This window comes from Hakea prostrata, chromosome 7 (assembly GCF_041222555.1).
Source record: "Hakea prostrata isolate BN-2017 chromosome 7, UWA_Hpros_2, whole genome shotgun sequence".
Classification (NCBI taxonomy): Eukaryota; Viridiplantae; Streptophyta; class Magnoliopsida; order Proteales; family Proteaceae; genus Hakea; species Hakea prostrata.
This window is the reverse complement of record NC_142606.1, coordinates 21026526-21151032: the sequence shown is the minus strand read 5'-3', so window position 1 is coordinate 21151032 and position 124507 is coordinate 21026526. Positions and strand designations below refer to the sequence as shown.

The window sequence follows — 124507 nt, the reverse complement described above, 5'->3', positions numbered from 1 at the left end:
TGTTGAAAAGAAAAAAAATTACAAGATTCCAATAAGAAAAAAGAAAACATTGAAGCCACCTTGGTTAGCACCAATCATTCTAGAGTCGACCTCCTGCCTGATAATAGCAGAATCTGTGTTGTTTTCTATTGCCATTGAACCTAAGAGTTTAAGTAAATACAAAATGGTACAAGAAAACAAAGAGACTTCTGTAGTAGATGCAAGAAGGGCCTTGCGTGCAAGCTTCTCAGCTTAGTTGGAGCAACAGAGAGAGTGAGAGAGGTTTCAGAAGAGAGAGAGGCTTCACTAATTATAATCAGGTATCTCACAGAGCACTTAGTATGGGACTTTCACTGTTATCTATACCTCTACCCTCGCACCCAAATCCCCTTTTATATCCGAGGACTATTACATCTCTTTCAGTCTCACCTAACTTTTATCTCGTTCTTTCACTTTTACTTTCTATTTATTAATGGTAATCCATATTTCATTAGTTCCACCGTTAATCAACGGCAATCCATACTTCGTTAGTTCCACCGTTTATCAACGGCAATCCATACTCCGTTAGTTCCACCATTTATTGACGACAATCAATACCTCGTTGCATTTGATTAAATCGTCGATCCTTTAGTTTCATTTTTCTTAAAAAGTTCCTTAGAAGTCTTTTTTTTGTGATAAAATTGAAAATGATAAATTTCTTTATATTTTTTAGGTAAAGCCAAATTTCTTTAAATTGGGCACAAAATTATTAGAGAATCAAAAACCAATATGGTGCTAACTGCCAGTATGTTAGTAGTGTATGTTTCACAAAACATCTCTATATACCCGAACTGATATCCTTGAATGGAAGCATTACCAAACATATACTTAAAATCATATTTCATCAACTAATCCACTTAACAAAAGTCAACAAAAGATAAACATTCTTTAAATGTATTTGGATGCTTGGGATGAAACAACATTAACCAAGGTCAACCAAAATCATTGCCTAACCCAATCAATACCAATTAGAACTAGGTTAGGGTTAGGATACCCTTTATAGAACCAGGCATAGCTTGAAAGTATATTAGGTCTTGATTAGGTTAATGTTCAAGGATTATGCTAGGTTTTCATAGGCTTGAGCTAACCCTATCACGAGTGTATGGGAATTGAGAAAATCATTTTAAATAATGGAGTGGAGATCAGGGAACTTATTATTTTGGACATTTCTAAGTTAAAACTCTTTTGAGGAAATGGGCCAATTTATGTATGGAAGGTGGATAATTTAATTGATGAAAGGGACAGTGTCATTAGAACATTCCCTCGTTGAGAAAGAAAGGCAGCTCCTCCGTTGTACCTCATTCTTCGACGTTGTTAACAACGTTGTAGTAAGATAAACGGAAACAATAACGTCGTCAAGTATAACGCTGTCCCTTTTGCAAAGCAATTTCGAAACATTTATTGTTTACTTTCTTGAACCGTCAATATTTAATATTACTTTTCATTTTATGGAAATTTATTCATTCACACCCATAAGAAATCTATATAGATTTTCTATCCCGAAAGGCATTACGACCTTTGCAAATTCATTTTAAATTAATTCATTCACACCTATAAGAAATCTGAATAGATTTTCTATCCCTGAAGCTATAATAATCGTTGTATAGTCATTTTTCATTCATGCTAAGGGTGATCAATTTTTAAAACGGACCGAACCAGCCCTTTATGGCCTAAATTGATCCAAACCGGTGTGTATTGGACAGTGTACAGGCTGAGGGATAAAAGGCCGAATGATTTCGAGCTAACCCATTAGTGGGCTGGTAGACCAAACCGTATGAATGCCTAAACGGCTTTAGTCTGCATTGATACTATCTATATTATTGAACTTATTTATTTTCAATTTGTGAATTGTTGAAGTATTGTATTAGTTTTTATTTTTTATTTTTTTATATATATTATTTCTTGAATAGATTTTTTTTAATGGAATTTCAGAATAGGTTAATTAAAGAGGCTTGATATTATGGAATTATAGACTATTTTGAAAAATGATAGTTTTTTATATTTTTATATGAATATCTCATTAGTTCTTTTTTTAATAAGATTTTGAAAAATGATATGTTTGGATATTAAGTCCAAGAGACAATATCCTTAATATCCAAGGCTCATACAATTTGCAATTTGAAATGGGCTATAGTGGTTTGATAACGGGTTGGTAATGGTCTCAAAACTAATCCAAACCGCTTTGTCAATCCAAATCCAAATCACACCAAAGCGAAACTTAACTGAAACAACTATTTTGCAAAGTGGTCAAAGTTTGGGCTTTGATGTTTTCAACTCAAGTCCATTAAGCCCTACCAGAAACCCCCCCCCCAACCACCACCAAAAATAAAATAATAAATGAACCAGTGACAGCCCGCCCCTAAGTCTCATGCTCATCATGTTGGTGTATGTCGATGTGTAGCAGATGCTTACATATTTATAATATTTTCTCTGAGAATAATAAAGAAAATAAAATTAATCACTCACACCCATAAGAAATCCAATTTATGTAATTTCTCTAGTGGAACTTCTTTGTTTCACAACCATAAGAAATCTAAATAGATTTTCTATCCCTGAATTTGTTACAACTATTGCATATTAACTTTTCTCTCACACTCATCATGTTGGTTTTCATATGTATAGCATATGTTTATGTATTTATAATTTTTTCTCCAAGAAAACGATCAAAAGAGATTTAAGTCCATTCATTCACATCCATAAAAATCCAATACACGTATTTTTACAAATGAAATTAATTCATTCACACACAAAAATAAATAGAGAAGGTTTTAGCACCATCCCTAGTTACCCAACTTAACATTGATGAAGCTTGCTTTTTACTTGGTATCGCTTAGAAGCTCATCTTAGAAATGGAGATGGCCTTTACTCACTGTTTGAAGGGTCAGAGGTAAAACATACACTTTTGCCAATGCAAACAAATCAGAGATATCAAACAAAAATAAACATAAATTTAACATGGTTTAAACTATTTTTTTTGGGGTTAAAGTACATGGTTTACACATTACACACCAACACTCAGAATCCATGGTTCTGAAATATAAATTCGTCATCAATTGTTCTTCTCATCCATCATTACAAGAGTACTACTACATCAAGCTCAACATCAAATACAGTCTACTAGGAACCTTCTAATTCCTATGAAAACATGATGTTGAAATGACAAAGAACAAGGCCAAACAGAGGATTGGATAGAAAAATGAAAAATTCTGTCTCTCAAATGTCTATTCAGAAACAACAATATTCATCTGCTCTCCATAAGACGCACAAAACAGGGTTTTATAGTGCCAAGAAACCCTAAAACAAAAAAAACAGAAAATTATGAAAATGCCACTTGAAACAAGTAAAATACCCAAAAATGCGCTCAAAATGATCCCGAAACGCGAAAAATGACGTTCATCACTGCAAAGCATATTGAATCCTCACCGGCTTGTTTCGGATCAGTGTGATGAATTTCAGCCCATTCCAAGTCCGGGCAACCCCAGATGCATCAAAACATGTAATTTATTGTAATATCTTAGCTAGCTAGGCACGGGTGTGATGACTGGTGAGAAATGTGGTGATCAACTGATTCACCTGATCTGGGAATTGTTCCTGAACAAAGTGGGTTCCTTCAGGTAAGACGGTGATCTCCAAATCAGGGACATACTCATTCACCTTTCCACTTGATATGTAGTCACTGATCCCTGGAAATTTGAGAGAGTAATCCTTCCCTCCCATGATGATCAGCACTGGAACTTCAATTTTTGGATTAGTTATAGTTGGGGCCCCTTTATGACGTGACCTACATGATGAGAAACACCAATATATGTTAGCACAACCATGATAGAGATTGATTTCTGCTCATTCTGGATTCAAAATTAAGGCTATCAGAGATTTTAGGGGGTAACCTGTATGGAACTTGTAAAGGAGCAACGAATCCAGATTTTTCATACAATGTTGTGTAGGCCTGGAGATCATCTTCTGTGAACCAAGCAGGTAGAGGAGTAGATGAATCCACCATGTCCATGATCTCTTGACCTGTCTCGGCAATTGGAATTTCGCTTCTTGAAAAGAGAATATATATGTTCCGAATTACTGTTTTAACATCAAAACGACCAAAATCTGCCTCAGCTCGTCCAGGTTCCTGGAATCAATAAGAAAAATAAGAAAAACATAAAATTCAGGAGAAAGCTAGGGTTGAAATTAACAAACTAGGAGATTGATAGATCACTGCAATACTATATATATATACCTTCCATCTGTTAATGTAGAAACCCTCTGGTAAACTATCAAATGAAGCGGGTCTAGGCAGGATGAAGGGCACGCCCAATTTTACGATTCCTGAAACCCTTTGTGGATGGAGCAGAGAAAACAAATAGACTGGCCAAGCTCCAAAGTCTTTCCCAACAAAGAAAGCCTGGTTGACCATGAAATGCATAGAACAGAAAAACAGAAATGACTGAATAAATAATGGTAATCAAGACAAAAATTAAGCTACAAACTGCAGATCAAAGGAATAGACCTTGGGAATTTCAAAGAAATCAAGAATCGCCAGTAGGTCAGTGACGAAGTCAGTGAAGGATGCTTTTTCCAGTTCAGTTGGATGTTCGGACAATCCATAACCTCTCAGATCAGGTGCTATGGCACGGAATCCAGCTTTTGCTACTGCGATCATCTGGTGGCGCCATGAATACCATATTTCTGGAAATCCATGCACGAACACCACCACTGAAGGACCTGTTCCTATCTCAGCGACGTGAAGCTTTAGTTCTCCTGAGTTAACGTTCTTATGCTGAATTTGATCCATCCGATAAAACTGAAAGCACAGAGAGAGATAGAGAGAGAAGAGGTGAGAGAGAAGGGGAGAGAAGGCTACGATTTAAATAAGGGAAATTATTTATGGTAACTCCGTGAGTTGGCTATGTGCTAGTTCATATTCCTACAATATCTGTATTTGCCTCTCTTTTCTTTTCCACACTATTGATTTGGTACCAGTATCGGATGTGCAGCAAATGATGTGGGCTTCCATGTCTCTTCATCCATGGAAGCTCTGCAAATGCAGGCAATAATTCATTATGGATTCATGTACACGCTAGAAGAGAGTGAATTTTGGATCCCAGAAAAAGAATTTGTCTTTACGGATTGGTCTTCACTGCTTGGCTCCATTTGATGGCAAGGAAGAGGAATAAGAAACGTTATGGAAAAAAGAAACTTGCAATCTGTTCTCTACTTTTTTTTTTTTTTTTGGGTAGCTTCGATACATAGTTTCTCTTGGACCGGATCGTTGAATCCAAAACAAACCAGCCTCATAAGTTTTGAATTATTAACTTATTGTACTCAATATGGGATCCGATTTCAAGAACCCTTAGGGCCTGCTTGAGTCTGAAGATTTAAAAAACCTAAAGATTTCAAATCTATAAATTTCAAATCTATGAAGTCATGGTTCATAAAATTAACTGTTTGATTAGCCTGAATCGTTAGAATGAAATCTATAGATTCATCCTTAAAAAACATTTATGAAGTCATGGTTCAAATGTTAACACTTTTATAGTAGAGATGAAATCTTTAGATCTCACCTTATATCCATAAATTTACAGATTCACATTTTTAGTGTAAAAAGGTGAATTTCTAGATTTCATGAATTCAAAGATTCACACAACCAAATGGGTATAAATCTTCCATTTGTGAATCCAGAGATTTCAAATCTCTGGATTCATGTAACCAAACAGGCCCTTAGGTCTCAATTTGATCATACTTGACAGTGTACACTGACGTGGCAAACTCTCGTCCCTCATCGGGCACTCATTAGGAGATATTCTCTAAAAAAAAAATCCAACCTGCTTGTTATAGCCCGATTGATCTCCCTCCTTGTATTTTTTTTAATATATCTTAAGCCAATTAAAGCGATTGGGAGCCCATAGGCCTAGGCGTGTCAACGGTTCGGCTTGGGTCGGCTTGGGGCTGAAAAACACTTAGTCCAAACGCGACCAATTAAGAAAATAACTGTTTCGAGCTGATGCGGTTTGGATTTGGGCTAACTAATGGTTTGGGCTAACGGTTTAGAATTGGATTTCTAACGTTCTTGGGGCCAGTATGTTTTGAGTACCTTGTTGATATGTGGAATTTATCAAGAGCTTGCAAATATATATAAGTATTAAGTTCTCTCTAAGTCTCTTGTGTTGGGTGTTCAAAACCAAAATCTTTTTTTTTACGAAGTAAAATTATAGAACTAACATACAAAAGAAAGTTGGCATCTTGATGAATTTTAGTGGGTTGTCTTTGCTTATCTTCCATCCCTTTCTTGACACATGTAAAACGGATCAAAATAAAGCATTAAAAGATTTTCAAATTATAATACACTTGCTAAATATTTACTAAGACCATCTTGCAAACGGCAAAAGCTTTGACAGACTTGTTGTTTGCATATTCCAAAGCAAAACAATTAAGAAAAATAAATGTATACTTGGGGTTTTCTTATCTTTTACATTTAAATTAAATTAAATTAATTTATTTATAATGGGTTTAATAGGCTGGTTTCGGGCCAAATGGTTGGGGCTGGTTTCAAGCCAAATGGTTGGGGCTAGCGGGCCACACCACCAGTTGTGGCCCGGCCACCTGAACCAGTGGGGTTGAGGTTGTTTAGCCCAAACATAGTCCATTAAGCTTTTGTTCAGGCTAGTTGGGCTATAACTGGCCGGTTTGGTCCGGGTTAGGTTTGGACGCCCTTACATAGGCCGCCCAAGGAGGAAAAGTGTGGTAGATGAAGGTTCAAATCTATGACCTCCTTGAATTTTCTTTTATGTGTATTAATGTTTGTCACTTCTCTCTTTGTACTTTTCCATATTATGTTTCTTTATGAAAACTAATAAAGAAGTACTACAATGCTGTTTTGGATGGAACTTAATCATATCATTATCTGACGGTTCATGTGTGTTGAACAAAAAAACAAAAGGACCAAGTGTATAACCTTTAAATATATTGCTGCTTATATACATATCCCAAACAAGGGGGCCATTTGCCCGCATTTTTTTCTCCCTTTTATATATAAAAGGGGCTTACCCCCCCAAAAAATTTTTAAAAAAAAAAACCACCACCAAAAAAAAAAAAAAAAAAAAAAAAAAAAAGTATGAAATCTGCAAGTTTTAAGGGTTGGAGACCAGTAGGGTAAAGACAGAGATCTGGTGGTGTGTCAGGAAGCCAATTGAGAATCAAGGGGAGGATTGCATACCTGACCCTACTGGAAGCTTTTAGTTCTGTAAGAAAACAAGTCATTTATTTGTAGTATCTTAGGAACCAATATCATGAATATGATCGGTTACCAACAATTGCTTTGTACAGTTGACAAGGAATAGCTTACTATTCCATGCTCATGAAAATCTACAGAAAAAAAAAAAAAAAAACTATGCTCATGGAAAAGTCTTAGTTAATGTTGCAAGTAAATTTCCTTTACCTGTAAATATATAGAAGCTCCTATTACCCAAAGGATATATAATTAAATTAAATAAAAAAAAAAAAGAAAAAAAAAAGAAGAGTGACCAACTTGAATAGAAAATGACATTGAAAAGAAAAAAAAAGGGTGATATCTATTATTATTTTAAATCGGTTCACTTTTAGGCATTTAGTATAATTTTAGTTTAGTTTCACAGGTGATGGTGTAAATCAAAATTAATCCAACGCTCGAGTTAGTTTTAGAATTGAATCAAGAGTTTTTACATGCATACCCCAACTTTGCCATGAAATTTGTGATTCCCTTAGCTGTCCAAAAATTGCACATAAGACAAAATTAATACTGTTCATTGGGTGCTAACGACTGAGGCAAAATGATCATTATGCCCTTAATTAAAAAAAAAATACAATTGTACCCTAACCATACCCTAAACTAAAAGGGTCATTTATATTAAAGTTAAAAATGTTACATGTATATACTCATTGGGGCTAGAAGACCCCTTCACTTCAAATTAGGAACAAAGTCAATTCAAACTCTATAACAATAGTTGCCCCAAAGACACCCGATTGTACTATTTCCTAAAAAATTTTATATTCACCAAATCTTCATCAAGAAAAGATTTATTGCAACAACCTATCATTCCGGGTGGGATGACCTCAAGCTCTTTGATTTTCTTTACACAACATCAGCGAATCCACCAAGTGCACCTCTTCCAACAGAGTTGATGATACTTGTTTAATTCCTTTTCGCAAAGAGATCCCCTACGTAATAACCCCTTGCTTTGCTTTTTGAATTTTTCTTGGATGACCAAGCTACCAATGACTCAAACTTCCTTTCACCAGTTTGTTGCGGTCTTCCAAAGAAGACCCAAACAGCAACACAACCAGGTTCGGATCTGATTCCCCCTCTTCCACCTCTTTTCTATGTCAGGGATTCGGAGCATTTTGATCCAATGGATCCTGAGACTCCTTCCTTTTGTCATTTGTATTAAAAAAAAAAAAATTAGAGAATGTACAAAATGTGATCCACAACAAAATTACCTTTGACTACAATGAAACTCTATCAACTTACAAAGATAGTACATCCAGGGGTCTAGGATCAACGACCTTGGAAATTCAAATCATGGAGCCACATTTATAGGAAGCTTGGATTGAGCTTGTGTAATTCTTCCTTGGGATATAGTAAAATCTTTTGAACTTCACTACAAATTTGTCTGCATTCACCAAAGATGGAATTAAAACATTAAACAGCCATCAATTTATTTTATATGATGCCAAGACTAGAATATAGTTTATTTGGGTTTCTTATACTTAACCTCCAAGGATGGTCACGAAGCATCATTACGTCTCCTTCATTGTCCTTAAAAAGTAAGCACCATTTGCTTCCAGGTTCCATTAATTTTCCTTCAAATTCGAACATATGATCAAGCTCACGAATAAACCCATCAAACCCGTTGAATCTATGAAGGTCTACTGATCTAACAAGTGTGCAACCATATTTTTGGACCTGAATAGGAAAACAATTATAAAGTTTAATTTGCAGTGCTAACAAGTATGTGAACCCAAATGGCATTAGGGCATTAATTACCTTTGTAAGTGTTTTGTTGCCATCGTTGGAACTAGATGGCTGCAAGCTTTGTCGAATTCTTGAAGAAACTACTTGAAGGGGCACATGGTGACGCAACTGCTCGTCAGATTTTCTTCTTGATGGAGATGCAATAATTGGGCTCCTGACCAAGTCGACACCAAAAATCCTACAAGTCCCAGTACCATTGCCTATCGGTAGAGTCACTGGTGTGGTAACTGGACTTTGTACATGAGATCTCAATCCATGAAATTCAGAACTTCGAGAACTGAGATGTGAATTAGGAATCCTGCCTATTCCAAAATTACTATCTGTTGCTCTTGAGATCCCTAGCAATGGACGATCAATGAACCCCAAACGTGGACAGATTCTACGTTGAAAAGATGCTGCATTGCAAAAAGGATAGAGTGAGGACGTTGTAGTTATCACTTGAGTGTTGATCATTTTCAAAAGAAAGCTATTGGTTTTTTCTGCTTAAAGTTTACTAACCGTCACCAGTAGAAGCTGAAGAACTCGCATGCGCCCTCTTTGATCGAGGTACAGTTGGAATCACTGCAACAGGTTCAATGTTCCATGGAGAAATTCTATTTGGACACACTGCTGCAGTAGCCTGATCTTCCCACTCAACCTACATAAAGACCAAAAAGGAAAAAGATCAAGGAGTTACTTCTTAGCACTTGATCCATAAAAATCTAGTCACGGAGTATGTGTAAGAGGAAGAGACAACAACCTTAAGGCATCGCCACGTTGAACCAGGCCATCTAATAGGATCTACATCTTCTATACCAACAATCCTACCAGCAAATCTGGTTTGCCAATAGAGAAAATAAGAGTATCCATTAAAAGAATTTAAGATGAAATAAGCATCTAAAAGATCTACAATTAAGTGGTTTTCTTCACCTTTTCTCAGGTTTGTCTTCTTCTTCAGCTTCACCTCTCATTCTGAACCTCATGCCATCCCTATAGGGGGCTTCGATTGATGTCATGCAACAATCATGAGGTATTATATATTCTGAATGAATTGTTCTATTGAAAACATGGATACAAGTATAGTGGTCAGACAATTTGAGCTTCCACATAAAACAGCTTAACCGGAAAATCAATCTCCAAGCTTGGAATATTTTTTACTTACCTAGGTCGGTAATAGATGGTGATATTGGCATCGGTGGACATGGTATGAAAAGCAGTGCCAAGTACACCTAGTTGCATGCTATGTCGAGACATGAGGGGTGTAAGCACAGTGGGCTCACCTCTGCGAACCCCTACACCAACTTCTCCAGTTTCTCTTCTGCAAACAAAGCTTTTCACATGAATCCAACCATGGACTAACAAGATATGTAAAAAAAAAGTACTAAAACCCAAGAAAATGCCATGTGAACATTGAAGTAATCATGCATATTGATAGAGAACCTAATAAAAATAAAAGAATCCCCTATTTCAAGCCTTTTGGCGCTGACAAATGTACTCCAACCAGCGGTAAACATGTGGCGCTTTGGAGTTCCTACAATGAACAAAAAGCATGTATTTTAGAGACTATGGAGTGAAGAGATAGAAGTTAATAAAAGCTAGGGTTTGAAAGAAGAAACATGGAACAATCTATGCTTAGACTAAGAAACTATTTGCCTAATAAACCATAAATTATAATTGAGAAACCAAACAAATTGAGTTTAACCTTAGCTGCAACATAGTACCAAATATCAATGCTTGATTCTAGTAACAGGAAGACCTGATTGGAAAATAACAAAAGGTAGGAATTTTAATGCAATACGTACCATGAAAAACATGGGTGAAGTGCCACACTAACCCGTGTAAATCTTGTGCCACAAGATCCTGTGACGGCTTACTTAGAGACATATCCTATGACAAGAAACAACATAATAAGTTATTACTTACTTTACCACCATTATCAAAAACTATTAAAAGAAAACACTCAAGAACAAAGGACTCCAGAGAGAACGAATGTTGTTCCTAATGAAATTATAGAGATATTGAAGTACTGACCAGAGGTGGAAGGCATTTCTCAGCAAATTTCTTTGGAATGGTTAATCCACCATGAACGTTTGTATCCGATGCTGTTAATTTTTTGCAAAAGGAGTATTCTCTAGTATTTTGAGGTTGAGGACCAGCCACAACTTCCAGACTAAGTGCCTTTTTTTGATGGATCTACAATGTATATGAATAACATGGGATAATAACATTACAAATAAGATAAACTTACACTAAACCAATTTCAGCAAAGCCAAAGGCAATACCTCCCTTTGGGGAACTAGTGTAATATCTGCATATAGTTCATCAATATCTGCTCCAACCTGCAAAATCAGATAAATTTAGAGTAACATCAATTTGGATTTGACAGAACATTCGCACAAAAACTTGATCCTAATACATTAAGAAAAACCAATTTAAATTTCAAAAACTCATGCAAGAGCATGCACACATAGGGTTTAAACCCAGTGTTGAAAATTCAGAACACATTTTGTCAGAACACATTTTGTCACGTCTCACTTTCGAGCTTTCTAAACAATATTTGGGAACTTGATGAAACCACATAGAATGATACCTCTCGACGTATGCTAGCAACTTCGCACAAGATCATTGGCGGTACGTTAAACACCGAAAATGCATGATCAGGGTCAGGAAAAGATTCATCAAGTGTGAATGCAGTAACCTAAATGAAATCCAATTTCATTACTTAGTAACAAATTATAGGTAGAAAGTAAATTAAATCAGAAATCTTCTACATGGAACACAACCAAATTAACTATTTAAGAAATCATATTGATCAAATATTTAAAAAAAAAAAAATTGTAGGGTGAACCTGTTCGATATGCCCTTGGGGAAAGTAAAAGATCTTATCCCCAATGCGTGGTATCGACATGCTGAGGCCAGCACATTTGTCCCACAACGCATCTTGAAAGTTTCCTGCTTCAGCTGAGGTGAAAATATGAAATTATTGCATAAGTGCAAATCTAAAACCAAAAAAATAATTGAAATAGAAAAAGATAAAGCCATTTCTCAAAGTTCAAAAACAACACAGAAGTGCTCAGTCATTGAACCCAAAAATAACCAACCAAAAAAAGAGAGTATCATTGAAGATCCTGTTGAACAATTAAAGAGACATAACACAATAGACAGCAATGTTAAATGACATCATGTTGAAAAAAAATTACAAGATCCTAATAAGAAAAAAAAAACATTGAAGTCACCTTGGTTATCACCAATCATTCTGGAGTGGACCTCCTGCCTAATAATAGCAGAACCTGAGTTGTTTTCTGTTGCCATTGAACCTAAGAGTTTACCAACACAGAGAGAGAGAGAGGCTTCGCTTATTATATTCAGGTATCTCACAGAGCACTCAGTATGGGACTTCCAGTGTCATCTATACCTCTACCCTCGCCCCCAAGTCCCCCTTTTATACCCGAGGACTATAACATCTCTTTCAATCTCACCTTATTTTCACCTCGTTCTTTCTCATTTGTTTTCCGTTTATTACTATACTTCGTTAGTTCCACCGTTTATTAACGGCAATCCATACTCTGTTAGATCTACCGTTTATCAACGGCAATCCATACTCCATTAGTTGCACCATTTATTGACGGCAATCAATGCCTCGTTGCATCCGATTAAATCGTTGATCTATTAGTTTCAATTTTCTTAGAAAGTTCCTTAGAAGTCTTTTTTTGGGTGGTAAAATGGAAAAAATGATTAAAAAAAAAATTTAATATTTTTTTGGTAAAGTCAAATTTATGTAAATTGCACACAAAATTATTAGAGAATTGATAACCAACATGGTGCTAACTCCCAGTATGTTAGTAGTGTATGTTGCACAAAACATCTCTATATACCCGAACTGATATCCTTGAATGGAAGCATTACCAAACATATACTTAGAATCATATCTCATCAACTGATCCACTTAACAAAAGTCAACAAAAGTTAAACATTATTTAAATGTATTTGGATGCTTAGGATGAAACAACATTAATAAAGGTCAACCAAAAACCTTGCCTAACCCAATCAATACCAATTAGAACTAGGTTAGGGTTAGAATACCCTATATAGAACCAGGCATAGCTTGAAAGTATATTAGGTCCTGATTGAGTGGGGTTGGATTTGGTTAATGCTTCAAGGATTGGGCTAGGTCTACACAGGCTTGAGCTAACCCTATCACGAATGTATAAGAATTGAGAAAATAATTTGAAATAAAGGAGTGGGTATTAGGGAACTTACTGTTTTGGGCATTTCAAAGTTAAAACTCATTCGAAGAAGTGACCTGATTTATGTAGGGAAAGGTGGATAATTTAATCGGTGAAAGGGACATGTCATCAGAACATGCCTGGATGAGAAAGAAATGCGGCTCCTCCGACGTACCTCATTCTTCAATGCCGTTAACAACGTCGCAACAAGAGAAACAGCAACTGTAACATCGTCAAGTATAACGCCGTCCCTTTTTTAAAGCAATTTCAAAACATTTATTGTTTACTTTTTGGAACTGTCAATACTTAATATTACTTTCCATTTTACGGAAATTAATTCATTCGTACCCATAAGAAATCTATATAGATTTTCTATCCCTAAAGGCATTATGATTATTGCATATTTACTTTAAATTAATTCATTCATACCTATAAGAAATCTGAATAGATTTCTATCCCTAGCTATAATTCCTGCGGAAAAATAGCTCGACGCCAGGATGATCGTTGTGTATTCACTTTTCATTCATGCTAAGGTCACCCTTTTTTTTAATGGAATTTCACAATAGGTTAAAAAGGCTTAATATGATGGAACTATTAACTATTTTTAAAAATGATAGTATTTTATATTTCTATATGGATATCTCATTAGTTATATTTTTAATAAGATTTTTGAAAAATGATATGTTTGGATCTTAAGTCCAAGAGGCAATATCCAAGGCTCATACAATTTGCATTTTAAAAGGGGCTATATCGATTTGATAACGGGTTGGTAATGTGAAATCCGCTGAATTTCTAACTCTTTAATCCATTGGTTTCAGGATCGTGAATCTGGAGTACAAATAAGTGACAACTCTAGACCGTATGAGTTGAACCCATGTATTCGGAAATTAAACCTCTGGAGGTGGATTATTGCGATGAAGACCCGATCACTCTAAGGGATTTCAAAGGAAGAGAAGATCAATCGCGAAGGCGTAAAAAGGAGGTTTTGGCATGTTTGTAAACGAATGTTAAGAGGATTAAAAATTCAAGGTAAACTATATCAATGATCTGCCCTTGAGTTTTAGGGGTTGACGACCAGCATAGTAACAACCGAGATCCGGTGGTGTGTCGGAAAGCCAATTGAGAATCCAAAGGGAGGATTGCATACCTGACCCTACCGGAAGCCTTTAGTTCTTTAAGAGAACAAGTCATTTATTTTTAGTATCTTGTGAAGTGATATCATGAGTATGACCAGTTACCAACAATTGCTTTGTACGGTTGACAAGCAATAGCTTATTAGTCTATGCTCATGAAAATCTACAGGAAAAAAAATCTATGCTCATGAAAAAGTCTTGAGTTTGAACTTGTTGGCTTGTTGCCAGTAAATTTCCTTTACCTATAAATATATAGAAGCTCCGATTACCCAAAGGATATACAATTAAATTAAATTAAATTAAATGAAATTAAAAAATAAATAAGAATGACCAACTTGAACAGGAGGTGACATTGAAAAGAAAAAAAAAAGGTAATGTCAATTATTATTTTAAATCGGTTCACTTTTAGGCATTTAGTATAGTTTTGGTTCAGTTTCATGGGTGGTGGTGTAAATTGAAATTAATCCAAACACTTGAGTTAGTTTTATCATTGAATCAAGAGTTTTTACATGCATACCCGGCCCCAACTTTGCCATGAAATTTGTGATTCCTTTAGTCGTCCAAAAATTATACATAAGAAAAAATTAATACAGTTCATTGGATGCTAATGACTAAGGCGAAATGATCATTATGCCCTCAATATAAAAAAGAAAAATTACAATGGTACCGTAACCATACCCTAAACTAAATTATATAGTATCCCTTCACCCATCTTCTTCCTTGCTTTCTTCCACCACCAAATTGTAGAATTGATATCTTAGATAACCGATTTTTTAAAGTGATTCCATCATGTCCAGAACACTCTTTTCCTCACTCTCCCCCCAACGATAAATCGATCAAATGTGTTCTTCGCTCTCATCACTCATATTTTTATAAATCCTTCCTATTCCAATCTACAAGTGAGGCATCTAAAACCCATTTTTGCAATTCAACACAAATAAAATATAGTCTCAAAAGATTCTAATACATCGAGATGCTGTTCAAAGTCATCCAACCAGAATTTTTGTATGGATACAACTTAAAAAGGGTTCTAGAAATTATTGGATAATAGGAAAGGGAAGGTATGAATAGTTCAATTAGATTGCATAAGATAACGTAGCAAGAGCTAGTTCACCTCTTCAAGAAAAATTGTGATGATGCACTTAATACAACTTTTGCTAAAACTTCTGGACAACAACCATACAAGAATTTGTAGAAACATAAGACAGAACATAATAATTTTACCATTAATCTCTAAAAATGAAAGTTAATTTAATTATCATTTCCATCGTCATATTGAACTTTGTAAATCAAGACATGGCATGGGCAGAACATACCTGGCGAGGCTTGGAAGGGAAAGCCAATTTTCAGGAAACCTAAGTTCTTGAACTAATGCCTCTTGATCCTCGTTATCTAATTAGCTCCAAGAATTCAGACACGATTTTGGTTTGACTAATGAATAGAAGGGCAGATTGGCCTTAAATAGAATGAAAAACCATTTGCAGGGACTCCAATCTTCACAAGAAGATTACTCTTCGAACAAGGGAGGAATTGAGACATGTGAACACATTAGAGAACCCATCATCATTCTTGAAACTGTGGTATCCGAACTCCAGAATTGTCGAAGAGGATAGCAAGTTTCCTCTAAGGGGGTCGGTTCATTGATTCTCTGTACACGGAAACTTAGGGTGAAGAAGAACCTTGTTGAGTTTTCCATCATTCATCACAAAAATCGACAAGAGAACATAATATCCTAGTAAAATTAAATAATCCCCTTTTGTGATTTGACATTCCCACTTTTTTAAAATTTTTCTTTTGTTTTCCGCTAAACGGTCATTTGTATTAAAGGTAAAAGGATTACATGTATATATTCATAGGGGATTAGAGGACCCTCTCACTTCAATAAATGAACAAGAAGTCAACTTAAAACCTGCAACAATAGTTTCCCCAATGACACCCAATCGTATTATTTCCTCAAAATATTTACCATGAAGAAAATATTTATTGCAACAACTTATCATTCCCATGCAGTGGGATGACCTAAAGCTCTTGAATTTTGTTTACACAACATAGTGAATCCACTAGGTGCACACCTCTTGGATTTTGTTTCCCTTTTTGCAAAGATATCCCTTGCGCAACAACCCAATGCTTTGTTTTCTGAAATTTTTTTGCCACAGCCTCTTGCTTTGATATTTGAATTTTTCTTGGACGACCAGCTAGGCTTCCAATGACTCAAACTCCTTCCACTAGTTTGTTGTGGTCTTCCAAAGAAGACCTAGTAGCAGCAGAACTGGGTTCAGATCTGATTCTCCCTCTACCACCTCTTTTCTATATCGGGGATTCGGAACATCCTGATCCAATGGATGTTGAGATTCATCCCTTGTTTTTTCTTTTGTCATTTGCATTAAAACTAAAACAATAGAGAATGTACAAAATGTGATCCAAAGCAAAACCACCTTTGACTACAATGAAACTCTATCATCCAGGGAACTAAGATCAACGACCTTGGAAGATCAAATCATGGAGCTACGTTTATAGGAAGCTTGAATTGAGCTTGTGTAATTCTTCCTTGGGACATAGTAAAATCTTTTGAACTTCACTATAAATTTGTCTGCATTCACCAAAGATGGAGTTAAAACATTAAACAACCATCAATTTATTATATGATGTCAATAGTAGAATATCATTTATTTGGGTTTCTTATACTTAACCTCCAAGGATGGTCACAAAGCATCTTTAGGTCTCCTTCATTGTTCTTAAAAATTAAGCACCATTCGCTTCCAAGTTCCATTAATCTTCCTTCAAATTCGAACATATGATCAAGCTCACGAATAAGCCCATCAAACCCGTCGAATCTATGAAGGTCTACTGATCTCACAAGTGCACAACCATATTTTTGGACCTGAATAGGAAAACAATTATAAAGTTTAATTTGCAGAGTATGTGAACCCAAATGGCATTAGGGCATTAATTACCTTTGTAAGTGTTTTGTTGCCATCGTTGGAACTAGATGGCTGCAAGCTTTGTCGAATTCTGGAAGAAACTACTTGAAGGGGCACATGGTGATGCAACTGCTCGTCAGATTGTCTTCTTGATGGAGATGCAATAATTGGGCTCCTGACCAAGTCGACACCAAAAATCCTACAAGTCCCAGTACCATTGCCTATCGGTAGGGTCACTGGTGTGGTAACCGGACTTGGTACATGAGATCTCAATTCATGAAATTCAGAACTCCGAGAATTGAGATGTGGATTAGGAATCCTGCCTATTCCAACATTACTATCTGTTGCTCTTGAGATCCCTAGCAATGGACGATCAATGAACCCCAAACGTGGATAGCTTCTACGTTGAAAAGATGCTGCATTGCAAAAAGGATAGAGTGAGTACGTTGTAGTTATCACTTGAGTGATGATCATTTTCAAAAGAAAGCTATTGGTTTTTTCTGCTTAAAGTTTACTATCCGTCACCAGTAGAAGCTGAAGAATTCGCATGCGCCCTCTTTGATCGAGGTACAGTAGGAATCATTGCAACAAGTTCAATGTTCCATGGAGAAATTCTATTTGGACACACTGCTGCAGTAGCCTGATCTTCCCACTCAACCTACATAAAGACCAAGGGAAAAAGAACAAGGAGTTACTTCTTAGCACTAGATCCATAAAAATCTAGTCACGGAGTATGCGTAAGAGGAAGAGACAACAACCTTTAGGCATCGCCACATTGAGCCAGGCCATCTAATAGGATCTACATCTTCTATACCAACGATCCTACCAGCAAATCTGGTTTGCCAATAGAGAAAATAAGAGTATCCATTAAAAGAATTTAAGATGAAATAAGCATCTAAAAGATCCACAATTAAGTGGTTTTCTCCACCTTCTCTCAGGTTTGTCTTCTTCTTCTTCTTCAACTTCACTTCTCATTCTGAACCTCATGCCATCTCTATAGGGGGCTCCGATTGATGTCGTGCAACGATCATAAGGTATTATGTATTCAGAATGAATAGTTCTATTGAAAACATGGATAACAATATAGTGGTCAGACAATTTGAGCTTCCGCGTAAAACATCTTAACCGACAAATCAATCTCCAAGCTTTGAGCAATTATTACTTACCTAGGTCGGTAATAGATGGTGATATAGGCATCTGTAGACACGGCATTAAAAGCAGTGCCAAGTACACCCACCTGCATGCTATGTCGAGACATGAGGGGTGTAACCACAGTGGGCTCACCTCTGTGAGCTCGGCGAACCCCTACACCAAGTTCTCCAGTTTCTCTTCTGCAAACAAAGTTTTAACATGAAGCCAACCATGGACTAACAAGATTTGTAAAAGGAGAGTATTAAAACCCAAGCAAATGCCACATGAACATTAAAGTAATCACGCGTATTGATAGAGAACCTAATAAAAATAAAAGAATCCCCTATTTCAAGCCTTTTGGCGCCCGCAAATGCACTCCAACCAGTGGTAAACATGTGGCGCTTTGGGGTTCCTACAATGGACAAAAAAACATGTATTTTAGAAACTGTGGATGGAAGAGATGGAAGTTAATAAAAGCTAGGGTTTGAAAGAGGAAACATGGAACAATCTATGCGTAGACTAAGAAACTATTTGCCTAATAAACCATAAATTATAATTGAGATACCAAACAAATTGAGTTTAACCATAGCCACAGCGTAGTACCAATATCAATGCTTGATTCTAGTAACAGGTAGACATGATTGGAAAATAACAAAAGGTAGAGGAACTATAATGCAATACGTACCACGGAAAACATGGGTGAAGTGCCACACTAATCCTTGTAAATCCTGTGCCACAAGATCCTGTGACGGGGTACCTAGAGACATATCCTATGACAAGAAACAACATAAGTTATTACATTACCATCATTATCAAAAACCATTAAAAGAAAACACTCAAGAATAAAGGATTATAGAGAGAACGAATGTTGTTCCTAATGAAACTATAAAGATATGGAAGTACCGACCAAAGGTGGAAGGCATTTCTCAGCAGATTTCTTTGGAAGGGTCAATCCACCATGTACGTTGATATCCGATGCAGTCAATTTTTTGCAGAAAGAGTATACTCTAGTTCTTTGAGGTTGAGGACCAACCGCAACTTCCAAACTAAGTGCCTTTTTTTTATGGATCCACAATGTATATTAATAACATGAGATAATAACATAAGAATATAGAAAAACTAACACAAAACCTATTTCAGCAAAGCAAAAGGCAATACCTCCCTTTGGGGAAGTAGTGTAATATCAGCATATAGTTCATCAATGTCTGCTCCAACCTATAAAATCATATAGAATAACGTCAGATTTGAATTTAACATAACATGCACACTAAAACTTGATCCTATTTTATAGAGAAAAAGCTGATCCTAATACATTAAGAAAAACAATTTAAATTTCAAAAACATATGCAGGAGCATGCACACATAGGGTTGAAACCCAGTGTTGAAAGGGTAAAATACATTTTGGCATGTCTCACTTTTGAGCTTTCTAAACAATATTTGGGAACTTGATGAAACCAAATAGAAGGATACCATTCGACGTATGCTAGCAACTTCGCACAAGATCATTGGCGGTACGTTAAACATCGAAAATGCATGATCAGGGTTAGGAAAAGATTCATCATTTGTGAATGCAGCAACCTGAATGAAATCCAATTTTAGTACTTAGAAACAAATTAGAGGAAGAAAGTAATTATGGAACAACCAAATTAACTAGTGAAGAAATCGTATTAATAAAAAAAAAATTTGTAGGGAAGAATAGAACTTGTTCAATATGTCCTTGGGGAAAGTAAAAGATCCTATCCCCAATGCGCGGAATCGACATGCTGAGGCCAGCACATTTGTCCCACAACGCATCTTCAAAGTTTCTTGCTTCAGCTGAGGTGAAAATATGAAATCATTGCATAAGTGTAAATCCAAAACCAAAAATTAATTGAAACCGGAAAAGATAAAGCCATTTCTCAAAGTTCAAAAACAACACAGAAGTTCTTAGTCATTGAACCCAAAAACAAAGATAACCAACCACAAAAAGAGAGTATCATAGAAGGTCCTATATATTGAACAATCAAAGAGACATAACTTCAATCAAATAACGACATCAAATGACATCATGTTGAAAAGAAAAAAAACTACAAGATCTCAATAAGAAAAAAGAAAACACTGAAGTCACCGTGGTTAGCACCAATCATTCTAGGATCGACCTCCTGCCTAATAATAGAAGAACTGGTGTTGCTTCTTGTTGCCATTGAACCTAAGAGTTTAGGTAAATACAAAATGGTACAAGAAAACAAAGAGACTGCTGTAGGAGATGCAAGAAGGGCCCTCCAAGCTTCTCAGCTTACTCGGACAAACGGAGAGAGATGAGAGAGAGAGAGAGAGAGAGAGAGATTATAATCAGGTATCTCACAGAGCACACAATATGGGACTTACACTGTCATCTATACCTCTACCCTTGCACCCAAGTCCCCTTTTATACCTGAGGACTATTACATCTCTTTTAGTCTCACCTAATTTTTACTTTGTTCTTTAACTTTTATTTTTCATTTATTAATGGTAATCTATACTTCATTAGTTCCACCGTTTATCAACGGCAATCCATACTCCGTTAGCTCCACCGTCTATCAACTACAATCCATACTCCGTTAGTTGCACCATTTATCGACGGCAACACTACCTTGTTGCATCCAATTAAATCGTCGATCCTTTAGTTTCATTTTTCTTAAAAAGTTCCATAAGAGTCTTTTTTTGTGGTAAAATGGAAAATGATAAATTTCATTATATTTTTTTAGGTAAAGTCAAATTTCTTTAAATTGGGCACAAAATTATTAGAGAATCAAATAACCAACATGGTGCTAAGTCCCAGTATGTTAGTAGTGTATTTTGCATAAAATATCTCTATATACCCAAAACTGATATCCTTGAATGGAAGCATTACCAAACATATACTTAGAATCATATTTCATCAATCCCTTAACCAAAGTCAATAGAATTTAAACACTCTTTAAATGTATTTGAATTTTAGGATGAAACAACATTAATAAAGGTCAACCGAAAACCTTGCCTCACCCAATCCATACCATTTAGAACTAGGTTAGGGTTAGAATACCCTCTATAGAACCAGGCATAGCTTGAAAGTATATTTGGTCCTGATTGGGTTGGGCTTGGATTAGGGTAATGTTTCAAGGATTAGGCTAGGTCTACATAGGCTAGAGCTAACTCTATCACGAGTGTTCGGGAATTGAGAAAATAAATTTAAATAATTGGAGTGGAGATCAGGGAACTTATTATTTTGGACATTTCTAAGTTAAAACTCGTTTGAGGAAATGGCCCAATTTATGTAGGGAATGTGGATAATTTAATCGATGAAAGGGACATGTTATTAGAACAATGCCCTCGTTGAGAAAGAAAGGCGGCTACTCCATTGTACCTCATTCTACAACGCCGTTAACAACGTCGTAATAAGACAAACGGCAACAATAACGTCGTCAAGTATAACGCGGTCCCTTTTGCAAAGCAATTTCGAGACATTTATTGTTTACTTTTTGGAGCTATCAATATTTAATATTACTTTCCATTTTACGGAAATTAATTTATTAATACCCATAAGAAATATATATAGATTTTCTATCTCTAAAGGCATTACGACCGTTGCATATTCGCTTTAAATTAATTCATTCACACCTATAAGAAATCTGAATAGATTTTCTATCTCTAAAGCTATAATAACCGTTGCGTAGTCACTTTTCATTCATGCTGAGGGTGTCAATTTTTAAACCGAACTGACCAGCCCATTATGGCCCAAACTGATCCAAACCGGTGCATATTGGACATTGTACAGGCTGAGGGATAAAATGCCGAATGATTTCGAGCTAACCTTTTAGTGGGTTGGTAGACCAAACCGTATGAATGCCTAAACAGATAGTCTGCAGTGATACTATCTATATCATTGTTCTGGTTACCTCTTATTTGTTGACAACTAATTTGGTGTTCAATGATGCAACTCAAGCTGGCCCGGATGAACCTCATTCCAAAAAAAAAATGATGCAACTCATGCCGGTGATAATGAAACAAATGTTATTCTAGGCAAACAATACTTCAGAGAACTTCTTCTTCTTCTTTTCCTATATTATTTATCTATTGTTGTGAGTGATTAAGGACATGATGAACTTATTTATTTTCAATATGTGAATTGTAGAAGTACTGCATTAGCTTCTTCTTTTTTTATATGAAATATTTCTTGAATAGATATTTTTTTGTAATGGAATTTTAGAATAGGTTAAAGAGGCTTGATATGATGGAATTATTAACTATTTTGAAGAATGATAGTTTTTTATATTTCTATATGGATATCTCATTAGTTTTTTTTTTTAATAAGATTTTGAAAAATTATATGTTTGGATCTTAAGTCCAAGAGGCAATATTCAAGGATCATACAATTTGCAATTTGAAACGAGCTATAGTGGTTTGATAATGGGTTGATAATGGTCTCAAAACCAATCCAAACCGTTAGTCAATCCGAATCCAAATCGCAATAAAGCGAAACTTAACTGAAACCACTATTTTTCAAAGTGGTCTGAGTTTGGGCTTGATGTTTTCAGGTCAAATCCGTTAAGCCCTACCCAAAAATCCCTCCCGCACCCCAAAAAAAAGGAACCTATGACAACCATTGTGCTTAGTGGATATGATCGTTCCTAAAATTGATCGTCAGGACCGTGGATCACTCCTCCGGGTATTCCAGATAGGGTACCGGCTGGGTGGATTTTTGCGGGATGTGATAGATGGTATCAGAGCCCAAGTTTTCGGACAATCATAACCACAGAACACAATAATGAAGCATCCTTAAGTCATAGATCCAGAAGTGACTCAAACTTTCTTAGAAATGAATAATAGAGAACTTGGATTAGAAACTTGAATAAATGAAGCATAATACATCTTAGTTGAATAATACACAATAATTAAAGTTTATGACTTGTACTTGGGTTGTAGTCATGGTTAGAGTTAAGTCGTTAATTTTAAGTTATTATGCATGTGCGTTGAGTTATGAGTTGAAAGTTGTCGTTGAGAGTCGTCTTTGTGAGTGAGTCTTTGTTGTGAAGTGTTGTCGTCGTGTGTTGTCGTATGAGTCTGAGTCGAGAGTTATTGTTGGGAGTAAGGGTCGTGAGTGATCGTTGTAAGTTATAAGTCAGAACTAAACATTAACCATTACTAAGGCAACAAAAGAAAATGCATAATGTATAATAACACAAGTGAAACAAACTAAAATGCATTAATCACATAAGAGATTTTTACAAGTCTGAAAGGAGATACATCTGTGAAAGTATAAAATGAAACTCCTAGCATTATCTATGTAGGTGATTGACCCCGATGATCTGTCTGGTCCCTCCTGGATCTGAACTCCTTCTCCAGAGTGACATAGACTGACATAATCTCAACTTGTCTCTTCAGATTCCCATCAAACCACCACAAAGAAAAACACTTAAGGTAAGGAGAGGTAGAGATGAGGATCAGAGTGAGCCCAAGAATTAAATGAACTCCTTCGTGATGTTTTTTTTTTTCATCTCGACCCCTAACTTATCAGGCATGTTCAAGAATTAAATGATTGATTTGACCTCAGAATGAGGATTTAGAAATTAATTAACAACAATTGACCAATTATCAGTCACATGAGATTGGTTCAATTGGTAAAACAAACGTCTTATAAGTATGAAGTAAGTAGTTCAAATCTCCTTAGAGAAGGGGTGAAGCCCCTTAAATATATGATAATTATCCCTATATAAAGTTATCAGTTCTGAAAAAAAAATTGACGAATTGCCAACACTTGCTTAGTGCAATTGATAAGCAATGGTTTATTAATCTATGCTTATGAAAAGGTCCCAAATTGTAACACCTATTGCATATTCACTTTTCACTCACACTCATCATGTTGGTTGTCACGTGTGTAGCACATGCTTATATATTTCTCTGAGGAAACTATAAGAAAGAAAAAAATTAACTATGTTTGGAACATGAAGAAGGTAACTCCATATCCAATATCTGAGTCAATTTATTCTCTCTCAAGTTGTGAAATCCCCTAATATTCTAACCCGACAATTCATTGTGTTAGGCCCACGAATCCGAAATACTGGTAGAAGGCAGTTTTGGACAATCAAAGTTGAGCCCGAAAGTTTGAAAAATCAAACCTGTAGGCTTCGATGATCTAGATGAAGACCTGGTCACCCTAATTGGTTTCAAGAGGAGAGAGAAAATTAGCCCAGAACGCATAAAAATGAGATATTGACATACATAGAAACCTATGCTAGAGGACTTCAATGCCAAAATAAAGTATGCCAATGATTAGGAAATGCTTAGAGGTACCTACCCTTCGAGTGCTAAGGTAAGAAGAAATTCTTGCTTAATTGAAGGTGACGAAACACTGGTAATCAAGTGTTGAGGTAAGAATGCTCTAAAAACCCTTCTTTCAAGCTTTCTTTCTTGGTATTTTGGTGGGTTGTTTTTGGATGTATAAATGAAATTGGTGGGTTTGTATGGAATGTGTATTCCTACTTCCTTTTGAAACTTCAAAAACCTCAATGCGATTCGGTTTCGAAACAGGCTTGAAATCGAGTGTTTTCACCCGCGGCCAAGGTGGGCGGTCGACTAGATGAGTGACCTGCTGAGTCAACCGGCCCAATGAGGTTGAGTTGCCGCCCGGTCAACCAGAGTCTGATTGATGTCCAATTCGATTTCTGATTAAAACCTAGTTTAACCCTTTTGCTTTCTAGGTTAATTGTAGGTTATTGACGCTCTTTAATTGTGGAATTCTTATATTTATATATATATATATATATATATATATATATATATATATATATATATATCACTGAGGGTTGTGGGTTCACCATTACCCTAGGTGCTTATTACATTTCCTTAGAATCATTAGGGACATGGTCAATTGGTGTTTAGATGCATTGGTTAGAAATCCATTGAGTATTACTATCCTTTCGGCAAGGATATTGGAGTTGAATGACCCGTGGTGGCAATGGATGGCTAATGTGTGCATCGAGCAGGCCCATTGTCAATGCGATAATAGAGTTGCATATGTTAAGGTTGGGCTCATGAAACATCCGAAAGACTGCTTGAGTACCATGAGAAGACATGAGAGGCATCCACCCCAACATATGTGGATGACCACAGGGTTAAGGAATGGGGTCCAACAGACATCTCTGGTTGAGGATACCATTTCTAGGTGGAGAAAGATACCAGACCAAAAGGACACTAGGCATGAGGGAAGGTATCTGGACCACACGTATTACGATATTTTATGACCTTGCATTAGCCTAGGGTTATTACTGACACGAGTCAGTTCTCAAACCAATGGTGATGTGAGAAAGTGGTGACCAAATCCTCAACCAGAGTTAAATGTAACTTGACCCAACTATCGCAGAGAACCCAAAAGACATCTCAAGTTGAGGGAGAGTGACGAGACCGCCCAGAGGAGCCTGATGTGTAACTTAATGCTTGTCTATCATAGAGACTCCATTATTAGAGTTAAGAGCATATTTGCATACTCATTATTTATTCATTTCATTTACATATATACATAGATTGTTTATTGGATGCATGATTATGCAAGATATGTGATCTTGTTGACCTCGTTGAGTTCTGCAGAGCTCATTCCTCAAAGATGTATTTTTTTTTAGACTCTTTAAAGGTTATGAAGATTCCACCATTTCAGAGTATGTGTCGCCAACCAAGTGTATGGAGACCCATGGAGACACGTGTTCATGCTTGAACTGCTCATACGGTGTCTAGCCATTTTTTATTATATTAAGGCGTAGTAGAGTTTAACTATTTTTGCGTAATTCTCTTTTGGTAAATCAAAGGCTTAAACTAAATTCTCTTAAACCCTTTCTTGTTAATTTTGGGACTTCCGACGTTTGATATTCGCTTCTACCTTAACTCTGGTCTTACCTTTATTTATCTTTTCGGATGACTATAATAAGGTTGTTCAATGTTGTCTTTTATTACTTTGCTTTTTGGATTATGCTATATTGTATTGTGGTTATGGATTGGCTGTAAACCTAGATCCTATAGTGAGCATCACACCATGGGTATTCGAGCATGCCCGGATTTGGTTGGGTGGGGTGTGACACAAGTGTAGAGGATCCTGTAGGAGGATCAAATTTAAGTTCTTTCATCTAGTAATTGATTGTATCAAGAAATTTACCTAGATCCAACACTTTACTTGAAAATATGAACTTGTTCCTTGCCTACCAAATATAATAAAAGGAAATGCCTAGAATGGAAACAGTCCACCCAATCATATCCTTATCCAACAAAACATGATACATAGACGTAAAAGTTTCAAGTTCACAAATAATGATTGAAGTTTGGAAGAAGATCTTATTTGAACGCCGACGAATATGGAAGGTGGATCAAGAGTTCAATGGCGACATGTTTGGAAGGTCCCAAGAGACCAAGTAAGAACCCCCCGTGGTTTAAATGTTGGAGAAGACCCAAGGGAAGAACCACCCCGAAACCGCTCTTTAATTAATTTCAGGGTTATGGGTCAGTTGGGGTATGGGTCTCCCAAAGCAACGCATTTGTGCGACCCCTACCTACTGCCCACGAGTAAAAAGGGTATTTTGAAATTCTTGTGTTTCAAACCCCTATTTAATGATTCTTTCAACCTAAAACGTGTTATTTCACTCATAAGCCGTCAGAAAACTCATGGGAAAGGGCAACTTAGTCGAGAATGAACATAAGGGATAGCAACATTCACAAGAAAGCTAATTTTTCCCAAAGCCCAAAAATGTAAAAACTCCCAAAAGAAGCCCCCACACAACTCTGTCATACACTTTAGACAAATCCAATTTAATCCACAAATCCTTCTTTCCCTTCTTTCTTATTTTCAAGAAAGTAAAACACTTCATGAGCTATAACAGTATTATCTGAAATTTTCCTCTTCAGAACAAAGGCACCTTGAAGGGGAAAAGAAAAGATTCGAAGAGAGGTTTAACTCTAGTAGCAAGAATCTTAGTCACAATTTTATAGCTAACATTACACAAGCTGATTGGTTTAAATTGAGAGACCTAAAGGGGTGATCCTCTTTAGGTGTTAAACAAATAAAAGTGTGACTCACACCAAAAGGGAGAGACTTAGTTTTAGAAAAGGAATATACAAAGTGGAAAACATCATCCCGAAATAGAACTCGAAAATTTCTGGTAAAATATGGCTTGGAATCCATCCACACTAGGGGCCTTGTATGGGTTAAACCCAAAGACAATATTTTTAATCTCATGAAGAGAAGGGGTAGCACATTCTATAGCTGAATCCTCTCCAGAAATGCAAGGAGAAAAAGGACATTCAACAAAACTAGGATCGAGAGGGTTTGAAGCCAAAAGATTCCTTTAAAGAAGCTCGCAAAATCAAAGGCAGTATCCCTAATATTTGAAAAAAATTCCCCTTTTCCATTCAGCAGAAAATCAATTTCATTTCTATGAGTATGAACTTTAAAGACAAGTGATAATATTTAGTGTTTCGATAACCATTATTTATACAATCATATCTGGATTTTTTTTAAACCAAAACTTTTCTTCAGCTTCAAGAATCCAATCAATATGGGCAGTAGAGTGGCAAAATTTTCCTCCCTTCAAGTCCTCATCCAACAATCAGTCGTTAAATAATTTAGCTTGAGAGAGTCAATGTTGCCAAAAACTTGAACATTATTTTTATTTTAATGATACAGCAAGACTAGCAAGTTTAGACTAAAAAGAGAAATTTGTAAGGAAAGCCAAGCATTAGAGCAAATCGGAGAAACAGGCGAATGAGAATCCCACGCCTCTTTTAATTCTTAAGAAATAAAATTTTGTTTTTTTGGTGAAGAGTTAAGTTCATTTAAAAGAGAAGCCCTTGGGATACAAAGTACCAATTACATCAAAGCGCAAAAGCCAAAGAACGAAGGAGGGGGGGCAGAGAAAGAAAAAGAAGAAACCTGAGAAACAGCAGCATAAGAAACTAATCTATCAGCTACAGAGTTGCCTTCTCTATGAGTATGATTTACAATTAAAACATCAAACAGAGAGGAAATGCTGAAGATATCATGTATATAATGACTGATCTTCCAAGGTGGAGTCTCCGACTTCTTGTTAATCAGACTAACAATAGCTTCATTGTCACTTTCAATAATTACTTGCTTTAGATTGAGGGAGATAGCTAGCTTCAGTCCTTCTCGAATTGCAGCAGCTTCCGTTTGAATGGCTTGTGAGTTTCCTCATTTACAATAGAAGGTGAAGAGAGTGTGACCCAAGTGATCACGAACAATACCACCAAATCCAGACTGGAAGCTGTTGGAACCCTTGCTGATTGCAGATCCATCAACATTGATTTTGATGAAATGCAAAGGAGGTGCTCTCCATTTAATGCTTTTGAAAGAAAGAAATATTTGTTGAAATGAGGTTTCGAATTGGGAATAGAAAAAACAATGAGGTTGTGGTCCGAGCCAAGAGAGGACATTTTTCAGCAAGAAGTACAAGAAAAAGCCTTCAGCCAACTGTCACAAATGAACACATCGTCAAACTGTTTCCTAACGAAGAGTCTTCATTTTTGTTTGTAGGACAAGGGAAAAAAGAGCCCAACAAATTTACTTCAATCACCCCCACTCTATGTGGGAAAAAATTCGTCTGCTGTGCACAGTAGTGCGGCACCACAAATCGACACGTGGCTTATTACTATTAAACGGTTCAAATTAGAAGGAGGAATTTAAGTGAAATTGACCCACCTTACCCATTTTAACAAAACCCGTTTGGTGGCCCGTCTAAGTATGGACACACTGATTTCTTTCCGTTTTAGTTGGAAAGTTTTTCGGCGATGATGTTCCCTCTCCTCCATCTCTCCCCACCATGAGCAGTTGCTGAGTTGCAAGTAGAAGAGGAAGGGAAGCGTAGGAGAGAAAGCTAGATGGCTCTGTTCATGGTTTGGAGAGATCGTTTAGCAAGTATACTGCTCATCCATGGAAATAGTGTGAAATTGGGTTTTCTTCTAGATGTTTTTGTTGGGAATACTTTGATTCTCATGTATTCTACCTGTGATGATATCGAGTCTGCAAGACTAGTATTTGATGAAATGCATAGGCAAGATGAGGTGGCATGGACAGTTTTGATTTCAGGGTATGCAAAATTAGGGGATGTTGATACTGCCCGGCTTCTGTTTGATAAAGCACCGGTTAAGGATAGAGGGGTATGGGGGTCTATTATCTCTGGGTATGTGCAGAACAATTGTTTCAAGGAGGGACTACAGATGTTCCGTTTGATGCAATATACAGACTTGGAGCCTGACGAAGCCATTTTTACTAGTGTCCTTTGTGCATGTGCTCATTTGGGAGCTCTGTATATTGGGATATGGATTCACAGATATGTGAATCAAATTGGCATTCCGTGTTCGTTTGAATACAGCTCTCTTAGATATGTATGCGAAATCTGGAAATTTAAGTTTAGCTAGGAAACTGTTTGATGGAATGCAGCAGAGAGATATCATTTGTTGGAACGCCATGATTTCAGGATTGGCAATGCAGGGAGATGGAGTGACTGTACTCGAATTGTTCTCAGGGATAGAGGAGGCTGGTTTCAAGCCAGATGACATTACCTTCCTTGCTGTTTTAACTGCTTGTAGCCATTCGGGGATGGCAACTGAAGGCCTCCAGATTTTCAATAGTATGAGTAAAGTGTACGGTGTTGAGCCCAAAGGTGAGCACTTGGGCTGTGTGGTTGATTTTCTTGGCCGAGCCGGGCGGTTGAAAGAGGCAAAGGAAATTGTTCTACAAATACCCAGTACCAGCAGTGTTTCTGAGAAAGCAATTGCTTGGAGGGCATTGCTGAATGCATCTTGTCAACACAGAGAAACCCAATTGGCTGAGTTTGCAGCAGAGAAACTTATGTGGTTAGAACGTCATAGCGGGGCTTATGTTCTACTCTCAAGTATGTATGCAGCTTGGGAACACAAAGATGCTAAAAGAATAAGGAAGATTATGGAGGAAAATGGGGTGGAGAAGACCCCAGGCAGCAGTTCAATCTCATGGTGGGGCGAGAGAGATGGAGGAGAGGGAACATCATCGCAGGAAAACTTTCCAACTAAAACGGAAAGAAATCAGTGTTCCATATTTAAACGGGTCACAAAACGGGTGCTGATAAAATGGGTAAAAAAGTGGGTCAATTTCACTTAAATTCCTCCTTCTAATCTGATCCGTTTAATAGGAATAAGCCATGTGTCGACTTATGGTGCCACACTTCTGTGCACAGCAGAGAGATGTGCACAACAGACGATTTTTTTCCATCTATTTGCCAACATGGTAAATGTAGCTTCTATTCATCATTTACCATACTTAGGATGTAAATGGACCGAATTTGGATCGGATGGTAGTAATACCATATCTGCATTACGAATTCGGATAATATCCTATCGATTTCTGAACAGATTCAATCGAATTCAGATGATAATCGGATAGTTATTTTCTTAAGTAGATTCTTCTAAATGGAAATGAATATAGATTGAATACAAATTTTTAACTACGTGTTTACATCTTTACCATTTTATTTGTGAAGACTAGATTTGAAATTTTAAAATTTTGCAATTTTAGTGACAATTTCAGAAGAAAATCTAGATAAATAGTCACATATTATAGGTAAAAAAAATTGTAAAAATAAGAAAAATAAATCTAAATCGGTAACTTAATCTGATAATTTTATCGAACGAATAATAATCGGTAAGAAAGAGATATACCTTATCCACATCTTAATAGTAATTGGATAGATTCAAATACCCCCAAACAAATGCGGATGCGAATTCGGGAGCAAATTTCGAATATCCATTTACACCCTTATCCATACTAGACTAGATAGATTCAATCTTGGTAGACCAGCCATCTTTCATTTTTAATTTTTATCCTTCCTCTCATATTTGTCTGGTCATAGTTGCCAAGATGTTCCCTTGGATGCCTTGGACACCACGCTGATCCATTGGGTGTTAAGTCACCCTGTGCTCAAGCCTCTTCCAGAAGTGATGTGAAAAAAATACACAAAATGGTTTCTTCCATGCACAAACTTAAACACGAGGCACATCTAGCTGACTAGGGCTCTTTTTGGTATCAATTATCATTCTCAATTGAAGGAACCTTCAACCATTGGCAACGCTCCCAGTGATGCTTTCTTTATCTGTATGATTTTCTCACTTAGGCTGCGAAAAAAGGCATGATTTATTTTTCAAAAACTCAAGCCTAGCAGGTTTATAGTTGGACTTAATTTTGAGCTCAAGACCTGTGTTTTAATACTAATATGAGCCAGATGGGAATGAGCAGCATAGAATCTGCATCCCTTGCTTAGAAATCTAACCAGATGTGCACCGAAAGCAAGGAGTTTCAGATTCAACACAGCCTAGGTTTGGACGGCAATATGTTCCACCTGAGTCACAGAACAGATAAGAAATCCAACACTCCTACGGTGAATCAATCCTAGCAGTGAAGCAGCAGCACTCAGTTTCGAGATCATGATGAAACTCAATTTCCTCTTATGTTCTTTATTCATATATATCCAAATTCTGTATAACTGAGTTTAACTCTTAAAGACACCAGTAATGAAACACAAGATTAAATTATACCAGTGCGGTCGCAAAACTCAAACTACCATATCTGCTAAGCCTTCCCCACTCTTGAAAGGCAAAGCAAGACGCAGCAACAACTCACGCTCCATTAATTAACCCTGAAGACCAATGATACCTGCAGGGAAGATTTGTGGAAAACAATGGATCAGTGCCAGTAACTTCAGTATGGCATTTTTTTAAAGAGAGCACTAATTAGTTAAGCTGTGGATGGACGAGGATTACCGCAGGCAATTCTGCCACCAGCGTTTCCAGTGGATTTGCTGAGTTCATGTCCACCTGTTGACAAGTACAATGATGAAGACAATTTGTTAGGGGCACTGCATAGCATAACAGACAGAAAATATTTTCCACAATTGTGCTTTTTCTAAGATGGAACCTGGACTAGTACTGTGAAGATGCAAAAAAATCTTCCCCTCAACATTTATAATTGTCACATTACTACTAGCATGCAATTATAAAAATTACAACATAACAACTGGCACTACCATAAAACATTAGTAGTATGAGATTTCTGACAATTGCCCTCACAGCTTCCACCCAAATTTTCAGTACCATTAGGGAATTCCACCATATAGCACAATCTCATATAATTTTATTATGCACCCTCTGAGAGGAAATAGCAACTCCATTTGCCGTACTCTTGTTCCTCACATACCACACAATGTCCTAAAACAAAAAGGCTGAGATACTAATCAATCTCTGCTTTCAAGATGCACTCCTATAATTGCCATCATCACCCAATTAATCTGAAATCTTTCAATCAATCTGTAGTCTAAGCACATAGACCAAGACTCAACACATGCACCTATTGCAGCAGGTTACTCACTGATTTCTCCACTCTTCTCCTCAAACAAAGAGAGAATCTAGTTTCAGCATCAGACCAAGAACAGTATTTCCAGACTCAAAAAGTCTTGACAATTTTTAATGGGAAAATAAATGCCCTCCCGCCACACTAAGTTAGTCCTTACAACAGCACTCAAAACCTCCATTGGCATCACCATTTATCTTTTTTTCCTAGTGTTAGGATTAGAAACCCAAATCCTATTCTCATATCTGTAATAATGTGAGGCCAGCCACTCATGCCGCTATCCTGAAAACTCTGTAATTAATAATTCTAATTCTTCAGGGGCCAAATATGTCTAAAACCTCCAGAACTCACCATTATCCCATCCACCACCATAAATGTCAGATACTTTAGCTTTCAACAATTCAGATCATTAGGTAAACTATTCTGTACACCCCCCCCCCCACCCCAATGATGTCATGGCTGCACATTAGTTTCCACCCCATGCATTTTGCTCAAAATAGTTCAAAGAATAAGGTACACGCCAGTATTCTTCCATACTCCCATCACCTGATCCCATAGCTCCACATTAGTAGCCACCCCCTCTATAACCCAGCATATGTCACTTCCATCACAACGGTCTCTCAAAAGTCAAAAATGCCCTCATTACATCATTAATTAACTGAATCATGCTACCAACTTCATCTTCTGGAGGACCAACTCATATAGGACAATGCCACAGAAAATTGCTCTCAACAATCAAGTCTATTTTCCACCACTTCAGGAGATATATAGATCCAACCAGAAAACCAATTAATCATCGTACACAATCAATTAAAATTTTGGAGAAAACAAATGGATAGACTAGACCTCTGTATGGCTGACTTAAAAAAAGCTAGTAGTAGAGTCGCAACAAATTTAATCATGTTTACCCATGATTTGGAGCTCCATATAGTTAGATTTTGAAAAACTAATAACATAGTCTACAGAGTAGATCTGGCAAGTGTTCAGGAAGATTTTTTTTTTTTTAACAAATGTAGACATGGTTAAAAAGATATAAAACAGTAACAGGGGCTGGAGTTGAGAGGCATAATGGAAGTTGCACGATTAATAGAATAGAATGGCTAAAGTGGAGGAATGCATCCTGTCTGTGATCGACAGACTCCTCTAGGACTGGAAGAGAAATCTTGTATGACAGTTGTAGAATCAACAATGACGTAAAGAACTTAATGGTTGGCAAACAAATAGATCATGTCAATAGAAGTAATTTACTATCACCTCCCTTGACATTTCTAACAAATATGCAACACCCCCCCCCCCCCCCCCAAAAAAAAAAAAGTTTCTACAAATTACTCACTCAGTCAGACCACCCCTACTTAACATATTTCATTGCACATCACCCAAGTCAGTCTGCATTTTAAAGTTAGGCAATGGCCAAATTTTGAATGATTTTTCACCAAACTACCCCTGATAGATTGCCATTACCAATTTGTCCCCTCGAGTCTTTTCTCTTCCTCCGCCAACCCCTTTCTTATAACTCCGCCTGAGGTTCTCTTGAGAATGTAAAAATTACAAAACGTAAACGTGAATCCTCCAAGAGACGATCCAAAGAAGAGAAAGCCTCCATAGTGGAAGTATTTGGTGGCCTTGACAATGCCATGAAAGTCTTCAGTTTAGAAGTGATACCCAGAATCATCAGATCTTTTGATCAAATCTAGCAATAATTCCATTGATGAAAAATAGGGTAGATGATTCACTCCTCCAGCACCTTATAGTTCCAGGATTCCAGCGTCCTCCCCTCTTAATCTAAGAATGATACAGGCCTACTCTCTTATGCATCTACCATGACTAACCCACCCATTCTGTGAAAATAGAACTGTTCAAGTGATGACATCACTGTTAATATTTGAATTTAAACCCCAAAATCTCCCTCATCCCCAGCCTCGTACAGGTGCATGAAGAACCATCCCCTTCACTCATTTCTTTCTCTCACCATCACCACCACCAGCCCTTGCTCCTCCCATCACAAACCCTTCATAAAGTGATAGCCGGGGCATCTGGTTTATACTTATGAGCTGATTGGTCAAGAGAGAAATAGACCCTTTTGGTTGGAATCTGCTAACAGACAATCCCCAAATTTGGCAATGAATTGGAAATTGTAGAATGAAAAATTAGCTCACCTAGGCAGCTTGAAGCCATTTCTTTTTGAGCCCACGCATTTTCCAAAAGGAATTCTCAAATTCCTGATTCTTGCTTGGGTAATAGTATATAAAAAGGTACAAGTCAGCACCATAAAGTCACAAACATGGAAGGCTTCTCTTCAAAACCCCATTCTCTATAACCCAACCAGCCCTCCAAACCAAAGAATCAGTTCCATCAAATGAATCGCTCATCTTATAATAATTGCTATTTGCAAAGGCCTTTATTTCTTCTACCGCATCAGCTTAACCCCTTTACTGCATGTGTTGTACAAAAATGTACATTCATAACACATGGATCAAGCAGACTTTGCAAAGGTCATACACAAACACCAGCCGCAATCCAACCATTGTACCAAATGTCGGTAATACATCGCCATGTCAGATGGGGGTGACAACACCCCTGGTCGACATGAGTTCGAAAATTTTTCACTCTATTTTTAGCCATTTTCTCTCTCTTCTCCAAAGCTTCCTAGAGCTTCTCTCTCCACCTAGTGGGACCTCTACAGGCTCCGGGGGCGCTGCCTCCACACCCCCACATGCGGCCTCCCCGGACCCCCCACTTGCTCACCGGGGAGTAGGACTTTGAAGCATGAGCCATACCCAACAAAATGACTCTATGTACTTGCCTACATTGTTGTACTTCTATAGTAGCATTGTATCTTGTAATTGTATGATGAATTGTAGAATTTAGTACTTCTCTTCACTAATTGTGTACTTGTGTTCTCTTTGCATGTTTATATTAATGTGTTTTGCAGACTTCTAGTTTTGCCCACATACAGCCAAGCATGTGTTGATCAAGAACATTGGTTTAAGTGATGTTTTAGGCCAAAATAATACTCACAATGTGTTTATTGACCCCAAATTAGGCTACATACCAAAATTCAGGCCAAAATGACCCTAAATATCCCCCGAAACTGAGGGTCGATTTTCTACCAACACTTGCCAAATGTCGTTGTGTCGGTGGTGTCGACAGCCACTGACACCCAACATTTGTGTGACATTTCAAACATTGAATCCAACATCCATTGAGTCAGATAGAAATATAGAATAATTCTTCTCACATGACATTAGAGAACCAATGGGAACTTTGAACTTGGAAGGTGCAGGTGGAGTTGAAATGAGGTGCTGGTAAGGGAAGAAGATGAGTGAAGGGGGCACTTCTTCACCAATCCATGAGGTAAAAGAAGAGTGAAGGAGGTATCTCTTCACCCACCTCTATGGGGTTCAGAAAATGGGTTGGCTTGTCGTGATTGTTTCTTAAGAGGAGAGGGTTGTAAACGATATTAAGATGATGAAAGAAAGAGACGCCCCCTGCAGGGGGGGGCAGGAGCATTGTGTAAGGTACCAAGAGAGGGAAGTGACACCAAAATAAATAAATAAATGTAAACTCATTCTTCATCACACTGTGTTGATCGGGCAGGGGAAAGACAAAACTTCATCCTGCAAATTCATAGCGACTCCTCACATCCACACAAAACAAAGAAAACGGAACAAAATGAGGAAACTCCACCAAAGACGGGGAAAATGGAACAGAAGGTCATCAATGAAAACCATTGTCAACAGAAAAACCCTGAAATTAGCATCTTTCCTGAAAGTCCTCTAAAATCAGAAAACGGTCAGACTGGGAGTAGGACCAGAGATTAAAAAAGTGATCAAGGCATGGCTTGAGATTCTGCTGAAGGTAGATTGCAGTTCACCATCAGAGCGGGACTGTCAGAGATAGCAAATCTTGTATCTGCATTACAATTATGTGACTTTGATGGCACTTCAGTCTGGTTTTCATCATCTTTTTGGGGCTCATCATGGAAAGAATCTAGCATTCAGTCCTTTTTTTTATGGCAGTTCAGCTTCTAGGTTTGATTTTGAAGTCAACTTGCTTCGCTCAACTTCTAGATTTAAACTCATGGTCCATAGTATTACATTCCTGAAATGATTCCATCCACTTCCATAACTAGGTGGATGTTACATGTGGCTGCCATCATCAATGGGTTGATCGGCTTGAAGTTAATTAATAAAAGTTGGGGAGGACATGACAACAGCCCCAAAACCCAAAAGCAAACCAAGCAGGCATGTGGCTTATTAATACAGGGTTTTATAGGAGTGGTGGTGAGTAGACGCAACAAAAAAGGAAGCAGAGAATGAGAGAGGGAGAGGGTTAAGCATGAGCAAATGGAATTTTAGCAAGGCGGGGACAGGTGGGTTTGTAAAGGGCAAAAGGTATGTTAATCTTGGCCCTTTATATGTAAGAAATTTTAGTCATAATGTTGGAATTCTAAATTGATTTTAAAAGTGAGATTAAAAATATTTGTGTTCTACAAAGAAACATTAAAGGTGATGTTATTTCCCTAAATAGCCAATAGATTTTCTATGGAAATCCTTGCTTGAATTGCCAACAAACAAGACTTGAGGGAAGTGACAAAATTTGGAACATATCTTTTGGAGATATGATGCACATCCAGCAGCCTAGGGCACTTTGGTCGTTTTGACAGCCCTACTCAAACCCAGCTGGGCATAATTATAACCAGGAGTTTGAAAGGAGTCCAAATCTGTTTCTAAAAAATTATTTGAGTCAGTCTAGGTTGAAATAAGTAAGAGTCCTGTTTAAATTCTGCTTTTTATGTCAAGTCTTGTCAGGAGTCAGTAATAAAGGCTATAAATAGACATCCTATGCTTGTAACAACATAGATTTGATGAATATTATTGTGAGTTTTGTGCAATGAGAGATCAAGGTGTCAAGCATCAAGGGTTTCAGATTGAAGGAATTCTCCTTCAGACTGCTGGTATGCCTTCACTCCACCCATCCCTCCATATTTAGTAAGTAACCTTCCAGTTCATCCCATTCATCTTCTACCATCTTACGCTGTTGTTTACATTTTTCTTGAATTCTCTTGAATTTTCAGACTTTTCTAGAAACCCAAAATTCAAGGACAGGTTTATGCCAATAGAACCATTAGATCTATCCCAAACTTTAGGAACCCCATTCCCCCAACCCTAGTGACCTTCCATCCCAATTTCAGTCCCTATCAGACCATTCAAATCCTAGTCTACGCCCTACTTCCTTTGCTGCCAAGAATTCCCAAACCCGGATCTAAACCCTAATTCCTTGGCTGCCTAATATTCCCAAACCCTCATTCCTTGGCTACCCCAAATTCCCAAACCCTTTTTGAATCCTGAATCCTTGCTGCCCTAGATTCCCAAACCTTAACCCAAATCCTAGGTCCTTGGAACCATTACTTGAACTATAAAACCATAGTCACAGATACCCAACCCCCAATCATGAAACCCTAGTTATTCCCTGCTGATCATCTAAAGATCTTGGAAGAACTGGCCCTCATTTGCTTGAGGCTGCATCAAGATATCCCTCCAACTTTATGGAACAGAGAAAGAGAATCTATTACATACTCAAGTTTAATCATTCAGTTGTAACAGTCCATAAGCAGGCACAAGTCAACTGTCCTCTTCCGGTCGCCCCACCCCCACCCCACTTATACCACAAGGAAAATAGAAATAGTAAAGAGAAGTGCCCAAGCATATAACTGAAACATCAGTGAAGAAAAATGAACTTACCCTTCCCAAGGTCATCAGGATCAGCATGAACAACAACAGCCCTTCCAATTATTGAATTTGGTCCAGAGAGAGGAATCTATAATCATAAACAAAAGTTAGAGTCATGACATATACTTAAATCTGTGATTTGAATGGGAGGAAATGCAAAGTAATAGATTACCTGACTATCAGAAATGTTGACACTAACAGTACCTGAAACGAAATTAATCCATAAGGTTACCTTCTCTCAAATCTATTCAACTTTATTGGAAATGAAAATACTAGACACGCACAAGACCCAACAACCCCACCCCCAACAAAAATACAAACCCAGGAATCACCCACCCAGCAACAAAACTCCCCCCCCCCCCCAAAAAAAAAAAAAAAAAGAGGACTTCCATTAAGTAACAAAATGAAGGTCAATATAAATATTAATAAGAGTAATATTGATGATGATGAATTTTGTATTGATTCCTCACCTTAAAAAAAAAAAAGGAAATTTTTTATTGGTTCATATTCAAATGGAAAAGTGACAGATATATACCATCCGCACCAACAGTGAGATTTCCCAAGTCACCAGCATGACGTTCCTGATCTTCTGGAGCACCATGCACCTTGCCACCAGGATTAAAATGAGGGCCTGCCAAAGCAGAAACACAAGCAATAAAAATAATTTAGTGTTCATGCCAATCTCTTCTTCCTTGTTAATAAGAACGAGTAGGCCTTGGTCAGTGCACTATACCAGTTGACATGCAACCATTTGTAGTGTCACCAAGGGCATGGACATGGAAGCCATGAAGACCAGGCTTAAGACCAGAGATACTTCCAGTTACGGCAGTTGGACCTAAAATGAAGAGGGGAAATAAATATGAAACTTTTTACAAGTTTATAAAAAAAGCAATAATCAAGACAACGCCAATATGACTAAGCAGATCAAGAAAAACATATGACCAAGCGAGATCTCAATAGGCATAAAACTAGCACTCTTTTAGGTGTTTCACTAATTCCTTATGAAGACATTACTTGTTTAAAACTTTGTACTATGTCAGCTGATTCAACTAATATTCAATAAGTTTCTTTAAGGCCATGGAAAGAGGCTTTCCTCCTCAGTCAACTGTCCTGACATGTGGCACGATACGGTGGCGCTAAAATTTTATGGAGAACTACACCCCAGGGTTCATATATCAAGTTTCAGGCCAAAAAGGGTTGGACAAGTTGCCAAACAGAGCTTTAAATTTTCCAACAACTGGGAGTGCATAGTATAGGTCGTTGGTATGCAGGTACATATATGTGATCCATGCCAATGTCATTAGGCTGAAGTTCAGTGAATCAGTATACAGTTTGACATCTAGCCAATCTGGATGACCCCATCTGTCCAACATATTTTAATTACACACAACCCTGCCATATTGAAGAATTAGAGATCCCTGGGGGGAAGCCAACTACACTGGACCAGCCAAGGCACAAACTCTGGTGTACATGAAAAAAAAAATGTCGCCTTCACTCTTACAGTCCTACTTAAACTAAGTGTAAACCTTGTGCTTTTGGTCTTTCAAATGTCACACGCTTCTTTTCTCAATGAGGGTAAATTCAATTATTTCCCTTGCTAACGACAGCATTTTGAATTATTTCCAGAATATCTTGAAATTTTCTTTTACTGGACTTGAATCATTTTTGCCTGGGATTTGTGTACTATAGCGAATACACACTCTGCAAAGTAATTTCCTTGACATTGAAAGATAAATCATCATCATAATTAAGATGTAAGATAGTGTAAATTATCCTACCATCTCCTTCTTGGGTAAAGTAGAGGGTCCCACTGACACCCTCACTGCTACCGAGTACCACGACAGCCTTCACCATGGTTCACTGTGATCTATCAATAAAATATATAATAATTGGAACATTAGACGTACATCAGAGGAATTCTAATCAGGATATAGACTACTGGCAGAACATGATGAAAAGTAACGAAAAATTCCATTAAAAAAAAAAAAAAAGTTGCAAAACTCTGAGTTTTGATTTTAACACATGCTATGGGAAAACAAAAGCACTAATTTACCGAAAAAAATTCCAAGGGAAGCTTTTTGATAGTTGCAATTTAACCAAAATTTGATGAGAAAAGAAGAAAGAAACTCAAATATAATATAAATTATGGGTGTTCAGTCTCGTCGAAACACCATGAGGTTCGAAGTTATCCAATCAAACCTACCATCTAGAGAACCTATATCAACAAGCCTCATACAGAATCAAAACCTTTAAAGATTATTTTATTCATCTAAAAGCTGCAAGAAAATCAACAAAAAGATGCTCTTCATTTGTTTATTCCAAAGCTAGGATCGGCAGTCAAAGCATGAAAAACAGGGGCCAACACAGAAGCTAGTAGCAAGTAAAAGATCAGCTTTCATTTGAAGCTAAAGAAGCGAAGTGAAAGACAGAAGGAAACAGTAAAATGAGAGCTAAAATAGCATCGAATGGTCGAGGAACCAGATCGAAGTCCAAAATTTTATGTATCAAAATTCACCGATCGCAGTCTAAGAAGTTCAATCCAAAACAACACAAGGCAAACAACAAAGAGAGAAGCAAGATTGCACCTCAGAACACCCCCTTCACGGACACAAACACCGAAACAGAGGAGCAGAGCAAAATCCGCGAGCGAGCGAGCGAGCGAGAGTATCTGTGAGGTTTGATCGAAGACAATGACCGTGACGTTTTATCTTATCTTCGGTCCGCACCAACCTGATCTCCGATTTCTCCGCAATATAAAAACGAAAATGATGATTTTGTGTGTCACCGTCACCGTTATTAATATCCTTCGGTGGGACCATAGATATAAATCATATCCAATCGTGGGGTGGAGAAAGAAGTCAAAAGTCAAGCATCAAAAGCTCAACTGATATTTTGTCGTTGATTGAGAAGTGGACTAAAGTTGTTTATTATAGTATCACTTCTCCTTTGTGAAAGGAAGTGGGCACCATCGTAATTAAAGCGCGTTACATATATGCTTCTGGAAAATGGAATGACCAATGCCGTTTTGTAACCACGAGGAATCGCGAACGTTCTATAATAGTTTGTTCTAATTAGCCAAAGGTGTTATGTTAAAGTGGTTAAAGACCCAACTTTCCTAGGGAAGGTCTTGAATTTGTACCCACGTGGCAGCATTAATATAAAGCTCTCCCCCAGAAGTAAATCGTGGTGCCTCCCATAGGAGAGGTCTTTTCATTCCAAATAATAAGTTTTACGAGAAAAATGAAACGTAAATGGAGTAGATTTGGCCTCTCTTTTTTAAGAGAAATCTCAAAAATGACTGATAGAACTCAGTCATACATAAATATTCTAATCCAAAAGTATTCATTGGATTTATCCAAACTTTCAAATTAAAATATTCTACATAATTGAATCCTTGTTTATTGGGCACTCATTGAGATATTTATTCAAAAAGAGAATCCCAACCTAGCAAAAGAAGTCTAAAACACTTCCCCATCAGGCTTAATATGATTTGATATAATGTTAGTTGATACGATACATATTGATAATTCTCTTTATTGGATTGCGCGAAGATATATTTGCCAGTACAATACATCAATATAAGATGATATGTCTTTTAAAATCACCTGATTGATACAACGTTCATTATACTATAAGCTTTGTGGTGGGGTCTAAATGAGTGGAAACCCCACTTTTGACTTACATACTTAGAAGTGAATATCATTCTCATTATGTGGTGAAGAAACATGAAGAGAGCACATAAGGGTAGAGAATATAAACTCCAATTGAGTGGATCAATTATAGAGAGAGGAATTTCAATTTTTCTTTTTGAGCAAATTGCCCCAGCATTTTTCTTCTTTCTTATCCGATGTTCTTTAGTCTGTAAAAATTGATGATGATTTTCAATAGGTCCCTTCATTTTTTGGCAGTAGTGCCTGTTTTGAAAATTAAAAAAGATGAGTAGAAAAAGTATTTCTTCACCCATCTCTTAAAAATTAGACATTAAAGAAGGAATACCATTTAGAAGATATTAATAATTTCATACTAGATTTTGAACTTCCTTCATATACGAGGATAAATGGTGATCTTCCATCAGGTATAAATACCCGAAAGATGATGTAATATTTTGTGGACCTTTTAACAAGGTTTGCAAAGTGGAGAGGGTGCTGTGTAACTCATTGCAAAGTCAGTCATGATGCATAATGTTTACTGAGAATGAATCTGTACTGCTTACATTGTATTATACGAATAGATGCATGTATAATTTGAATTATGATACAAAAATGGAGTGGACAAAATTATACAAACGAATTATACTATCATAGGTTTAATTAGAACTTGATACCTCATTTTAGTTGTCCCCTTATTTTATTCCCAGAAGAATTTTAAGACAGAGATGCATAAGGGTTTTCAATGGCTAAACTGAAAGTGACACATCATTGTATTGTTATGAATGTGCCATTGTCATATACATTTTTCTGGTACACATGTAAAATATAAATATGAATTCAGTCCAACATGTAAATTGTCAACATTACCCAATTCGGAAGCATACTGTATTTCATGCCATAGGGGCAAAATGGTAAGATAAACAATATTGAACACCATGAAGGTACCCACAAGAAAATTTTGATATATACCATTTACACAGTGATATTCAAGGCAAGCCCATTCCGGTCAGGATTAATTTATTTTTCATTTTCCAAGTCATCCCAGATCAGAATCACCAGCCATCCTGGTATTGTATAAATCTGGATCAATTTCTTTGCGAGGTTCCTCCCATAGTTGCGATTCAATCCCCAACTTCCTTAGCTCCAGTAATCCTCGCTCAACTGAAAGCATCAACATGTTCATTGACACATATTACTTGACCATCTGAGATAAATCTTTTTAAGCTTCTCTGACTAACAGAGAAGAGCATGGGAGTGGAATTGGGGGGGATTAAATTATGGCCGCGGATTTCAACTTTGGTTGTTGCTTATTAGAAGAACAGGTTCGTCAAAAGGATTAAAGAAATTGATTGATCCTGATCCTGAACCTGGCCGATCCTGGTAAGCCATTGGCATTCAATTCTAGGAACAAACCATATTTTAACCATCTGATGCCAATTTTGGATATTCAACCTTTGAAGTTCCGCAAAAATGGCCATATTCTAGGGCTTGTTCCTTGTATTTAAGTTGAGCCACACAAGGAGGTTTTATAACATTGTATTAAGGAAGAATCATTACCATCAACTGCGTCATGTGGGGTGGGTGACCTAGCACTGCTGATGAGCCAAGATTGTAGACGCTCTTCTGCAATGTCCTGTTCCAACCCATGATTTTTTGCTCTCCTCCAGAAATACATAAGCCAAGCCTGCAACAACAGGGAAATCAAGGCTCATATATACAACATAGGGCCGACGATAGTCGCATCACCAACTTTTTGGCAAAATTGGATTGAAAGGGAATGAAAAAAATGCTAAACTATGTCCTGTTCCGAAGGGTATAAACTTAACCTCATTCCAGACAAGGGAGTACAGGAAATTCATACCACCGCATCACCAACTTTCTTTTTTTTGTGTGGGTTTTCTTGGGTCTAGTCTCAAGACTTGGACTTGGTTGTTGGGCATTAAATGCGCAGCGCCTGCTGCCTACAGTCGAAATTAAAATCTTGACTGAGATTTCGATCTCGACCATAGGCAGCATTGAAGTGGAACCACTAGTCTCAATTGGTTACACATAGCTCATAATGATTGTCTTCCTGGGTACAGGAGGAGAGTGACTTTTTTGTCAAGTGGGTATGCTTATTTATCCTATTAAATTCCATGCAAGCAAAGATCCTTGCTGGGAAAAGGTATAGAAATACAAGTTTTTATGGAACACGGTGCAAATACAATTGTGCCTTTCAAGTGTGGTCTACTTTTTTCCTCCTCCTCCTCCTTTTGGTAAAAGGGCTTCAAAGGGTTGGCTGAAGAGGGTGGAGAAAGTAGGTTGATAATCCTTCCCCTCACGAGTAAAACAAAGAATGCTTGATGTAACCTCATCTAAGCATAATAAAGATGACTAGTTTTGGGCTAATGGTGTTATACACTTATACCTGTTTGAAAGCCACATCTTGAGCTTCATCCTGGCTAAGTTCTGAAACCAAATACCATTCCAGGTTGACATTAATACCGGTAAAATAAAGGGAAGATATTATAAGAAACTAGATGCCACAGATATGTTTACCAAAAAAATAAATAAAAGAGATGCCACAGATGTCAGTTCACATGGATAGCTGCACTAACTTTTTAACAAGGAAAGCCAATTCTGAATGAACTATTACTCTCACATTTTCATCAAGCTTTCAATGACTTCTTATGCCAATGCCACTCAGTTGCAAAGTCGGGGCAAGAGAATGCTAGCCAGGTGTGTAGTGCCGATACAAGCACAGGCCCCGTGAGAATGCACACAGAAGCATCATTTTGGATGGATTTTTTTTGGTAGGGGCTGAATGGTCTTTTTGTGTGAACCAGATGACTGGTTAGCATTATCTTTACCCAGAAAAAAGAGATCACCACCAGGCTGCACGACACCTCGAAAATGCAAGGGATGTCCAATGGGGGTGGGATTTTTTATTTTTAGGGGTGCAGTGCAGTCAATTTGCCTTTCCTATTTCTAGGCACAAGCAACCCTGCCTTCTTGTTGCTCAATTAAATTGCCGAAAAAGGACTGTCATGTTGTGTGGCCCTATACCCACTTAGCATAGACGCTAAAGGGAGGAATGCATGCTTACATATTAATCCAATATGGCAGGCTCATGAAAGCCGGTGGTTTTTCACCTTCCTAGAGTCTAGGTCTCCAAAGGTTATGCAACCTAACAGTGATACCCCACCCAATAAATTAAGCATGGTTATGCCAATGCTCTCAATGGTATTGACAGTGATAGTCCACCCTATTAAAATATTTGGCTCCTCTCCTCGGAGGAAATCTCCCAATGAATGCCAAATAATTTACAAGATTCAGCCACATGTAATATTTTAATTCAATGACACTCATTGGATTTATCCGAGCCACTGGACTAAAATATGTTACATGGCTGAATCTTATAACTCATCATTAGTCACTCATTGGGGGTGACCCTCCAAGGAGAGGATCCAAACTCCCCTATAGATTAATAGGGTTGTATAATTCGCGTAGAAAGGATATGCATAACTTAGGCATTATATCTAGCATGGCGTCAAACAAAACTAATTGGAAGACAAGAATCCATGTAGCCGACCCCATTTAGTTGGGACAAGGCTTATTGTTATTGTTGTTGTTGTACAATTCGTATAGAAGCATGGCCTATTCCAGTGCTCTCTCTCTCTCTCTCTCTCTCTCTCAGACACACAAAGGAGAGAGAGATGTAGAAGTGGAGTAGACCATGCTCCCTGGCAGAGAATAAATTCCCAGAAGTTTGCAGCCCAGGAGGAGGTGTTCATCAGCATTCCCATGTGTCTGTCTAATTGAAATAAAAGGGTACAGATGTGTTTTTATTTAAGAGGAAGGAGATGGACTCAGTGGATGATGGTGTAGGACACACTCCCAGACAATTCTTTTCACTGAACTAAAATACATGTCAGATGAACTCTTTTAGGGCATAAGAGATATCTCGACATAGCTTGACCACTAATAGCCATCAAAGTTCAGCCATGGTACTCTGTCAGTTGAGCTAGGAGGCTGTCAGTAGTGCCTTGCTGCATAGGAGCATAATTTGGTAGCTCTTGTTTTGGATGAACTCTCTCTGGTTGCCAAGAGAAGGGGATATCTATGTCCATGGTGGTTGTTATGTCAAAGTTGTACTATGTTTGTTGTTACCAGAGTAGTTCTCTTAAAAAAAAAAAGTTTCAGTTCATTTGGAAAAGTAAGTAGACTTACCACATGCTTCTAGGAGGTTTTGTGTATCCACTGTGAGCTTCGAATCTTCTGCATTTGTAATGATGTCAACCACTAAGCATTCAAATAAGTTTTAAATGAACCAAGAACCAAAACAATTTTGAAACTGGTAAATTACAATTCATAGTACCATAACAATTGCAAAAAAATAATGACAAATTGAACTAGGAATAGTTAAACTTATTATTCCTAGGGCACCTTCTTGTTGTATGCAGATAGTGCCATAATATTGTAGCATATATAATCTAGATAAAAAAGTGACTGCATGCATTTCTAAAGAGTTGAAAATACTCAAAACTATTCCCTTTTTCCCATCTTCTCCCCACCTCAGGGTGCCTTTAGAATAAAATTTTAGATTCACATTTGCTTTCAGATTTTGTCTGATTTCCAAAGTTATGCTTAATTATATGAGCACAGGGACAATGCCAGATGAATGGAGGAGAAGCATCATGGTTCCAATTTACAAAAATAAAAGAGATATTCAAAGTTGTAATAACTATAGAGGCATTAAACTGATGAGTCATACTATGAAAGTATGGGAGAGAGTAATGAAATCTGTTCGAGACATTTAAGCACAATTATGGAGAACCAATTTGGGTTTATGCCGGGTAGATCTACAACGAAGGCTATTCACCTACTTAAGAGACTTATGGAAAGGTATAGAAAGTGTAGGAAGGACCTTCATATGGTATTTATTGACCTAGAAAAAGCTTATGATAGAGTTCCTAGAGCATTAGTTTGGCAAGTAGTAAAAAAAAGAAGTGTTGCAAGTAAATATGTAGACATAGTTAAGGATATGTATGATGGTTCAATGACAAGTGAAAGAACAGTGGGGGTACAAAGTAATGAATTCCCAATTAAAGTTGGATTACATCGAGGATCAACTTTCAGCCCATATTTTTTTGCACTTGTAATGGATGAATTAACCAAAGACATCAGAACGAGGTCCCTTGGTGTATGCTTTTTGTTGATGATATTGTGTTGATAGATGAGATTCAAGTGGAGACTAATACCAAGTTAGAATCATGGAGAACAACTTTAGAATCAAGAGGCTTTAAATTAAGTAGAACGAAAATAGAATATCTAGTTTGTAACTTTAGTCATGATTGGGTAAACGACGAGGTGGTGAAGCTTGGCGATAAGAAGATTCCTCAGAGTGATTCTTTTAGGTACCTAGGTTCAACCATAAATAAAAGAGGTGATATAAAGGATGATGTTTCCCAAAGAATTAAAATAGGGTGGATGAAGTGGAGAGGTGCGTTCGGTGTCTTCTGTGATCGACGCATTCCATTAAAGCTTAAAGGAAAATTTTATAGGACCGTCGTTCAACCAGCTATGATATACAGTGCAGAATGTTGGGCTGTTAAAAAGAATCATATAGATAAACTCAGTGTAGCAGAAATGAGAATGCTAAGATGCATGAGTGGCAAAACTAGGAAGGATAAGATAAGGAATGATCATATTAAAGTTGGTCTAGGAGTTGCTCCCATAAGTGATAAGCTTCAGGAAAGTCGTTTGAGGTGGCATGACCATGTTCAACGAAGACCTATAAATGCCCCTGTATGGAGAAGTGACATAATTCAGATTAAAGGAATTAGAAGAGCTAGGGGTAGACCTAAGATAACCTTAAGAGAAGTGGTGAGAAAGGATATGCATAGTTTAGGCCTTGTATGCATAGTCTCAAACAGAACTGATTGGAAGGCAAGAATCCATGTAGCCGACCCCATTTAGTTGGGACAAAGTTTATTGTTGTTGTTGTTGTATGATACTTTTGAGAAATTCTTTTTATGTTGAAATGATAATCCATTTATGGAAAAAAAGTGGTAGAAAATATACAACTACAGCGTCTAATTTGAAGGCAAAACTTTATGATAAATCCCGAGTAGAGTATTAGATGAATTTAATTATGACATTGGAGCAAACAAGAAACATCTAAAATGGCATGGCCATGTTCAGCAGAGGCCATTAAATGCTCTCTTGTGGTAGAGTAATTTAATTTGGAATGAAGAAATTAAAGGAGCTAAAGGCGACCTAAGATAACCTTAGGAGAAATGGTGAGGAAAACTATGAATGGCATAGGGTTTCTATCCAGTACGTCCTCAAATAGGTTTGATTGGAAGGCAAGAAACCATGTGGCCATCCCCATTTAGTTGGGATAAGACTTGTGTTATCGTTGAAACATTTTGTAGGTTTTAGAGTCAGGTTAATGTTTTGAAATAAAATAATAATAATAATAATAATATATATATATATAAAAATAATATATATATATATTATTTTGGGCATAACTTATGGGGAAATTAATTCAGTATATCTATTTCCCAATAATGTTTCCTCATAACATCCAGTCAACTGTTTTTCTGTTCATGGTATTTCCTACTAGTTCTTCAAATAAATTTTTGTTACCATGGTGATTGTTAATATTATAAAAGCCACTGAAAAAGTAGGTGTCTTTGACTGCAAAATTCTGAAGATTTGGTCCATGTCAACCCACGAAACATACCTCCATAGAGGAACAAAAAATAAGCATGGAAGATCCCCTATTAACAATAGATGGCAACAAATCAGTACAAAAGAAGCCATCACAAACACTTCAAACACTTCTTCATATGCGACAAGAATGAGTTTCAAATCTAAGGCTTCTCAAACTACTGTTATAAATACTTTAAAAGGTAAAATCATAAGCTGGAAGTTGTTCTTGGTTATCTGCCAAAACTACGTAACAAAGAATATTGGAGACTAAGAAGAAAATCGATAGATATCACACGATTCACACCTGACACTTGTCGATGTTTAGCCATTGCAAGCACTACAGCATCTTCTACCTTCAAAGAAAAGAAAAGAAAAGAAAGGTAACTGTTGGATCCAGGAAGTATATAGTCATGCAAGCAGAAGGACTATGTACGAATTATTATGTCTATTGATGCATGTATATCACTATGCAAGGCATATCATGAATTGAAGTAATCCTTATATTATTGGAAATTAATCTTCCATCCATTCCAACAGGCCTTCATGGACAATCAACAATGCCAGCATTATCCCCATTTTGTAGGTTGGGAAAATACTCTAAATGATAGACTCCAGACTGAAAAATACCTTGACAAAATATATTGACCTCCACTTAGAGTTAAATATTTAAATAAAATTTACCATTAGCTGCATACACAGTTACAAAGGCCAGTAACCCCGATGCTTTAAATTTTCAAAAGCCTTATCTATGACTGCAACCTTTCATATTGAGGCGGGAATAAGATTGGAGAGAGAAAAACGATTCCTGTAAGAAATCCCATCTAATCATGAGAAAAAAAAATTACGAGTTGAGTTTATAGTGGTGGGAAGAATAAAGAATACAGAAGGAAAGAGAAGACAAAGTGGGAAAAAGGTCAAATCTGAGAAGAATCAGAGTTGCAGCAAGGTAACAGGGACAAGAAGACTTATACGGGGGAAGAGAGAGGGTTAAGCATGACAGACATGCTTTAGCTTTTCATTTTTCTATTGTCTCCAATAAACAGTTATTACATGAGTATCTTTACAAGAGAAAAGAAAAATAAATAAATAAATTAGCATATATCAATCCAATGACTAGAGAGAATAGATTCATGGTGAAGGTTTCCCATTAGTGTGAGCATTTTAAAGTAAAATAAACTACTTGACCGGAAGGGAGAAAAGGATGAGCGAAATTTAGTTCACCCTTATGTCTTCATAAAATGTAGTTGCTTTAATTTCCCTCTGCAAACTGGTATACAGATGATCAACATTCCCATACTGTCCTATGAAACTCACAGATAATTCTCTGGGTTACTCCACATGCATTTGCACTAATACCACAATGTTAATACCACAATGTTCATTTTACTGAGTTGTGGGATCAAATTCAACAAAAGGATGGCAAATTGTGAAGCAATAAACAAAAATGAATGTCGAGAGAACAAAGGACACTAAATACCAAAAATGAAACAAACCTTTAATGAAGATAGCTCCCGCATTCCTTTTTCGACTAAAAGCATGCTCTCAATCTTTGCCTCCGCAGGTAGTTGATTCAAGTCAAGTGAAGCTTTATCCCTTTCCTCTACATCAGTTTTCTCCACAAAGTAAAAAATGTATTGTATTTTTCTTTAGGCGAGTAAAGAATTTATTGTATTCTACACATTCTAAAACAAGATACCAAGACTGTGCTTGCATTTTTTTTCCTTCAAAAAAACAAGAAACTACCAGTTTAAAATTTCTATTGTGTATATCTTAACCCTATTCAACTCTTTCCTTTTTTTTTTTTTTTTTTTTTTTTTTTTTTGGGGGGGGGGGGGGGGGGGGTGGGGAGGGGGTTGGTATATATATATATATATATATATTGGTGTGAAAAAACTCCTATTAAAAAACACATTAAAACAACATTGTTCAATATGAAGAAAGAAGTTTAGACCACACACAGTAGTTCTACCTATAGAAAAGACCATGAAAGAGGCGATCAGAATGCTCTTCTTTTTTTACTTTTTTTGTGTGTGGGGGGGGGGTCGGGGGAAGTGGAATCTCACATATCTGGTACTAACTGAAATCTAACCTACTGACTTCTCCTCTTTAGCTTTCTGGCCCATAGATAAAACAACTTCAAGAGGACGGGGTGCCAAGGATGACCAATACTCATACTTTGATGCAGCAATTTCAAGATGAATACCTACAAAAGAATATAGCTGTGATCACTGTGCATCACAAACTTAGTGTAGGGAAGATAATAGTCTGATATATAAATATGAAAAGTCAGAAAAGTAAGGCAATCAGCTTTAGCATGTGTTTTATGAGTTATCTGAACATTGTTAGAAATCAAGCTTTAAACAACCAAAACAATGTTTGAACTTGAGAAAAGAAAAGAGAGAACGAACCACAAAAGAAGCCTGCAATTCTAGCTAAAGTAAAACTAGAACTGCAAGCCTCCTTTGTTTATAGAATTCAAGTGCTTAGCATACAACTTCAGAGACAAGAAACTGGCTCTCTAAAAAAATAAAAAATAAAGAATACAACTCATGGACAGAATTTTCTATTATTCTAACACCTAAAATCTGTCCAAAATAGCAAGTACAGAAAAAGGAAAGTTCTGAAATTAGTAACTAGCAGAAAATAGAAACTATGCTTTCTAAAAACTCCCAAAACTTGTGTAGCAAGATTCCTATGCTAGAAATAGAAAGTAAAGTAGCATATCTAAAAAAGGAAGCAAACATCAAGGCATAATACCATTCACGTTACGGTTCACGTGAACAGTAAAACAGCCTATTACTTCAACACTCCCCCTCAAGCTGGAGCATACAAGTCTCCCATGCCCAGCTTGCAACAAATAGACTGGAAACTGGGTTGAAATAGAGATTTAGTGAAGAGATCAGCGAGCTGGTCAGTAGAGCTAACAAAGGGAGTCTCTATAGGCTTTTTTTTTTTACTGAGTCACGCACAAAATGATAGTCAACCTCAATATGCTTCGTCCTCTCATGGAACACTAGATTACTAGAAATATAAGTGGCAGCCTGATTGTCACAAAACATTTTCATAGGAGTAGAAACTGCAAACCCCATCTCTTCTAATAAGGAACAAAACCACATTAATTCAACAACAGTGTGGGCCATGACCCTATACTCAACTTCAGCACTAAACCGGACAATAATGGATTGCTTCTTACTCCTCCAAGTCACAAGATTTCCATCAAGGAAGGTACAATAACCTGTAGTAGACCGGTGATCAGTGACGGATCCAACCCAATCGGCATCAAAAAAGGCAACTAAGTCCATACTTTGATGTGGTCAATACATGAGCCCTTTCCCGGGCACACTCTTGAAATATCGAAGAACTCACATTGCTGCATCCCAATGAGCCTTCTTAGGAGACTGCATAAACTGACTTAATATACCAACAAAATAAGAAATATCAGGACGAGTAACAGTAAGATAAATAAGTTTCCCAATAAGACTCCTGTAACGATGGACATCATCCAACAAATCACCATCATCTTGTCCTAACTTTAAGTGAGGTTCCATGGGAATGTTGCTAGGCTTAGAAGCAAGCATGCTAGTCTCAGTCAAAAGATCTAAGACATATTTTCTTTGTGACAAACTAACTCCTTATTTAGTGCAATCTACCCTAATCCCCAAGAAATATTGTAGATCACCCAAGTCTTTGGTTTGGAAACACTTTTGTAGGTGTGCCTTGACTATATGAATGGCTTCAACGTTATTGCCTAAAAGAATAATATCATCAACATAAACTGCCATAATGACAACACAACCACTCTGTCATCTAACAAAGATAGAGTGATTAGAATAACATTGTACAAATCCAAAGGACTCCCCAGTCCTGCTAAATTTCTCAAACCAAGCTCGTGGAGACTATTTAAGGCCTTAAATTGCTTTATGAAGTTTGCAAACACGAACATTGTCCTCCCCCTGAGCAACATACCCTGGAGGTTTCTCCATATAAACTTCTTCACGAGATCATCATATAAGAAGGCATTTTTTTATGTCAAGCTGAAATAAAGGCTAGTTATAATTCATAGCTAAAGAAATCAAAACACAAACATAATTAAGTCTAGCCATATGAGAAAAAGTTTCAAAATAGTCACACCATATGTTTAAGTATAACCCTTAGCCACCAAGCGGGCCTTTAACCTTTCAACCGTACCATCAGAATGATATTTAACAATATACACCCACCGATAACAGGCCACATCTTTTCCAAGAGGTAGGTCTGCCCAGGACCATGTATTACGAGACTGTAAAGCATCCATTTCCACATCCATGGCAGCCTTCCAGCTAGGGTCTTTAAGGGCTTTGGTATGATGGGTTGGAATATGAATAGTAGTAGAGAAAGTGCAAGGCAGCGAATGTGAGGAGGTAGATGAGAAATAGATACAAAATTGGAAACATGGTAAGCAATGTCAAAGCGTAAAGTACAAGTACGAGTACCTTTCCTCCAACCAATTGGTAGAAGTCGGCATAGGATCTCCTCTAGAAGAATCTGCTAGTGGAGAGGATGAAGTGGGAACATCTATAGAACCAGCTTTAGTCTCAACTAGGGGAGAATCACTACTATTTACAGGAGGAGCAGTACTATTCACAATGCGCTCTGCCAACTTACATCTCCGTTGATAAACCTGTAGAGGGACATTCTAGTGGAAGGGACCATAGAAGGAATAGAAGGAATAAGGGAAGCAGCATCTAAAACACGATTTTCAACAGATATAGATGGACTAGGGTAATAAGGTGTATCTTCAAAAAAAACCCACTTACAAATTCTTTAAGATAAACATAACAACGAAAGCCTTTTTGAGTACGTGAGTACCCAAGAAAAATACATTTGACTGAACAGGGGGAAAGTTTATCTAAAGGATGTGGTATATGAACAAAACAAACACAACCAAAAATTTTCATGAAACTAAGAATAGTTCCCTATTTGGAAAACAAATGAAAAAAGAGATTTTTCAAAAAGTAAAGTCAGGAATTCGGTTAATTAAATGACCAGCAATCAAAACAAAATCACACCAATAATTCTTAGGAACATTCATTTAAATTAGAAGAGCTTGTGCAACCTCCAAGAGGTGGCAATTTTTGCATGCAGCTACTCCATTTTGTTGGGAATGCAACTGATTTGATGAATCATTCCAAGGGAATCACAGAGGGTAGATATATCATGTTGTATATATTCAAAAGCATTATCAGACCGAAAATTTTCAATAGGAAGAGAATATTGAGTCCGAATTTCATGAATAAAATTTTTAAATGTAGTTAAGAATTATGTTTGATCCTTTAAAAGATACAACCATATAAGACGAGAAAAATGTCCACAAAAGTGACAAAATATCAAAAACCATGTCTTAAGGACCCCAAACATCGGAATGAACAAGAGAAAAACAAAGACTCACTATGAGGGACCGAGCGTGGAGAATAGTTGGCACGATGATGCTTCCCTAACTCACACGCTTCACAATTTAATCTAGATACTGACTTAAAAGAAGGAAATAAAAGCTTTAGTCTAACTAAAGACAAATGGCCTAAATAACAATGCCACTGGAGAGCATCTACACCATTGTCAGAGAGAGCCGCAACAGGGGCAGCATAGTCCAAATAGTAAAGTCCATTCCTTTCACACCCTCCACCAATCGTCTTCCTCTTGTGAATGTCCTAGAAAACACAAAATGTGGGAGTGAAGGTCACAGAGCAGTTTAATGCTTTAGTTAACCGATTAACAGATAACAAATTAAGCTGAAAGTTTGCAACATAAAGGACAGATGACAAAGTAAGAGAAGTTGTAGGAGAAACACTTCCAAAGCCTAAAATAGGTGTGGAAGTCCCATTAGCAATAACAACGGAATTATTTGTAGTAGATTTAGAAAAAGAGTTAAAAGCGATGACTTACTAGTCATGTGAGAAGAGGCCCCTAAGTCAATGATCGAAGGGGTAGGAGTAGAAGTGAGAAGTTATGTGTTACCTGTATAAGAAAGTGTTGATGCAGAAGTACCAGTGGATGTAGAAGCATCGTTCTCAATATTTTGCAATTAGCGAGGGATTTGGCTAACATCATCTCTTAGAGTTCAGACAAGTCTCCTAAAGAAAATACACAACCACTATCGTTGTTTGTTACAGTATCAGTACCACCATCGAAAACGGCATGATTGGCAACTTGCTTTACTCACTCTGGCTTTCCATATTTGGCCCAACAAGCTTCCACTAAGTGCCCTGTTTTACCGCAATGAGTACACAGCCGTGATGTCTTAAAAGAGGATTGAATATCACGACCTCCAAAAGATCTACTAATTCCTCCACGACCACGTCCCCTTCCGCGAAAGGTAGTTAAGGCTGAATTTTCTCCTTTAAAACTTTTTTTCTAGAGAACTTCCTTCCAATTTGATAAAGCAATTTGAACGTTGACATGATCTCCTTGAGGTCCTTTAGATTCAACCGTACTCATGGTTGAGTCACTTGTAATTGAAGACATTAACTAAAGTAGATATCACTTAAATCAGCCTTCCAGAACTAGAAGTAGAATGTAAAAAAAAACTCTGCAAACCTTAGGTCCAAATAGAGGAAAGAGGATTTCAGGATGCCAAAAAAAAGAAGTAATGCATGTAGGAAGCAAATCTGGATTTAATCCAAGTTCCGGAATGTGTAAAGGAAGGTGATAAGTAGGACGATCAGTTCATATAAAAAACATGATCTAACAGCACATTAGATACAGCATTAGGTGGCTGCACAGCAAAGAAAACTGAGAAAGAGAATTAAAAAAATTAAAAAAAAAAAGAAAAAGAAAAAAGAGAGAGAGAGTGAGAGAGAGAGAGAACACTGAGAACAACACTATTTTGATTAAAAAAAGATCTGATACCATGTTAGAAAGTGAGCTTTAAACAGCCAAAACGGTGTTTGAACTTGAGAAAAGAAAAGAGAGAAGAAAGAACCACAAAAGAAGCTTGCGATTCTAGCTAAAGCAAAACTAGAAGTGCAAGCTTCATTTATTTATAGAATTCAAGTGCTTAGCATACAACTTGAGAGGCAAGAACTTGCCCTCTAAAAAAGAAATAAGAATACAACTCATGGACAAAATTTTCTAGTATTCTAACTCCTAAAATTTGTCCAAAATAGAAAGTATAGAAAAAGGAAATTTCTAAAATTAGTAATTAGCAGAAAATAGAAAGTATGCTTTCTAAAAACTCCCAAAACTTGTGTAGCAAGATTCCTACACTAGAAATAGAAAGTAGAGTAGCATGTCTAAAAAAAGGAAGCAAGCATCAAGGCATAATACTGTTCATGTGAACAGTAAAACAGCCCATTACCTTCAAGGCTTCAACACAAGTAATTTTGTTGGAAACGTTGGTCATAACCAATAAAATGCTTAAAGTGTTCCTATTGCCTGAGAAAGTGATCTTGTCAATATCAGGATAAATTATATTTCCCTCACATTCTGCTATAACCCCGAATCTAAAGCTGCTTGGTGTTCCAACCAAATTCCAACATTCACTTCTCAATCAAGAAAGTGGAACTGCTTAACATTGCACATTCCAACTCAATAAAGCCCAATTCACATCATTATGCTCTATAATAGGAACAAGGGAAGCCCCAATAGAAAAGTATTAGAAGGGAAAAATGCTTCGAAGATGAACCTTTTCCCATGCAATATATATATATATATAAGAATAGGTAACCTACCTAGCAGTTATTCTAGGTAATAAGGAGCAGCTCTCCAATAATAAATAAATGAATAAGAATAGGACACATGCAATGGTTGGGCAGATTACGCAATTCAATTATGCAACTCAGATATGGGGAAAGGGGAGAGCAAGGAGAGGCAAGGAAGAACAATATTGGCATTTGGTATTGATGCGTCCAAAAACTGTTTAGTCTTCCAAATCCATGCAAAACAGACGTCAGACATGGGCCGACCGCACGATCGGGGTAGCCACCTCCAAAGGTTTAGTCAGTAGTTGGAACACCAAAGAGCTCTGGCTTTAATTGAATGAATTAATGGAGGGAAACAATTCAAATACTTCTATTGTGAGCGAATCTTTGGTTTATATAGGGTACCTTTTGCTCGCCGGTCTTTCCCCCCCTTTGTTGGTCGTTGTCTGATCGTAGGGTTTTGTCCTCATCCTTTGGAGTCGGTTATGGTTTCCTCTTAACACACGTTTCTTCATACAATCGTTGGTTTCCTTTGTGCTTACGGTACTTACTGGTTCAACCCTCAAACCGGTCCCGACCGATATCCTTAACCCGACTGTGGTCAAACCCGGTTTGACGTTATTTTTTCCTTATCATGAGCCCCCCAGGCCAAGCGATCGGGATTAAATGACCGATGGCTTGGTTTGCTTTTTATCTACCACGATAGTCGAATATGGTAGACAAAAAGCGAACTGTCCTCTCGATCTCCCAAGGTCGCATTTATGGCTCCTGTTTGCGCAACGGTAATTTCATCGAGCCGCAAGCGCCTCTCATAACCTATGCCGCACACACCAAGTGGCCTTTAGCAGCCATAATCATTATTGTTCTCACGCTTGAACCGTCAATGATCCTCAGTCGTTGATTGGAATTGATCTCGTTCGTTGGATCAAACTTCAAAACGTCGCTCGAACTTGATCGTTTATCTAGATGCATCTTGTCCGTACACTATCCAACCTTTAGTTTATTTAAACCCCTTCAAACCTCAACTTCAACTTTTACTTCTCCATTTGCAAACTCGTCTGCCTTTGAAGATTTTTCAGCATTTAGCTCTATGATTCCAAGCTTTCAATTTTCAAGCTTCAAATCCTTTCCAGAAAAAATAACAAGTTTTTCAATCTTTTCTTCACTATTATTCTTAATTCTCTTCTTTCTTTTCTTTTTTTGGGTTCAAGATCTCCACTCTTAGAGTTTTAGTTTCTTCTTCTAGTAAAAGTCAGTAGAAATCCCTTCTTTTCTTTCCAATGGGGCAATGGAAAAACATTTGACAATGAATCTGCTGATTATGCCATTGGGAGGGAAGATTCCGGCAATTAACCTACCCCTTCTGTTTCAATGGAACTATCAGGTGATAGAGGTGAGAGGATAACTGACATTGGTTAGCCTCCATCTGCCCCAACCCAAACCCAAAGGAACAAATTGGGAACAAGATGGTAAGCAGGAAAATTGCTTCTCCTTCAACTTCTCGAAAGCAACAAGACCCTAAACTGCCTATTGTAGGAAGTTCCTGATTGTCTAGGAGGCCTGCCAGGGTCCTAGCTTCTTTATTTCTCATCTTAATGATGATGAACTTGCCTCAGCTTCAGACTACTATTCCATGCCCTTTTCTTACCTCCTTCGGGTTCCCAATCCAAATGAGAAGGTTAATTCTAACCCTCCCAAGGAGTTTTCTATTTCCTTGATACCCTAAAGAGTGGTGTCAGATTCCCCTTCTTCTCTCCCCTATTTTGAGAAATTTTGAATCATTGGGAAATTTGCCCTGGGATGCTTCTCCCGAACAGTTAGCATCATATCGTCGGCTTCCTCAAGCTCTGCTTCAAACTTGAAATCCACCCTTCTCTTCCACTCTTTTCTCATTTTTATTACATCAGCAAATCCAACCCTCCAGGTTGGATTTTTCTTTCTAAGTGCCCCAAAACTGAATTGGGGTGGTCGGGTGGTATCCTAGCCGAGGGTACTTGCCCTTCCAATCACAAGGGGTGGCGTCATCGGCATTTCTTCTGCCGAGTGCCCCCATCTGAACTTAGCTTCCCGATAGCCTGAAATCAACTTCATTCCTATACCCAAGTGAATCGTGCTTTGTCATTGTCTCCCGACGAAGAAAGCGTCGTCAAGAAGATAAAATCCATCATGGCGTGTTAAGAGATCCATAGTTTGGCAATGGAGTACGATGTTGTTCTCCAGATATGGGGTTTAGCCCCCGGTGAGCTCCCGAACCTACTATAGTTTTTTGTCTTGTCCTTTGTCTTGTATTGTACGCTTTACTGACTTCTTTTCCTTCTTCTTACAGTGCCTCTGAGATATAACCTAAAGGCCATCAAAGCCATGGCTTCCAAGGGGTTGGAAGCCACCGAAGATAGAACCCTGACGGTCAAACAAAAAGAGCCCAAAACTATTGTTACCCCACTCCCGAAGGCTCCCACCCAACCCCCTTTCAAGCTGCTGCACAATGCTACCGAATGGGGGAAGGCTCCAATAGTCGTAGGGGAGTCTACCCAAGATGAGGTAGTACTGACGAAGCGAAGGCACAACCTCCAAGATGACGCAGCTTCAAAGAAAGCCAGGCAGATGGGGAATGTATAAATTCCCTGATGGCAGCTAACGGAGAACGATCGTGTTTCATTGAATACTGATCGGGCGTTGGAGTGGGGAACCTTCGCCCAAATGCCTGCCGAGAGCAATATACTTGGCGTTGCCACTGAAGAGGAGTTAGTCAACTCCTTGGTCAAGTAAGTTCTTCAACTCATATTGTTGTAGAAAATTGTCACAAGTGTCTAAAGTTTTTTCTTCTCGAACGCTAATTCTTTCTTCTTTTTGCAGGTGCTTGCCGATAGCTTCCACAAGCAGATGAAATCTATTCTTCTAATCAATCGCCTCAGTGTCCAAACAAGGCGTCAGGAGGAGGAGGTGAAGGCAAAGGGAGCCAAAATATTTAATGCCTCCATGGTTGTCATATATATATATATATATATATAGCCTAGGCCCCTAGGCCCATTTTTGGTTCAAGGAAAATTGGAGTCGCCTAGGCAACGGCGTGACGCCTTATGGCCTTGCTTGGTGTCTCCTTGGTTTTCGTTGCCCTCTATCACCTTGCATTGCCTTGTCACCTTGACAACCATGAATGCCTCTAATATTCCAAATAAAGTTGCTAATTATAAGAGAGATGAAGGGGAACACTAGGGTGTCTCTTCTACGAGGAGGCAAGGTGGGTTTTCTGGGGGGGGGGAGGAGGGGAAGAAGGGAGTTGGGAATTAAGAGGATTAGAAGAGGGGGAGTAAAGAGGATGGAGAGGGAAAAGGTAAGATAGGAGCTGACCAATAGCCATTACTAAAGCAATTAGTACTTTTGCCATTAAAAGATATTTTGGGCTAGTAGGTAATCTAAAAAACCCTGTCAATTCCGCAACAAAACCACTCATTCCCGACAATGCAAGAGAAGCCATCGAGAAGCTATTGGCGGATCTATTCACTCTATCAATCATTGAGCCGGGGGGAATCGGAGGGGTGTGAGGGATAAGAGAAGGGGTTAGGATGGGGGAGGAGAGTGGATTTGGTGATGTGGGCAAATAAGGTTATGTTGATGGGTAATGAAAGTCAACCTAGAGGGGGGGGGCAAGTTGATACCAATGATACGAGCTTGTACATGCTAATAATCAATATTTGGGAAATTAAAGTATGCAAATAAAGTAAGTAAACAAACCACAGGATTTGTAATGGTTCGATTCAACTAAATCGATGCCCACTCCTTTCTAGCACCTCTAGCAAGATTTCACTAGTATGTGCACTTTCAATATGATTGGTGGGGATGGCACCTTTTTACAAAATCGGGACTGCAGGGCAAGAGAACTTAATTGAATCCTTGATTCTGGCAAGAGCACTAATCCTTAATTCCGAGCAAGAGTACCCAACTCAATCCTAATAGAAGTACCCTACTACAATAAATGTAAACTAAAAGAAAGTCAAACACTTACAACCACATGGAGGGGTGGCATTTCCCTTTGGAACGAATCCATGCAAGTGCAAATGAGCCTCTACCGTTATAAGTCTACCTTAAGATCTACTCTCAATCTTCTTATGAAAGATAGATAGGATCTCCAAAAGGGATTTAGGTCAGAGGGAGGCTAAAAGGTTATAAGAATGACAAAATAATGATTTCTAATAAATGCCTTAGGATTCATGCCAAAGTGTGTTATAAAAAACCTGCATTCATAGCCAAAGATTGGTCCAAATATGGTTCAACAGTTATAAAATGGTTGTATTTTTGAACATCCAATCAACCTAGTCAATCATCTTGTTGACTAGGTCAATAGAGCCATCGAAGACCAGATGTCATAAGCCAACCATCGTATCTAGTCTATAGCTAGTAGATCAGGTCCTGCAACCAGCTGGGCTTAAGCTATAAGTTGGCCAACCAATACGTATACGGTATGTCCATTGGGGCTCATTGTGATGGACTCGGTTGCACGGGCTTAGGGACAAGCTAATCAATCAGTACACAATCCAAATGCCAAATCTAAGGTTTCTAAAGGCATTTAGGGAAATGAATTATACCCCCAAGGACTGAAATAAAATTCCTATTTGCCCATATGATTAGTTCCCTAAAATGCCAAAAATTTATTTGGGTTAGGGAAGGGGGGAGACATATGGGTTGATTGTGGGGGTGGGAGGGAGGAATGAAAATGGGGAAGGGGATTGGGATTGAAACCTGGCTAGGATTGATCTATACTTTGAGGAAAGACACACAGGGGGATCTTTCCTTGAAAAGTGGTAATGCTGCAAGTTACAAGGTATTCTTGATATGTGCAGCAGCTTTGGTGTCAGTGATTGGTACAGAAGTGGACTCGGTCAGGATGTCATAATCATTGTAGTCATAAGGCAAGGATTCAGGTGTCATTACAATCAGAAGGTCATCTTCATCATAGTGAGAAATCTTCAATGGCAGCAACCAGCAAAAGGGATTCTCAGTGATTTCAACAACTTTGATCAATTATGGGGCTTGTGTGGAGGTCTTTGAGTTTGGAGGAGCTACTGTTGGTGCATAGGTTTGTCTGGTGGCAGCAGGATGATGCAGGCTTCAGGAAGGGCCTGCCGATTGCAGGCTACGGGCTTTGCAGGTACTTCCCATTGAGGCAGATGCAGGGGCTTCTAGATTGCAAGTGTCACAGGCTTCAGGGGGCAAGGAGTCACAAGTAGCAAGAAGCAAGGGGTTGCAGGCAGCACTAATCAAGGTGTTGCAGGTAGCAGATGCAGGAGTAGGAATCGAGGTGACGTAGGCCGAGCGATTAGGCCTAATCACTAATTTTTGGTATGTGCTGTGTCTAAAAGAGGTGAACCGCAATCCTCATTGAGGTTGTGGTTGCGGCAAATTGGGAAGTTTGTGGGCCTATGGACCAACATCTTTGTTTTCTTCAAATGATCCAACATAACCTTCAATATTAATCCCCCTCTTTAATCTCGAGAGTCTGGTGAGTCTTCACTTGTACGAATGGATGAGAGGCATTCCACCTGTCAGAACCGCCTCAAGAGAATTCTATCTGGATGCCTCAACTGCATTCATCTACATTCAAATACATGAAGAATACCTATACTCTGATCTCAACACCTCAATCCTGAGAAAGTATTTCAAAAGTTTTAGATCTCTAATTCGAAACTGTTGGACTAGGTGGGACTTCATCCGACAAATCTCAGGCCTATCATTCCCAGTGACCAGAGTGTCATCAACATAGACAATAAGAGCTGTGATACTACCATTACCTTTCTGGACAAACAGGGTGGTCAGTTTGGTTCTTGGAATATCCAATCCTTAGAATGGCTAGTCAAAACCTCTCAAACTGTTGAAGACCATAGAGTGCGGTTTTAAGAAGACAAACTTTCCTTTAATCAAAAGGAAACATGAAGCTTGAAAGTTGCATGTATAGCTCTTCCTATAGGTCCCCATGTAGAAAAGCATTCTTGACATCTAGTTTCCACAAGTATGACTATTGGCTACTAGCCAAAAAACAACTTTGATTGAGTTATGTTTAGCATGGATGAACTTCTGATAAAGACTTGACCGTACACTTTGGCAACTAACTGGGATTTATACCTTTCCATAGTACCATTTGATTAGTGCCTGATTGTGCAGAACCATATACTTCCAACTGAAACTCTAACTTTGGGTGGATCAACAAGGCCTTTGGTACCATTTATCTCAGTTGCTCTCATTTCTTCAGACAGTTTTCTTTCACTTAGAGCAACATTTTTGGGGATAAAAGATAAAGAAAGAGCAATTGAAGAGGCTACAGTTATAGGAGATATGGCATCATAGGAAACACCTTCGCTACGAGATCAGTACAAGTTCTCCTACCCTTTCGGAAAGTAATGGAAAGATCCAATTAAGTAGAAGAAGAGATGCTAACTGATTCTAGGAGAGGAGTTTAGGATGTAGCTGTAAAGAGGCTCATGATAGGTCTTCTTCCTCCAATAACCTTTTTCATACATAGTCATCTCCATTGTAACCCTATTACATGGGTTTTTCTTCTTCTTCTTCTTCCTTCTTCTTGCATAGCTGCTATATTGCGGGCTTCTATCCTTCCACTTTCTCTCTCAAGAAATCTGCTGGTGTAAAGGACCAAAGGTATGGTTGCTCTTGCTTCTCATTTCCATCAATAACTAGATTATGTTTATCTTTTATTGCCCCTAAGTTAACCTAATTAACACATCATGCTGTTCTTTATCTATAATTGATCTTGTTTGTTGTTTCTCATTATTGATAGCATGGATAGGACTTGCAAACCTCTACTGCTTTTCAATCTCAAACAGGCTAAGAACCCTTTACTGTCATGCTGCTCATGATCTCCCCAACCCTGTTTTTCCCAACTAATTTTTGTTTAGTTGCATCTTAGCTAGGTTTTATATTGCTCACTAAGTTCAGGTCATGTTTAATCTGCATACTTGTAAGTCTATGTGCTGCTGTTCCGATGGCTTAGAGACTTTCCCTAGGCCACTACCCTTATAGAACATTCCTATCTAGCCTTTGTAGGACCATATTCCTTCCCTCCATGAATATGTATTCAGCAAAATATCAATAGTTACACCAATATCATATGTGTGCACCAAGCCATCAACCAAACATGCAAGAACAGCAATTACAGGGTGAATATGCATAAATCACTAGCAGTAATAAATAGTAGATGTGCCTATGCATAAGAAAGAACAAGAAAATGAACAAATATGTAAGGTAGCTTACCGTGTTTAACACATAAATTCCAATATCTAGCAAGCCAACACCTTTTAAGAACAACTTCTTCCTGACACAAATGTATGTTGTACAACTATGAGATAGAAACCATAACAAATTAATTAGAGAAACTAGATAGAGACCATCTCTTCCTGAGACAATATCATTCTCTGTGCCATTTTTCGAAGAGTTGTGATTTCTGCCTCTTGGAGCTGCTCCAAAGTAGATGCTGCCTCATCCTTGGAAGTCTAGCCGAAAAGCACAGAATTGTCAATCCAAATGAAGCCATGCAGATACACCATTCATATATGGGTCAAAGGCAAGCAAACTCAGCACAGCTACAGAGTTTCAATACCTCTGCTTCTAGTCGACGGGTTGAAACCCATACATCTTGGCCATCATGAGTTTGTGTTGCAGATCTCAAAGCAGCCTGTAACATAGAATAGATATCAGCAATAGATTTCGATCCAGAACAGAATTTTGGTATACCTAAACTCAAGCAGAAAATGAGGCACAATAATATATGTTTGATGTTAACCAAGTATTAAGTAATTTTTTTAAAACAGCAACAACAACAATATATATAGCTGAAATAGATATCACAGGAATGGTTGTTGGTTTGTAACTCTAGAAATTCAGAAGTTCCCAATGAGCCTCCCTAGACCCTCTCCTTCCCCCCCCCCCCTCTTGAACCCCCTCCATCTTCCCTACCAGGACCTGGAATTCCCTCTTTGCTGAACCCCAAGCTCCCAACATCAGCTTATTCATCATCCCTCCCCCCTCCAATGACCTCTCCAACCTTGTCCTTGCCCTAGCTCTGCTCTCTTGCCTGGTATCTGCCTTTGGCAATCAGCCCTCATGGGTCAATTCCTAGGCCCCCGCTCCTTCTTCCACAAGGTGAAGGCATCCCTCTCCAAACAATGGAAAACCCCCGACTGTTCTGAAGCCATCCTACTCAGTGGTGGAATTTTTGTTTTCAGATTCTCCCCCGATGAAGCCAAGATTGGATCCCCGGATGGTTCTCCCTGGTTCACTGGCAAGGACCCAATTTTCCTTCATCAATGGGAATGCTCCACCCCTCTTTACAATATCGACTACAGCACCATTCCGTTCTTCCTCTTGAATATTGGAACAAAGATGTTTGCTCACTGCCAATGAATCGTCTCTCCTATGCCAGATTGTGTTTTGAAGTCTTTACGTCCTCTTAGATCCCCTCTACCATTGTGATTGGTGATGATATGGCACATAGATTCCTCCAACCGACCGAGATTGAGTGGTCTCCTCCATAATGCTCCTTCTGTCAAGTGTTTGGTCACACCATGGTTACTTGCACCGCTGCTCAGGCTAGATCATCTTCTTGCCCCATTTCAACTGAAGTTTTTCTGCTAGTGCCACATTTTCCTTACTACCCATGGTCGACCCTGGACAACACCAAGCCTCCTTCCAAGCTTCTGGACTCCCTGCTTCCTTTGATGATTGTGGTCCAGGGCTATAGATACCCTACACCTCCCTCCTCTCATGGCAAATCACCAGAACCTTCTCCTATTTGCCGGAAAAAATGAAGCAACCGTCACTACCGTAAAGACCCTATGGAGAAAGCCATCATTATCTGCATCGTCAGTGCCATCAAACTGTGGCTCCCTTGTTCCTCAAAGTGATGCCCCTGCCAACTTTGCAATTCTGTCGGTAACCTCTGCACGAGATTCTGCTCCCCCCTTGGTGTCATCTTCTGCCAGGAACACCAATTTTGTGCATCCAAAGTCTATTGCCATCGTTGCATGCTGCTGGGTTTCCATTCTTGGCCCAGTACCTGTGGCTGAAACTCATCTAGAGCCCTCCCCCTGCTAACCCTGGTTTCTCTGCTCCCTTTTCTTCTTTGCTAAACCCCACCTTACTTACTCCTTCCCCTTGGCTTTTGGAGGCTGCTCCCTTGCCTCTCCTAGGTGTCGCATACTTATATTCGTGGGATGCATGGTTTCATGTTTTCATTGCAGCGCCCCTCCCCAACCTTCTATGCCTGACAGCATCCTAATCTAGAATGTTAGGGAGCTTAGCTCCCTAGCCAAACAAGCTGATGTCAAGTATGTCCTTCATTCTCCCAAGGTCTCCCTCTATACCTTGCTTGAAACCCATGTTCAACAAGAATCTGCCATTCTATGGCTTCCGCAATTCCCCTGCTTGGTCCCTCCTCACCAATTACGACCACTCCCCTAGAGGTCATATCTGGATTCTCTAGGACCCTGTCAAATTCCAAGTCCCCTCCTCTTGCTCTTCCTCATATTTCATCCATCTCCATACTTCCCTCATCTTCCCTCCTCCTTCTATCATACTATCATATACACCCTTGACCGATCTCCGGCTCGCTTGCTTCTTTGGGCTGATTTCTCCACCCTCTCCTCCTCTCTCAACTCCCTCCCCTGGGTGTATTAGTGGTGACTTTAATGTGGTCCACTTCAGTCATGAAAAGATAGGTGGCATCTCCTTGGGTGACATACCTGCAACCCTTGGAGACTCATCGCTGCAGGTTGAGGGACTTCTAGGTCTCAATTACAGGGGTGGCAGCACCTGAAGCTGCAACTTTCTGCTCTTTGAAGAATTGATGGAGTAAGAAGCACCTAAAGCTTCGATTGTTGATGGAGGAATGACTGCACAGCATCGGGTCCTGGTTTTGAGAGGTAAGCTCTAGATTTCTGCTGGTTACGATAGTTTTCTTGAAGGATTTGAATTACTTTTGTTGGAAGCATCGATTGGCCCATCCAATTGTTGTTGAAGTGTCAATTGCTCCAAGTGGTGTGATTAACCTGCTAAAATCCTTGCCTTGAAGCTGTGCATAATCGGAGGTTGTTTGAATCTCCTTACTGTTTTGCGTAATCTCTTTCTAAAATTGATTTATGTTCTGCTGCTGTGGTTTGATCTTTTTTTTTTTTTTTTAATGAATAAATAATTGTATAAAACAAAGAGGAAAACCTAAGCCAAAGGGACAAAGGGGATGAGGGAGAACACTCAAGAGGGAGAAATAAAAGTGCAACTGAACCCCTAGGTGCTAACAATTAACCTATTCCTGGGGTTGTGATCAACAGGGGGATGGGGAAAAGAGAGCAATGTAGAAGACACATTAAAATAGATGGCTTTCCAAATCAAATCTATAGATCGAGATTTGGAAGCCCACCTCCTAAGGTTGCACTCCCACCAAATGTGGTGGATGGTGGCACTAAAGACTAGCTTGCCTATATGGTCGCAAATGAAGCGCCCGGCAAAGTTCCTCAAGAACTAAAACCAATCACAAACAAACCCAAAAGATCGTCTCGAACGAGGCCAAATGGAAGCAAGAGCTCTTCCCCAAAGGGGCCGGGAAAGGGGGCAAGAGAAGAAAAGGTGGTCAATATCCTCTAGCCATTCCAACAAAGGGTACAGTTAGGATTAGCAGGATTTGGCGGCTAATGAAGAAGGACTAGGTTGGAAGGGCATGATTGAGGGCTCTCCAAAGGGTGAGTGCATGACGGGGAATGTTGCCTTTGAACTAGACCAAGGGGGACTAGGGGACAGGGGGTTTAGGGAGCGGATAGGGTTCCAAGCAAAGGAAGTGATAAAGGATTTGGATGGAGAAGGTTTCCAAATGGTGGTATCTGGGGACAAGTTAAGGATAAGAGGGGAGTGCATTCCAGACTTGTGTGAGACTGGGGTGGGGGAGAGGGGACCAAGACCCATTAATGATGAAGGTATCAAGGGTGGTGGACTTGGGGATGCAGGAATCATACAACAAACGGGGGCCAAAAAAGGTGTAGAGAAAGCCCAAGGGGTGCCAGGGGTCTAGCCAGAAAAGAGTGGAGGATCCATGAGAAATTTGGATAGAGATTGCAGAGAGAGCTCTAAGGTGAAGGAGCAAGATCTTCCTCCAAATCCAGGAGGCATTTGAGGGGCACGCAGCAGTCCAAAAAGAGTTATGCTTGAGGATGTAAGAATAGACCCAGGAAACCCAAATAGAGTCATGCTTAGAAGCAATCTTCCAAATGAGCTTAAGGAGACAAGCCAGGTTAACGTCAAGGATACGACGTATACCCAGACCACCCTCAGATTTGGGACGGCAGGCTGCGGCCTAAGAGACGGGATGGAGGAAACGGGAGGATTCTTGGCCTTTCCAGAGAAAAGCACAGAAGAGAGTTTCCATGGACCGGATGATGGATTTGGGAATAGAGAAAATGCCGCTTCAATAAAGATATGAAGATTGAAGGATGGATTGGATGAGCACCACTCTACCCGGCAAGGATAAGAGCTTATTAGGTTTAACAAATTGGTTCGGTTATGGTATTTTGAAGTTGGTTTGAACTTTTTGTTTGCTTCTACTATTTTGGATTGTATTAAGTAGTCTAATTTCTGGTTCAAAATTTTGTTTGATTTCTTGACAGCTTTTATTGGAGTTGGTGATAACCTATTTTGAGTTGAAAATTCGGTGATAGCTGAGGCCATGCGGGGGCCCCCCCCATCGGCTACTAAAAAAAACTGAAGAGTTGTATCCTCAGAGGAAAATTGTTAACAGTAGTGACTCTTAGGAGAGGACAATAGGACCACTTGATTGAAAAACTTGATATTACAAACCCTAATTGGGAGAGATGCCCGTAATTTAGGACAAACGTTGAATTCTATGAAGAAACATATTGTGGACCTTGTTAGTCATATTGATACTATCAAAGGAACTATAGGAATATCTAAATGTTTTGTACTCTAGTCAGAATAACCTTTCTCGTATGTACGAGTTATCCCAAGAGTTCTACCGAGTAGATAGGAAGGGTCAACCTTTAACCCAGTATTTTGCAGATTTTAAGAGGATGTATGAAGAGTTAAACTCTATACTTCCCATTACTCCTAATGTTACTGAGATGCAGAACCAGCCTGAGCAACATTTTGCGATGTGTTTTCTTTAGGGGGACTTGGGAAAGAGTTTGATTCAGTATGATCTCAAATCTTCGATGCTAACACAGTGGGCACCTTATCTAACAACTTCTCTAGGGCTATCCGAGTCTCCAAAGAGAACTCTCATAATACTACATCTAATGACACATTTGCACTTGCCATAATCACTAATAACCTTGGATCCAATTCTGGAAATACTAGTGATCGCGGGGCAACGACTGGAAAAAAAATAAGAGAGCGAAAGAAAGACATACCATTTCTTAGGAGTCTACAGATACACCAATTAGGACCTGTCACAACTGTGGTCACCAAGTCGGTAGGTCACATTCAGAGATTTTGTTGGAAATTGAACGGCAAACCCCCTCAGATTGCCAACATTGCTACAGCTACAAAGACTACATCTACACCTCCACAGCCTAAAGACAAAACCATGAAGATGTCCACAGAAGACTTTATTCGCTTTACCCAATTTTAGGCAGCCCAATCCCAACCATTTATAGCTACATTTGCACAACCAGGCAATGTGACAGCCTGACTCTTATTCTCTTCTAGGCCTTAGATCATTGGTTCTAGTGTCACTGATCATATGACTAGCACACTTGGTATCTTTCTTCTTTTTGTTCATCCAATTATATGGTCACCCTTGTGAATGGTTTCAATGCCACAATTAAAGGCACTAGAACTATTCATCTTACCCCATCCCTAACCTTATCCTCTGTCCTTTATTTACAAGGATTTCCATTTAATTTATTGTCAGTTCATAAGTTACCAATGAAAATAATTGTTCTATCCATAGTAGAAGGTCTCGCTCTCGAGCGAGATCTCGCTACCATGAAAACCGAGATCTTAACCATCTCGGTCGAGATATGCCATTTTTTGGGCGTCAACTCGGTGGGTTTTAGGGTCCCAGTTGGCTAAAACTTGGTATTTATCCTATTTAAGGCCTTTTAAACACACTAGTGGCCTTGATTTTTTAGAAAACAGCCCTAAGTATGATTTCTAAGTCTACCCATAATGTGAAACTGAAATGATGAAGGATTAAAGAATGCAAGGTTATATAACATGTAATATAAAACCATTAAGGCATATAAATGAAAATCAATAACTTAAATGTCATCAAGATTCCATCCATATAAGTATTACAATCTTGACTTTCGAGAATAGAATGATAAAAGTATACAACCGTTAGAAGGTCTATATCAGTCATTAACGCATAAGTTCATAAGACAAGTAGAGGATGATTGAGCTTCCTTTGATGTTGTAGATGTGCTAAGAGTAGTTGCAAGTGAAACTTTGGCTAAAATCCTCAAAAAATGGGGCAAAATTAAGAGTTCCAGCGAGATATGGCGAGATCTAGGGTGAGATATGGCGAGATATGGCGAAATCTCGAGCAAGATATCCCATTTCGCAGATCTCGACCTTGATCTCGTCTCGGTTTATGAAAAAACCGAAATATTTCACGAGATCTCCCACCATGGTTCTGTCACCTTTTCTCCTCGCCTTTCTCTCTTTCAAGATCTTACAACAAAGAAGATGTTTGGTAAGGGTCGTGAATCCGGAGGGTTGCATCTATTTGACACATTCGCTACCTGTTGAACATCTCTCTAGAGCATCAAATTCATTGTCAATTGCGTCATCCCTCTTTACAAAGTTTAAAATTGCTAGATAGTCATTTTCAACATATTTCTGAGGCGTGTTAGTTTGGGAAGCTTCACCTTGTGAGGTATCCACCCAAGGTTGTAAACCGGTCGTCCAACCCGTTTGCTTTAGTTTATTCTGATGTTTGGAGTACGTGTACTACAGTTTCTACTCAAGAGTTACCTGGTTATATTTAATAAAAAAAACCGTTTTAAATTATTTCCCCATATTTTGTAATTTTATTTTAAAGGTTCATACTCAGTTTGGCGTTATGGTTAAGATTCTTCCTAGTGATAATGCAAAGGAGTAACTTTCAAACCCTTTCACCTCCTTTATGAATTCTAATGGCATCCTTCATCAATCCTATGCTGCCTACACCCCACAACAAAATGGTGTTACAGAGAGGAAGAATTGTAATCCTATGGAATGGGACATTTTTTAGTGTTTGAGGTGAAGGTACCTAAACCTTTCTGGGCTGGTTCAGTATTGACTGCTTGTTTTCTTATTAATCGTATATCGTCTTTTATTTTGTAAAGGGGAATCCATATTCTACTTTGTTTCCTTCTATTCCCTTGTTTGTTGCCACGAGTTTTTGGAAGTGTTTACTTTATTCGTGACCTCCATTCTGGGTTACCCAAATTAGATCCTAGTGCTTTGAAGTGTATGTTTGTTTGGTTACTCTCACACTCAAAAAGGTTATCGGTGTCATTCATTTAACTTGAAGAAGTATTTTTGTCTTTGCTAATGTTTCATTCTTTGAGTCAACACCTTATTCTACAGATGTTTCTGTTTCCATCATTGATGATGTCCCAGGCACCATTATTGAGTTTATTGTGGCACCAGATATTGTTCGCTCGCGGATTCCAGCTGATCAACTAGATGGCTCAATAGTGTACCAATGATGTCACCAACTGAATACTGCTCCTCCTACTCCTGCACCTCCTCCACTAGCGTCGTCTTCTTCTCCAAATCCGGTGGTAAGTCTTCCCCCTCCTTTATCTGACCTTGATGTTTCGATTGCCCTTAGTAAAGACACTCAAAGTTGTGTTCAATATCTTGTCACTAACTTTGTTTCCTATGCTAACGTATCTTTCACATTCCGCACTTGTTTATCTACCTTCGAAAATTATCCTCTCCCCAAATCTGTTGCAAAGGCCCTATCGATTACAGGATGGACAACTTGTATGAAGCCTTACATGACAATCATGTATGGGATTTGGTGCCTTTTTCTCCTGTGAAGAAAACTATCGGCTGCCGATGGGTGTTTACCATGAATGTTAACCTTGATGGGAGTCACGCTCGTTTGAAAGCTAAACTCATTGCAAAAGAATATACCTAGGTGTATGGTGTAGATTACTTGGAGACCTTTTCTCCTGTTGTTAAGACATCAGTTCCGATTTTGATCTCTTTGGCTGCCATGTGTCATTGGCCTTTATTTCAACTTGATGCTAAGAATGCTTTCCTTAATGGTGATCTCCATGAGGAAGTTTATATAGAGTAACCTCCAGGGTTGTTGCTCAGGGGGAGAGTGGTATGGTGTGCCATCTTAAGAAGTTTTTGTATGGGTTGAAGCATCCGTGGAGTTGCATTTTAGACTAACTCATTGTGACAGTAACCATTCAGTATTTTACCGTCGCTCTAGCACAAGAAGTCAGTTTCTCATCGTTTATGTTGATGACATTATTATCACTAAAGATGATTCTATAGGGATTGATAAATTAAAGTTATCTCCAAAACAACAATTTTCGACTAAGGACTTGGGAAGATTGAAATATCTTCTGGGGAGAAGTTGCTCAATCCCATAAAGGGATTTCCTTTTCAACGAAGGTATGTACTTGATTTGTTGACAGAGACTAGGTTGCTTAGCTCTAAGCCTCTAGATACTCCTATGGATAGTAATGTGAAGCTTATGCCAAAAAGATGGAGATGTTCTCAATGATCCAAAAAGATATCGAGGCTAGTCAGAAGGTTGAATTATCTTACTATGACTCAACCTGATATTGCTTTTCCAATCAGTGTTGTGAGTAAATTTCTATTTGCCCCTAGAACATCTCATTGGGGTATGGTTCTCCAAATATTGAGGTGCCTTAAGATGGTTCCTAGTCATGGATTACTATACAAAGACAGTGGTCATAGAAGAAACTGAAGGGTTTTCTTATGCAGATTGGGCTAGATCACCGGTTGATAGGAGGTCAACCACAAGCTACTACACTTGGTGGTAACCTTGTAACTTGGAAGAGTTAAGAAACAGACTACTGTGGCTAGGTCAAGCACAGAGTCTAAGTGTAAAGCCATGGCACGGGTCACTTGTGAGTTGATATGGACCAAACACATGTTGAAAGAGCTAGGCTTTGGTGATGATTCCTCTATGACAGTATTGCGTGATAATCAGGCTGCTATTCCATAGTTACTAATCCAGTGTTTCGTGAACGTACAAAACATGTTGAAGTGGACCGTCACTTCGTTTGTGAAAAGCTTTGGCAAGGATTGATTTCTCAAAAACATGTTAGTACAGGAAACCAGTTGGCGGACTTACTCACAAAGTCCTTAGGGGCTGCCAGGTTGACTATATGTGTAACAAATGGAGGATGTTTAATCTCTATGCTCCAGCTTGAGGGGGAGTGTTTGAAGGGTAATGCTGAAAGAATAGAGCATGGAGGATCTCAATTACTCTGATTTGAGGATTCAAGTTTCCTTTTCTGTTATTTCCTTTTATGTTTGATTTCCTACATTAGATGTAATCGTTGGACTTGCCTATAAATAAAGGTATTGGCTAGAGGACGCTTACACGATGAGTAAAGCCTCCTAGCCTTTCTCTGGTTTTCATCTTCTCCCTCTCATGATTCTATTTCCCTCTTATTTCTCTCTAATCCACAGTATCTAACTTTGCAACTGGTGTTCCATCAAAGCCATTAGACTAACCTTGAGGCCAGTGTCATTGTTATCACTGTAGGCTTCCAATTTGTAAAGAATACATGGCATTTCAGTACCAACGATTAAAAAAAAAAATGTCATATGACCAAATCTCAAACTGTATCTACAGACTGACAACTATTAATTTAATGATACGAGGTTCTATTCCTAACACATTTATTTACACAGACAGCCAAGAAGTTAGATAAGAATGTCTGGAAAAAGCAAACAACATAATTGGGCTGAGTTGCATTGAGTTTAACCATACCAGAATATAACAGGATCTGATTTTAAAATTACCTGTTTCTCAAGCTGCCTAGCTCTGGCCTCTGCTTCCTCACACCTGTCATCTGCAAGCCGAAGCTGGGGACAACATATCATAATGAATTGCAAAGGATACAATATGAGGATCAATATGTTATTCAACAGGAGCAGTATGGTTTTCTGCACAAACTGTCTAACTGTGACTGAGATTAGCCAAAGGAAGTGTTTCAACAGCTTGAATACCAAGCCATGTTGCTCTTATTGAACATGGGGAAGCTACTGAAAGGATGAAATGCGACATACATAATAATAAGAGCCAGAGCCTTTGAAATTTTAAAGCATAAATAATAGAATAGGAAAGGCATTGTAGGCTTCGCACCTTTTCAAGTATACTTTCATGTTCTTCCTGTAGCATATCTAGCTGCAATTCAAATAACCTTGCTTAGGAGGATGTTACAGAAAGATAGTTTCCTAACAGCTAGAAATATTAAGTTATGCACAGATGCTTGGAATTTTTTTCTTTTATACTAATGCATATATATAGACAATGTCATACTTCCAAAGCAACTAATAGGAAAGAAATCACTAGCTAACCACTTTCCAGCTTGAATTTCCAAAACTTTAATTTCTGGATACATGTTAGCTCCCTTAAAATGACGATACCTCATCTTGAAGGGCAGAAGTAGAACGCTGATTTCCAGTTTCACGCATGTTTACACTTCCAAAATCTCCTGAGGACCTGCATATTGACAAAATACAAATGATAACAAATAGCAGCTATACTTCTAGAAGGATAGAAAAATTTCAAAATAGGAAGTGCAGGTATATTTTGGATAGTTTCCATGTCCACTTATTGAAATATCTTGAGAGCTCAAACAACCTAAGCAGACAGAAATACTCAGTAGATGAACAAAATAACAAAACTATCTAACTCATAATGTTCAGCTCTAGCAATTTTGTAGTCAGCAAAACTGGTAGTTAAGGGAAATGGATAATCAAATATCAAGTATAGAAGATTCCCATTGCTGGAAGCATTCTCAGACAGATAAATTCTTTGCTTGAATATTACTCAACATATGGGATTCAGAAAGATGCTGACAGTGCACATTAAATAGCTCTGAGAACTTTCAGCTCTTCACTAAAATGTTGGTAACAGTTAAATGAAATGAAGCTTAGCAATTCTGAGCTCAAATACCTCCTATCCCTCCGATGATCCGTGGAAGGATCTGATGAAGACACAGAAGATGGCTTTAATGATATTGGTACGCTGGGTGGCACCATGGGAACCGTCTTGACTACTTGAGATGGTCGACCAACCGATGCAGAACGGGCAGACGGAGGCTGTTCTAGAGAATTCGCTGCAAAAGATGATCGGCCAGCTGCAGAAGCACGAGCTGATGTAGGTTGCTCCGTGGAATTGACCGCAAAAGATGATCGGCCAGCTAATGAAAAGCGAGACGGTGGCGAAGGTTCTACAGTGCTGTGTGAAGGAGATGACCGGGCAGGCAACAAAGTGTGAGCAGGTGGAGGCTGTTCTACGGAGTTAACTGCAACAGACGGTCGGCTAGCTGATGAAGAGCGAGAAGATGAAGTGTCTTCTATAGAGTTACGACCTAGCTATTAGAAACAACATACAATTTTTCAGTGACCCTTATTAGGGATACTTAATGACAAGGAATACAGAAATGCAATTATAGAAAAATAAAAATGTGACATCCACATAAAACAGTCAGAATATTCAAAAGATTACCATGCCAGAGAACTCCAAATGTTGGATTCTCTAAAACTATAAAGTGAAGCTAAATATCCAATTAGTATATGATTGTCACCTGATCTGTGATGACATGGTTTCGAAATTTAGCTGTAAAATTTCAATGTTTTACAAAAATAATTAGATCAGGAAGTCGAGGATGAGCTTCACTAGCGACCCAACATTAAGCAATATAAAAAGAAGAGGTAGGGTAAATATTAGTTATTTTATGGAAAATGTCTAAGTTGTTAAATAATTATTTCAACATCCAATTGGCAAATACTGTTAAAAGTTTTTTTTTTTCACTCTCAAGCTTCTCTTCTGAGGCAGCTAAATCTGTGCACTAATCTATACAGACGTGCATATTTCCTTAAAACACTACTCACGTGACCCTTTTTTGCCAGCTGACACTCCTTGCACTTCCTGTCAAAGTGGAGGGCATTCCTATTTGGAGGATGCTGTGTGGCGATGAAGAAGCATTTGCGGAGGAGGAAGAAGAAGAAAACACAATTACCCCTGAGAATGCTCTTGTTGGATTAGCCCTACCTGGAAAGCCCTAACAGAGCAAGCCATCTATAAACCCTCGTGAACATCTGGAATCCCTGCTTCCAGTCATGGTCTGCCCTCTCCATGAAAACCGACGCTGAATCTACGTCAAGCACCCATTGGACCTGTTAAATGTGCTTGATGAAGGCCTTTGGTCAGTGGCCAACAATCTCCTCATCCTGGAACCATACATATCAGATGAGCAATATGAGTTTCAGAACCCGTGATTTCTGGTTGCAGATGCATGGACTACTTCCACAGTTATTCTCCCTTGAATTTGCCTCTCAAGTAGCAGAACATATTGAGTCCCTGAAGATGGCAATGACAGTTACAAGGCAGCAATTCGGGCAGAGGGTAGAATATCTTTGTGTTAGGGGTTGCCCTGGAAATCTCACACCTATTGAGGAAACAGTTACCAGATAGGTGGAAGACAAGGATGAGAATGGAGGTTGATTTGAAGTTTGATCGGCTACCCCTATTTTGCTATGTCTGTGGAATAATAGGGCATGAAGACTCTCATTGTCAAATGCTCTTTGATAGTTGCAGGCTTGCAGCAATGGAGGGATAAGCAAAGCCCTAACCCTTGGTGTTGCTTGAAGAACTTTGAAACCACAATTTAAGGTGTTACATCGGACGCCTGCCTTATGATAGAGTTCCTAGAGCATTAATTTGGCAATTACTAGAGAAAAGAAGGGTCGCAGTAATATGTGGACATAATTAAGGATATGTATGATGGTTCAGTGACAAGTGTAAGAATAGTGGGGGAACAAAGTAATGAATTCCCAATTACAGTTGGACTACATTAAGGATCAACTTTAAGCCCATATCTATTTGCACTTATAATTGATGAATTAACCAAAGACATTCGAGACGAGGTTCCTTGGTGTATGTTTTTTGCTGATGTTATTGCTTTGGTAGATGAGACCCAAACAGGGATTAATACTAAGTTAGAATCATGGAGAGCAGCTTTGGATCAAGAGGCTTTAAACTAAGTAGAACGAAGACAAAATATCTAGTTTGTAACTTTAGTCATGATCGGGCAAACAATGAGGTGGTGAAACTTGACGATAAGAAGACACCTCAGAGTGATTGTTTTAACTTGGTTCAATTATAAACAAAAGAGGTGATATAGAGGATGATGTTTCCCAAAGAATCAAAATAGGGTGGATGAAGTGGAGAGATGCGTTTGGGGTCTTGTGTGATCAACGTATTCCATTAAAGTTATTAGGAAAATTCTATAGGACCATCATTTGACCAACTATGATGTATAGTGCAAAGTGTTGGGCTGTTAAAAAAAAATCATATACATAAACTCAGTGTAGGAGAAAAGAGGATGCTAAGATGGATGAGTGGCAAAACTAGGAATGATTATATTAAAATTGGTTTGGGAGTTGCTCCCATAAGTGATAAGCTACAAAAAAGTCATTTAGGTGGCACGGCCACATTCAACGGAGGCCTATAAATGCCCTTATGCGGAGAAGTGATATAATCCAAATTGAAGGAATTAGAAGAGCTAGGGGCAGACCTAAAATAACCTTAGGAGAAGTGGTGAGAAAGGATATGCATAGCTTAGGTCTCGTATCTAGCATGGCCTCAAGCAGAACTGATTGGAGCGCAAGAATCCATGTAGCCGACCACATTTAGTTGGGACAAGGCTTATCCATGTACACAAGACACCTGCCTTATAGAGAAGGCGCCACTCATGATGTTTAAGGAATCAAAACTCTTCAGGAAAGAGGAGCTGAAGAGGACCCCATTGGCAAGTATAGTACATCCCCAAACCACCGATTCTAAGCATAACACAACCAGCATAGCACCTGGCGTGTCGCTGCCACATGTTATAGCGCATCTTCAAGGGGTGTTGTAGCAGCACCATGTTTTTGTGCAGACTAATAGGCCTGACACCACCCCGACCAATGCTACCTGCATACCACCCTCCACCACCTTCTGTAGTACAAAAGCAACAGCTTACTCCCTTAACCCTCCCCCATCCCAAGCCCCAATCCCCAACACCCTGATTCCCTCTAATCCTTGCTCAGCCGATTAGGACATTTGCAAACCAGCTCTTAAACTCTAAAACAACAAATATCTACCCTAAGTTGTCCCATTTGTTACGACACCTACTTACTACTCTAGCAACGGATACCTTAAGCCCGACAAACCACAATACACAAGACCCATTTTGCTCAAGCTTGTCCAACCCACCCTCACCTAATTCTAGCCCTTTGTACTCCAAAGGCCAATTACGCCAAGCCTGCTACCCAATCTTAACCCAACAATTAATTCTCACCCAAGCCCACCTTAAAATGAATCAGAGCAGAGCCTAATACTCCATTGCCCAAGCCCAGTCACATTGGTGCTTCACCCATTCCAAGCCAACCCTATCATACCTATTCTTACTAAAACCAAGAGGGTAATAGCAACTTCTTAGAACAGTAGGTTCTACTGGAAATGAAGGAGAGAATGGAACAACGGAGAGGGGAGAAGGACAAAGACGAGAAGTTGAAGGTAGTTGGCTACTCTATTCAAAAATGAAACAAGAGCAAGAAATTAAGGAGCATCTAACGATTGAGATGATCACTATTGAAGGAAGAGGATAACCATTTTTTTAATTAGTGCACACATGAATGCTACAAAGAAGCAATTCGTCAAGGAACCATGAAGCTGATTAGCTGGTACTATAAGGGTATCGGGAGAGCCCTGACAATTTTTGCATTGATGAATCTCACAAAGCAGGAGTTGCTGAGTGTAATCTTTCTTATGGAAACAAAAGGTGGAATAGAGAAGTTTAACAGAATTAATAGGAAATTGAGAATGGAAACAAGTTTTATTATCCCAACTCAGGGAATAGACGGAGGGTTGGCTTTGTTCTTTAAAGACTCCATTCAATTTCGGGTTCTTCACTCAGATCCAAATGTAATTGATGTATACGTAGTATTGCCTAATGGGAAGAGGTTTCATTTAACCCATGTTTGTGGAAACCCAGTCAAAGCTCATAGAGGCATGATTGGGGAAAAGATCACTCAACTAAGGTGTAATAGGAATTCTAACTGGCTTCTTTTAGGGGATTTCAATTCTTTCATGTAGTGGTCCAACAAGGGTGGGTGGTGGTTGTAAGGGGTTCCAAAGATGTTCATGTAGAACCATGTCTTGATTTTTTCCTTTCTAACCTACGGTTCTATTAGCCCGAAAAAGAGTATACTGATGTTTCAGGGGTCTTTTTGGTAAATTTGAATATTATCAGGGACTTGTGTTGGAAATTTGCATATTTTCAGGGGTCTACTTGTGTTGTAATTTTATAAATTTCCAGGGGCTTATTTGTAATTTTTCATATCTTTATGGACCTATTTGTGATTTTCCATAACTTCAGAATCAGCATCAAAATCAGGATCAGCATCAGAATCAGAATTAGAATCAGCATTAGAATCCGAATCAAAATCCAAATAAAAAAAGAAAGAAAAAAAGAGCAAAATTGGCTTATGTCATTACTCGGACTTGTCATTACTTAGACTTGTTTGGGATGTTCAACTATTGCATTCTACGACATTTCTGTTACTTCGAAAGGGTGAAGACTAAAGAACTGGCCAGTTTGTCAACATGACAACTATTGATGGTACTCCTGCTACCACTAGCTCCGACCATTACCCCACTCTTCATCCTCTTTCAATGAGATTTGATGGAACAAATTATTTGATCTGGTCTCGATTCGCTTACCTCACTATTGCTAAAAGAGGACTTGTTGGACACATTACGGGCACCACCATAGAACAAAATTCCATCGAAACTTGCGAAATTTCCACCGAAATTTCCCATTTTGGAAAATGCGAAACGAAACTCATGAGGACCGAAAAAAAATTCTCCGTTTCGATCGAAACTGTCGAAATTTCGTCGAAACTTGTCGAAACCTCGAAACCTGTCGAAACTTGGTTCAACCCAGTTGGACCAGCTGGTTCATGAGGAAAAAAATTCCCAAATTTCGTGGGAAACTTGAGAAATTTCATGGAAACTTGGGAAATATCTTGGAAACCTGGAAAATTTTGTGAAAACTTGGGACTTTTACCTGTAAATTTTGTAGCTTTCCCAAATTTTCAATTTTTTTGTTTATTTCATGTTTCCCCAAATACCCATGATAAATAACCCCTCCATAAGGACTTCCCTATCCGAAGTGCGTATTCCCTCAGGTTGGTTATCTTAAGCATATTGATGACCAGACTCATAAAGTTACAGTTGTCGATTAACTTGACAACTATAGGCATAAAATGTCATGGGATGTCTATGTTCGTTGGTTGGAGGAGAGGATGTTACAGGCATAGTAATACTCAGCTCACAGGATGAATCCACTATTGACACTTCTCTTAACACTAAGTTGCATGTATTTTCCTTTTATTGTCAACTATTTTGAAGTTAGAAATTATATATTGAATGTTATGTGCTTAAGTAGTTAAGTTTATAATGTACTTTTTGGACAACTCTACATTGATGTTATGTACATTGAATGACATATCTACATTGATTTTTTTAGCAAAATACAATAAATGTATTCTTTATACTCTAATTAGCTTAAATACAGGATCCCACCCCAAAATACTCTCTAATACCTGTCGAAACTTGTACAGAAAAGTCCTCGGTTTCCTCGAAATTTCCTAAGTTTCCCATTTTCACCCGGTCGAAACTTGAGTCTCTCGAAATTTTTACCATGGGCACCACTATCAAACCTACTCCCATAGGTGTTTTACAGGATAAATGGATCTCGAATCTCTCTTATTATGTCATTTCTTTTGAATTCCATGAGTCCAAATATTGCTCGTGGATATCTATTACTTGATACTGTAGCCCAAATCTGGAAGGCTACTACTGAAACATATGGACAGTTGGGGAATGATGCACAGATTTATAAGCTCCGAAAAAAGCTTCATGAGACTACCCAAAAGTAACTGATTGTGGCCCACTATAATGCTGAGTTGCTATCTCTTTGGCAGGAGTTGGATCATTATGGGGATTATCACCCCACTAATCCAGATGATGTGGCTACTTATAGGAAGCACATTAATAAGATTCAAGTATATGACTTCTTGGCAGGTCTGAACATGGAGTACGGTCAGATCAGAGTGCAGGTATTAAGTCGTTCTTCCTTTCCTACACTTGAACAGTCTTATGCCCTTGTTCAGTGTGAGGAAAGCCGTCATTTAGCCATGCGTCATGCTCCTATTGTGGGGAAATCAGCCTTACAATCTATTAGCACTAAATCTGATTCAGCTAAGGAGATTATCAAGTGTGAGCACTGTCACAAACCATATCATACCAAGGCAAATTGTTGGAAGCTCCATGGGAAGCCTGCTGATTTTGAGCAAAAAAGAGGAAAACCAAAAGCTCATATTTCTGAGACAGTTTCCACAACACCCTCTACAAACGTTGGTCTTTCACAGGAGGAGTTAGCTACTCTGCGACGTATTCTACAGTCTTCTACTGCCAGTACAGCCTCTACCACTACTTCCTCTACTAACCAAACCAACTCCTACCTTGCTACTTCAAGTAAAACTCTTACAGGCTTCCAAGTTTCTTCAATTTCTACTCCTTGGATCATTGATACAGGAGCCACAAATCATATGACAGATTTATCCTCCTTTTTCTTACAATATTCTCCAACTTCTGGAAGAATAAAGTTTGAATTGCTGATGGCTCATATTCTTCCATTGCTGGAAAAGGGACCATTCAACATTCTCCATCACTTTCTTTGTTCCCTCTTTCTCTACTAACTTTCTCTACTGACTTAAATTGTAAAGTGACATTTTTTCCATCTTACTGTGTCTTCCAGGATCTGGTCACAGGGAAGGAGATTGGACGTGGTAAACTAGACAATGGACTTTATTTGCTCGAGCCGATTGAAGGATCTACTTCTGCTTTGACTAAATCTACTAATCAAGTCCATTCGGTAATATCAGACCTTCATCAGTGGCACCGTCAGCTAGTTCACCCCCTTTTAGGAACTCTTAAGAAAATATTTCCTTATTGAGTTTCTTCTTGTAATTAGGATGATTTTTTTTGTGAAGCTTGCATTTTTGCGAAGCAGACTCGTTCTACTTATTTACCTTCTCTTCATAATAGAAAAACTATTCATTTTATACTAATTCATACTGATGTGTGGGGTCCCTACTGACGTGTGTCTATTACTGGCCATAGGTACTTTGTTACTCTTATTGATTGTCACTCTCGTTCTATATGAATTTATCTTTTAAAACAAAAAAATGAGGTTTTCCGATGTTTTTGTGATTTTCATAATATGATTAAAACTCAGTTCAATGCCACTGTGAAAATCCTTCGCAGTGACAATGGCACTGAGTATATTGATGGTGAATTTCAGAGATATCTCTCTGACTCTGGCATAATACACCAGACCAATTGTGTTGATACGGCTGCCCAAAATGGGGTTGCCGAAAGGAAGAATCGGCATCTCTTAGAGATAGCCCGTTCCATTATGATTGCTATAAATTTACCGACCAATACCTGGAGTGATGCTATACTCACTGCTTCTTACCTTATGAATAGGATGCCCAGTAGGATACTAAGTTTTAAATGTCCTAATGAGATTCTCTAGGGAGCCTTTTTTTTATTATTCCCCCAAAAATTTTTGGATGTGTGTGTTATGCTAAAATCACTGCCCACCAGAGTAAGCTGGCTCCTCGTGGCCTATGCTGCATATTTTTTGGATATTCTACTACTCAGAAAGGGTACAAATGTTATCATCCTCCTTCCAGGAAAACCATTGTATCCATGGATGTAATTTTTAATGAGTCTTGCCCTTACTATACACTTCTCCAAGGAAGAGTCCTAGAGGAAAGGTGTTCTTTCCGACTCTAGATCTTCCTATCACACACCAACACAACTTAAGAGTCCCAGAAGAGTTTCCTGACTAGGGGGAGACTTCGGCCAGTATACTTGAATACTCTAATCCTCCCCCTTCGTTTTCTAAACCATGTGAAGAACCTAGCCAGGGGGAGACCACTCCTGTGAGATAAATTGTTGAGGTCTTTCAAAACTAGATTGACCAGAATAAGAAGGTGTAGACTTATCAGAGGAAGAATTACAACCAGCTAAAGCAAGTGGAGAAAGGTGATAGGTTACCACTTCAGTCTCCTGCTCCAGAATCAGATTCTACTGTTCCCCTTAAGGTATCTTCTTCTGATCTTCCTATTGTTGTTAGAAAAGGAGTTAGATCTTGTACTCAACATCCCATAGCTAAATATGTTTTTCTTATAACTCTTTGTTTGACTCCTACCATGCTTTTTTATCATCTCTGTCATCTGTATCTGTTCCTAAAAGTTGGCCAGAAGTCTATGCTGATAAGAGATGGAAGGCAGCTATGGTAGAGGAAATGCAAGCAATGAAGAAAAATGACACGTGGGAGCTAGTTACACTTCCTCTAGGAAAAAAACTAGTGGGTTGCAAATGGGTATTTGTGGTTAAACAAAATATGGATGGATCAGTCAACAAGTTGAAAGCTAGACTAGTTGCAAAGGGGTTTACCCAGACCTATGGGATTAATTATCAAGAGACTTTAACCCCTGTTGCGAAACTAAACACTGTCAGAGTTCTATTGTCTGTAGCTATGAACAAAGACTGGAACTTGCACCAACTAGATGTAAAGAATGTCTTCTTACATGGGGAGTTAGCGGAAGAAGTCTATATGAAAATCTCACATGGTTTCTCCGATGACAATATTGTAGGGAAAGTTTGTCGGTTGAAGAGATCAATTTATGGGTTAAAACAGTCTCCTAAATACTGGTTTAGAGGCCTCCTAAAGGCAATGACTTCTGATGAGCACATTTATGTGTGAAATCTTAGGGCATAAAGCATGCATTTTACACACTTTGAGTGGAGCTACCTTGGGTTTTATGTTGTTTTTGCAGATTTTATGAATTTCTAGGACTTTAGCGAATATCTGGAGTTTTGGGTATTAAACATGTGATTTACACGTCAATAGGTCGGTTCAAATTCTTAAGTGCGAAAGTGGGCCTAATTTGGAGCATGATGGGCTAAAGATGCGATTATGGGCCAACTCCAAAATATCTTGTAAAATTATATTAGGATTTTTATTTTATTTTCTTTTATTGTAATTGAAAGAATTGTATAGGGGCCCACAAGTAGTCAAAGACTAGGATTTTCTATTTTAGAAGATTTCATTTTTCTAGATTTTATTTATTTCTCTAATTAGTTTTTTTCTCTCCCCACTTATATTTTTGTTAACAAAATATATTTTTTTTTATTTTCTTTTCTTTTCTTTCTTTTTCCTTCTTCCACTTTTCTTTCTTTCTTCCACTTTGTCTCCACGTGAACTTCAAAAGTCTCTCTCTCTCTCTCTCTCTCTCTCTCTCTCTTTCTCTCTCTCTCTCTCTCTTTATTTCTAACGAATTTTTGCTCCTTCTTTATTTGTTTTTTCTTTTTCTATTTTACTCTTATTCTTATTAATATTATTATTTTTCCTTGTTTGTAAATTATTCTCCTTCTTCTATAAATATTACCTCCCTCTTAGGTCTAGTTACACTTGATTTTCTCTTTAGTTTACTTTAGTTTTACACTTTATTTTCTCTTTAGTTTACTTTAGTCTTGCACTTTCAATTCTCTTTAGTTTGCTCTAGGTTTTCTCTAGTTCTTTGATTAATTTGTGGGTTCTAGTTTTTTAGATTGAATGTTTAGGAATATTGAAGTTGTGTAATTTTTCTTTCATACAAGTGTAATTCCTTTAGTTTTATCAATGCAATTTCAAGTTCAAGTTCAAATTCAAGTTTCAAGTTTAAGGATTCGCTTTCTCTCTGGGTCTAGCAATTGCAAATCTAGATTATTCTAGATCTAGTTGTTAGGGTTGGTTGAGATTCAAATCGTTTATTCAAGTTTTGTTTGGAAGATGCAAGTAACTAAGATTCTTCAATAATCTTCTCTCCCCCCTCCATTCCCGCTTCTATCTACCCCTCCATATTCTTAATTTAGGATTTAAATTTCAAGATTTATTATTGTTCTCCCTTCCCCCTGGGTCCTTGATCAAAGATGCCTACAGTCGTGTCTCTCTTTGGTTAAGGTTTCCCTTTTGCTATTATTGCTTTGTTTATTGCTTTGTTATTTACTTTCTATTATTTCCTTTCTGCAATTTCTTTTTCTCTAAAATCCTTTCCCCCGATTGGTGGACTGTAAGCTACGGCAAAGGGTCCACGGTCAAAGTCATTATTATTATACTCCCCTTCCCTCGATCCAGAGCTGACACTCGGATCACTTCCCTTTTTCTTTTATTTTTATTGTTCGCATTTTTTTCCTGTCTTTTATTTATGCATTGGTTGAGTTGCTTTATTTTTCGTTTCAATTCGATTACATTAGATGTATGGATTAGGATCGTTGGTTTAGTTTAAGTAATTAGTTAACAAAAATTGAACCATTCCACTCTCGCATTACTATTAAGAAGTTGAATTCTAAGTGGCATATCTCCCTGAGATCGACCCGTTAGCTACATGATACTGTGCGCTTGCGGTTATTTTATTTTGCAAACAACTTCTATTGGGTACAAGCAAAACAATGTTGATCATACACTATTTGTCAAAAAGTCAGGTACTAACATCACACTTCTCATTGTCTATGTAGACAATATTGTCATCACAGGGCATGATGGTGAAAAAATTCAAAAGTTGAAGGACTTTCTTGGCAGAGAGTTTGAAATTAAAGTTCTAGGGAAGTTACAGTATTTCTTAGGGATTGAGGTGGCTCGATCAAAGAAAGGTATATTCCTATCCCAAAGAAAGTATATTCTAGATTTATTATCAGAAGTGGGAATGTTGGGGTGTAAAGTAGTTGACACCCCTATTGAAGCTGGAGCTAACCTTAAAGAAAAAGAGGGAGAACCAGTGGACAAAGGAAGATACCAAAGGCTGGTAGGGAAGCTTATTTACTTGTCCCACACCAGGCCAGACATCGCATATGTTGTAGGGATAGTGAGCCAATTCATGCATGATCCATTAGTTCATATAAAGGCTGTTACAAGAATACTACAGTATTTAAAGGGAAATCCTAGAAAAGGAATACTTTTGTCACCCACTGATAATCTAAAAGTAGAAGCATACACTGATGCAGACTGGCCTAGATCTCCAGACAGGAAGTCAATTTCAGGTTATTGTACCTTTGTTGGAGGTAATCTAGTTACTTGGAGAAGTAAGAAACAGAATGTGGTAGCTTTATCTAGTACCGAAGCTGAAAATAGAGTTATGGTTCGTGGAGTTTGTGAGCTACTATGGTTGAAAGGCTTGCTGCAAGATATTGGAGTCCAAGTTCCAAACCCTATGACGTTATATTGTGACAACAAGGCTGCTATTAGAATTGCTAATAATCCGGTGCAACATGATTGAACTAAGCGCATTGAAATTGACAGGTTTTTTGTCAAATGAAAGTTGGAACAAGGACTTATCTGAATGCCTTTTGTAAGATACGGAGACCAAGTAGCAGATGTTTTCACTAAGGGTTTAAAAGAAAGAGATTTCCTTCCTATTGTAGGCAAGTTGGGCATGACTAATATCTATGCCTCAACTTGATGGGGAGTTTTGGATTCTACTAGGGAGTTCAATTAGAGTTTGTATTCATGTAAAATTCTATTCCTTGTCATAGTGTACTTTCCACTTAGGCTTGAGATCATTGATCGATAAGCCATTCTACCCTAATCGTTTTTTCTCAACAGTTCACTACTTTCAACTGATGTTGAGGAATGTCAGTTCATTACCCTTAGTACCAAGGCTTAAGTTCACTTGGAAAAAGGGAGTTCAAAATTAGCCAACATAAGAAGTCGGCTAGACAAGGCATTTTCAAGCATAGAATAGAGGATGACATACCCAAAGGCAGTTGTGTTGATTCGAGCTGCAATAGGTTCATATCATGTTATAACCCCTTAATGATTGACATAGAAGGACACCCCCCCCCCCCCACTCTAGAGGAGCTAGGCCTTTTCGGTCCAATCAATGCAGCTAAGGCATGAAGGTTGTGTGCCTGTTGTCAAGGAGGCGTAGAACTTGCAGAAACACAACTTGGTGGACCATAGTGCTGAACAAGTTAGAGTCATGTCAGGAGAAGCTTGATTGTTGGAATTAGGATGCATTTAGGCACCTGCAAACCTCAATAAAGGAGGTCAAAAGCAACTTGTAGAGGAGTAGAGTCTATCTGGGGTCTTGTTCTCACAATCTAAAGAATCAAAACTGCAGGCTGCTTTGGAGTTACTGTCTAGTGGGGAGGATTTCTGGCTTAAGAAGTCCCATATTGATCAGTTAGGTGACAAGAATACAGCGTTCTTTCATGCCTCCACCATTCAGAGACTTCAACAAAATATGATATGAAAGTTGAAGTCGGCCTCATGGGAGTGGACATCAGATGAGAAGTTGATATATAAAACTTTCATGGAGAACTACCAACATTTGTTTACTTCTGAGTTATATGCACTACAGCCTGGCCACTTCAGAGTCCATGGATTTTTCTATTAGTGAAGACCACCGTAGAAGAAATCAAGTCGGCTATGTTCCACATACATGCTCTAAAAGCTTCGGGCATAGATGGTTTCACCCTCTCTATTCTTTCAGAAAATTTGGGATATCAGTGGTGTGAACTTGTGTTCCTTTGTCAACCAGGTTTTTGTTTTAGGCAGCCTTCCATCAATCTGTAATAAGACTTTGATTAGCCTAATCCTGAAGACCTAGTGTTGTGAGGAAGTGAGTCACTATAGGCCCATCAGTTTGTGCTCAATAGCGACCAAGTTGGTAACCAAAATCAATGGGCAGTGGCTTCAATTCTACCAGAGACAAACATATCAGACAATATTTTTGTTGGTGCACAAAGTGTTTCATCATGTGAAGAAAATGAAGAAGGGTAAAAGGAAATTGGTGATTCTAAAAATGGATATGAAAAAGGCATATGATGGGGTGAAATGGTCAATCTTACAAGCATTAGCGATTAAGTATGGTTTCCACTCTAAGACAATCCAATTGATTATCTTGTATCACTTCCGTCAGATATTCCCTACTCATTAATGGCGCTATCAGGAGCTCAGGGGTCTTCGTCAAGGAGACCCCCACACTCTGGGTTGTTATGTTCTCATATGCTTTAAGTAGTCTAATGGCAAAGGCAGCTGAAGGGAAGTTGATCCAAAAATAAGGATGAGGAATAGGGGCACTCCAATGACATACCTACTATTTTCTGATAATTGTGTAATATTTTATATGGTGAAACTTCAAGAGCTCTGTAATCTAAGGAGGCTATAGGTGCCTAAGCTGCAGCGACTGGGCAACAGGTGAACCACAAGAATTAAGCCTTTTTCTTAGCCCCAACACCCCTTCGAAGATCTAACAATGGTTCTCTACAGTTCTCAAGATTTCATATGGCAAGGTACCAGCGAAATACTTGGGTGACTGGGTCTCCCCTTGAAATAGGTGTAAGAAAGGTGGAGTTATTCCATGAGTTGAATAATAGAGTTTCAATAAGACTTAAAGGATGGACTAAGAGGTGGCAAACCCATGCGGGGAGGAAGACATTGCTGAAATCTCAGCCCTATCTTGCCAACTTTCTGGCAATGCACCTAGAGTTACTGGAGGCATCTCACAAGAAAACAAATAAGATGGCTCAAAATTTGTTTTGGGGGGCCAGAAGATAGCTTCAAACACCTTGGCTTGCTTGGCGTAAAACATGTCAGCCGAAATCTAATGGGGGCTTAGGCTTTCATGATGAATCTCTCCACAACAAAGCCTTGCTTGCTAAAGCTACTTGAAAATATGGTTGGAACCTAAAAGAGAATAGAGCCAACTGATGAAGAGTATCTACTTCCCTAGGTGTGACTTCTTCCAAGCAAGGATTGAGGTTTCGGTTTCAAGGCCGAATTCAACCTGGCCATGCCTTTTACCTATTTAAAGCATAATAAACACAATGGAACTAGTATTTTGCCAAAAAAGACACTGAAAAGCTATCATTCAAGTATACTAACAAATGACTGATTCTAACAAGTACAAATTGTATTGCATACAAGCATAGAATCATCAACAGATTCAACACACATGAATTGTTTGATAGAATGGGTACATATACAACAAGTCAACAAAGTACAATGACCAACTAGATCAAATGATGGTTTCTCACACGTATTAAGTTCAAGCCCATATATCATGTCTACATATGGTTTTTTTTTTTTTCAACATACATAATTAAGAACATAGTTTTTAAAATCAAAAAAATTATAAAAAAAAAAAAAAGAGTAACAATAATCAAAAATTAAGTTTAACAACACACAATCATAGATCATAGTCCTAAACTAAACATGCATTAATTTCAAAGCATAAAACATCACACAATCATAGATCATAGTCCTAAACTAAACATATATTAATTTCAAAGGAAAACAAGATCATTTAAAGCGGATAGGAAGCGAAATGCAGAACCGATGAAGGATGGCCTCCCCGCCCCCCTCTGATCCCTCTAGCTCCCCCTGGGTCCCTCTGATGACCCGCGGAACCCCTCCTGCACCCCTAACCCTCTCCCTTCCATCTCTCCCGCTAAACCCTAGAACTCCCTCTTCACCTCCTCCACCCCTAGCTCCATCATCACTGACTGCAACCTTTCTTTCATCCCCACTGCTCCCTCGTCGACTACCCTACTGCTCACTACCCTGCCTTTGCAACCAAGGAGAGTATCCTTCTTTTACAATCTGCCACTGTTGGACATTTTCTTGGCCCTCCTCCCCCTGCTGGTGTGTAAAATCCTCCCTTTCCAAGCAATGGAAAGCAATAGTTTCTTTCAATTGTTTTGTCCTTGACTCTGGCTTCCTCTGACTGCAAAGCCTGTGCTCTTGAGGGCTCCCCTTGGTTCGTCAGTAAATCCCTCATTTTCCTCCGGCCATGGTACCCTTCAATGCCCCATCACAAGGTCGATTTTAGCACAATTCCCCTGTGGATAAATCTCCCCGGTCTCCCTCTAGATTTCTGAAACATTGAATGTCTCAGCAGCATCGGATCAGCCATTGAAAGACCTCTCCGCACCGACCATAAAACATTGAACTTCAAAAGGCTCTCCTATGCCCGCATTTATGTTGAAGTGTTTGTTGCACATCCTCTCCCATCCTCCATCTCCATTGTTGATGATAAGGGGCGCAACTATAGTCAAGTCATTGCATATGACTGGCTTCCATCCAGATGTGTCTCTTGTAGGCGATTTGGCCATGAGTCTGTCTCATGTTCTTCTGCTATTCTGAATGCTCCATCGACATCATCTATCAAAGAGTTTATGTCGATTCCTGAAAGCCTCATCGAAAACTTAGGAAAATGTTCGATTGAAGCCTCTAGCATCGCCATTGCTGGTGACCTAGTAAAGGTTGCTGCCACTGCTGATGCTCAAGACCAAGTTGGCACTATTGCCACTAACCTTAAAGAAGTTGTCGCCACCGCTGTTGCTCAAGACCACGAAAGCACCGTTGCTGCCACTGCTGGTCAAAATCTAGAAGAAGTTGATGTTGTCACTGCTGCTCAAGTCAGAGAAGAAGCCGTTGCAGGCTTGCAGCCGCTGCTGCTCAACACCCTTTACCCTCTGTTGGTTCTAGGGAAAATTCCTCTACTCTAATTAAAGAAATTCCCCACGTTAATCTCTCTAATGTCTCTGCTCCTTCTTCATCAACTATTGCAAAGTCTGCTACCATCGTCGCTTAGGCAGCTCCCTCTTCCTCAACTTTAGCGACTTATGCTTCTCGCTTGCCACCGGTAGCTAGTACTTACCGGAGATATAAATCTAGACCAAAACCTGCTCCGACAGTGACAACTCCTTGCACAGCTCCCCAATTTGAGAAGTCCTTCGAGGATCTCTGTCAGTTTTCTGCAGTCGAAGCCACTGCTTCCCCTGTCGATGCTTGGAGTATTGTTCCTTCATTTCTATAACTAACTCAAGGATGCCAATCTCCACCACTTCTAAACCATCTCTCTCCCACAATCAATATTCTTTACCCATTTTACCCTCCCCTATGCTCTCCATTTTGGGCCCTATGGCCCATGGGCCTAATCTCATTATTCCCTGCTCCTCTCCTCACCCCTCCCCCTCCCTTATTCGGGATCTCTTGGCCCATTCCTCAAATCCCCACCCTCTCTCCACCTCTCTCCCTTCCTCCTCAAACCCGTCTTTCCTGTATTCAGCCATCACTCATGCTACCAAACCTTTGGCTTGTGATTTAATCCCCTACGAGCATGCTTTTGATTCTCCGCTCTCACCTCCTGCGCATGATCTTGATCGCGCCGAGTGTAGGAGTAATCGTCCTATTAAAGGGCACAACCTGTTTGGTGAAGACTTCTTGGTTGATCTCAAGTCCTCCAAGAGAAAGAACAAAAAGAAAAAATCTGCAAAATATGTTATTTTGGCCTCTGTTCGGCCCATTTTCTTTGGGTCCTGCCCCAGTTTACTTTGTCCATGCTCTTTAGCTTTGCTAAATTTCGGGCTTGATGTATGTGTGTCTGTTCTTTTAATATATTTATTTATTCATCCAACAAAAAAAAGATCATTTAAAGCATGAACAAAATGAAAGTAAAAAAAAAAAAAGGAAGTTTTGGAACTGTTGGGTATGGATCATGCTCCACATTCTGTTGCCAACGGAGTTTCCTTTGTAGTTTGGGCTTGGACCCACAAATAGCTATTGTGGCTTAAGAGATGTTTGAAGGCAAAAGAAGAGCAAAAAAGATATTTTTAGGCAAAAGAATGGTGGAAATTAGGTGAAAATAGGATAGAAATCAACAAAAACCAAAGAAAAACAAATTGGACTGTCAAAACCTAGTTGAGAAACACAGGCAAAAATGGTCGAAACCTACAAAAAGTGAGTAATAGACTCTGGTTGTTCGCCATTCAAGAATTCTTGTTTAGGCAGTTCATACCATATATACGTAGTGTTTTGATCTAAGATTTCAATTCTTCCATGTTTCAGCAATAGTATATTGTTCCATGGAGCTAAGGTCCAAAATATGGAAGAAACTAGGAGTATTGCCATAATTGAAATCAATCAGTTAGTTGGGCAGCCAAACTGTGGAACAAAGCTGAAAGCTCTCAAAATCCAAAATTCCGATGAAAAGGTGGAAAGCCATTAACTTCCAGATCTCAGTCGATTCTAATCAACAAAAAGTAAGTGTGGCCTTACCCTCGAACTTCATTCATTGAATATCCACATCACTTCTAGTTTTATTGTAACAAAAGATTCCCTTTTTATGTGGAAAAGGCCCGAATCAATAATTATGATCCTGCATATGGACAATTCCTCAATATCTTGTTCATTCACAACCCTAAAGTAACTTTTATCCATTGAGTGACGGCCCTTCCACTTAGCACCATTTGATCGCTAAGGTCGACTTTCGTCCCTGCTCGACGGGTGGGTCTTGCAATTAAGCTCCCTTTTGGCCAATCTCTGTCCGGAAGTAGGAATTTCTCGAACGAACCACACTCCTTCATAAACATCAGGAGTCCACTGATAAGAAGGGGTTGGGAAAGCTTGAACCCAATTCCTACAGTGATAGCTCCAAGCAAAAGGTATCAAAACCTCATTGAGCACAAGATTTGAGAGGTTAATGGAGAGCACCAAACTCATGCATTGGCTTTGAGGTAAGGATCAAGGAGGCCAGATTTACTAGAAAGAAGTCAAAGAACAATGGCGGATTTTGAATGGAATGCCTTCCGGTCAGTCATTGAAGCTCTTTCTTATTATGGGGAGGAGGAGCTTCTTTGATCACACACGCTTTTTTCTGGTTGACCTCGATTCCTCGTTGGTAGACCAAGAAACCCATGAAGTTTTCGGAGTATCATAAGTGTTTGTACGTAGGAACACCCACGAATCCGATCAATTACTCTTCGTGTTTTGTGAGCAGACATAGATATATTTTGACCTAAAGCATTACTTCTTTTAGAGAAGTTTTCTTTTTTTTCTCTTCTTAATTAGAATAGGCTATTCTCTTTTTTAAGTTACATTGACCAAGAGATGTTGAAGCTACATAAATTATTTGCAGTATGCCTACTATCATCAACCAAGGAGAAAATATAGAATAAGCATAGGGTAATAATTCCATATTGATCCGAATCAACCCATACAATCCCACCGAGGGAAGGAACCAATTAGTAGTGTAGGAACTTACTCTTCTTCATAAATCAATAGGAGCTTCGTGATCAGGAGGAAGACTTGGCTGTAGTAAAACCTGACCAGTTGATCCTTTTGTTTTTCCAATGATACGAACGCATTCAAGTAATTGTCGCTCTGTCATTGATTTAACATACGGAAGGACCACGCTAGTCGTCTTAGTGTGTGGTGTGTAGTGGGTGCGTCTTAGTGTCTTCTTACTACGAGAAAGAAAGACGAAAAAGATGATTCTCATTCTCAAAACTCATCTCTTTTTCTCTTTCAAAGACGGAGGATTGGCATTTGGCCAAGATGTGATCTATCCCTTTCCATTTGGTTGGAACATGTTAAGTACCCAAATGGAGTGACTCAACAATGGAAGAACGACACAAAGAAGTAATAATAATAATGAACTTGGATCAAATGCTGAAACAGAACATAGCCTACTACCAGCAGTAGGAATACCTACGGCTACCCAAGAGCAATTGCCCTCTCCCTTATTTCCCTAATAACTCAAAAGCATACCAACTTACACTACCTTCCCCCTATTAATAGAAATTACTTGCCTACAATATCCCTCCATAGAATCTCCCCAAATCTAATAGAATCATCCCAAATCTCAACCTATAAGGCAATCTGAATGCAATCTGATCTCAATCTGAATCGCAAGATCTCACAACCATTTCCTTCCCAACCTGAATGCAATCTGAATCTGGAGATCTTTTCTTGATTAGATTGCGTGGATCCCCTTGCCACGCTTACGAGTGTAGACTACACAAGGGGCTTATCAGAACATTATACCAAAACAAAATCATTTCGAGGCATTTTGACCAAAATTTCGCATGTTTCAGTCGAAATTTATTACATACTTCCAAGTGAGATTGGGCAACACCCCCTTTTGGGGTTGGACGAGTGTAATGGAGGGTGGGAAATTCTTGAAGAAGGTACGGAATAGAAGATAGGGGATGGCGAATCAGTACATATTTGGAGTGATAAGTGTATCCCCAGCCCTCCTACCAGCATCTCGGTCCAGTGGGTTTCGGATCTAATAGATGACAGCAACAAGGTATGGAAAATAGATGTTCTGTCTGACTTGTTTCCAGTCAATGTATGAAAAGCGATCAGATCTATTCATATGCCACTGTCTCCCACCACGGACCAGTTGATCTGGGGAGGTTCCCAAACCGGGGTATTTTCTATCAAGTTTGCATATAATATGTTGGCAAATAAGGAGAAGGGACAAACAACAAAAGGTCCCTCAATTTCCTCTGTTAGGAGCAGGAGTTTGTCCCAGAGAAGACGTGGGAAGCAATATGGAAGGCGAGTTCATTACCCAAAGTTGAGTCATTTATATGTAGGGCCTGCTCAAACACCTCTGCTACTGGGGAAAATATGTAAAGGAGGAACTTTAGAGCAAACCACCAGTGTTTCCACTATGGCGAGTTGGTTGAAACAGTAGAGTATATATTATTCAATTGCCCCATTGCAAGATCAACTTGGTTCAGTTCTCAGCTGAGTCTTCACAACCTCGGGGAAGCATCATGGTGCCTAAAGGGGTCCACTGTTGGGAAAAGTTCTGCATCTTGGTTAAACATGTTTCAGCAGACCTCATTGGTCATATATATGTATCTTGTCTTGGTACCTTCAGAAATCTTGAAATGATCTCATGTTAGGGAGGAGAAATTGGTCCCACTTAGAAGTCATTGCAGCAGCCAATTGAGCACATGCCAAGTACCAATTGATGCAGGGGATCTCACTCACTCTCGGGTAAGGCATGACCACCATTCTTCAAGAACAGAGGTGAGATGAAAGCCTACTCTTTCAGCTTTTGGAAAGTTAATTGTGATGCTCCATTTAATCCGGAGACCAAGAAATGTGGCATTGCGGTAGTGCTTAGAGATGAGGAGAGGAGGAATCAGTTAGCAAAGTCCATCATGCACTCTTTCACTCAAATTGAGGTGGGAGAGGCCATTGCCATCAGATATGCTCTTCAGGAACAAGCTGCTTCAACTGGTTCGCACTTGATCGTTAAGTCTAATTGCCTATGAGTGGTTGACCTCATCAACAACCAGAAAAGGGTGATTCCTCTAAGCCTGTAACCTGTGATCGTTGAGATTAGATACTTCTCCTCCTTGGCCCAATCTTGTATCTTTCGCTTTATTCCTAGAGAGGCTAATTCCTAGGCCGATATTCTGGCAAGGACTATTATGTCGTACGACTGAATGGTTGATTTCCGTTCTCTGGCTCCAAGAGTCCTATATTTCTGGAGCCAGGGTGTCTTTCACTGATGAATGAAAAGATTTCCTTTTACCGAACAAAAAGTTTGTTAAAGAAGGTGACTTCATATCTCTCCAAATCCATATAGTCTATAACAAGAATAAGAAGTCCGGAAGAAATTACCGCAGGAGAACGAGATCTTGGTGCCCTCCCTGACGCAAGGCTCCCTGTGGGCTTATAATCCAAAGGTTGGTCATCGTCATCATATTCTATGTGTTGATGTGCCATGGCATGCACTTGCCTCTGAGATGCAGCTCTGGCTGAAGAATTCTGCGGTCAGAAGCATTTTTTGAGGTAATTATGTTAGTATTTATCCTTTCCAGTACTATCAGAAGTAGAATCTGTTTAATTTCGCTCTAATCTTCAGAAACAAGAAATTCGTGCCTAGTGTGTCCGTGCATTAACCTATGAGAATGACCAAATTTCACATTACAAGAATATTTCTATGAAAATTACCGCCGGAGAAGGAGATCTCATTGACCTCCCAGAAACAAGACCAATGCTCCCTGTAGGATTGTAATCCAAAGAAACGTCTTCGTCTCCCTCATCACCATCCGCCGGCTGATGTGCCATGACCTGCGCAAGCCTCTGAGCTGCAGCTTTGGCGGCATAATTTTGTGGCCTCCGAAAATTTACACCAGTTGAACCAGACCGTGCATGGCGACGCACGGGGGACATCATCGGAGACGTTTGTCCCCCGGACGTATTAGAGATGCTCTTCTGCCTAACGTACACTGGACTCCTTGTCCTCACCTTATCCATTGTTGACGATCCGAAGTTGGAAAAGGAGAATCCAGAATCAACGCAATTTCTGCTAAAATATCACCCAATCTGATATTTCTTAATCAGAAATCGATCAAAAAGTTGAAATGCGAGGTTCACAACATTTGGACAAAACCTACCTGTACTAGAACAGAACTTTCTATAAAGAAATTAAGATCAACTATATTCATCAGGCATGCAATTTTAACCATTACATCTCACGAAAACCGTTCCAGTTGATGATCATCTCCAGAAAAAGCATCAGAAATCCACTGATTCTCAGTGTTCCTTTGGTGAAAATTTAGACATCAAGACTATTAAAACTGAAATTCTAGAGCATTTGAGATAAAGGAAACAAATCTGAAACGATTGTGTCCCTTCCCTCTGAATAGGTTTCTCCGCTATCTTAGCCCGTTTTAGGTGCAGAGGCGAGGAACTGCCAGAAATGAGAGGGAAAGCCTATTGTCGCACGAATTTTGATTTTATAGTCTCGGTTTCCTTTTTTGACTAAATAATCGTTATCCAAATTTTCGAATTCCGATTGGTTGCTTTCAATGACGAAGTTTATATACCCTTCTGATCGAATATGTTGCTTCTCCCCAGCAAGATTCTCTGTGTGGCTGTGCACCAGATATTACAAGAAAATCATAAGATACTGGAAAAATAGATTCCAACCCAACAGTCTAGAATCTTCTACAGCACCCTTGAAAAATTAATGCAAACTCAAAAAATTGCCAACAGAAGATTAGTGAAATGGTTGAGAACCTGAATTCTCAGTAGGGAAGTAAGTGGGTTCAACCTTTATCGGTTGCATATGCAATATCTCCATCCCCAATTTCTCGATATGTAAAAAGCACCCTTATACCGAAAACCGAAAAAAATCATCAGACGGTTACAAAAAGAGGCGTGATCTCATCAAATTTGAGATTAGCGAGCGTGCCCTATATGGAAATCGTAACTGACTTGCATTAAGGAAAAAAAATCCTATGATCGGATGGCCACAAAGGAGAATTGTGAATAAATTCAATAGTTGAGAATAAGAGGCAAACCCTATATAAATCAAAGTATTACGTAAAGTAGAGGTATCTGAATCGTTTCCCCCCATTATTGTTTTTCAATTGGACTCTGCAACTTGTCGGAGCTTTGTGGTTGTTCACTAAATGACTTAATCTTCGGAGGTAGCTTCCTGACCACTGAGTTGGCCCACACCTGACGATTGTTTTGCAAGAATCCGAGGGTGGAACAGTTTTTGGGTGCATCATTTGGCACCATCGGTGGGAAATGGTTCAAAAAGTCATGGCAGACACTAGATCAACACTTAAGAGAAATCAAAATCAGAATCATCCACCTCCCTTGGGTGGAAATTTTATTCCTCCAAAGGAGAATCCATTTCGAGAGGACAAACAACACAGGGAGGAAGAAGTGATTGCAGGAGGATATTTGAATGATCAAACCGGGGAGATCCAAATGATCCCAGTCATTCAAGAGCAAATGAATCAAAGCCAACAATAGATGAATCCGATGTAGGTTCAGATCCTTGAAATGCAGGCCCTGCTCTGAACGATGGCTAGACGATTGGGGGCTCCAAAAAACTCGAACCCTTATGATGGTGAAGAAGTAAGAAGACAAGTTCGAAGAACTGAAAGGAGGAATTCCCCAGTAAGAGAGCGTTCACCACAAAGGGAAAGAAACCTGACTGAGGGCCAAAATTTTTGACAACCACTAGAAAGAAACTTAAGGCAGCAAGAAGCAAAAGGTGAACGATCGGGAATACAAAGAACCAAAGAGTTGTTGATGAGAGATGATGCTGAGATTCGGGATCGGTCACAAGGAAGCTGAACGGGGACTTTAACTAGGACCGAAAAGAGGGGTACAGACACATTCAACCGCATCCAACATTCAGACAAAGATAGTGTGCAAACACCTAATACCAGAACAGTTAAAATCGATTGAAAACTGGCAAATAGAAATAAGAAGTGATGGCAACTTACATGCAATAAGATAGATGATATAGAGTCAATCATCAAAAAGACCCCGTTCGTTGATGCGATAGCCAGGTACGAATTCTCCCATAATTTCAAGGTTCCAACCTTCTCCTTATTTGATGGATGCGTGGAGACCCGGTAGCCCATATGAGTTATTATCAACAAATAATGGCAATAGCTTGGAATTCGAATGAGATCTTGCGCAGGGTGTTTGGGTCTTCACTAATGGGAGCCACCCAAAAGTGGTTCTCGAACCTGCCATCAAGAAAGATAGCTAATTTCGATGAGCTCACTCGGAAATTCATCGGTCGGTTCCAAAATAGACTAAGAAGACCGAAGAGGCTCTATTCACTGTCAAACAAGCAAAGAATGAGTCTATTCGAGACTTCTTGCAGAGATTCAATAAGGCGACAATGGAGATTGAGAATCTCGATGAGCAAGTAGCAAAAACAACCCTTTTATGGGACTTTCAAACAGGCGTCTCTTGGAGTTGCTGTTGCAGGACATGTTGAACCCATTCAAAGGTGTCAAAAGCAGGTAGAGGTCATATAAATTCTTGATACTAGACAAGGGGAGGCAAAGACTGCAATCAAGGAGCAGAAGGCTTTTGAAAAAGCCAAGGTTCGAGGGGATAAAACAATGATCGTGGAAACAAGGGATGACCCATTGGAGACAACGTTCACCCAACCAAGCTAAGTACACCCCTAAATGCTCGACGATTAGAGATTCTTATATAGATCAAGGATCGAGATATATTGAGATGGCCACCCAAAATGGTATCTAACCCTAAAGAAAGAAACATGAACAAGTACTAATGAATCCACAAGGATTATGGGCATTGCACCAATGAATGCAGACATCTGAAGGCAGACATTGAGAGATTAATATCTCAAGGGCATTTGGCTAGTTATGTGAAGCGTAGAGAAGACGATCGAGAAAGAAACCGCCAAAAGAAAAAGAGAATGATCGAGAAGCAGAGACCACAGGCCTGAAGCTTCCAATTCAAAGAAAGGAAAAGAGATTGTTGGAGCAAATCAATCCCTGATTGTAACAATATTCGGAGGTTCAGAACTTGAATCCCTTAGAAAGCTAAAGGCAAAGTCAAAGTTTGTGGGATCAGAGAGGTTATGAAGAAAAGAAAAAGACCAAGCTCTCAGGAAACAATTGTATTCGATGAGAAAGATGAAAGAGAGATATGTACCCCTCATGACAATACAATTGTGATAAAGGTGGAAATTGGTCGTCGAGAGGTACACCGAGTGCTGGTTGACACGAGGTCGTTGGCAGATCTCTTATCCTATGAAGCATATCGGAAGTTGAACATGGAAGAAGACTTGATGAGACCAACATCTACTCATTTGTATGGGTTCGCAAGATCCTCAACTTTGGCAAAGGGATCAATACAATTGGACCTAGTTCGGGACATTCCTGAAGGAGATGACCATTCAAGTGAATTTTTTGGTCGTTCGTGAGTTACATGCGTACAATGTCATTCTTGGAAGACCATCCTTAACTAAGTTAGGAGTAGTAGTATCAACCAAACACATGAAAATCAAGTTCCCAACTAGCAATGGAGTTGGAGAGGTAACTACAATGTTATATTTCTTACTTGAAGGATAATGTTAGACCGAGGAAAGCTGCCACCATGCCGATGAATATTCGAGATGATAGAGATGAAGAGACTATGCAAAGACCCCACCTGTGGAGAAGTTGGAAAGAATCCAGTTGGATCCTTCCTAAGAAGAAAGAGGAACCTTCATTGGGACAAAACAACTAGAGGATTTTAAGGAGTTGAAAGAGTTCCTTCGAAAATATATGAATGTATTTGCATGGTCGGCAGCAGATATGCCAAGGATAGACCGCAACATAACAGAGCATAAGTTTTGGATCAACTCGAAGGCTAAGCTAGTTATTCAGAGAAGAAGGAACTTCTCGATCAAAAAACATAAGGCAATTGGAAGCGAAGTAGAAAGTTAAAGGGTTAAAGGTTCATTGAACCAATCGAATGCCCGGCCTAGTTGGCTAATGTCGTTATGGTTAAGAAGGTGAACGACAAATGGCGAATGTGTACTAACTACACTGACTTGAACAAAGCATGCTCGAAGGATTTATATCCTTTGCCCCGAATCGATCTCCTAATTGATGCAACAACTAGATATGAGACCCTGAGTTTCATGGATGGATACATGGGATACAATCAAATTTTGATGAACCGAGAAGATGAGAAGTTTATAGCATTCATGACCGATTGCGAAAGCTTTTACTACAAGTCATGTCATTCGGGCTCAAAAATGCGAGAGCTACATACCAAAGAGCAGTAAACAAAATCCTCAAATATCTAATTTGGCTAAACATGGAGGCCTATGTCAACGACATGCTTTTGAAGGCCTTCGATGCTCGAGTCATGTCTCAGACTCAACAGAAGTTTTCAGTGTGCTAAGGAAATAGATGAAGCTAAACTCAGAGAAGTGCGCATTTGGAGTATCTTCGGGAAAATTCTTGGGGTTTATGGTTTCACAAAGAGAGATTGGGCAGAAGGATCGAACCAATGGTTGGTAACCCTAGTGTTCCTATCCCCAAAAAGTTCAATAGAGGTAGTGGGGGTAGATTGGTTGGCTAATTCATCCCCTTTGATCATTCGATTGAATATTGAATTATCTTCAAAAGTTCTACCACTACCCATGGCTAGGAAAGAATAGGAGAAGTGCTAAGGAGATCTTCTAAGGTAGAAATGAAAAGGACAGAGCTCTAGAACGAGAAAGAGGCTGGTCTCATAAACGAAGAAGAAAAGAAATAGAAGAAAGGATCAGGCAGAGAGTAATGAAGACTTACTTGTAAAGAATTCAAGAGAAACTGGAGATGGATCTGGGAGCTTGAAGGCAGCATATTGCTCAAGGTTCGTGTGTGGATTCGCTGAAGTTCTTCAAACACAGAGAGTTTGCAAGTTTGACAAAGTAAAGATGAAGTGAAAATATGCAGGGATTTAAATAGACTTAGAAGAACTGCTTGTATGAATGAGATTAATTCAAATTGACGATCAAGTAAGAGCGATGGTTCAAGACCATGGATCCAAAGAACAAGCTTAATCCAAGATCAATGATTGGAAGGTGAAGACAGTTTGAGACTGAGGACATCATGATGGCGCCAATTCTTAATAAATACACGTGGCGCCGCAAGCACGAGGCACGATGAACAGATATGACTTGAGAAGACATAACGTTACTAACAGTAAATGAGATGCTTAAGGTATGATTGAGAGGTCAAGGGACGTTTAAACTTCCCCCTACCACACCTAAGGCTAGCGGTCGAGAAAGACATACTAAGCGATTGGTCCCTTCATCCCGATCCCTCGGTTTGGGGGTCTCGTGATAAGCAAAAAATAATTAACCGGGTCGAACCATGTCAGGACTGGTTTGAGAGTTAATACAAGGAGAATTGTAAAAGAGGTCGACGGTTCACAGAAAGAGGCGTGATCCCTTCAAATTTGAGATTGGTGATCGTGCCCTATATGGAAACCATAACTAGCTCGCATTAAGGGAGAAAAACCTTATAATTAGACGGCCACTAAGGAGAACTGTGAATAAATCAAACTGTTGGAAAATGCCATGTCAGCATTGTCACATCAGCCTCCATTAGTTGATGATAACAAATATGTATTACTAATGTCTATATTAATTTGTGATTGTCCAACTCAATATGAAAGCAAGTGGACCAAATCTAATTCATTGGACCCAACTCATTGGATGCTCAAGCCCAAGTCAAGGTCAAGTCAAGTTGGACAAGGAACCTAAGTCAAGATGAACATCAAAATCAAAGCACAAGAAGATGCAAAAATCAAGTCCAAGTTCAAGACTTTGAAAAATTCAGGACTTAGGACACCTCCACATGTACTCATATGTGATTGCACTCAATTATATACATATCATGTCATTAGACTGACCTAGGACATGTTAGGAGATGTATGAGGCTTAGGATTGGCTAGAAATCCCTAAAAACCCCCCATCAAGTCTCTGAATGCACTTTATTGTACACTTTGTGTTTCAGACGGACGTCCATCTGGTCACAAAGTGCTAAATAGATTTTTTGTCTAGCCAAACGGAAATTTGTCTGGCAATAGTAGTCCAGACAGACCTCCGTCTAGTTTAAAGAAAGCCTTAACGGCAACTTTTTAACTACTATTTTCCAGACGAAGCTTCATCTGATTCAAACTTAACGACAACTTTTTAACTTATGTAGTGTTTATCTTTACCAACTGAACAAGCCACTTGCAATTGCCATGCAAATCTCAGTAATTTTTCATTCAAGTGCACCCTCTCATAATCTTAGAAAAAATATAAATGTTTTTTCTATGCATTAAATTCACATTACACGACATGTCTGTTGTAAAATGATGCTCACGACAGGACATTATGATCATTATTCAGGGCAGGGTGTTCTACAGTGGTGCTCTAGTTCTCTGAGTTTGATTCTCATTTCTCCCATGGTGATGGAGGAATATGCTTTGATCTAGCATGGAAGAAGCCCTGTAAATGATGGTTCTTCAAGCTTGGCAAGATTGCAGTATTGTAGAGTGTAGGTTGCTTATGTTACTTGGTTCCTTGTGTATTGGTTCATGCTTTGTATAATAGTGTTAGATCTGAGAGTTGCATATCTATAAACATTTATTTTGATATTGGTTTTTTTTTTTTTTTGGTAAACCTGAGAGTTGCATATCTATAAACATTTATTTATTTTTGATATTGGTTAGTACATGGTACCCTGAATCTCAAGACTCATCCTTTAATGTTGGACCTTTGGCCTGAACCAAATAAACCCTGTGTGTTCTTTTTTCTCAGTGATTGTTTGTGATTCTACCTTGTAAATAGGTATAGTTTCTTAACAAAGTATACACGGTTTGGGTTTGAACTACTAGACAAATTGTGATCAAAGCAAAGAAAGAAGTTGAATTCCAAAAAATCAAGTATAAAGTTCACTCATTCTTTTCTTCTTAATACATTGTATCTTTTTCATAAAATTTGCAAGCTCACTTTTGGAACAATACTGGGAGAAATTATTAGATAAAATCTCTCGTGCAATTGATGTTCTTCACAGTAGTGTCTTGATATCATTAGCAATATTTTGGCCGTCCAACCCACCTCCAAACAGACCTTTTCTTGCCAAACCTGCACAATACAATCCATTGTTTCCCTTCCAATGATTTGGATAGCTTTGCTTTGCAATTCCATCATCATCGAGAAGTTCATCATCATCCTAAACAAACACAAGTTAACAAACATTATAATCGATTAATGTTGTTGAATAGACAAAATGTCAACAATTATATGCTTTTTCAGTATCTTGTCACATATCATAATTTTTTTCTCCTATCTTTAATAGAAATGCTCTAATATCAATTATAAGTGTTACCTTTAACCATGATTTTGTCATTCTATGAAATCCTGTGGCAAGCAAAATTGCATCAAACTGATAAGACTTGCCATTTGTAAAAGTAACTTCATTGCCTTTCACCCGTGATATTTCAGGTAGAACCTGTCAAATAGCAACAACATTTGATCAATATCAAAAAGATATGAACAAAATAATTGTATGACTTTTGAATCTTTCTTTTAATTTTTAATAAACCAACAGCAAAAATTATAATGAATATATTAAAGACCCATTTGATAAACCATGAAAGAATAGTTTTTTGTGTTTCTTATTTCGAAAAACAAAAAAGTTGACCGAAAATCATTTGATAAATTTGTTCTTGCATTGGGTTGTTTTTGAATCATAACTTGAAATTTATGAAAATTTATACTTTAAGAAACAGTTTGATGTAGGTTGTTAAGCCTGTTTCTCGAAGTAAAAGGTAGGTTTAAGTTAGGTTTAAGTGAAATAGTTGCGCATTCTAAGCATAAGAACTTTACCAATACCCTTGTTAATTCTATTTTAACTCCAAAATATCAAATATCTATAAAAGCGTTCTGCATTAATAAACTTTCGAAACGATTTATGTTTTTTGAGACAGAAACTCTTGGTGGGTTATCAAATTGATCCTAAATTAAATAAAATTTAAAATTTACATGATATTTAAGAAGAAAAAAAATTAAATTGTTCAAGTAAAATAATATGAAAAATATTGTCAAACAACTTTTAGTGGGGTCCCATGTTATTATGGAGAGTGAAAGTGCCGTGCAAGTGAACCAATACTGCATGCACTAATAACTCCAATGTCTTTACATAGAAAAAAAAAACAATGATCTCCAACATCTATAATTCCATTTTGTTTTCTTCTTCTATATATATATATATTAAAAGAAGTTCCATCATATGTGCTTATTATTGCTCAGCTAAATATGAAACCATGAAATATATTTTGACTTGACTTCAAATCTACTCACCCCTATGAAGAGAAATCGTGTAGAATACAAATTATTAATATTTTATTAAAAAAATATAAAACTAGAAGTCTAGAACCAAAAAAAAAAGTAGAAATTAGATGGAAAAGTTGCAAAGTACACCGATTAAAAGGAAAATTCTTCCCACTAGCAAAGAAGTAGGTCCAGAAAAGTCAATATATTGACTTTTCTGTCTTTGCCTGAGGAAGCAACGCGTTTATACAATAATAAAATCTTCTTGGTTTTTTTTGACAAGAGAATTGCATGGAATGTGAACCTGGGACCCACTGCAGCACGGTGGGCCATGAAGCGGCGCACCGCCACCTTGCGGCAGAGGAGCCCGAGGATGAGGAACTGAGGAGGAGGGTGGTTTTAGCTTTTAAGTACCTGAATCTCGCCGGACTTGATTTTGGCGATGGTGCCGACGTCGATGACTGGATACTTTCCATACTTATCTTTCATGGCGAAGGGACCTTCTTCAGGTCTCTTTATCCCAAACTTGCTCAGATCTCCATACCATAACTTGCCGAGCAAGACAACAATCTCATCTACCGACTCGTAAGAGAGATACTTGAACAGGGTCAAACCCAGATTAGCCATCCAACGAGTTATAACATGAGTCTGTTAATTCAATCACAAGATAAACAATCCAAATTGATTAGTAATAATCAAGAAGGATTAGCAGAATCAGAATGTAATCTTTTTCAATGGTAGGTTACCAACCAGTGGAGTCAAAGTTGACAAATTACCGAGTTTCGGATCACAATGGAGGTCTTAGCACCGAAGTTTGATAGATCATAAGCAATCTCCATACCAGAATTTCCGCACCCAACAACCAAAACACTCTTGTTGGCAAAGGGTTCTCCAGTTTTGTATATGGTGGAATGCAAAACTTCCCCAGTGAAGCTTTCTATGCCTTTGATCTCAGGTATGAATGGATCGGTGGTTTCGCCGGTAGCCACCACTAAAAATGTTGAACTGTACTCTTCCACCTCATCTGTCTTGAGGTTTCTAGCCTTGACGAGCCATTTTCCGGCAGCTTTGTCATACGCCGCCGATTCGATGGATCGGTTGTAAACTGGGTTTACCTTGAACTTGGTTACATAATCGTCCAAGTATTGGACGAATTGTTTTCTGGGTACATAAGTCGGGTATGAATCAGGGAATGGCATGTGAGGAAGTTCACAGAATTGCTTGGCTAAGTGAAGATGGAGACGATCATAGGACTTCTTGGTCCATATGGGACAGTAAATGTCTTCTCTTTCAAGAACTATATGAGGGATGGATTGCAGGTTTAAACATGCAGAAGTAGAAATTCCAGCCGGTCCAGCACCTGCTACTATCACCACTGTTTCCTTCATTTTCTTTAGCTTCTTCTCTCTCTCACTGCTTTTGATCTGTTAAGTAAGAAGACCCATTTGGTTTTTATAGTCAATTAACAGCGAAGTTGTTGTGGTTGGGAAGGGTGCATGGCGTATGATGTGTCATTAATTGTATTTGTAGACTTGTAGGTTTTCCAACCAGATTTTTCTTTTGGTGAACTCCAATCAGATGTGAAAGCAAGGAAAAATAAAAAGAGAAGAATTTGAATTTGTGTTTTGTCATTAATGTAGTTCATATATATCGGAACTATATATAGCCGAAATATGGAGATATCGAGAGGGGCGAAACGAAACCCTCGGCAATATATCAAAAAAATCGATATTATATTATTATTATTTTGTGATTTTTATGTTATTTTTTGCATTTTTTAGATGATTACTCTCGCAATTCTATCCCAATCTTACCAATTCTATCCCGATGATTCAAGACTCAAAAGTTAATGTACTAAATATAATTAGGAAGAAAATCTATTAGAATAATTTATATAGGAAGACATTTTATAGCAAAATCTTCAAGATTATGAGCAATCTTACCAACTATATTTTAGTTATTTAATCCTCAAAAGTCAACATGCCAAATGTAGTTAGCAGGGAAGAGTATATAAATGAAATAATTTATGGAAACAATTTAAATTGTGAATGAATTTTGTAATAGAATCGTCGATTAATCATTCCAATTATGTCTGAATGATGTAGGCCTTAGAAGGTGATACGTTAAATGTGGCTAGGTAAGAGATTTAAATGGAAATATTTATAGGAAATAATTTAAATTTACCACATATTTGCATCAAATTAGGATATAGCATCAAATTTACCAAAATTATTGATCAAAATAGCCCCGAAACAAGGGGTGAAATTTTTTTAATTAAATCTTGGCGATATTTCACCGGTTCGCCCAATTTGCCGGGTAACAAACCGAACAAACTTTCATTCCTTCCTTGTAGGTTTTTGGATTTTTTTTTTGTGAACTCCAACCAGATGTGAAAGCAAGGAAAAATAAAAAGAGAAGAATTTGAATTTGTGATTTTGTTCACCTTTTATTTTCCTTATTAAATATGTATATCTTTTCCTTTCTAGTGATGGTGATGGTGGTTGGGGTTTTTCACATATTTTATGCTGTGACATAATACATTAAACTTTCTTTGTTTTTGGTAACAGAATAATATAATAAGCTAAAGGGGGCGAAAGTGGAGAGTTCATATGGCTTTTTGGTTGGAGGATAGAGTTCATGAACTTGACAAGGACAAACGTGGACATTTCATCTTTCAATATAAAGGTCAATTGACCTCCATTTAATCATCAAAATCAAAAGAACAAATGCAGACCTTTGCATTTGGGCAAGGTTATGCGTCTGGGAGTCTATTTAAATGATGGTTTGCTTGTGATACTTGGATGATTGTGTCTACCACAGGCAGAGTATTGTCTGAGTAGATGCACAGTTGCATGTCCTGCTCAGATGCGGAGGATTTTAATCTCTGAAGAACCCTCTAAAACAATTCAAAAAAAAGCTTTTGAAGAACCTCTCTTTGTATGATCATTCATGCATATGGCAATCTTATTTCATTAATGTATATTTATGTATAATCATTAGTCATTTTAGGATTAATGTGAATTTGAACCTAGAGTTTCCATTCAAGTAATTTTCAATCCAAGTAAATGAAATGCCTCCCGCCTCCCCTAGGGTATTCTAAAAAAATAAAAATCAATTCAAGACGCACCATCATTTTTATAACAAAAATGCTCTTACATTCTTTAGATTTCTTTTCTTCATTTTATCCAAATATTGAAAAAAGGTATGAGGCATCGATAATTTGGTATTGGAGTAAGCTTCTAACTGAATATATTATCAATTGAATAAAAGAAATTAAAATTTTATTAGAGTATTTTGATCATAAAAATGACAATATATTTTTTGATATATATATTTTTTTATATCACAAGGGAGACAAAATGAAAAATGTAATTTCCTTGTGGATCAAATTAACCTTAAGTGTTCAAATGAAAATTACCTGATACTTTAGGAGTATAATTAAGTTTGCTAAACCTAAGTGAATAGTTGAGTTATAAAGAGAGTATCACCTAAGAAAGCAGAGTTGGGTTCTTTTACTCACGAGGGTAGAAGACTATACTCATCTTATACCTTTCCACTGCATATTTAGGAAGGAAGCCCACTTTTGATTTATTTTATCAGTACTAAAAAATGGACCACTTTCATAAATTGTGGTAGAAGGGTGTGAGAGAAGCAAAATTTTCTATTCCGTGGGTAGATGCATGGGTAGAGGACTTAGACTCAAGAAAGTATAGGATTTTTTTTTTTGGTTTGTTTGTTTGTCTTGAATCTTGACCAACTTGATTTTTATATTAAACTTTTCAAAGAAAGACATTCTTGAGATATTAAAAATGAGTTTAAATTTAAGTCTATTACATCTCTCAAAATACCATACTTGCAAAGCATAGGGTCATATAGGATCAACTTCTCATGCCCTTATGATCATCCATATCAAGGTGTATAGTGTTTTTCACTACTTTCACTAAATGATAATTGATGATTTTATTCAACATTGGCTATGCCCGAAGCATGAGGATACAGACCAGTGTGACTAATACTTTTTATTCTAAAAATCATTTTTTTTTCAAACACACTCAAAAAACATTACTGTTGATTGTTGAGCATACATATAAAAACTGTAACTTGTAAGTTTTAGCTTACGTACCGTTCTGATTTTCCTTTCATAAATGTCACATCTAACTTTCGACATTTTGAAAATTTTCCTTCTAAGGACAGAAGATAAGATTAAAAAGATAAAAAATTTAAAATAAACATAAAGATATAAATTTTTTTAATTTTCTATTTTGATGACAACACTCCACCAGAAAAATATCTGTGACAGTATGCTATAAGTTTGAAATATATTTTGTTAATACCTTATCTTTTGTCATTATAAAGGAAAAATATATTAATTCTTGGGTCGACCACTTACATCGAAATGATAATACATCTTTACATTGAACAATAAATAATTATATTATAATTAAAATAAAAAAAATAAAAAGTACAAATAAGACAATAAAGAATGTCAATTGCGCCATTAAGTAAGATGAACTATATCAACTTAGTGCAGTTTTAGTAACTATTTACGGTATAAGAAATAAAAATTATAAAGACCTGACCACTTATTAAGAAAATTTAATCGTGTCAATTATTTGAGAGAAATTTTTTAAACAAAATGATGTTGTTAAACATTTATATAACCCTTCCCTCGTGGCCATGGCTTCGTTTTCAATAAGTTTCAATGATATATTATTTTTTTTTTAATTTTAATTCATTGGTAGACGGATCAACCATGTAAAACTAAAAGATTAAAAAATAAAGGTACTATAAATTGTCATTTATCCCTACCTTTATTAATTTTTTTATCTAATCTAGAGAAATTAATTAATAGTATAAATAGGAATTTTTCTTTAATGAAGGACTCTGATGTGCAAAAGGCCATAGTTTTATCACTTCCCCAATAGATCTGTTAAACCAATCTAAAATAATTAAATATTATATTATTTTGGAATTAAGAGTCTTAAGATCTTAAATAAACATAAAAGTAATGCAAGTTTGCTTTTAAAATATAAAAATGTTTTTTCTTCACAAAATACAAAATTTCTCTTGCAATTAACATTGGAAGCACTAGTCAAATACAGAAAGAAATAAGGTTGACAGGTCTTCCATTGTAATTATTGAAAACGACAGACTTTAAGGGTCTCCAATCTCCATGCCGTCTCAATAATAGTCAATAGGGAACAAATAATATACTGTAGATCTATTGAACTTTATTTTAAAACTTAAAATTTTAATTTTTTAAGAAATATATAATTCTTTCATGTAATATATAATTCATAAGCTGTACACATTATTTGATTGTTTTATTTTATTTTAAGATCACAGACTTCAATCTGTTTGGCAGAATATTTTGAATGAATATACAAATTGGAAATTACAAAATTGATTGCTCTTTATAGTTCAGCAATAATGGTTTGCCGCGTTAAGAATAAAGTAGAATAGTACAATTGAATGTTGTTATTTCCAAAGTTGATGTGGTACTTATTAATATCTTCTATTCTAAAAAAACAATATTTATTTTCTATGTTGAAATGAAAACAAAAGAATTTAGCATCACATGGTTGCTCAGTTAATAAGACCAATACCTCTTAGGAAAGAGGCAATGAATTCAATTCTGTTCAATGATATAATATGTAATATCTTTTTTCCCAATTTATAGTAAAGGGTAATTTTCATCTGGACCCTTGAGGTTTGGTCCTTGAGGTTTGGTCCAGTCACTTTTAGTCCAGTTTAAGTTTTCTTTTACATATGGATCCCCTGTGGTTTCAAGAAATGATTAAATAAGGACAAGCTTAACAGAAACTATTAATTTGATAAATTTTGTGACAAAAATACCGTTGTGTTCTTTGAATTTTTTTTTAAAAAATTTTAATATACTAAAATAGATACTATAAAATAACTAAATAATAAACCATACCTAAATAGGTTCGCCGTCGACGAGGAGGATTTGAGAGCGAAGAAACTGAAGAAAGCAGAGGAGATACTAAAAGAAATAATTGAGACAACGAATAAGGGGTTTGGAGACAGCGGAGAAAGGAATTGAAAGTGCTGAGATGGGGATTGAGGCGGTGGAGGCAGAAATTGCACCCGCTTTTGGTGGTTTTGCTCAGGCCGTAGTGGTTGCAGGGGCTGAATTCTTGGGTGTTCTTGTAGCGACTTCTGCGATTAATGGGGCTCAAAAACCTTAAAAGTGAAGTCATGATCTCTGAATTGACCGTAATTTCTCTGTCGATAATGGGTTCTTTGGGTTTCTTTTTCTTTTTGGGTAATCGGTTCTTAGGGTTTCACGTTAAGTTTGTTTTCCACCATTTTTAATGGAGAAGATATAAAATTTAGGATGTTTAGATTAATATTTTGTTGGGTAAACTCTGTTTTGAATGTGTATGTCGTAGTTTTTTTTCTTCTTTTTTTCGCAAAAACCCAATAGTGTAGACTGCAGATTACAGAGAGTGAGAGAGCTATATTTACATGCGTGAAATGCTTCTTGTATAACAGAGCCTCTGAGGAGAAAGTGTATTGTCACATTCAAATATGTGAAGGGAAATAGAGAAATGACAGTATTAGTTCATCTACTAGTTGCAGCAGCAGCAATGGACACAAGGGTATTTTTGTCACAAAATTTATCAAACTAACAGTTTCTGTTAAACTTGTCCTTATTTAATCATTTCTTAAAACCACAGGGGAACCATATGCAAAAGAAAACTTACTGGACTAAAAGTGACCAGGACCAAACCTCAGGGGGTCCAGATGAAAATTACCCTATAGTAAAATCACTTGTTCTAAAAAACAAAAGGATTTAAAATAAGTCATGACATGAATATGTGAGTGATGTATCCAAAAATTGATCACTCTTTAATGTAAGTGCACACAAAACAAGGTTAGATGTGAGCCGACTCAGTGGTCGGAAAGCTCCAAGTTGATCGTTTGACCTGACTGGAATCCGGATCAAAACTTTCCAAACATTCAAATTCCTTTAATGGGAGGTGTTTTATGTACTATACTCGCCCAGCGTGTAATCTACGCCGTCATTTATCTACTTGATTTTTTTTTACCCAAAAGAAATAATTGCATGCATGAGAGTTACTTCGAACATAAACAATACTCGTAAGGGTTGAAGTTGGGCTTTAGATAGTCTGAGCCCATGGAAAAAAAAAAAAAAAAAAAAAAAAATCAAGCTTGAATATGGTTTACGTTGAGATACCATGACTTACAGGAATTGCAAAATGGAAGGTTAAGAATTTTTGGTTTTAAGTGAACAACGGGATAGGCTTGGGTTGAGGCCTTCAATTTTGTCTTCCTAGTCCTTACATTTTTATTTCATCGGAGTTTGGATAAGTTCTCCGTTAGAGGTAAACAATGTGCTCTCATGACGCTTTTAAATTACACCGTAAAGGGTGGACACAGATGAGATTCATTGAAATTTTTAGCTCAAATTATTTTAATATTTACAGGAGAATCCGACCATGTTTCATTCCTACTTCTTTTAGGGAATTACCACGATACGACCTTAAAAAAAAAATTCGGAATTAACTCCAATTAATAGAGATAAGATGCTTCAATACATTTAATAGACTGGGCACATACACATAGCACAATAATCTAGCTTGTTTTCCAAAGTTGCAACACCTATAACGAAGCCTTCCATGGATAGACTGCTTAAGGGAATTTCTACCTCAAGCTTTCTCACCATTAGAAACTTCAACAATGATAGAAAGAGATTTATTGAAATCGAGTGATGACTAAGCACAGACTGCCCGATCATCCTCTTAAAATGCCTTTAAAGCCTAAATGATAATGATCCCAATATATATACTCGATAATTAATATTTCATAAGCATATTTATTATCAAAAACATTTAAAAGAAATACTGTATAAAGTCGATCTCCCTGCAACTCGGTGCATTTCACAATAGTTTCTTGATATCATTAGCTATATTTTGAGCATCTTCCGCAGCTCCAACAAGACCTCTCCTTGCTAGCCCTGCACAATACAGACCATTCTTTCCCTTCCAATTGTTAGGATAACTTTGTTTTGAAATTCCATCTTCGTTCAGAAGGTCATCAGCATCCTGATAAAAAGACAAGAGGGTTGTTAATATCATGGTAAAACTGATAAAAACGACCACTCTTTGCTAATCCATTTACAATTTACAAAATATTTTTACATGAAAAAGAGAAAATTTTATATGCTTTTGGAGAAGTTCGATAAAAAGCAATATATAAGGCTCTAACGCTGGACCATGTATGGGTTGATTCTAACCCTTTCAAACCTAAACCTAGCCCTGAGTCCTCTTATCTGGACCAAACTTGCTCCAACCTTGATTCTAAGCCAAGATTGCAAAGACTGACCCAGAAGACATGAAGATAGAAAAGAGATGGAAAACAAATCATACTACTAAAAAAAAACAAATTTGAAACCCCATAAGGGATAACTAACAAGATTAACAAGGAAAACATTTTCTTATCTATCATATAAGCGTTACCTTGAGCCATTTTTTTGTTATCCTTTGGAATCCAGTAGCAAACAAGATCACATCAAACTGATAAGACTCGCCATTTGAGAAGATCACCTCATCACCCTTTATGCTTGATAATGCCGGTAATACCTATAAGATCACCAATGGAATAAAATTATGCGGAAGCAATAATAACAACAATAAAATTTGATAAAAACAAATGGGAGAGCTTATGGTATATTGTCTAAGATCAATGTCTGTTTTTGTATAGGCAACCAAGGTTAATTTCATGGATATGTATGACGTGGGAATTTAGGTTAGAGGAATAATACTATTTTGACATTTCATTACATAGATTCAGGAAACTGTATTAATAAGATGAATTTTCTTAAATAAAATCTATCTACTAGAGTAGAAGATCATATTATTTTACATATTTTTATCACATATTTCTGACTGACAAGATAAACTAGAAGTGAACTTTCTGTAAATGGGTGCATGATAGAAGAATGTAACAAGAATGCAATAAATCCAGACTCAAGTCAAGGTGTCATTGATCCGATTAGTATAAAACCACTTAATTATTGTCAACCCATATTGGAAATCAACCCAAGCCCGACATGGAATCTCCACTTCATCTCAACCAAGGTTCCTTGTGAACTGAGACAAGATCGATCTATTTGATTGGTCTTCTTTAATTATCTTTCTACTTCAATCAAGTAGTGTTTATATTAAATAATCGAAGAACAAGAAGTCAAGAACAACGGCTGCATGGAAATATATTCTCACCTGAATCTCGCCGGACTTAATCTTTCCAACTGTTCCAACGTCGACGGTCGGATACTTGCCATACTTGTCCTTCATAGCGAAAGGACCTTCTTCAGGCCTCTTTATCCCAAACTCAGACAAATCTCCATACCATAACTTGCTAAGCGATACAACAATTCCATCCACCATGTACAATGGTAGATACTTCAACAACTCAAACTCCACATACAGCATCCACCTGGTGATAACGTGACGCTGTACAAGCAGCAAGAACAATATTCAGGTTCACTACACTGCATGATTGATGATGTATAGATCGATCGATCAGATCGATCTCCGACCAGTAAAAAATATGAAAATCTTACCGGATTTCGGATGATAATGGAAGTCCTAGCTCCAAAGTTTGATAGATCATAAGCAAGTTCCATTCCAGAATTACCACAACCAACAACCAAGACACTCTTGTTAGCAAAGGGTGCACCATTTTTGTATTTTGTGGAGTGAAGGAACTCTCCTGTGAAGCTCTCAATGCCTTTGATATCCGGTATGAATGGGTCGCAGTTCTGGCCAGTGGCCACCACTAGAAACCTTGAGCTGTACTCTTCCATCTCATCTGTCTTCATGTTTCTGACCTTGACGAGCCATTTTCCGGCAGCTTTGTCGTATGTCGCCGATTCAATGCTCCGGTTGTAAAATGGGTTCACCTTGAACTTGGTTACATAATCTTCCATGTATTGAACAAATAGCTTTCTGGGTACATAAGTTGGGTATGAATCAGGGAATGGCATGTGAGGAAACTCACAGAATTGCTTGGCTGAGTGAAGATGGAGACGATCGTAGGACTTCTTGGTCCATATGGGACAGTAAATGTCTTCTCTTTCGAGAACTATGTGCGGGATGGATTGAAGGTTTAAACATGCAGAAGTGGAGATTCCAGATGGTCCAGCACCTGCAACTATTACCACTGTTTCCTTCATTTCCTTCTAATTGGGTTTTCTGATCTAGCTGATCACCCGGCCGCTGTGTTTGATCTCTGTTATTGATCGATTGAATTGGAGATCACCAAACGTTGGTTTTAAGGTGGTGGCAGCGTCTGTGTTTGGTTAGGGGTTTCCAACATGTCTTTTTCATCATCCAACCAGTTGGCTCCTGTCTTCCTTCGATTATCAAAGTACAGGAATTAGTTCTTCCTTAAGATTACCTTTATTTGAAATTCTTGGATCGTGATTTCTAACTGACAATTTGCGCAGCCTGTTGCACTTGGTATCACAATCTTCCCCTTTCATTATTTTGTTTCTTTTGTTACTTTTTCAGTTCTTTCTTGAGATTGAGCAAATCTCAAGTTCTTCTTACGTTTAAAGTTTAATGAAAACCCTATGGAGTACCTATCTAAGAAGTCTCAGATTTAATGGTGAGTCTAGATTTTCTACCCATATTGAAAGGAAAGTTTTTTCAATTAACCTGGTTGGGTGTTGGCGCATGTACATTCTCAAAGTAAGAATTTTCTTTTAATAAATCATCTAAAGTAGAAATTTAATACCATTAATCACCATTTACTTTAAAAAGAAGATATTATTTTGAGATTGGATACATGTCAAGCATCTGATCGACCAAATGGATTGAATTCTTTTTTCTCCATCTAGATAGAGGTTGAACTGAACACGCATCTATGAATCCTAATTGGGATTCTTCCAATCCAATGCTGAAGAGAATAAGAAAACGAATTAGTCACTTAGGTGAAAAGAAAGTTTAGATCCTCTTCACCAAGGCGGCCCATTCTCCCATCCCCTCACCATGGGCAGACCTATGCCATCCCAACTGTGAGGGTGGGAGGGGATGGAGGGATGGTCTGCTTAAGTGGAGAGGACATGAATTTGTGAAAAGAATCAAATGTTTGATTGTATTCTTTAATTTCTTATCCAAACTTACCATTTTTTATATTCTTCAGTGATAAATACAATCTAAGCGGAAAGCTTGTTGTTTCCCCCCTTCCCACCACCCTTTTTTTTTTGGTGGCTAGGTAAAGAGGTAAGGTCTTGCTTGAATTTGAGACTTATTGGTGATCATGGACATATATATGCATCATAGGATTGCCAATCGTGTCAAATAGCTGTTATTTTGTTAGTTGAAAGAAAATGATATTTATTTATTTAAAAAGCTCAAAAGAGAATCCGGCTAAAAAATTAGGAAACACAATGGATCGATGAATCATCTACCCTATTTTGGACAATTGAATCTTGAAGCTTCCGGCGCAAGATAATTGACTAGTTTATTCTTGCATTTTTTAATATAATAGAATTGGACAAAAAGAAACTCATTGACTGAGTATTTAACATCCAATAGAATTGCTTTTGATACACATTTAACAGAAGGAAAAATTATATACAGACTTTTTGTGTTTGCAATCAGTTGCATCTACTACCCCTAAAAAAGTCAATTATAGATGCTCCTTTATTGTTTTAGAAAAACTGTCTGTTTATAATTTTCAATTTTTAACAACGGGGGAACCCATAATTAATTTTTTTCAAGAATTGTAGATGTAATTGATTACAAATATAGTAGGTCTATGTACAATTTGCCCTAATAGAATTTTTCAATTTGTAGAGCCAAGTAATGAACGACAAATAATCTACTTGTCGTTAAAAGTAAAGCATCCCGAATTGTCTCGAATTCCATTACATCTTGGCTTGCAAACTATGGTTCCTCTGATACCAACCGATGTGCCCTTGTTCCAAGCTCTATCCTTTTTTTGGTATGACAACAAATTATTTATTTAGAGGGAGAAACCCGATTAACAACCTATGCCTATATATCAAACAGTAATACCAAACGGAGCAAACTCTATCCACATAAATAATAAAATGATTTTAGAATTAGGCCTAATTGTCGCAAGAATGGTTGACTTGTCGATCTCATAACAAGTGTTGTCCAAACTTAAGGATATGGTGATACACATTCCTTCATTGTATTTTAGGCTATCGTGTTAGTAGATGTTGCGATCCCTAATGCCCATCATAGGGGTTGCAATCCCTGCCAAATTTGACTCTGCCCTAATGGGTGAGATGCTGGCTGTAAGAGTAGGTATTTTGTTGGCTTATAGGAAGGCTTTTGTAATGTCCTAGTGGAATCAGATTCGACGGAGGTAATCAAATTTGTGACCAAGATGGAGCTGATTCCAGTGGACATTTAAAATTTATTCTGGGATGTGGCAAATATTGCCTCTAGGCTTCAAAATATCTTGTCTTTTCATGTTAAAAGGGATCGAGTGTAATGTTGTATTAGACTTCCTTGTTGGTAAGGTTGTGTCCATAACGTGCCGAACTCTTTGGCCTTTGTTGGATTCTGGGTGTCTTGATCTTTATAATCTGGATGCCTTGCATGGGTCACGCGTTAATATATAGACCATTTTCTACAAAAAAAAAAAAAAAAAAAAAATAGATGTGAAATCTGTTGTACCCCTTCAAATATATGTCTTTTTTTCCAGGTTGCATCGACATCCATCTCCTTTTTTGTGCCTTAAATTTATCTTTGAGGAAAAAAACCCAATCTTATATGTAATTATCAACAAACACCCTTTGGATTTACTCTAGCTGATGGAATTGCTACAACATGATAAATTGTAATGGCATATAAATTTATGAACTTTCAACCCTACAGCCAAAAAGACCTTGTAGGTGAGGATTGCTGATAACCAAGAATTAATTTTGATGTGTTGTATTTAGGATTTTTTTATTATCAATTCTTATTCTTTATTTTATCTATTTAAAATACAAGAATTTATTTTTGGTCAAAAATAAAAAATGATTCATTAATTTATTAAAAATTGATAAGAAAAATTAATAATAAAAATTAAGAATAGATTGTCTGGGTTTGGCGTAGGGAAAAAAAGAAACTGTAGGGTTTTCAAGAATAATGTATATTTATTATTATACCTTTAATTTGCATACATTTCGATTTTAAATAACTTATACAAAAATAAATATAATGACTTTTGACCTAAAATCCATAATACAAAAAGTCTATAATGAATTTTAAAAGTTATTTTTTATTTTAAATAAAATTAAGATTTAAAAAAAAAAAAAACCCTTAATAGCTGGTGGGTGCCGCTGCTAGGTTGGCCAGAGTCAAGGGGTTTTGGTTGTAATCTTTTAATTAAGATTAAAGTTTATTCTCTATTTAGTATAAATTGTTGATCCTTATTTGGCATACAAGAAGACAAGGGTCACATCTAATTAATAGCTGGCCTTTGTTCTTTAGTAGGTTGGCTATGATCGACCTTGCTTTACAGACATGTGGTAGGTCTCGGCCCATCGGATTGAGATTTCAATCTCGACCATATCTCGACCGAAATTTTACTTGATTGTCAGGCACATTAAATGCGCATGATTGAAGCAATTTCATGCTACGATTCATGTGAGAAGATATTGTCAATGTAACAAAATTCGAGTTTCATTTGGCACTATCATTCTTGAGGTCCATTTGGTGTATTTAAAAACCTAATTCGATTTAACTAAAAAAAGGGAAACAGGTTGGAGACCTTTGGTTTCGTCTACAAAGTAGGGGTGAAACAGGGTCAGGTTGGGTCAGGTTTTGGGCATAGCATTAGCTTTAATTGAAGAAGCTCAACCTTGAAAAAGAAAGGTGGCGAATGAGTGCAAATCAAACTGAAATGCGTCAAGTTGCTTGATGTAGACCAATTTTTTTTTTTTTTTGGTAATTGATGTAGACCAATTTTGCTACGATTTGTGGTGGGGTCATTGAACCTAAATAATCAACTGTTTTGTGTTTGACTCTTTCTTCTCGCTGATCGCTCTTGGATTTGCTAAGATTAGGGGCCCGTTCCCACCACTCACGGCCCCTAGATTTTTTTAAATCTAGATTCAAGGTTTAAAAGTTGGGATAATTACTGTTGCCCCCCTATAGTTTGATTTTATTACTAATAAAACCCTGTTCTTTACGAAATTACTGTTGCTCCCCTTCCTTGTAGGTGTTAATTAAGTAGCCATTAAGTTTGAATATGTAATGTCTAATTTGCCCTTCATTAAAATTAAGAAATCAAAAGACGATACTACCCCATTTATAAAAACCATATTAAATGTCAATTTTACCCTAAACTTCATTTATTTTGAATTAATGAAATGGACAAAATCCAAATCTGATTTGGTTTCCCAACTTCACTAAGCTTCATTTATGTTGAATTAAAGAAATGGGCAAAATCCAAATTCGATTTGATTTCCCACATTCACTAAACTTCATTTATTTTGAATTAAAGAAATGAGCAAAATCCAAATCCAATTTGGTTTCCCACATTTACTAAATTTCATTTATTTTGAATTAAAGAAATGAGCAAAATCCAAATCCAATTTGGTTTCCCACATTTACTAAACTTCATTTATTTTGAAAATATTTTAGGTGATATTCAGTTTTCAATTTGAGTTTTCCTTCCTCTTTGGTTTTTATTGGAGTTTTATTGAATCATTTTTTTTTTTTTTTTTTTTTTTTTTTTGGTTGAGAATAAAACGGATTATAGTTTTTTTTCTTCACAGTTAATTAAGGGTACTACTGTAATTTGACAAAAAGGCAAATAAGTAAAGAGATAAGTATAAGGGTATTTTGAGAAAATATAAAGATGCCACATCATCAGTAAATTAACAGAACTTAACGGTAAGGAGCAATAGTAATTGTAGACAAAGTTAAAGATTGGATTAGTAATTTTGAAAAGTACAAGGGATACAATAGTACTAAAATCAAAGTACATGGGGCCAATAGTAATTATCCATTAAAAGTAGGGCTGCAACTGGGGCGGGCTGGGCCGAGCTTTTGCAATCCCAAGCCCTGCCCTATATGGTATAATTTGAGCTCATTCCCGCCCTGGCCCTAATTCAGGGCCCATGATTATTGTCTCTGGCCTTAAGTCCTACAGGGCCAGCCAAGCCCATTTCCGCCCTAATTGGCCCTAATTGGGCTGGGTTGAGATGGGTTGGCCCTGATTGGCCCTAATTAGCCCCGACCTTGATTGGCCCTGATTGGCCCTGTCCTTGGCTCTGATTGGCCCAGGCCCTAATTGGCTTTGTCCCTAGCTTTAATTGGCCATATCTTTGGTCGTAAATATCATATGTAAGACAGGTAGTAATTAAAATACATATTAAAGTAATTAAATTCTTAAATTCCAAAATCAGTTATGGAAAATAAAATAGTAAATATGTCAACAAATAATCCAAAACTTATATTCAATATGTATTTAACTATTTTATACCCATTTAGATTTTAGAGAAATAGAAAAATCCAAATTTCTAGGGTTTTCTAATTTGCTATTCGATGAAAATTATGGTTATTATATGTAAGCTCCAAGGGAAAAAGAAAAAGATTTATCTCAATTCTCAAATAATTTCTAACTTCTAAGGGCCTGTTTGGTTACATGAATTCAGAGATTTCAAATCTCTGGATTCATGAATCCGAGAATTATACTCATTTGGTTGTAAAAATCTCTAGATTCATGAAATCTAGATATTCACCTTTTTACACTAAAAACGTGAATCTGTAGATTTATGGGTAAGGGGTGAAATCCAGAGATTTCAAAAAAGCTTTACATTTACAAAAATCACGTCGATCAAATAATTTTTTAGGATGAATTCACAGATTTCATTCCACAACCAAACACCTAATTTTATAAATTATAACTCTATAGATTTGAAATCTATAGATTTCAAATCTTTAGATATTTGAAATCTCCAGACTCATGTAACCAAACAGGCCCTAAGACAATGGTCAAACTTCATTTCAAATTTCCAACCTCTCTCTCTCTCTCTCTCTCTCTCTCTCTCTCTCTCTTAAGAATTGTAATTAAATTTAACCATATTTGAAAGTCAAGTCAATTATAGAGATTATCACACAAACTCTTTTTGTAAACTTAGAAACATCAGAGACTCAGAATTTAAAAGGAATCTGATAAATGAAAATTTTATCTTCAAAGTCAAGAACTTAAGCCGTAGGTAGGTATGTTTTCATTCACAACTGTTCAATAAATTGATATCTTTATTCAATACAAAAAAATTCATATTCAAAACCTTGTTAACAAGTAAATCGACGATAATTTATTATTCAACAAAAAAAAAAAAGTATAGATTTTTTCATAGAAAATGATGTTTTCTATGAAATGACGTTTTAGTTACAAACATAGCTATATGTTTTTAATAAATTTTTTTGACATATCACAGTAGATTTGTTAGATATTCATGATGAGAAGTTGGGGTATAGATTTGTTAGATATTAATTCTTTATGTAATAGTTTTTATTATTTATAATATATTATTTCGCCTTAATCAAAAAACAAAATCAATATTTTATTGAACTAAAAATGACTTTGTTGGAAAAATAAAAATTACCTTAAAAATAATATAAAAAGTGAATTTATAGTCTAATATGATCAAAGTGACTAAATGTCAAAATCAAGACTCATATCAATGTTAGTATGAAGATCAGGGTAAAAATCTAATACTGTAGTACATGATCATCGTCAAATTAATATTAAGATTAGAGCCAAAATTAGGGTCAGGATTAGGGCCAAAATCAAATAGATGCTTATTACATTGGTAATAAGGTTATAATTTATTTTTATTAATTTTCTACAAAACATGATCATGTTTTTAAAATTTGACACGTGTCAAGTATCCACCCATATTTATTACAACTAATTCCTCTCCATGTGGGTGGAGGGTCTAGAGTCTTTAGACTCAAATTAGGGCTAGGATCAAGGTCAGGGTCAGGGCTAATATTAGGGCCAAGATCAGGGCCAAAATCAAGGTCAGGATTAGGGTCAAGATCAGGGCCAAGATCAGAGCCAGAATCAGGGCCAAGATCAGGGCCAAGATCAAGGCCAGGATCAGGGCCAGGATCAGAGCCAAGATCAGGGTCAAAATCAGGGCCGGGCCGAGATGGGCTGGGCGGGCCAAAGAATAACCCCAAACCCACCCTTGGCCCTAGTTCAGGGTTAGAATATTTTGGCCATAACCCGCCCTTAGGGTCAAAATCTTTAGCCCAAGCCCTATTCAAGCTCAAGGCGGGCTTAGGGCAGGTCAGGGCCGCCAGGGCCAAACTTGCACCCCTACTTAAAAGTTTTAACCTAGATTTCTACCCAAAAGAAAAAAAATCTTTCCTCGTTGAACAAAACATTTTTTTTTTTTGGGTACAAATGTGCTTTATTTAAGCCGGGGGATAGGGATATTAATATGCCTCAGCGACCTCTTCACTAAGAGATGTTGGTTTTAACCACTAGAACAACTCTACGTTGGCAAACAAACCATTTCAAATCATTTTGTGTAATATTCCTTAAATCATGCCTAAGAGGTTCTAAAAAAGTCACACCTCTTCAAGTAACAATCTTTGCCTCAAACCATGTCTCTTTGCCAACTTCCTTTTTCTTATTTTTTGGGTACAGAAAACAGGATCAAATGATCCAAAAAAAGACAAACCAACCAGAACTAATGGACCACAAGGTCCAACTTTAGGAATATCTTTGAGTTCCAATGGGGGGTTTTGAAAAATGTCCAGGGTTTCTCTCTCCAGGAAGGTAACTCTTGTTAACCAGTCTGTAGCTTTGTTGTTGCTCTTTTCTACGTGGCAAAACCGGACGTGCCCACTTCCTTTATTTCTCTCCTATAAATAATATTCACAAAAAAGAGAGGTTTTTATTGTATTTCATCTTACCCTAAAAATTTAATCAATATTATAGTTTCAAGAAAAAAAATAAAAAATACCTTTCAAAAAAGAAAAAAAAAAAGGGAATTTCTAAACAACTGCCATATCAATAACATTAATAACTCACAAATGTTTAAAAATTTAAGTACCATTAAAATTTTTTTTTTTTGAGGGTGACTCTAATCTGTTCTCCTCCTAAAACAGACATTTATATATATTTAAATTAGGTCAATAAATAACAAAAATCATGTATATATGCCCATAAAATTTTGCCAATTCCAACAAAAAAAAAATGGAAACATATCAAAGGGTAGAAGTTTGTTATGCTCAAAAGATGTATTAACCACCTCATTCGGTATAAAGCATCGATTATGTCAAAGTCAAATCAGAATTGGGTAGAACTGGGTCAGGTTGATTTAAGGCCCTGATTCTAATCCAACTTAGTCCTAACCAGAATTCATATTTATTGATCTTGATTCTTGACCCTCAAAGTGGCAAAAACCGACAGATATTTTATACATTTGTGCATAGATGCTAGATTACCAAAAAATAAAATTAAAAATTCAAAACATTTAAATGTTTTAAGTTGTAACTTGCGCACACGTGAAGCCATTATAGCGGGACCCATAATGCAATTGATTTTCAACTTTTCTTAACTTTTAGTGGTAAAGAGGAAGGTGCCGTGCTATTGAATAAACTTCAGAATCAGTTCTATCATCACCGCCCGAGGGGAGGGGGGAGAGGGGGGGGGGGGGGAAAAGAAAAAGGGCGGTTGTTATTGAGATAGAGTGAGAGAGAGAGAAAAGAGGATCAGAGAAGGCTGCACCCTGCGAGCTGTTCAGAGTCCTCTTCTTCTCTTCCGGCGTGAAGGCTGCACCCTGCGAGCTGTTCAGAGTCCTCTTCTTCTCTTCCGGCGTCCAACAGCAGTAGTAGTTGCAACCGGCGGAGAAATCGTCGATTATTTTCCCGATATTTCGTTGGTTTGTCGATTTTTCGTCAACTTTTTGTTGCTGTTGTTTCGACTACCAGTGTCGTATCGCCTGTGAACGACATAGCGATTTTTCGCCGAAATATCGCGACATAATGTACATTGATCTTGACCCTCAAAGTTGCAAAAACCGACAGATATTTTATATATTTGTGCATAGATGCTAGATTACCAAAAAATAAAATAAAATTTGTGCATGTAAACGATACTCTTGACACCCTCTTTACCTTCCTCTTTTAATTGTTTTATTTATTAAGGAATTCTTTTTAATCATTTATCACCATTTTTGTTATTTAATAAGTAATAATATAGAAGAAAAAAATCAGACAATACATTACAGACGTATGATCATTATGCTTCAACCGATTTATTTTATTCCACCTCTTAGAAGGAAAATAACTTAAATGAAAATGCTTAAGGGCCTATTTGGTTACATAAATCCAAAGATTTTAAATCTTCGGATTCATGAATCTTAGATTTATACCCGTTTAGTTGTGAAAATCTCTAGATTCATGAAATCTAAAGATTCATCTTTTTACACTAAAAACGTAAATATGTAGATTTATGGTATGGAGTGAAATCCAGAGATTTCATTGCCACTATAAAAATACTACACATTTGTGCATTCACAAAAATCACGTCGACCAAATATTTTTTTAGAATGAATCCACAAATTTTATTCAACAATCAAACAATTAATTTTATGAATTATGACTCCATAGATTTGAAATTTCTAGATATTTGAAACCTATAGACTCATGTAACCAAACTGGTCCTAATAGCATGTTGATATATTTATAATCAACTTTTACTCTGAACAAATGCAATGAAGCCGTTGACGATCAAGTAAATTTTAATGCACAAAATAATTTGATCTAAGAAAAATTAAATATAGACCCCTAGATCTACAATAAATTATATCTAGTACCCTAAAAAGAAATCAATTACAAATGCTCCTTACTATTAAATTGTAAAACTGAATAATGATACTAACAGAATGGTATCATGTCACTTTTAGTCCAAATTTTTTTTTCTGGACCCCCTAAGGTTTGGTTCATGTCACTTTTAGTCCAAATTTTTTTTCTTCTTTGCATATGGCTCCCTGAAGTTTCTAAAAATGATTGGTTAAGGACAAATCATAATTTTGATGACCAAAATACCCATGTCTTCTTCCTCTCCATTCGTTATCTAAAAACCTTATTCGCCATTGAAAGCCAAACCTCCAACCGCCAGAATACCCATGTTTT

The 124507-nt window shown here is 37.8% G+C and overlaps 8 protein-coding genes and 1 pseudogene across 10 annotated transcripts in view; 1 reads left to right on the top strand and 8 right to left on the bottom strand.

Annotated features, from left to right (window-relative positions):
• Nucleotides 1-556, bottom strand: part of LOC149010482 (auxin response factor 2-like) — a 4371-nt gene extending 3815 nt beyond the window's left edge. The window contains exon 1 of the mRNA XM_089162440.1: nt 503-556. Within this exon, the coding sequence (XP_089018566.1) occupies nt 503-556 (54 nt within the window). The remainder of the gene's footprint in view (nt 1-502) is intronic.
• A 2984-nt stretch (nt 557-3540) lies between these two features.
• On the bottom strand, nt 3541-4804 carry LOC149010481 (epoxide hydrolase 3-like). Its single transcript, XM_089162439.1, has 4 exons — nt 4520-4804; nt 4250-4414; nt 3906-4141; nt 3541-3799 (listed from the first exon to the last, which is right to left on the bottom strand). The coding sequence occupies exons 1-4, from the start codon at nt 4802-4804 to the stop codon at nt 3541-3543; spliced, it is 945 nt and encodes a 314-aa protein (XP_089018565.1).
• Nucleotides 4805-8578: 3774 nt separating this feature from the next.
• LOC149010480 (auxin response factor 11-like) lies at nt 8579-12310 on the bottom strand. The gene is made up of 14 exons (XM_089162438.1): nt 12235-12310; nt 11847-11959; nt 11589-11696; nt 11281-11337; nt 11030-11191; nt 10801-10885; nt 10439-10529; nt 10161-10316; nt 9929-10054; nt 9759-9834; nt 9518-9656; nt 9032-9414; nt 8760-8950; nt 8579-8657 (listed from the first exon to the last, which is right to left on the bottom strand). Exons 1-14 carry the CDS (start codon nt 12308-12310, stop codon nt 8579-8581), a joined length of 1842 nt encoding a protein of 613 aa, XP_089018564.1.
• A 967-nt stretch (nt 12311-13277) lies between these two features.
• Nucleotides 13278-20304, bottom strand: LOC149010479 (auxin response factor 7-like). Its single transcript, XM_089162437.1, has 14 exons — nt 20287-20304; nt 19880-19987; nt 19568-19624; nt 19317-19463; nt 19095-19179; nt 18731-18821; nt 18445-18609; nt 18207-18338; nt 18037-18112; nt 17804-17936; nt 17312-17694; nt 17108-17238; nt 13400-13475; nt 13278-13301 (listed from the first exon to the last, which is right to left on the bottom strand). The coding sequence occupies exons 1-14, from the start codon at nt 20302-20304 to the stop codon at nt 13278-13280; spliced, it is 1626 nt and encodes a 541-aa protein (XP_089018563.1).
• Nucleotides 20305-29259: 8955 nt separating this feature from the next.
• Nucleotides 29260-30649, top strand: LOC149010478 (pentatricopeptide repeat-containing protein At2g22410, mitochondrial-like; annotated as a pseudogene).
• A 1201-nt stretch (nt 30650-31850) lies between these two features.
• Nucleotides 31851-41263, bottom strand: LOC149010477 (superoxide dismutase [Cu-Zn]). Of its 2 annotated transcripts, none has more exons than XM_089162942.1 (8): nt 41104-41263; nt 40297-40378; nt 39252-39353; nt 39054-39149; nt 38691-38722; nt 38531-38606; nt 32201-32254; nt 31851-32093 (listed from the first exon to the last, which is right to left on the bottom strand). In XM_089162942.1, the coding sequence occupies exons 2-8, from the start codon at nt 40370-40372 to the stop codon at nt 32071-32073; spliced, it is 459 nt and encodes a 152-aa protein (XP_089019068.1). In that variant the 5' UTR covers nt 40373-40378; nt 41104-41263; the 3' UTR covers nt 31851-32070. The 2 variants fall into 2 exon arrangements, with proteins under 2 accessions (XP_089019068.1, XP_089019067.1); XM_089162941.1 differs by having other exon boundaries at nt 31852-32093; nt 40297-40385; nt 41104-41260.
• Nucleotides 41264-42905: 1642 nt separating this feature from the next.
• Nucleotides 42906-96430, bottom strand: LOC149010476 (coiled-coil domain-containing protein SCD2-like). 2 transcript variants are annotated; one of them, XM_089161082.1, is made up of 17 exons: nt 96136-96430; nt 95690-96064; nt 95357-95503; nt 74719-75140; nt 74187-74262; nt 73903-73944; nt 73560-73622; nt 64153-64227; nt 63941-64045; nt 63807-63867; nt 50957-51070; nt 50361-50467; nt 49172-49220; nt 46378-46425; nt 44576-44616; nt 43726-43852; nt 42906-43329 (listed from the first exon to the last, which is right to left on the bottom strand). In XM_089161082.1, exons 2-17 carry the CDS (start codon nt 95993-95995, stop codon nt 43205-43207), a joined length of 1908 nt encoding a protein of 635 aa, XP_089017208.1. In that variant the 5' UTR covers nt 95996-96064; nt 96136-96430; the 3' UTR covers nt 42906-43204. The 2 variants fall into 2 exon arrangements, with proteins under 2 accessions (XP_089017208.1, XP_089017209.1); XM_089161083.1 differs by having other exon boundaries at nt 95690-96044.
• Nucleotides 96431-102956: 6526 nt separating this feature from the next.
• On the bottom strand, nt 102957-105732 carry LOC149010475 (putative indole-3-pyruvate monooxygenase YUCCA10). Its single transcript, XM_089163104.1, has 4 exons — nt 105107-105732; nt 104745-104978; nt 103387-103509; nt 102957-103230 (listed from the first exon to the last, which is right to left on the bottom strand). Exons 1-4 carry the CDS (start codon nt 105716-105718, stop codon nt 103066-103068), a joined length of 1134 nt encoding a protein of 377 aa, XP_089019230.1. The 5' UTR covers nt 105719-105732; the 3' UTR covers nt 102957-103065.
• Nucleotides 105733-112255: 6523 nt separating this feature from the next.
• Nucleotides 112256-114571, bottom strand: LOC149010474 (putative indole-3-pyruvate monooxygenase YUCCA10). Its single transcript, XM_089163378.1, has 4 exons — nt 113941-114571; nt 113597-113830; nt 112835-112957; nt 112256-112420 (listed from the first exon to the last, which is right to left on the bottom strand). The coding sequence occupies exons 1-4, from the start codon at nt 114550-114552 to the stop codon at nt 112256-112258; spliced, it is 1134 nt and encodes a 377-aa protein (XP_089019504.1). The 5' UTR covers nt 114553-114571.
• Nucleotides 114572-124507: the final 9936 nt, after the last annotated feature.

Excerpts from the sequence above, each read along its gene's own strand:
- LOC149010475 (XM_089163104.1), bottom strand. The coding sequence starts at position 105,718 with ATGAAGGAAACAGTGGTGATAGTAGCAGGTGCTGGACCGGCTGGAATT. Across the intron at positions 103,510-104,744 it reads TCAAGTCCGGCGAGATTCAG|GTTCTACCTGAAATATCACG; the intron begins GTACTTAAAAGC and ends GCTATTTGACAG. Across the intron at positions 103,231-103,386 it reads TGACAAAATCATGGTTAAAG|GATGATGATGAACTTCTCGA; the intron begins GTAACACTTATA and ends GTGTTTGTTTAG.
- LOC149010479 (XM_089162437.1), bottom strand. Across the intron at positions 17,695-17,803 it reads GAATTCTTCAGCTTCTACTG|CATCTTTTCAACGTAGAAGC; the intron begins GTGACGGATAGT and ends TTTGCAATGCAG. Across the intron at positions 13,476-17,107 it reads ATGGAACTTGGAAGCGAATG|GGACGGCGTTATACTTGACG; the intron begins GTGCTTAATTTT and ends GCTTTAAAAAAG.
- LOC149010474 (XM_089163378.1), bottom strand. The coding sequence starts at position 114,552 with ATGAAGGAAACAGTGGTAATAGTTGCAGGTGCTGGACCATCTGGAATC. Across the intron at positions 113,831-113,940 it reads CCATTATCATCCGAAATCCG|CGTCACGTTATCACCAGGTG; the intron begins GTAAGATTTTCA and ends CTGCTTGTACAG. Across the intron at positions 112,421-112,834 it reads TAACAAAAAAATGGCTCAAG|GATGCTGATGACCTTCTGAA; the intron begins GTAACGCTTATA and ends TCTTTTTATCAG.
- LOC149010481 (XM_089162439.1), bottom strand. The coding sequence starts at position 4,804 with ATGGATCAAATTCAGCATAAGAACGTTAACTCAGGAGAACTAAAGCTT. Across the intron at positions 4,415-4,519 it reads ATTTCTTTGAAATTCCCAAG|GCTTTCTTTGTTGGGAAAGA; the intron begins GTCTATTCCTTT and ends ATGGTCAACCAG. Across the intron at positions 3,800-3,905 it reads CCTTTACAAGTTCCATACAG|GTCACGTCATAAAGGGGCCC; the intron begins GTTACCCCCTAA and ends CTCATCATGTAG.
- LOC149010477 (XM_089162942.1), bottom strand. The coding sequence starts at position 40,372 with ATGGTGAAGGCTGTCGTGGTACTCGGTAGCAGTGAGGGTGTCAGTGGG. Across the intron at positions 39,150-39,251 it reads AAATGGTTGCATGTCAACTG|GCCCTCATTTTAATCCTGGT; the intron begins GTATAGTGCACT and ends CTGCTTTGGCAG. Across the intron at positions 38,607-38,690 it reads TCAACATTTCTGATAGTCAG|ATTCCTCTCTCTGGACCAAA; the intron begins GTAATCTATTAC and ends TTATGATTATAG.
- LOC149010480 (XM_089162438.1), bottom strand. The coding sequence starts at position 12,310 with ATGGCAACAGAAAACAACTCAGGTTCTGCTATTATTAGGCAGGAGGTC. Across the intron at positions 11,697-11,846 it reads CCCAAGGGCATATCGAACAG|GTTACTGCATTCACACTTGA; the intron begins GTTCACCCTACA and ends GATTTCATTTAG. Across the intron at positions 10,530-10,800 it reads CTTCACCCATGTTTTTCATG|GAACTCCAAAGCGCCACATG; the intron begins GTACGTATTGCA and ends TGTTCATTGTAG.
- LOC149010476 (XM_089161082.1), bottom strand. The coding sequence starts at position 95,995 with ATGGATAAGGTGAGGACAAGGAGTCCAGTGTACGTTAGGCAGAAGAGC. Across the intron at positions 51,071-63,806 it reads GAATTTATGTGTTAAACACG|GTATTCATCTTGAAATTGCT; the intron begins GTAAGCTACCTT and ends ATTCTTTTGTAG. Across the intron at positions 43,330-43,725 it reads CCCACATGACGCAGTTGATG|TTGAGCGAGGATTACTGGAG; the intron begins GTAATGATTCTT and ends TGATGCTTTCAG.